Genomic DNA, 119,417 nt, shown 5'->3' with positions numbered 1-119,417 from the left:
CTATGACATGACACCTGGCCATAGAAACACAGCCAGAAAAAGGGAAAGCCAGCAAGGGTGGGGAATGGCACAGTGCAAGGCTAGGACTAGCAGGAGGAAAAAGCCCCCATCCAAGTCCAAAGTGACCCTGCAGACCTGATTCATGGCTCTGTTGGTATACTGGTTATTTAAAATTGTTGGGTAATTGCTCACAAACACAGGGATGAGCTGGTGGGAATTTTATAGCCCCGCATAACTTCTTTGGGGTGTACTCAAAAATAACCCTGTAAGTTACACAGTCTTGGTGCATACTCCACAGGAATGATTAGTATGAATAACTGTTAGTAAAATATGCAGCTGAAAAGTCAGTTATGCCTATTGTAATTGTGAAGCATTGGAAATATTCATTGCAACATGTTACATGCTTTGCTAAAGCTCTACACCACATGAATAAAGTGTCTGCAACAGTCAGGCATTTCCTTCTTTTGCCACTGCCCCTATTTTAGAAGAATATGTGAAATCAAATATAAAACCTGACCCAAATGAAAAGAGATTTCTGTGGAATACTTAGAATGACATAAACACCAATAAAGCCATATCAGAAACTATCAGTTTAATAACAAAATAATAAATATCTGCCATTCAGCCAGACTTGGACAGGCTGGAGGGCTGGGCAGGGTGAAATTCAATGAAATTAAACAAGGCCAAGTGCAGAGTCTTGCACCTGGGAAAGAACAATCCCAGGCATCAGTATAGGTTGGGGGACTGATCTCTTGGAAGGCAGCAAATGTGATAAAGATTTGGGGGTCTTAGCTGATGGGAGGTTGACCATGAGCCAGCAATGTTCACTCGTGGCCAGGAGGGGCAATGCCATTCTAGGGTGTATTAAAAGGGGTGTGACTAGTAGGTCGGGAGGTTCTCCTACCCTTCTACTGTGCCCTGGTGAGGCCACATCTGGAGTACTGTGTTCAGTTCTGGGTTCCCCAGCTCAAGGGGGACATAGAACTGCTTGAGAGTGTCCAGCACAAAGCCACAAAGATGATGGAGGGAATGGAACATCTCTTACAAGGGGATACTGAGGGAGCTGGGGTTCTTTAGCTTGGAGGAGACTGAGAGGTGACCTCATCAATATTTATAAATATGTAAAGGGTGCCAGGAGGCTGGAGCTAGGCTCTGCTCGGTGATGCCCGATGACAGGACAAGGGGCAGTGGGTGGAGGCTGAGGTTCAGGAATTTTCATTTAAACACAAGATTTTTTTTTCACTGTAAAGGTGACAGAACACTGGAACAGGCTGCCCAGGGGGGTTGTGGAGTCTCCCCTCTCTGGAGATACTCAAAACCCACCAGGACGTGTTCCTGTGTGATGTGGTATAGGAGATCCTGCTCTGGCAGGAGGGTTGGACTGGATGATCTTTCGACATCCCTTCCAGCCCCTAGCATTCTATGATACTTAAGCCAAGGGCAGTCTCTATCTGGACAACATAATGGATTGTAGGGCTGTAGTCTGAAGTTACACATTCCATGTTATTAACATGCACTAACAGTAGAGTATCATAGCAAATCTTAGTAGTCCCATTTCACTTTTAGCTTGATAACTCTAATTTGGCATGGCCTATGAAGAGGAACCTGATGAGTAGTCTGTTCTCTTCCAAAGAGGTGTTTGCATCTCTCAAGGCAAATAGACATTGGTGTAACTGAGGCTCAGTAGTAACCAAGCTACACATCAGCAGAACCTGCTTCACAGTAAGTGAAAGTCTGCTAATAAAAACCTTTAAGTGAATAGTGAATTCACATCAGGTTCCCCAAGCCTATCAAATCTCCATGTACCAAAAAATGTATCAATGGGAACAAAATATACATTTAACTTTAAAATGCTTCTTGTGAGCTGTCATCCTTTAAAATTATTCTTTTGAAGTATTTGCTGACTTTTTAGAGGCTGGGATCTTTGATATGGAGCTGTCACTTTAACCAGTGAGACGATTTTTTAGTGTAGACCCCTACATAAACCAAGCTACATTTCACAAAGGTAACCATGCAGAAAGATCTTGTGGGGCATTCATTACCTGGAAAGGATATTACTGATGGCTTGACAAAACTCACAGTATCACAGTATCAGGGTTGGAAGAGACCTCACAGATCATCAAGTCCAACCCTTTACCACAGAGCTCAAGGCTAGACCATGGCACCAAGTGCCACATCCAACCTTGCCTTGAACTGCCCAAGGGACGGCGACTCCACCACCTCCCCGGGCAGCCCATTCCAGTGTCCAATGACTCTCTCAGTGAAGAACTTTCTCCTCACCTCCAGCCTAAATCGCCCCTGGCGCAGCCTGAGGCTGTGTCCTCTTGTTCTGGTGCTGGCCACCTGAGAGAAGAGAGCAACCTCCTCCTGGCCACAACCACCCCTCAGGTAGTTGTAGACAGCAATAAGGTCACCCCTGAGCCTCCTCTTCTCCAGGCTAACCAATCCCAGCTCCCTCAGCCTCTCCTCGTAGGGCTGTGCTCAAGGCCTCTCCCCAGCCTCGTCGCCCTTCTCTGGATACGCTCAAGCATCTCAATGTCCCTTTTAAACTGGGGAGCCCAGAACTGAACACAATACTCAAGGTGTGGTCTGACCAGTGCAGAGTACAGGGGCAGAATGACCTCCCTGCTCCTGCTGGCCACACCATTCCTGATGCAGGCCAGGATGCCATTGGCTCTCTTGGCCACCTGGGCACACTGCTGGCTCATGTTCAGGTGGGTATCAATCAGCACCCCCAGACCCCTCTCTGTCTGGCTGCTCTCCAGCCACTCCGACCCCAGCCTGTATCTCTGCATGGGGTTGTTGTAGCCAAAGTGCAGCACCCTGCACTTGGAGCTATTGAACCCCATCCCCTTGGACTCTGCCCTTCTGTCCAGTAGTCAGCTATCCAGGACCTGGTGGTTTGTTCTGTCTTGGGAAAAAAGTCAGATGCCTTAAAGAGATGTTGTGTGTAACCAAGTTATGTTACAGGAGCCCAGATACGACCATCTCATCTCCAGCATGAAGGTGCTGCAAGAACAGGTTAGCCAGCAGGTGTTTTGTTAGCATGAAATCAGTGAGCTGATTGCAATGCTGTACTTTTACAGAGCCTTTCACCGAAATTTGTTCTTGACCTTTGCTGCCAGCAAGTTTGGGCTAGACTGCTTTGACTGTGAGTAAACATGTGACTCATTAAGCTAATTTCTCTTCCCGCACTAGGCTGAAGCGGTTATTCCCTACGCTTGGATCGCTGTGCTGCTTTTTCTGGAGATACAGTTATTTCAGAAGCGATGATTTCGCGCTGCCGGCCCCAGAGATGATTCCCGGCGGTCCCATACGAGGACGCCACTGGGAATGTCTTCGTTTCCAGCCCTCAAGGAAGAATGCTGGGGATTTGGAGGTGTTTTTCCCGGACGCTCGTCGCGCTGCTCGCTCCCACACTAACAGCCACCGGATGCGGCTGCCAGCAGCAGCCGGTCCCGAGCTCCTCAGGGCGGCATTCGCCGTCTCCCGGGGCCATTTCGGGGCTCAGCTCCAGTGCTCGGCGCTGCTGGCGCACTGGGACCTCCTTAGCCGGCAGCACCGCTTCCTTCCACCACCCGCCAGACGGGAACGCCGCCAGCCTCCATCGCCCGGCCCGGCCTCGCCTCGGCTCGGCTCGGCTCACCTACTGCGGTCCCGCTCCGTGCGCCGCCGCCAGCGCCGCCCAGCGGCCGCCCCGTGCCGCCGAGGCTGCGGTGTGCCCGCCGCGAGCGGGAGGGGCTGCGTGTGGACCGGCCGCCATCTTGGAGTGACCCTGAGGGGGTGCGGGGCCCCTCCGGCCTCCCCCGGCGTTTGGCCCGCGTCCCAGGCAGGCTGTGCCAAGGTACTGGGTGCTGTGCTGAGGAGCTGACCCAGCCTTGAGAAGGGCCGGATGGTGGTGTGGTGGCCACTGCCCTTGCGGGCTGCGTGAGCCAACGGTGGTCTCCGCCTCTGGTAAAATGCTCCTGCACTTCCCTCAGTGGATCCTTTGAGCCAAAGTTGTCACAGGTGGGCCCCATGCCCTGGAGTACTCTCTGGATGCTGCTGATCACTTGTTGATGCCAAATTTCCCTTGCACAATCACACATAATCGATCACTCTATTTGTTTAAATCACATCAGTGTTGTGCCCGGGACAGTACTGCTAAAATAAGCAAACCTGGTTGGACTTTGCAGTGCTCCACTTTGAGCAGGGCCCTAGCACAGGGCCTGGTGTGTAATCACAGCAGGGAATGCTGCTGACGGTGCCAGTAATCCTCTTGGTGCTGGGTAGGATTGTAAAAACACACCTCGCTCTTCTCCACCCCACTGGCTTTGTAGTTAGAGCTACAACAGGTAGTTTAGAAACAGCCATGATGTTCCTTTTCTGTCCAGAGCTCTTCAGGATGCTTCAACTGGCTGAGGCGTCTGGCTCGGGAAGAGGCCAGAGACACAACGTCGTCCTTAAAGACAGTGGCCATGGTTGCAGTTTAGTTTATCAGTGATTCATTTTAGGTAGAGTGGTGGTTGTTTTGCCACTTACTTTGTATATTCTATAATATTGTAATTATTTATCCAGTGGCACCATAGGCTTTGTATGCAAGTGTGAGGGTTTGGGTGTTCCCCGCCCCCCCCACACTTTAGAAATCACCCAGACTACACTCAGCTGGCTCTGGGAATATAAATGAAGCTATTTATTTACAGCTAGCACAATATACAAGCAGATATTTACAGTGTATACAATTATATACAGAAATATACAAGGTAAAAGGTAATACAGAAACACAACTCCCCTCCTAGAAACCTGAGTCCCCAGGAGGCGCTCTCAACCACCCCTGCACCTTCCCCCTGCCCCTCTCAACCTTACCCCAGTCCCAAGGAAGAAATAGAGGTTCAGCCAAGAGGTTAAGAAGCAAAGGTGAGTGGAGGGTGTGTTAGAGAGATGTAGCTCAGTCAGAAGCCCAGCCACAAAGTGAGTCAAAATGGCAAGAGTGTTACCTAATGTTTTCCTTTCTTCTTCAGCAAGACTCTGAGGGGAGTAGACATCACCATTGTTTTCCTTTCACAGCCTATGATCTAGTTCCTCTCACCAAAACATTCTACCCTGCTTCAAACTAGCACAGCAAGTCATGAAACAATCCACCACATCTCTCTTTGTGCACCGAACAACCTAGCTTTTAATTCTTAACATTTTCCTGTAGCTTTTAGAACTAAATATTTGTATGGTTTATTTTGCTGCATTTTGGGTCGCTTCTTATTCTAACAGTCCTGGTAATGAATATGTGAAGTACTTTGTGTCTAAGTGGTATGAGTTAGCTTGGTTACAAGCAGCCCACATAATAATATTAAATCAATGTTTAATGTGTGCTGCTGAATGGTTGTCTTTGGGATGCTGATGGTCCCAATTTAATTTAAACTTCGTCCCACCAGTGCTTCCAATAGAACCTCAGAGGAAAACAAATCAAAAATCAAATCCCTAAATGAATAATTCCAAATGGAATAACAGATCTTTCATAATTGGTCCAGAGTGGCTTTATTTAGGTGGATGTACAGCAATGTGGTATGTGATAGGAAACAGTGCAAAATCTGCTCACTGTTCACTGCCATACAGCTGGCAGTTGGCAGCTATGGAGAATGGGTTTTGATTTTTGTGGTAAGAAAATTTGTTTATTTTAACTAGGAAAATAGAAGAGGCTGGTTGGAGTTATGATAGGAACAGGTTGAAATACTTCAGAAAAGATTGAAATTCTTCAGAAAACCAATTTGTCTTACTCTGCCACAGCTGTGCTGCTGTTGGTTCTATTTTGTAGGATAGCCAAGATAGATTGAAGGCTAAAGAAGGGTAGAAACAAAGCAAAACTGAAACATTCCCCTAGAACTTCTTAGTATTCAAATAGTGGGGAAGCAGAAAGGCCAAGCCTGCAAGCAAAGTGAAAATTCTCCCTTTGACCAAAATGGTAGGAAGAGAACCTTGTCCATGTGGAAACATCTCTGTATTAATAGGCTGAATATTTGAGGAAGAACTTGGGACTTTTTTCATATGGATTTTTATTTGTGGCTCCATGGAACTTTCATTGTTTCTCATTATGGATCAACAGGCCAGTTTAGTTGGAACAAGTTGCTCAGGGAGGTTGTGGATGCTCCCTCCCTGGAGGTGTTCAAGGCCAGGTTGGAGGAGCCCTTGAGCGACCTGTTCTAATGGGAGGTGTCCCTGCCTATGGTGAGGGGTTGAAACTAGATCATCTTTGAGGTCACTCCCAACCTAAACCATCCTATGATTCTATGATAGTGTACTGTGGTATTGCTAAGCTGAAATTTCCCCATGACCTTACACCTGAAAAGGTGCTTAAGACATGTGGGTCATGCCTGGCAAGTGCAGGTCATGTGAACCTTGGTCTTTGTTGTGTTCTTTCTGTGTTTGTGCTGCCTCCTGTTTGCACCCAAGACCATTCCACAATTCCTTTCTGAGTTGTTGGGGAAGGGGAAAAGGAAAAAGACAGCAGTGTAGGCTGCATTGAAAGCTGCACTGGAAGTGGTGGTGTGTGTGTATGTATATATATGTGTTCTTGTTTTCCACCCAAGCTGCCTTTTGTATTGAAGCTTAGCAGTAATGCAACACAGCGCCCTTAGTGCTGGTGTTTATTTTTGTTTGGGGATTTTTTGATTCTGCATATGAGAAGTGAAAAAATGTTACCTAAAATCAAGAGAGGAAACAAAAGACGTTAATCTTTCTGTTGCTGCTTGACACACTGCAAATAGGCATTTTAATTTAGGTGTGTTTGACTTGGCTTTGACAGCGAGAGAGGCTAAAATAGCTTAGTAGCAGCAAGAAGTTTTGAATTCTCTTCTGCTCCTTTGCTAACCTTCATTTTAGAATTATTTAAGCTAAGATCAGGATTATGTTCTGAGCCTTTCCCAGACAAGTCAGATTGCTAACACTAATGAAGGATGCAAATGGTGTATGAATAGAGCAAGTAAGGAATTTGCCATTTTTCATCCCAAAAGAAAGCAAGGTTGGCTAGTAGATCTTCATGCAGATTACACAGATGATAGGTATTTTTTGTTAAGTAATGATAATAATTTCTTATATTAAATCCCTTTATTTCAACTTGACCAGCAATGACAAGTGATGCAAGTTATTTTTGTTGTCGCCGTAAACTGTTTAAAGTAATTATGTTTTAGTCATTAAATCGGCATATTCTCATATTTATTTCATCTTCCTTTGAAAGTGATGATGCATAAATGCTTCAATACATCCCCTTGGGATACATTACAATGATCCAGTATTTAGCAGATATACACAAAAATAGCCTGTGGAAACTTCAGGTCTATCAAGACACTTAGATTTTAGCTACTGATGGGCCCACAAAACCCCACGGACTTAAACATCTGTGAACTTCAGGTTTAGATCTGTTTTTACTTTACAGCTTCCTCTTACCTTTGTAAGCAGAACCAAACCCATGGTTTCAAGTCTGTGTTATCCTGAGGGTTAGGTGTGTGGGCTTCAAACTAAATCCAAATTCAGTGGTTTAGGCTTCTGCTAGTTTATTTATTTATTATTAAAAAAAAAATCTGAATGTCACCTCAGCAACTGACCTATAAGCTGTCATTTTACCACAGCTAGGTTAGGATTCTCAATATAAAGTGGAAAGCTAGTCCTTAGGAAAGAGAAGAACACAAAGTGTTGCCCTGAGATGGTTAGCAGGTGGTGACTTGACATAGCGTTTTCCTCCAAAGCTCTGCTGGGCCCCTCAATCTTGACCTGAAACTGAGTACTGGGATGCTAATATATTATTACTGTTGAGCAGAGACTGCTCACAGCATAGGACAACAGTTGCATACATCTGAAGTGTGTGAAGGAATCTGATTAGATACACTAGCCATTTTCTATTATAAGCAAGTATGTAGACAGGGAATTTGTAATTGTGGTTGGTTTTCTGCAGAAATTGTTGTGTTCCATTACATTCTTTTCACAGCAACATTAAGGAGTTCTTTCAATTAAACATCTTTTGAAATTGGCTTTAAAAAAACAGTATTCTTCTTAGTTTACAAACAGATACTGGAGCCAGGCTAGTGGTTTTGTTGTGCATAGTTTTGGGGAATTGTTTAATTCTCCTTTCTGAGTCCTCTTTCTCTAGGTCAGCAGCCAGCAGTGAGGAACATTAAGTAAAAATAAAACTCCTATTTTTAGTTCAGCTACATAACGTCCTATTTATAATACTGAAATTTCAGCTACTACCTGCCCCTTTTCATTTCAGCGAACCATCTCTCCTCTGGTACCCTTCATTGCTCTTCTTTTCACACCTGCCCCATTTGATCTTCCTGATGTTATTTCTACAGGTTCAGGGATGCTTTTCCAAAAGGCTCTTACTTCTGCACAGTGCTGACAGCTATCAGCTCAAGTAATTTGACTAGAAGTAAGGGCAAGTAGCAGCTAGCAAGAGATATTAAAATCTTGGCATAATTCATCCTCAAAATGTTGATGCCATGGAACTCTTGGGGGAAAGAAAGAAAAAAAAAAGATGTTGCAATCATAATGATGTATCAGTTTCTGCAACATCCAGATAAATGTTTCCTTCTGGTTTCAGTCCCTCATGACTACTGAACAAAAGATACTTTAGCTTTATTTTCCTCAGGATGATACATGACAGTCATTTGCTGTTTTTCCCCCTTTTGTTTTGTATAAATTTAACACAACTTACCACACTAACAATAGGCCAGTGAGAGGGAGACAAAGAGGAGCATACACATAAGCATCTTGTGGCTAACTGACAGGCTGCCTACTATTTGGAACAGAAATTGTTAAAAACCTGTTGAAAGCTTCAGAGTCTAGCTAAGGCCTGGGGTTTTGGCAAGTCAAAGACGGCTCTTAGTGGAGGACCTTTAGAAAAATGCATTGGTGCAAAAGCAGTTTTTACCCTGCCCGCAGTCTTGGAGATGAGGCAGTAATTGTAACACCAGAATGCCTCCGAAATACATTTGTCACCTTACAGAGTTAGCAGAAAATGTTGCCATGCTGCTGGGCATGGTTTTGCCACCATCACAGAGTGGGCTTCAAAATGGCTTAATCCAAAACTAAAGTAGGAAAATTCCAACTTAGAAGCAGCTTATGAAACCAGATAGACCCTTTTCTCCAGGAGCAACCAGGCACTGAAAATAACTTCTGTAAAACATTTTGTTTGTTTCCTCCATATGATGTATCTCACTTGAAAGAAATGAAATGACTGGTAAACATACTTCTTTTCAATGGGGTTGAGTCATGCTAGAGACTGATGAGGAGCTGGACGGGGGCGGCAGAGGAGGGAATGTAATTCTGGTAATGTAGAGACCTTGTCATTGTGTGGCAAAGTTTGAGTTTTAAGAGCCATGATTATGCTTGAGAGAAGGGTGTTTTTTTTTTTTTTTTTTGTGTCTTTTTTAGTGGTTGGTTTGTTGTTGTTGTTTTTTTGCTTTTTGTTTCCCCCCCTCCAATATGTGTGATACATGATGCCAGATATACATTGGGAACTGAATAAATAGACTGAGCAAGTAGTTAGCCAGGTATGGTTCATAGAATCATAGAATCATTCAGGATTGGAAGGGACGACAAGGATCATCTCATCCCAACCCCTCTGCCATGGGCAGGGACACCCTACCATAGATCAGGCTGGTCAGAGCTTCATCCAGCCTGGCCTTAAACACCTCCAGGGATGGGGCCTCAACCACCTCCCTGGGCAAGCCATTCCAGGCTTTCACCACTCTCATGGTGAAGAACTTCCTCATGTCCAGTCTGAACCTACCTATCTCCATCTTTGCTCCATCCCCCCTAGTCCTGTCATTACCTGATATCCTAAAAAGTCCCTCCCCAGCTTTTTTGTACGCCCCTGACAGATACTGAAAGGACATAGTAAGATCACCTGAAGCCTCCTTTTCTCCAGGCTGAACAGCCCCAACTCTTTCAGTCTGTCCTCATAGGAGAGGTGCTCCAGCCCTCTGATCATCCCTGTGGCCCTTCTCTGGATGTGCTCCAGCACGTCCACATCCTTCTTGTAATGGTGGCTCCAGGACTGGATGCAGTACTCCAAGTGGGGTCTCACCAGAGCAGAGTAGAGAGGGAGAATCACCTCCTTTGACTTGCTGGCCACACTTCTCCTGATGCAGCCCAGGCTCTGGTTTGCCCTTCTGGCTGCAAGTGCACACTGCTGGCTCAGGTTGAGCTTCTTGTCCACCAGCACCTCCAGGTCCCTCTCCTCAGGGCTGTTGGTTTGTTACAACAGGTAGCAAAGTCTGATGGCTGGAAACAACTGTTCCTTAGGGAGCCGCTTTAGAAGAGGCAAAACCAATGTAAACCCACAATTAAAAAAACCCAAACCAAACAAGCAAAAAGTCCTGCAAGTCATGCTGGTTCACAAACCTCAGTGACAGAGGTACAGAACTCTTCATATAATTAGATTCCATATATAAGTAGCTTCCTATTTCATGAAATTTCACATATCTTCTGAGCAACAACAACACATCTTTGTTTCCTCATGTCCTGTTTCATTTCCTTCTTTGGAGTTCTCTTTTTCCTCTCCTTTTCACTATGCATTTTAAAATGTCAGAGTAAATAATAAAAAAAAAAAAAAAAAAAAAAAGAAAGGGAAAAACATCTCTTACAGCTGCTCTGTCTCAAAGCTTTCATCTATAGTTGGGTAAAAAGATTTCTTTTGGAGAGAAAGACAATGGTTGGAATGAGGTTAAATGGGATAAATGTGCAATTCTATTGTTATATTTAGTATTGTGGTTATCTCTGAGAGGAGATGAAGGTGGCAGGGTAGAGACATGCAAAAGAAGACTACCTGAGAGTTGTCAGACCCTGCTTGAGGAGAGACCACAAGAGTCAGTAAGGTCAGCAGAACGGTAAATGTAGAAAATGTGAAAAAGCAGAAGGGTGAGAAGAGCCCCTTGGAAAGTGTCTACAGAGTATGAAGGGAGGAGAAGGAAAAGGAGACTACTGAATGTAGCTCTAGGAGGAAAAGCAGGAAGGAAGCCTATTAGGTATACAACCGTGTTCCAAACTGAAGCTGTAGTGAGAGATGGGTGATTTGTGATGTCAAAGATAAGAGTGGGAGTTTGTGAGAGACAGTAAGAAGACATTGGTAGGTCTTGAATTTAAAAAGGCCATCAGCGATGCCTGTGACAGTTGTTTTAACAGAAGCTGGAAAATGCATTTCTGTGAACCTGAGGTGTGTTGTGCACACAACAGCTTCCTAAGTGAAGACATTCCCATTTTTAACCTTCTTCACCTTTGACAAGTTATGATCATTTCATGTCTTGTGACAGACATCCTCTAGCTATTCATTAAATGACTAATATTCCTGCACTTTATACAGTCATAAATAATGTGTGCTAGATGTGACCATTCCTGGCAGAGCTCCAAGCTCTTGTTTCTGCAAAGAAGCATTTGTTTTCCTTCTACTTAATAATGATCAAGAGAATGAAGATATTGATGTAAAATGTTTTTGACTATGTGGAGTGTTTACATCAACAAAACACATTCCCTACTTACTGCATTCTCCCAAATTATTTTTTTAATAAGAAACACCCTGCCTCCTTCCTGATCTCTCTTCCCCCATTCACCTTTCACTTTGAGCAGGATGCTTTCCAAAATGCTAAATGATGCCATTGCGCTTCTGGTTTTCTTGAAGGTTTCCCCACCCCCTCCTTTGTTTTATGCTAACCCATTTGACACTGTCTTCTTCTTTTTGTGGTACACAGTGCATACATTTAGCCTTTTCATTATTTCTGTGTATTTAACATCAGTATCCTGTTTTGGCCTTTGCAACCCAGTTTCAAACTGATAGTTTCCAAACTTAACAGGTGCTTAACCAGTTTCTAGAGCTTGAAGTGCCAGCTTAGTATAGCTACATCTGCATTTGCACTTGAGAGTCTGTGTTAAGACAGGAGAGAAGATACGGAAGACATGGAATTCAGAGACAGCATGATCATTCCCTTCATTTCTGTTGAAGAGGAACAGAACATGGAGGCAGTGATAGCTTCAAATATTTTCTTTGTATTAGGTGAAAAAAGTGGCATTGCTCCAAAGCATAAAAGGTGACACCAAAGGGAGGATACACTGCTTGGTTTTGCAGGCAGGCATTCTACCTGCTGGGGGTGAAAGGTCTTGACCTATAATGAAAAATGTGTGTGAAAAGAGTTTGCATCCCTGTGTCTTTGATTCGTAAAGGTAGCTAGTGCATTGCATGGGCTTCAAAGGATTTTTTCCATACGCAGAGGGAGTATTTATATATGCAGATGATGAATAATTTCTTATGGTGATAGAACTGTTCAACTTGTCTGGTTTTGGAATAGATCGAGTTTGTTCCTTGTAAAAAGGCACTGGTGCTTAGCCTTCGGGTTCTGTTAACCAGCCTTATCAAATTGAACTCCAGGTGAAATTCCACCAGGAAGACAGCTGATCCACTGTTTCTGATATATGTGAGGAATATGACCAGAACACTGCCTCACTTTTTGCTTTAAAAGTGCTCATTTTTTTATTAGCATCCAAAAAATTAATAAAATATGGGAGAAATACAAGTTCCATTTGATATTTGAATATGTATGAGAAAGAGACGGCTATCTTAGGAGACAGCTGCAAATACATAAGTCTTATTCACAGGAAATTGGGAGCACAGTTCAAAGAATATGTTTAAGAAAGTCAGTAGCATTGAGGCAGCTAGAAAGAATGTGTGGAGAGAGAATACAATACTAATAATAAATAGAAATACAATGCTACTGCAACTAATAATAACCAGAAAACAGTACATAACTATCTTCTGCTGAGATGGAGATAATGAAGCAGAGATGAAGTAGAATTTAAGCCTGAGATACAAAGTGTGGTTTCAGAATCCAGAAGTTGTCCAGTAAGTATCTTGGAAACTGAGAGCTTTTGATATACTTCCTCTTTCTGGAATGCTTTTGTGAAAATTAAAATACCAAATTAATTGTGGACAAAGCTGTTCTTAATATTTTGTCTTAAAATTAGAAGTCTCAAAAATTATTTTCCACTCTAACCAGAAAATTTCTAACTTTTATTCAATGAAACAAATAGGTCAATAAGCCCAAGTTTATCTGGGATTTATGTAGTGGGTGTATTTCTTAAATGTATTTTTTTTTAGTCCCTGCTAAGGATTGAATTGTATTGGCTGTTAGAGTTTCAGTTGCTAGTTAATGAATATTTATGTTTTATTATTGGGACCTGTGTCACAGATGCCTGTGGCTCATCAACAGGTGCTATGTGCATGTTTTGCATGGTAGAATTTGCTATAAAAATGAGGCTTGTGGGCTTGCACACAAACTCGTATTGGTCATCTGGTGTTGGTTTGAAATGAGAACCGAGCTGTGATTCCAAAAGTTGGCCAGACCTTAAGTCCTTTCTGCTCTTAGTAGAGCAGAAAGGTAAAAGTCATGGATGCTCTCCTTGCCTGGAGGTGTTCAAGGCTGGGGTGCATGAGGCCTTGAGCAACCTGGTCTAGTGGGAGGTGTCCTTACCTATGTCAGGTGAGTGGAACTAGATGATCTCTAAGGTCCCTTCCAACTCAAGTAACTCTATAAGCAAGTGTTAGGTCTTTCGTATCTTGGCTGCTTGTCTTGGTGCCATTCTGTTTCCCTTTGTATCTGCAAGCTTGTGTATGGCAGCTGTCGAGATGTTGCAATGATTAGTATAACCTTCTGTCATCACTGAGGATGCACTGTATGTGGCTGTGCTGGTCTGTGTGTGGCTGGATGAGGGTCTCTCTCCTAGCATGTTTGCTGCCTCCAGACACGTGGGGTACTGAGCTGGGAAGCTGTGCTCCTTGGTTAGTTATGCATCGTGCCTAATTTTTTCTCTGCTTCTCCCTGAGCTGGCAGCGATTCCAGAGGCAACAAAGCAGTTCATTGACAATCATGCAGGAAGAACTGCTTTGTTTTGTTTATTAAACTGTGAGTTTTTAAGATAGAGACTGGAATCGGCTTAGTTCTAGTAAGTTAGAATAGCCTAGGGAGTTTTCTGTGCTATACCAGCAGTCTCCTGTGTACCAATGGTAACAACACTACTGCAGTGTATATTGCTGCGTAGCAGCATACCTTTTATTTCACTGAATATAAATAAACAGCAGGATACTTGAAAGAAATAACACTCCAGAGAAAACACAATCCTAGTGCAATTAGAGCATTTCTATTTAGATAATTGCTCACTGAAATTATAAGCTTGGATCTAATCCTCAAGGGGTACAAGAAATTGGCAGTTCCAGGATGATCTGCTTCTTTCACTCTTTTCACCCCCTAATATATGAATATCTTTGTTATTCAAACCCTAAACACTGATTTATTATTCTTAATTTTCCTTTGCCTTTTTTCCTGCTGTAGTGAGAATGAAACCAAGAATGACAAAATAGCAAAGGGTGCTCTGGAGATAATCTAATTTTTGAGGGAATCTGTGTAGAAGAGTGATAATAAGCATGGTAATTTACTGCTGCTTCAAAGAAAAACATGACCTCATGCAGTTACAAAGGGGCTTGCCCTAATTATGGGTGCAAACAGGATGGACACTAGGGTATTGGTGAGACAGGCAGTAAACTCCACAAGCAAGCATTTACCTCAACGAGACTCCTCTATCCTCTCTTTTATAGGACTGTGCTCTTTTTGTGAATATTTTTTTCTGTTTTCTAAGAACTGTGGCTTGGTGCTTAGGCTGGAAGGCAGAAGTACAGTTTGGTTCCTGACTGTCCTGCTGACTTCAGATGTAAGTTTAGGCAGGCTACCATTTGTCTTTTCTGTATCTGTAAAAGGGGAATTGCCAGCCATGGATAGAGAGCTATGAGTTACTTCACATGCTTTAATCTTGTTTCTTTCTTCACTTCTCAGGTTGTTGATTTAAAAAAAAAACAACTTATTTTTTGTGTTAAACTGAGTCCCATGAAATCCAGAAAACTGGGAGTACAAAGAGATTTCTCTGTTACACTCCTCACCATTGTGCTCTGAAAAAATAGTGTTTTGGCCAGAAAGAAACTATTTTTAAGTACTGATAAGAAAAACAAATCTCCCCTGTAATCCATGTCACTGCTTTGTTCAGTTCTGTTTTCTTAAATGTCTCCTCAGTTCTCTGTTTGCAACACATTTTAAGAGACATATTTGCACTTGCAGTGTAGAGAAATGCTGCCTTGAACACCTGCCAAAAAGTAGATTTTTAAAGGAATGGAACTAGGATAAAGAATTTAGAGTATGTTGCAGTTCATAGAATAAAATGAGAATTTAAGAAATATCATTTCCATGCATTAATTACTGAAAAATGATTGAATTTATTGATAAAACAAAGTGTGAAGCCAACAAAGATGTGTATCAAGTACCCTTATTGGTGTGGAAAACTGTCTTTGTATTTATATGAGAAGATTCCATATCAGAAAAATAAAATATTGCCTTGAGTATGACTTTAAAATACCTGTTGGCTAGAGGAGAAAAATATACCTTCAAAATTCTTTTTTCTATGCATATTCCAGAGCTCAGATGTTTCCCCACAAATATATGAAAAACTTGTATGTATCCATATGCAGTTCCTATGCATTGGGCCTCTTCCCCAGCTCTTTAACATTTAAAAGAAGGGGGAAAGTGTGGGTGTGAAAGTACGGGGGCAGTTTGAGAAGGCACTCTTTAAATGGCACGGGATTGTGTCATTCTGTCTCATAAATTACATCCTCAAGCCATCATTTACTTCTTAATCCTACTTTTGAATAATGAATATTCATCTAATCTCTTGGTTTTTCATGTAACTGCCATTGCTGAAGTACATCCTTCTACAGCCACAGAAATGCACTCTGATTTTTTGCTTCTCAGGACTACCCTGACTTAGATTTACAGAAGCTTGTTCTGCTATATTTTGAACAAGACTGAATGGTCTGGGGGCAGGGGGAAGATATGAAACTGTTAATTTCCTTTCTGCTCTAGAGTGTGATGACATGTATCAGTCTGCAGCGTAAAGTAAAACTGATACAGGCTAAACCTCTGCCTCAAAGGACTGTTTGTATTGATTTGGAATTGGTAAAATAGAGCAACAGTCTGCTTAGTATCCTCCCCATTCATGGTCTAAGTGAGGTTTCCAAATGGGTGCAGAGTGAAAGACACAACAATTGAGGATTCTTCTGAGCTGAGGAAATGCTTGTTGACAAATTTCCTTGATTTTGTTTGTGAATCATGCTGTTAGATCAGGGCACAGAGGACTTGATGGCTGATGAAGTCATCCATGTTTTCCTTTGTTGCTTGTGGTCTGCTGAATGTTCACTTGTATTACTGCAGGACACAAGTTTATGAAGTTGATGTGTCGTTATCAAAGCCTTTTAGTGTAGCCTTTATGCACCTCTTTCCCCCCCCCCCCCCCAACCTCCTTTTTAGCAGTCAGCCATCTGCAAGAACTGTTTATTGTATCCAAAGGATTGCTATAGCATTCAGGCAGAGTAGAAACAATAGCTGAGCTAATTTCATTAGCAAAGGGCATCCAAAATCAATGTCTAGGCCCAATTCCTTCATTCTTAATCTTGTACCGGTATAATTCTTGTTTAAGTGATTAACATCTGATTTACTTGAACTAAAGTGAAAACAGATAGGGCTCTGCACGCTGACACTATTCATGTTGATGTGAAACCATTTATATTGGTGCCAAATTGGTTTTTATTTGTTTGTTTGTTGTTTTTTTAAATAATAATAAAAATATTAGAGTGTCAGTGAATAAAAGCCAGAGGAAATAATAAATTGCACTTCTTACAGTATGTGAAAAACCAAGACATCTTATACTAGCAGCCCTAAACTAACTCACAGCAGTCATTTGTCTTGATTGTTTTCTACAAAGATTGGCTGGATATTTTTAATACACATAGCTTTATGAGGACACTGATTATAACATACTGTTACTTTTCTTAGTGTTAAAACACTCTCCACTTGTTACATAGTATTTGTCCCAGAGAATGAAACAGTAGAAAGGAAAGGATCCAGTGTTGATTTTTTATTCCTGTAGTTTTTATTCTAAAAGAATATACATATAAAAATAATCTCATTAATCTGAACTTAAGCTGCTAAGTTTCTACATTTCTATAGGGAGTATATCACAGATGAAGTGAGCTTTCTCGGGGGGGATTATAGTTCATTACTTGGGAAAGTTAATTGGTAGTGCAAACCCCACAGAAGCGTTTACTTCATCTGCAGACACAAGATACCTGTGCTGTTCACAGTAACCTAATTTTCTAGTCTTCAAAAGGAAAAAAACAGAGAGACTTCTGTGCTTAAATATAATGAATTTAACTGGAGTGAGTCTATAAGCAAATGCTTCCATTTGGTGCGTTAGTAAATGCTGTCAGGAATCCCATTTACTATCGCACCTCATGCTACACCACCGTTATGCCTTGCAGCTTTTAGACTGAGTGCTCTGCAATCTGAAGGGGAGTATCACTGTGCACAGCATTCAAGAGCATGTGCAGGGAGCATTGTATGTGTATGTTCAGGGAGGAAACCAGCTGCAAACTTCCCCATGTCATCAGATTCTTGTGAATTCTTGCAGAAGAAAGAGGAACTGGAAAACAGTGGCATGCCTCTATGGGACATGTACAAAAGATGGGTAGTCAAAGGGACTCGGACACATCAGCATCTTCTATCTATTTGTATGAAATGCTGACTGATACTTAATGACAATATATCTGATGTTCCATTTGCATAGACTTTCCTGTGATATGGCTTATTTTTTATATAATTTTTTAATCTTCTTTAATGTGTTTGTTGGCATTATTAATGGACTGAACAGAGGTCTTTTCTTTCTCTATATCTGTGGTGAAGGTCCTCTGCTCTGTTTGGCATTCAGGCTTAATGGATATTAAAACTGGTGCTGACAATGTCGTGTCACCACTTGTTTTTTGGAGTAAGGCTTGTTGAAGGCTTCTTGCAGTACTGCATCCTAGAAATCATGAAATTACTGGTGTAGGAGAGAGGCTGCATTCTGTGTGAAAATAAAAGCAAGTCAAGATTTGAATGGACAGCGGAGGCTTCTCAGCATTCACTGATGTAGCTTTTGTTGCCTTTTGGAGAAACTGAATATTGCCTGGAAGTCTGTAACATTCTTTGAAGTTTTTAATGGTTTTAGCACATATCCACACCTAAAAGATGTTCTGAAAATGCTCTTTCTCGTTATAACTCAGTCAGTCAGTAGAAGAAATTCTGGTTCAGGTACTCCAGGCAGGTTTTTGGACACAGGGCCTGCTTCTGTGATTAGGCAGTTTCAAGAAACAGCAGAGAATGGCACTGTCATAGCACCAACAGTGCTTGCTCAGGCTGCAAATGAAGGCCTTCACTATTTTGTTGTCAAGCAGTTTGTACCTGTGCAAAGTACAAGTAGAATGTCATTAAACCAAGAGGGTTGCTTTCACAGGGACAGGTCTATTGAGATGAGATGGAGGGCCAAGAGGATTTCTTTCTGTCCCTGCCTCTATTTATATTGCCTGGTATGCTGTCTTACATCCTGGTCATCCAAGTGCAGCTGTGTTAATACCTCCATCCACACTACAGCTGTTTCTGCTTTAAAGTCATCTCAGTGATTCCTGGGCTATAAACTGAAGCTGGTTTTCCTAAGCTAGTGGAAGACTTTGCTGCTCCCAGAAACTTATCTCTGCCAGAGATTTCTGTGTTGCAACAGAAGCTGGCTCCCTAAGCTATTCCACATATGGTATAATCTGCTGTTGCTGGGGGGTGCTGGCCTAGTGGATAATGATGAGAAGGTAGAGATGGCTGCAGACCTCAACTGAATCTCACAAAGATGTCTGCCTGTGGTTTCCAGTAGTTTGTGGGTAAAAGGTCATCTTCCAGTCCTGCCAATGGAGCTGCTGTGCAACTTATTTCTGTCAAGTTAGAAAATTCTTCTACAGCTGTTTCTTGCAGCCTTTCAAATTTGGCTGAGACATTTAGGGCAGTGCTCTGAGATGTCTGAGGCAATGGTGGCAGTGGCATCATGCTGGAGGATGTAAACTCCTTCCCAGGTTATGGGTGTTTACAAGGTTTGTGTAAGCAGTTGGAGCCTGTATTGGTTCACACCAACAAAAATATTTAACCCATAAATATGAAAAAGCATGAAAAGCAGATCAGAATGAGGATGGAAGTGCTCTCCAAGCTCTTTATGCATTGTACCATTTAGCTGAGGCTCTCTCTGCTGTTGCCTGTTTGTTGGAGCAACAGCACAGAATTTGAGGTCAAGACCAGCCAGAATATGAAGAGAAGTAATGTTGTTATGTCCCATCAATAACAAAGAGCTCGTGAGAGATAAATGAAGAAATGTCTTACCTCCTTGTCATTGCACATCTTTCCCTCTCTCAGCTTGCTCAGACTCTCTCACACCCATGGTATAAAGGCTCCTATGCTGAGTTATCCATTAACAAATCTAAGAAACCAGCTAGGGGATAAAGAGAAAGGGAATATTGTGCACTGTGGTCTCAGTTATGAGACTTCAATGTTTTGTTTGCCCCAGGATCTAAACCAGCTTGTGGTCTGAGAGCTGAGGTTGAGCTGGAGTTCTGTGCTTTGCGGGTACACAGATCAATAAGTGCATGTTGGTAACAAAGGAAGATCTGACCCTTGGCTGTCACTTCCATCTGGCAGCTGGAGGCCAGGGAGGGATTTCTTGCAGTGGAGGCAGGGACCAATTAGTTTTGTACAACTACAGCATGATTTGCTACTGGCAGGGGCTGGCCACTGAGAATGGCTGATGCTGATTGGAACCACTGATCTGATAGCATTTCACAGCCAGACCAAGTAAAATTGTCTTTGTTGTTTCTGTTATTGCTTCTGTGTATTGATCATGAGCTCTTTGCTTGCTCTGGTGTAAATATCAATGGCTTTGAGGAACCCAAAAGTAGAGGAGGCAATGCACACATGTAAGCATCCACACACAGAGAGAAGGAAATTAGGAGTCAGCAAAGGAAGGAAAGTCAGCAACAACAAGTAGTAGAAGTGTATTAAAGAGTAGCGTCTTGAGAAAGTCTTTTCGGGGATCCTCTTTTCATCAAACACACATTTTAGTGATGAACTCAGTGAAGGGTTTAGTAATCTTAACAGCAAAGAAGCAGAAAAGGAGGAGCTTGTAGACAGCACATTTTTTCTTGACAAAGCAAGCAATGTTTGGAAGAAGTAGACCTTTATTGTTTTGAAAATAAAGTAGTGCTCAAGGGAATATTTATTTTAGTACTTTTCATTGCAGCATAACCCAACTAGTTTCTGCCTTGAAGAGCTTACAATGAAGTAGACAAGGCAAATGAGTAAGGAATCACGTGAAATAATGAGTATTTATAGTACTTATTAGAATTTTTCAAATAGAATGAATAGGATCAATAATTTGCAAACCCATCTGCAGCAGGGCTTTGTCTGGGCCATGAGTGTTCTTTAAAGGGGCTACTTCCATCAGGGTCAAAGAACAAATTATTCCAGCCCACCATATTTGTGAAGTGCCTAGACTGCCAGGGATACACACTGTATCTACTCTTTGTTGACTGTCAGCTCAAGCAGACTAACCCTCAGGGATCTGTTCTCCTCTTGTCCTCTGGATGTTATTGATCCTGCTGTACTGCTACTTGTCCATGTTCTTTCAAAGTATTGTTAGGCTGACTCAATAATATATTTTTGGCTTCATATTTTGACACAATGTTTTATTAGCTGGCAAACTTTCAAAGAATAGGAAAGAAATGTTTCTGGAACAATATGCTGGGAGTTAAGATATTCTGGGTATGTCTCTCAAAGGAAAAAAGGTTAACATTTGTGCTGGAATGAGAAGAGCTTGTTCTCCAGGTACACTGGGAGGGAAAGGGCTATCTTGCAGTGTATGTATGCATGACGCACTCGTGCAATGCTTTGCTTGATAGTCTGGGTTGTCACAGCTATGTAAGGGTCTGACAGGGGTGGGGTGTATGGAGAGTTCACCTCCACGTATTGTCTCAACGTGGCAGGGATCAGCCATCCCTCCATGGTTCACATCAGTACAACTTGGGTCACACCTGATATTTTTACCATTGTGGACTGTTATAGTGATAATTGCTCAGGCTTTGTCTCCTGTAAGAAAAGATAATCATGGAGCATTCTGCACAGAGCAATTTTAGTGAATGGGTTAAATTTGCCATTGGAAGATTTACCCAGAATGTATTAAAACATGTCAAATTTGCAAAAAAAGACCAAGGCAACTTGGTGCAACTGTTACCCAGGCAGTGGGCAGGAGAAAACTGAAGAGCCTTTTGGGTTGAGATCATTGCCATTGTGTTGTAGAAACAGAGTGGCCACAGCTAAGGCATAAGTAGCTTTAGGTTAATGTTATCGTGCTTTTGAATTCCCTTCCTTAAAATATGTAGCGGTTCTTACTTCTTGATGTTTTGTTTCCACAAATTAGACACTTAATTTTAAAAAATGTTCTTACATACATAGGCACAGATGCACTCTCACACTATTTTTTTTTAAAACCAAGCAGACACTGGAACACAAACATAAAATTAAATGCAGGACAAGTGTGGTAGTTATTATATGCATAGGCAATAAGTATAATTCGGAACATGACAGTATTATTTCTGGTACTCCAAAGTAGAGAAACAATATTTTTCTACACTGACAGAAGCAATAGTAAAAGTTAAAACATAATTTCTCCAGTTCTATAAACCAAACTGACTGATGTGCTGTCTGCTGAAATATACATTGCTTCAAAATTGATGCTGCTGTTATTTTTCATGTGTCTAAACTTTTAGCCGTTTGTCTTCCTCAAAGACAGAAAGAAGATGTAGGGGGAAGAGATTTCTAGCATCTGCCTATAATGAAGGATTCCTTTTATTCTGTATTTCAAATCTTTCTTGATCAAACCCATGTCATTCTCTGAAATGCATCTCAAGAAGGAAAAATAGTTTTTAGCCTTGAAGACAAGAATTAAACAGCTTGCCCTAGGGGGGGATCTAAAACTAACAGCAAAGAGTGAACATTCCTGTAATTATTCTTTCGGTGTTTCAGGTTAGGGAAATGTAAAGGAAAACAATCAGAATAGTCTTTCTAAATGGCTGTGATGCAGAAAAATTCCTCATGGTGTGAAGGGTAGAAGATCTTGATCCTAAGGGAGAGGAAGGCTTGGGATAGTTTAAGACTGGTTTGCAATATTCCTAGCTTACTCTTTTCTGGGCTACTGTTTCTGTATTTTATCAGTTGGAGAGGAAACATGGTATTTCTCATCAAGTGAAATAAATTAACCTTCCATCTCTCTCTCATTTATAAACTAAAGATAAAGCCATGGCTTCCTGGTTACTTTATCCAGGATACACAAGATTACAGGAGAAGAGGGCCTTCCTTCTTTTGCCATCCCCCCAGATTTTGCCCTGTTCAATAAAAAGTCATTATTTGTCTGTTTAGTATCCTGTGATGGGGTCAGTTAAGGGCTGGTACTTGCATGAGGGAGAGAAAGAATGGATGGGAGGGAGAAGGGCAGGGAGTGTATGACCAGCTTTTGTGGGTCTGCATTTTCCTAGCAGTATTGAGAGGCAGGTCTATGCTAATGTAGTTTGTTTTGAATGACCTGGTTTTGGTACAAGTTGAGGTGAACAGCTGCAAGCTGCTCTAAAGGGACAGCAACCTGTGCATCTGAGTTGATGAACCAGCAACAGAACAAGGGGACACAGTCTCAAGTTGTGCTGGGGGAAGTATAGGCTGGATGTTAGGAGGAAGTTCTTGCCAGAGAGAGTGATTGGCGTTGGAATGGGCTGCCCAGGGAGGTGGTGGAGTCACCATCCCTGGAGGTGTTCAAGAGAAGACTGGATGATCTTGGAGGTCTCTCACTTAGTGCCATGGTCTAGGCATGGATAGGGCTGGGCGCTAGGTTGGACTGGATGATCTTGGAGGTCTCTTCCAACCTGGTTGATTCTATTCTATTCTATTCTATTCTATTCTATTCTATTCTATTCTATTCTATTCTATTCTATTCTATTCTATTCTATTCTATTCTATTCTGTTCTATTCTATTCTATTCTATTCTATTCTATTCTATTCTATTCTATTCTATTCTATTCCATTCTATTCTAACATCTAGGGATAAACCTTTTCCACCCACACAGCTATTTGCAAGGTGCATATTTGTCCACACCCTTAATTTCTTCTCTCAGCAGAGCTGAAATAAGAATCTAGTAAAATAGGTGGTTGCATGCAAAGCCTATAGATAACCACTTGGTGATGAAAGCTCTACATGTTAATCTCTTATTATCTCTTATCACTTCTTACCTGTTCCTTTTTGGCAGGTACAGTATTTTAGTTTATTGGAATGCAAACGAGTTTTTTTCTATGACACATCTCAGGAAAACATACTCAAACATTACTGTCACCTAGAGGTTTGGTAGGAATCTTACTTCATAGTTTTGAGAATATATTGCTCTTTATTTTAATTTTTTTTTCCTATTAGTTGAATGAATACCCCCATACTCCTCATCTTTTGATCAAGGCTACTCAGGATATGCAGTAAGATAAAGCAGAGAAGAGCTGGTGGCAGAGTCTTTTGTGCAGATCATAGAAGCTGAAGTTGGTTATTTATCCTCTCTGAGACCAGGTTTATGTTTTATGATAGGTTAGAAGTGTTACTGAAATGTGATAAAAATCAGCTGCATGTTCTGAAATTAGTAACACTATTTCATCTATCTGCTTTGTTTTTCATAGGGTTCAGTACCTTCTGCAGTTAGTGCACACTAGAGGACCTTCAAAACGAAAACATCCTAGTTTTGATATTTATGTCATGTACAAGGGAAAAAAATATTCCAGTGCAAGTACATAATGAGCAAGATTCTCCATGGATGTAAATTATTGCAGCTCCATTGATTTTAGAAGATCACAGCATGTAGTGTACAGTTTGGAGATCTTGTTCTGAATAATATTGCTTACCATATTTGGTGCAATGAATATTTGTGTCTGTCTTTCTAGCATCCATGAAAAACTAACCAACTTGCAAATATCTACATTTTAAAAATAATCCAACCAGGGAAAAAAAAAACAGAAGTTTGTAAAAGGAGAAAGATGATTCTATGATCTAAGGACTGTACCTGACCTTTGTGCCTTGTGCCATGGAAATGGCAAAAGCCTTAGCTGGGATCATGTATAGGTTTTAAAACTGAGAGACCTAGTTTGAGAAATTGATGTGATCTCAGCTTCCTGCTGTGTTCACTCACACCTGTGAGAAGACACTGAGTGTTGGTGAACTTGAATAGATTAGTGTTATTTTTGGCAGCTGATAGAGACTGGTAGAAATCTAGTGTTGTTTCTTACAGATTGGTAAGAAACAAGAAATTGGATTAGCATTTTATTTTTTTAACATGATGTGCTTTGGCTTTAGTTTAAAAATCTTCTGACAAAATACAGTACTTTCTCTCAGATAAACTATCTTCTGTAACATCATTTTCATCTAACCCACCTCTTAAATTCTGAGCTGCCTTTGTGATCTTGAAAATGGTGGAAGCAGCTCAGATTCTTCTCAGTATATCTATTTGAATGTTGGTGCTTCCTTGGAGATCTGATGAAGTGCAGCTGACTGTAACAAGAGGCTTTGAGTTCATGCTAAGCACCACCAAAAAGACCACAAGATTGGAATACAAAAAGTTTTAGGGCATGTCAGACAGAGACAGTGAAAATCTTGTGTGAGGACTAAGGAGACCAAAAAAGCCCAAAACCTCCCAACCCCCCCAAGCCCTCCACAAAACCCCGCAAACTAACAAACCCACATCAGATGAATTTTGTGTGGTTGTAGGCTTTGCTACAGTAATCCTTACACGTGAATGCATGCATTCAGAGATGGTTTTTAATGTATATAAGCAGGGTACATACTTCTGTTCTATGTTGTGCAGCTTTCTTCTCCTTTCAGCAGTAGTGCAAACTGTTCTCACAGATGCTGGTAATACCCATGTACAAAGACTGTAGTAAGGAAGCTAGGACTTGCAGTAATAAATACAACCTTATCTGGTTGTGCCTGTGTTTTCCAGTCAGAGTTTAGAAAGGGAAAGCTATTTTTGCAGTTTTCAAGTGTTGCTTCATGGTTATTTTTTATTCTGTAACAGCAAGAGTTCATCCATAGTTCTTGCTCTACATGTATCAAAGTGAATGGAATAGTAAAATAAGCTCTGTTAAGAGAAATGGTGTCATTGAGGAAGTTCTGTTGTGTAAAATACTCTGCATCCTATTTTGCTGTGCTCAGAAGATACACAAATTCTAGCATGTGCAGGCCTCTATCAAAAAGCTGATACTTTGATTGCTGGTTTCCACTTTATTGTAGGTTTGTGTGTCAGGTGAGTTTAATGATGTGCATGGTATCCCTTCTATAAATGTTTTATGCAAATTGCTGAGAGCACATTGTCAGATTTGCTAGAAAGGTGCCAATTTCAGAGTCAAAGTCATGAATGAAGTTTCTGTACATCAAAATGGCCAGCAACTTGGTATTTTCTTCTTTTCTGATTTTTCAGGTGACATGCAAAATGTTCACACTCAACTGTGTAGATTAGTTCCTCTAGAGTCTTTCTTATATAATATGTTCTGTAATCATCAGAGTTTTTCAGAACACTCTGAGATGTGTGAATACTATTCACATTTCACAGGGAATAAGCTGAAGCAAAGGAAAGTGCATGGTAATTTTCACTAAGGCTGGTTGCCTAAATTGGGACACCTAGGACCAAAGTTACTTTTTCCAGCCACCATGTGGCAGATACAGTATATGATCAGGGACCAGCTTGTGTTGGTGGTAGTAAGTATTCAGAAATGTGCCCAAGGATCTCCACTGGGAAATTCTGAAACTGTGGAACAATTTTTATTCAAAATTTTTTCTAACTATGAGAAAATAAAGCAGAGCTGGTGATGAAATCCCATTCCACCATACAATACTCAGGTGTCCTAACATGAGACTGCCTTCTGCTTATCTTTCTTTCTTTTGTTGCAGATGTGCTAGTAAATGTCAGCAGTTAACATGGGACTCTTGTTCCCCAAACCAACAAAGCCCAGCGTGTATCCATCCTGAGCAATGGGGAGTGTGGAAAAGAATCACATGGAATTAGATAATCTAGGGGCATACAATACTATGTGGTGTAGGGGATTTCTCCCTAAATACTAGTTCTTCTGGCACCTTGCACATCACCTCTCAAGTTTTTTCCATGCCTTCTGCAAAGTCTTCTCTTGCCCAATGTGCTTTAGTTCTCATCCCTATTTATCTGTTGATGTTCATAGAATCAGCTAGGTTGGAAGAGACCTCCAAGATCATCCAGTCCAACCTAGCACCCAGCCCTATCCAGTCAACTAAACCATGGCACTAAGTGCCTCATCCAGGCTTTTCTTGAACACCTCCAGGGACGGTGCCTCCACCACCTCCCTGGATAGCCCATTCCAATGCCAATCATTCTCTCTGGCAAGAACTTCCTCCTAACATCCAGCCTGTACTTCCCCTGCACAACTTGAGACTGTGTCCCCTTGTTCTATTGCTGGTTGTCTGGGAAAAGAGACCAACCCCCACCTGGCTACAATGTCCCTTCAGGTAGTTGTAGACAGCAATAAGGTCACCTCTGAGCTTCCTCTTCTCCAGGCTAAACAACCCCAGTTCCCTCAGCCTCCCCTCAGAGGGTTTGTGTTCCAGGCGTTTCACCAGCTTTGTCTCCCTGTTCTTCTGCCTCTAGACAGACTGCTGACACGGACGTTTAATGTCTGGCAAAGACATCACCAACTGAACTGCAGGGTTCCTCTGTTGATCAGCTACCTTGGTGGGGCTGCAAAGCCAGGAGGATCTCTGTAGAGTAGCAATAGCTCACTGAGCTGCTGCCATGCAATACCCAAGCATGTTTTTGTGAGAGAAGCTTTGTTAGGCTTTATCTGTAATGATTTGTTGACTTAAAGTATAAAGCAAACAATCAGGCTGAGTACCGATCCTAAATGGAATCAGAGTAACCTTCTGTAACCTCATATTACTTTTTGTGATAGAATTTCTTCACTAGGACAGGCTTGCTCGGTGACCTCATACCTCGTTTGAGCAGCTGACCCTGAAACAAAAGCATTTAAGATGCCTTAGCTTAGAGTGTGGGAGACAAGTTTGGTTTTTGTTTGAAGATGTGAAAAATTCAGTCATCACTGCTTTGTTATATCTTCTTGTACATAGTCTCATAAATAAACTATGCTTACCATGTTAACATGCTGCCATGTTGACTCTAAATATGTCTATAAAATAAGGCAGTTGTTTAAACTTTGACAACACTCACATCCTTCTACTTTCTTCAGTGCATAAGAATAACCAGACAATCTGCCACTTTATTACTTAATAGCAAGTTCTCGACCTGTTCAGAGGCTTTACTGCAGGTTGTGACTGTAGAAGAAAGAATACTGTATCTGTGACCACTCTGTGGTATTGCTGGAATTGCTGTGTTGAGGCCTTACTCAGTAACACCAAGAATTTTTCTGTACAAATGTCCTTTGGCAATTATTGCTGACAGATGTAACAATAGAAAATAATGATATTTTAATGGAAGTTAATATTTCAAATGTATTGATTCTATTGTGGCACTAGTGACTTTCTGTAGTTCTCCACAGAGCATCCCAAAGGCACATTTTAGGTGCATTAAGCAAGAACTATTTAGTGTTTATATTAAAACACTTATGAAAGGTACAACACAATAGAAGAGAACCTTGTCCATTATCTGTGGTTTTGTTTGCAGTGTGTTCAGCAGAGAGTCTGTAGCTTGTGTTTGCCTTTTCTGGAACAATTTGCTTTTACTTATGTGCTTGTAAAATATGCAGGCAGTGTTGAGCATCTGCAGTCCTCATGTTTTAATTTGTGGACATTTCTACTTCTGTGTACAAGTTGGGAGGTGCAAACTGAAATTCAGAGATTGAAAGGCTGATGTGCCCAGGTTTGAAGACATATAAGCAGTTTTGATGATATGAACATCCAGATCTTTTTCAAGTTAACAGAGAGAAGAAGGATGATTTCAAGTTGCTGAAATATTTTGTTGGAAGGGTAGAAATGTTGAAAGCTGGTGAGAGCTTTAATTTATTTGTCCCATATGAATTAAGTAGGTTGTAATGAAAGACCAAGTGTATGTTGAGATGAATGAACTGTCACATCTCTCTCCCACTCACCAGCTTGTGGAATCCACAGTTGAGGACCATTAATGGTGATCTCAGCTGCAGGGCAGTAGATGTGCAGTTCACAGCTAAGTTAGCACACTCAGAGTTAAAAATGTTTGCTTCTTGCTTCAGAAACATCACAGCAAACTGTCACACCAGGATTTCAATAGACTTTCTAAAAAGCTACAGATTGTGAGTGTGCAAACATAAAAGGGAAAAGGCTCAGTAAGTAAGCTAGCACTTCAGTCTCACAAGTAATTCTTGAGATACACAGTGTTTGGTTTATGCAGTTGATATGTTCAGGTGCGTTCTTTTCAAGTGTAACTTCCCTCATAAGTCATGCTGAAAACCTTGAAGCTCTTGAAGTTTTAAAATAGCTTGATGCAACAAGGAAGCAAAGGTTTGAGATTTAAAATGTCTAGAAGTAGTAAGTAATTTCTTCTAAAAGTAACCTTCCCTGGGTGTGATGTGTTGTAAATCCTGTTTGGTAATGAACGCCACAGTTAAATTTAGACTTGCAAGGTAATCTGGGTTTATAAACTCCTTTCTTTCAGCAGACTTTTTTCTCATATTGGAAGATGGTTTTGTGTGATTTTAAGTTTTGAGAAAGACTGAAAATCTTTCTTTCCCTCTCTTATGTCCGCCCTTCTTATCTGCTGTGACAGTTTGGCTGTTACCAACCCCTCTACTCTTATGAAATCACCCAGACTAGACCCAGGTGAGCTGGAAATTAAGAATGAAGCTTTATATTTACAGCTTAGCACAATATACAAGCAGATATTGACAATATATGCAGCTATATACAGAAATATACAAGTTACAAAGTAATACAGAAACACAACACCCCTTCAGGAAACCAGAGTCCCTAGGAGGGGCTCCCAACCACCCTTCCACTTCCTTTCACCCCTCTACCTTATCCCAGACTTTGCCTTACATTCAAGGTGAATTTGGAGGTGTGGCCAGGGGGGTTAGAAAGCAGAAGGATTAGTTACATGGAAAGCATGTTAGGGAGAAAAGTGCAGGCAGCCAGAGACACACAGCAACTGTCTTATCTATGTTTGTGTTCTTGTTTTCATACATCTCAGCAAGCCTGTGAGTGAAGTAGACATCACCATTGTTTCCTTTTCACAGCCTATAATCTAATTTCTCTCACTAAAATATCCTAGTTAGCCTCAAACTAACACATCTACAGTCAAACCATATAATGATTTCTGTGTGGTTTTAATATTAATTAAGGTCTCAAGCTAAACTACCTTACCTATCTCTTTGGTCATTTTGTTGCCCAAAACTTCACTCTCGTGGCCTCCCTCCTTGTCCCTACTTTCATTGCACTTTCCCCAGGGAGGCCTCTCTCTCTTTTGGGCACATTTCTTCTAAATTGGGAATTGTTTTACCCTTCTACAAAAGAAAAACTTTAAAGAGCTTAGAAATTCCTTGGGTATGTGAAATGCAAGTCAAAGTCTAGAACACATTCAATGATGTAAGTGATGTGATTTGGTTCTCTGACACTTCCTGACAAGGACAGGGAGATGGGTATTTGTTTACCAATAACTGAAATAAAGTGTTTAAGGTAATTCTGCTTCCTTGTATTCTTTTTTTGTTTTCTGTTTTACATATGGAGGCACAGCCAATATTGTTGAGAAATTCTAAAGAGCAAAATGAAACATACTCTTTATACTTCAACCTGAAAAATTATATAGTATTTTAAATTCATAATCCCTTGAATTAACAATTGTGCTCATTTAGTGCTACCATTAATAGGAAGAAAATACGTAGCTTTTGCATATCTTAAATGAGCTCACAGTTAATATGTATAGAGTAATGGTTTCAATGTACACACACAAGCACAAGTATATATATTTATATATGCATTAAAAAAACCCTGTTTGTCCATTAACAAGACTTCATGAACAGAAGTTTGATTAATTTATTACTGATCTTTTCTAATTTCCTGCTCTTTTGAGAATCACTTTTAAACAGGATATTGATTCTGTTTACAAAAATGAGGCAGTTTATTAATATAAAGTTGGAGTTGTGCCCAGGTGGAAGCATGTACTCCTCTGCAGCTGTCTACCTTATATTGGAGCTAAATGCTGAGGTTCACCTACCATCTACAAATACCATCTGACTTCACAGTAAAGGACTTCTGGGACTTGTTTATCTTTTTAACTTTTCTTTCTATAGATCCTTGCTAGATATCCTGTAGGCATTATAAGCCATGTATCTGCTGAGGGTCTTGTCTTCCGCAAGTTAAAATGTTTAGATTCTCAGTAATAGTTCCAAGGCTGTAATCCTGACCTGTGGAAATTAGCCTGTGTTTTATCACTGGTCTCAGTCCATGTACAGTTATGCTCTTTCCAAAGAAACACCACTCATGCAATATGTGTTACCTGTTTACAAATATGTTCATCCAGTGACTAATTGCTTAGTCACTTTACTTTGCATTTATTTAACTATGAAGCTAGAAATTGGTGAGTCTGTGTGATACTGTTTATTTTTCAGAGGATCCTTAGTATCTCAGAAAAAGAGACTTCAGACAAGTGTAGAATGACAGACGTGTAGAACAATAATATCTCCATTGCTCTCTGGTATCTGAGATTCAAAAAGATGATGTATTTATTCTCTCTTTTCTCGATTTTTTAGGCCCAGTGTCATGGGCTGAGTTGAATCTGCTGCTGATACTCAATACTATGCTGCTGTCATGTCAGCTTCACAATGAAAATGCTGGCTGGAACAAAGTATCATGGGGCTTGAAGTCCAGATTTCCCTATTCCAGTTGCTGCTTCTGGTTTCTGGGTTTAGGATGTTGGTCTTTTCCCCTGTATGGCCTTCTGCATTGCTGGCTTCTGCTGCTGCTTCTGCATTTTGCTGTGCATTTCCTGCAAATAGACTGAGGTAATTGTGCATTGTATGATTTCCAGTAAAACTCTTTATCTCAACTCTTTATCTCAACCCAGAGTGGTTTCTTGTGCTACTTTGCCTCCTGTCTGTGTGTGAGAGAGCGGTTTGTGAGAGTGGTCTAGGTTAACCCAAGAAACCCATGTTTGAAGTGTACTAATTCCAATTTCATTGAGGGGAAACTGATGGTGGACTGAGGAGCTTCACTGATATGATCTTGTTTAGGGGCTTTCAGTGAAAAGCACCTAAATATCTCTGCAAATTGAGACCAAAACTAGTTCATATGTCATACCACATGTTTTGCTGGAGCCCAAAGCTGAACCTGGATTTTGTATAGCTAAACTTACCACCTTAACCTGCTTACTTGATTTTGATTTATGAGGTGGTTGATCCATTTGAATTTATTTGAACTTCAGTTGAAGTATGAACTCATTAGTGTGTACTGATTAGTTTAGAAAAGCACATATGGCCATAAGAAAACCTAACAGTAAGTTGAACAAACTTATATTGCAAAGAAGGAAGAGCAAATCTGATTTACTGTGATGTGTCTGAGTTCAGCTGTATTGGCTGAAGTTTAAATTGGGGAAAAATTAAATTTCTTGCAAATATAATTAAACAATGCAATAGAACATCTGATATTTTTTTGGTAAATGATTGGTCATGTATGAAAACCTCTCAGCCTTCCACCCTCACAAATCATTTAAATTCCATCATTCCTCGGGGTTTTAAAATGACTTCCAGTATTTTTAAACAGGCCTGCTGACTAGAGATGAGTAAGCAACCCTTCTCATGAGATAAAAGAACTCTTTGGCTTGCACTCACTAAGTCATTTGTCTTTCTCCTGGTCAAAGTGGAAGTATCTTTATATTTTCTGAATCAAATGTTGTTCATGACGATTAACTTGAAGATCGATTGTGTGATACCCACTGTTTGTTTGCTTGTAAATGTCATTGTGCACTCTGAGAACACTGAGTTCTCAGTATCCTTACATTTCTGTGATTGTTTTAACAATTGTTGTTTATGGACTTTGAAATACTATGTAAATTAATCAGTGCATTACTCCAGTCCTCATGTTTAGGCTAGTTCCTACTTCAAATCTCTAAATGCAATCTCTTATCTAATACCTTTCACTACAGGAGCTGACAGCAAATCCATAGATATCTTGAGTAATTCCAAATCTTGGGTTTGAGAGAAACCTTTTACTTCACCTAATTACCTTTGCATACATACATATATATACATATATATATATATATATATATATATATAACTCAGCCACCCTCTTTTCTTGTAGCAAAGCCCCATTGATAACTTCTTTTTTCTTGCTTGCCCTGTTAGTTTCTAAGCCTTGTGTTCACAAAGTTGGTTCCCAGTTCTCTTGGACTTGTAGGAATTTGCATCAGCTGTTAACCTGTGCTTCTTCCTACTGGTCTTTTGTCACATTGTCTCTTGATCCCAGCCTCAAAGCCAATTTTTAAATCTCATACAAACGTATTGTGTCTCTTTTTGCTTTGTATTGATCCTGAAGGCCTCTCTCTAATGTAGTGGTTGTAATAAATGAGTCTGTGCAAAGGCTAGGTAGAGTCTGATGAGCAAAACTGACATATCTCCCTTCTCTGGGCTTGATTCTATTTCTATTCAAGTTGGCAAAATTCTGTCATTGATTTTAGTACAGAAAGGTCAATATTAAATTTCCACATATCTATATTTATAGCTCTGCATTTCTGATGGTGAATTTGACTCTGTGTTATTTTGAGGCTAATTGGAATATTTTAGTGAGAAAAATTATAGGCTGTGAAAAGGAAACAACGGTGATGTCTACTCCACTGATAGGCTTGCTGAGATGTATAAAACCAAGAACACAAAACATAGATAAGACAGAGCAGGAGAGTCAGTGTATGTGTTGCAGTGGGTGCCACGGGCTTCTTCTGTGTAACTAATCCTTCTGCTTTCTAACACCCCTTGCCGATCCTCCAAACTCACCTTGCATGTAAGGTAGAGGTGTGGAAAGAAGGTGGAAGGGTGGTTGGGAGCCCCTCCTGGGAACTCTGATTTCTGGGAGGGCTGTTGTGTTTCTGTATTACCTTTAACTTGTCTATTTCTGTATATAGCTGTATATACTGCTTGTATATTGTGCTAAGCTGTAAATATAAAGCTTCATTCTTAATTTCCAGCTAGTCTAGTCTGGGTGATTTCATTAGAGTGAGGGGGTGGGTAACACCCAAACCATCACAGACTCCTTCTGGGTCAGGAGCTATGTCTTTATGTTACCACAGCACCTTGGCAACTCAGCCAAGGGTTTGAAATCTTTCTTGGGAAAGAAAAAGAGAAGGGAAAATGATTTGGGTGTTACTGATCACCTTGCTGCCACACTGGAATCAGTGAATTCACTCTGTGTTACATTTTACAAATTCTTAAGTGAGAGCTTTCCTTTTTGCTTGGGTGTGTTATATAGATATGAGTGCTCTGTCTGCTCTCTGCCTTTGTGTATATGTGCAATCATGATCCTTCTGTCGGGCTGTAGTGACAATGCACTGTCAGAATGTTCCTATTGTTTTGAGGAGGTTTCTTGAATTTAACTCAGACTGCTGTGATGTGTAACATCTTCCTTTGTGGCTAAGCAGAATACCAGATGCAACAAAGGAAGACTTGGTTTTCCTAAAAATATGACATGGAATTATGCAGAAAAGGAACTTCTGGATTCTAGGGATGTGTGTTGCAACAACCTCTCAAATGAAAGCTTCCTTCTGTAAAGTTGAAGAACCAAGTCTATGATGTATTAAACGTACACATAGTTCATTGAAATCTTCTATTGGCCAGCATCGCCATGCCTGAATCTTAAGATTTACATCATCTGCAGCAAGTTAGGTGCATTCTAAATAGGTTAGAATGGAAGATCCATAACCAAGCTGCAAAACACAAGAAAAGTGGCAGAAGACCAATGAAGACATACTCTCTACTTCTACCCTGTATCATCATCTTTTTCCAAAATGTGGAGGTGTAGCTGTAATGCCCTCATCTACTTCATAGATTTGAATCTGCCTGCTGCAACATCCAAAACATTATCCCAAATGACAAACAGAATACTTGGAAGTGAAGGAAGGCTTTCTCAGTGCCTCCCACTGAAACTGTTCTACTTTGAAAAGACCAATTAAATGGTCAGTAGGCTAGCAATAGAGTGCAAGCATATTACTGGAACTTATTGGCCAGGTCACTTGTCTAGGAGAGTGGAAATGAAGTTCCTTTTCTGCTTCAGCAGTGTCACTTTGTGGATTGTCACGTCTGGACAACAAGCTGCTGTGCATATTGTATGAGGAAGTCCTGGATGGAGTCTGTGACAGAGTACAAATGGATTTGAGCAAAAGCAAGGTGCAGAGCTGAGCAGCAGCAGCTGCCATCTAATCTTTTTTTCTTGGCTGCTGCTGCTGCTCCGTGGTGTCCTCGATGACTCAGTTACATAGTGAAATGAGCTTTCTGAATCCAAAGGAAGAAAGTGGCTTTTATGACAAGGGAGAAGGTTCTTTCTGGGTAATCTGTTCACACAGTAGAACATTAACCCACTGCAAATCATACTCCCATAATATAAATGTCATCTTCCTTAATGTTCAAAGCACAGGTTTTACAGAGTGAAAATTGGGAGGTCTTGCAGAATAGAAATAAGAACATTTTAGAACATTAATTGACTTACAGGGTGATAAGCTCACCCCAAGCATGTGGGTTTGGCTTTTTGTTCTTGGATGGTTATAATTCTTTAATATCAGCTGAAGATGACCTATTTTTTCTAGTGGTAAGATTTGAATCTCTAAAAAATGCACTGATCTTGTTGAATGAACCAGACCTTCCTCCTGTTTTACAAAGATAGGCTTTTTAACGCATATCACCTGTGGTCAGCTGCTTTAATTCAAAACCCAAACCTGTGGTTTATTGTTCTTTTGGATCATGTGCACGAATACACAGGCAAAAAAATCATCCAAGACTCCACAATTCCAGTATCTCTGTTTATAAGGTGATATGAAGACTTATTTTCAAGAATGAATATTCAGTTTTGGGATGAATGTCTTGCACTTTGCTTTCTACTGCTGGGGACAGCTTTCTGCGGTGTCACCCATGGTGTGTTGAGTGTTCATTGTGTTCTTCCTGATAGAGTCTTCCTTGTTCTTGTGGTGTTTTTTTAATGATGAACTGTGCAGAAGAGCTGCTGGCCTCACTGCTGCTATGTATCTATTTGTCCTGTATGTGCTAAAAATATGAATTTCTAAATTATTTTGCACTTACCATGTAATTTCAGTCAATTTATGGTGGCATGTCTTTGTGCTTTTGGTGATATTTTTCAGTGCTTGGGATACTCCAAATTTGGGTTTTTTTTTTCCCTTTTAACTTCTGTTAGAGAACCTAAAGTGTTCTTTTTAAATAAACCCCCCTCCTCTGTGACTTAGAGCTTGAATTTTATAGCTTGCCAGTATGCTGGCCACTCTACAGGGGACGCTGGAATCCTTTCTGGTTTTAAATGGATTTGCACAGTGCATGAAAACTGAATGCAGTCTATTGCAGAATGGGTTTTGCACTCCTTTTCAGTAATTACATATAATTATGGTGCTATTTAAATGCAACTTGACTAAACATTTTATTAGTACTTTAGTACTTAATTAACAACTATTACTGAAAACAGTGCCCATAGTGAGACTTGCTCCACTTAAACACCCATCCTGATGACACATAACTCCCAATTTGAAGGAGTATATGACATTCTGTGGAATGTTTTCTCTTGGCTGATTCTTGAAAGTGAGCCACTTATTTAGTACTGAATATCTAAAATTATTTAAAACAGTCTCTGCTTATGCTTTCTGCATAAAAATTGCAGACTACATAAACAAAATTCTCAACAATAATTCACATGCTTATAGAATCATAGAATCAACCAGGTTGGAAGAGACCTCCAAAATCATCCAGTCAAACCTAGCACCCAGCCCTGCCTAATCAGCTAGACCACGGCACCGAGTGCCTCATCCAGTCTTTCCTTGAACACCTCCAGGGACGGTGACTCCACCACTTCCCTGGGCAACCCATTCCAATACCAATCACTCTCTCTAGCAAGAACTTCCTCCTCACATCCAGCCTAGACCTCCCCCAGCACTTGAGACTGTGTCCCCTTGTTCTACTGCTGGCTGTCTGGGAGAAGAGACCAACTCCACCTGCCTACAGCCTCCCTTCAGGTAGTTGTAGACAGCAATGAAGTTACTCTTGAGCCTCCTCTTCTCCAGGCTAAACAACCCCAGCTCCCTTCACACACAACGAGTTGTAAAATGCAGATTTTTCTCCTGCTGAATCATCTATTGTGTTAGTCTCATGATGCTGCTGCTTGTGCCATTTAATCTGATCTCTTGCTCTTCTGATTCGTTCAGTGTGTTGCAAGCAGTGTGAACTGGTCTAACATGTAGGTGTTAGCATTTCTCAGGGATGTGCACACAGAAGACTTTGAGAGTGCAAGAATGGGCAAATAATTTTCCATTTGTAATTGGTATTTTCTTTTAGACAATGTGTGATGGAGGAGTGTTTGGTATATGAAACACTCCTTAGAGAGTTCTAGACCTCTGCAGGATTTCTGGGAATTAGTGCTGGGATAATGATGGAAGATTAGTTAGAGCTTTCTGCATACAGGAAAGATGTGTCATGATTTCCTTCCAGAAACTGCAAGCTTAATACTGCAAGCTGACAATCTCTTACATTCTTCTTTCTTTATGATTTTCAGATGGAGGATGAAGGAATTTAGTAGTGCACATGTGGAATTTTCTTTCAAAACTGAAGTTCTGCTGGACTTGAAGCTGTTCTCACATTTGTGTAAGCCAAGCGAGAGCCATGACAGAATAATTCACAGTGAGTGACATTGATTTCTCATTAAACTTATCCTTTAGTCATACTTCCACATTTCTAGTCCATGAGATCATGGTGGAGGGGAATGTAGTGTTTGAAAAGATAAACTCCCTCTTGCTGCTGTTTTTCCTCAGTGGGAGGTTGCCATCTTTGAAGTGTTCTAGATTTTTGTCAGCCATCTGAGCTCACAGTCAACTCAAAGTTACCTTCTTTGGTGCAGATGTGGCTGTCTAATCTGCAGCTCCTGCTGCAGTTGCTAATATCTGGCAGATGGTGAGGGCTGAAGGTTGGAGTAAAAGTATTCTCAGCCATTCCAGCAAGGTTTGGCAGGGCTTGTCTCTTACTGCTGTAGCTGATGTTTTTCTCTAAACGTTGGGCTTAACTTTATGAGGGCTGTTAGATGGGAGAAAACTTCATGCATAGATATGTGCAGGGCAGCTAACTATGAGTATTTTCGCCCTGGCCATACTTCAGATGTCCCCACAAACAAATTCTTATCTCCATGGTTTCACAGCCCAGACTCAACCCAGGGCAGGACATTAAATGGACATTACTGTTTGTGAGTTGAATTCCTGCAGAAGATGGTTCAGGCTGTGTAGTTCAGTGTGGCAAAATGTGTAAAATAAGGTACTCATTTCTGTAGGTGTTTTTAGGATTGAGCATCATCAGGTATGCCAGAACTGGCTGTTCTTAGCTTTTACCTGCAAGCCCTCTCTGTTCCTTAATGAGGGTAAACTCTGAGTCCACAGATGGTCTATAATTGCACTTCACCAACACCATAAGGGTAATAATTGGAGTCCCCTTTCCCCTCCTCCACAGGTGTCCAATGTGGTTATTTACACCTGTAAAGAGTGAGTAAGAAAGTAGGTATACAATGCTGCTGTTCTGGTTTGGCAGCATTTAACAACCTTGTAAATGAGTGTTCAAATTTGGCAGTGCAAGGTTGGGTCCTCTTTTAAATCTTTTAACATAAAGAAAAAAAAATTCCTCTATCTTTTTATCCTTTTCTGCCATCCTGAATAGAGTATCTAGGGTGATCACATAAAGTGATACTTCAGTGGGGAATTTCTTCAGAGAGATTAATTTTAAAGTGATTTAGGAAGTCTCATGATTTCATCAAACACTCCACAAGAACACTGTGAAGTAGTATGCACAGATACTCTTTTGGGAATATGACAGATCATTTGAACTGTATTTTTCATTAGGAAAATGTACTCCTTTATATATTGATTATAATGCTCTCATGAAACCCTTCTGCACTCAGACTTGTCAGGATTATCAATAGGATTTTTGTCAGAGTAAGGATCATAGGACCTGACTGATACATGTTCATGAACCTCTCTCTCATCAGTTTCCTGGTTGTTATTTTTTTAAGCCTGTGTCCCTGATTAAAATGTAAGAGCCTCTGTAAATTGCAGGAAGGTTGGCATGGTTGCCTGTATTAATGGAGAAAAAAAAAAATCTATTTTTCTTTTTCTGGAGAACTTTCATTCTGTTCATAAGAAAAGTGTTCTCTGGAGTGAGGGTTAAATGCATTCTTGACACTTGATTCCTTACCCTGCCTGCTGACTCACCATTTTGTTGGCGCACAGCCACGGTAGGGTTGTGATGCGTGTTTACCAAGTGTTTGAAGCGCAAATGGAGTGCTGTTGGGTTTTCTCAGACTTGAAACAGCTAGGAAAAGTTTTAGCCTTTCAAAACAGCCATATGCAGTCTGATTCTTTAAAGCTCAGTTTACTCTTTCAATAGATTTTTAGAGAAAGTGGATTTACTTAAGCAGTCTCGTTAAGAGAGGGAGAGTGTCTTTGTGTTTCGACGTTACAACCATGAACAGAAGATGAATCCTACCAGGTCTACTAAGTTTTCAGGATACTTCTTTCCAACTGGCATCACATTAACATCCAGGAAAATAAGTTTTATGCTGTTACATGTAAATACATGAAAATTAGAATGTCTTGTTTTTTTCTGGTCTGATTAACCTAGGCACAGTGTGATGCTGGGGATGGTGTAGGTATTATGATCACCATGTCCACTTCAGATGGACCCGGTCACTGGCATAAGAAATTTGCAGGTTGCTTTGCAGTTAATAACTTCTATTGCTTCAGATGTCATTCCAGGGAGCAGCCCTGTGCAAAGGAGTAATGAAAGGTCATTATGGCAGGAAAATCCACAGAGGACTGGACCACTGATATTATTAAGGCTTGCTTTCAGAAATAAAGGAAGGATCAGGGTTGAGCAGTTGTCAGCTCCAAACCCCACACTCCAACCAGTGGGCATGCTGCTACTGATCAGCAAAGCCATGCTCATCTGACCTTCACCCTTGAAACAGCAGGGAATCTCTTGGCAGCTCAGCTGGCAGGAGTTTGGAGTTGTTGCTCATTATGAGGCTAATGGGCAAAAAGTGGACTTGAAGGGAATTGTTTGCTGCAGTCTGAGTCCCTGACAAACAACTTGCTGCAGCTGCATACAAAATAAACAAGTGAGAGGCTAAGATAATGCAGATCTTGAATAATTAGGCATGAGAAGAGTTTTCTGTGAATGTTTTTATCCATTTAATGAACCTCTTGTATAAAGTGAATACCCTGGAGCCTGGTAGGCAGCATATGTAATCGCTAACCAGAGCTGGAAGGACAGCAGTATTAAATTGCTGATCTTTTCAGAGTAATAGGAGTTGTAGCACTTATTTACAGACACATCAAAAACACATTTCTGGATGACTGTGAATAATTTACTTCTAGATGATAGTAATTAACTTAATCCTAACAACTCTAGATTGCTGCTTAGTGTTTAAATAATTTTTCATTACAGAAACTCTGACGTTAGATGCAGCTTTTTATTCAACATCTTAGGAGGCAGTGGTGCTTCAATGGCCCCAGTTTCAAACACGACTTTTCACTTTTCTCTCTGTAGTTGTTCACCAACATATTTCTGTCTATGACCACTGTATAAAAGACGTTTCACAGATGTTACACAGTCATCCAAAGTCCAAATGGATAAATGTGACTAAAGAGTTGAGGAAGGTTAAACACCAGCAGTAAATGTCTTTCTACTAACAAGTCAGTGATAAACCTGAAAATGTTGAATTTAATTCAAAAATTTTCAGACACTGCTGTTAAATTTTGAACTAAGGTTGTGGAACCCTGCTTTCTCTGCTAGTTTAGGCTCTTAGCACTGGCAAAGGGGTTTATTTTGTTTTTAAGAAGATGGCTACAAGCTATTCTCTCTACTTTTGTGGTGAAGGAGATTGCTGTGGTATCTGTCAACCGCTGGGGTTTATGTAGAAACGTTTAAAGTCAGTAGTAGGATATCTATCGATGTTGGTGGCTTTTAACTTAGATCTGCTGAATTTATTCAAGTGAGACCAGTTCCAGGTAGTGATGAAGGAAAGGTGCTACAGTTTTTATCTTAAGATTGTTACAATACTAAATTATAAGCTGTTTCCTTTTCCCAAAATGAATATTCCCTTTTTCTGCCATAGTACTTTTGACAGTTGTAGGTGAAAAATTATTGTGTCAAGCTAGCTGGACTCAATTGGAATTCAACAGACTTCGGACTGGTTCTATTTTTACTAAGCAGCTCTAAAATGAGCAAATTTTGTAAAACCAAGGAAAGAGTCTTGGTTAAAGCAATGTGGTGGTAGCCCAATTCAATTTGACTTCTGGAGTGGGCTGTTAGTCTGGCTTTCTTAGTAATTTGTAACTGTCTCTCTCCTGTAACTGTAGATTAGTTTTGAGAGTAACTGAGACATCAGAGTCATGAACAGATATGTTTTATTAAATTTTATAATCTTCTGATGGGTTTTCATGAAAATCAAGCCACCAGAAAGAGGTGAATTTGTGAAGTCAACAGGCCCAGAATTTCACCCTCTGACCTTTTTCTTCTCCACCAAACTGTTCCTTAGTTCTACTCCTGAGACTTGATTTAAACTCTCAGTCTTTAAAATGGTGTCCTTCTGATTTTCTCATCTGCTCTCAATTACTGTTCATTTGTTTCAGAACCTTTCCTTGTTCTTTCCCATATGCAGTATTGTTTCTTTTATTCAAAACTCAGAATGAGAAATGCTGTGTCTTTATAGCTCTGACCTGTTTTTTGTCTCTTCCATGGAATCAATATTCTCAGATTTTCTGACTCTGTGAATACCTGCCTTCACAGAATAGTCTTTTCTCTGCTTGAATTTGTAGACCTCATTTATATTTACTTACTGGGTTCCTCTTCCATGTAGTTTGTTCATATATTAATTTACATCAAGGACTAACACTTATCTTGTTTTAAAGAGCTTTGGCTTGACAAAATACTTGGATTTTTTTTTATTTTAAAGAATTTTTGCATTCTTTTAAAAAATAAGTTATTTAAAATAGAATGTTCATGTTGGCAGTCTATGTTAAGACAAAAGCTTGGCAATAAAACCATTAGACAAGAACGGTGTAATACTCTGTTCATCATGTGCACATTGCTGACAGTCCAGTACAAGCTATGATAAGTTAATTCCTGACAAGAGTCACTGTAATAAATAATTGGATTTGTTGATGGTGAGGCAAGACTAAATTGCTCAATCCTCTTCTCTAAATAGCTGGCCACAGTTTTTACTAACAGCATCTGTCAGTTTAAAGCTAACCAGTATAATTGCTAAAACATCATTGTTGTCCTCTGAATCAAGTGTAGGTCATTTTTTCAGACCTTGTTGTGTAGGTAGTTTGGGTAACACTGGCTTCCTGTAAACATACACTTCCTTTTCTGCACCAGGCAGAGGAAAATGACAATTACTCTTCTAACCATGGGAGATATATGATTGGAAACAGCTTTTGGGGATGCTACAGCAAATCACCTTATATACAACAGAGCCCATGGAAGGAATCCTGTCTGTCATCACGCATGAGTAGCACAGGATGATCTAGCTTCACACTGCACCAAGTGGGTTCTGGGCTGAATCTCAGCCTCCCTAGAAAATCCCACTTCAAAATCAAGTTCCCTTATTTGGAGTCAAAACGCTGTATGTGCAGTAGTTAGTTCTGGGCAGATATGCTTTAGGTGATGTGCACATGTCAAGTAGTGGAAGTGATGGAGAAGAAGGTGTCCTAGCAGCGTATTTATAAGACAGTTCTCAGTGGTTTTCTTGGAATTTTAAATGAGATGGATCATAAGGAATGATTTCTTATTCAAGTGTCTTTTAGCATTCTGGCTTCTGCCATTGAAAATGAAAAAAGGAAAAAAAAGGAAAGCTTTAAGTCTTTAATTCTCTTTTAAAGAGCCTGCCATATGCCTGCCTTCTTTCAGAAAGCAGGAGTCCACAAAGAGCTTTATCATATATAGTACAAGGGTCTGAAGCTACTATGCCTCACATCAGTTCCCATTATGTAAAACTGGAAATCACTGCATTGAAATGAAGTTTCAATGTTTTTATTCAAAGCAGCTTTTCACAATGTATAAATACTGCATATTAACACACATGAAAAATACAACTTCTAAGGCACCCAGAAATGTGTCCATACACTAGTTACAGGACCATCGACAAATAAATTGTGTACAATTTGATCTAGACAGTCAATATTTGATATACCAGAAGATACAAGTCCCTCAGTACTGTACCAGTTTCAGAAAATATTTACAACACTGTGATATAGGGGTGCCGGTACCCTTATAATATTATAATATGTACTCATCATTACAAATATTAGAAACTGTTTTAGTTCTGTTCCATGGCGTTCTGATAAAATAACTTAAGGGCCTAATTTGCAAAGTTCTACAATTAATTATTTGTGCAAGTTCTGAAAATAAATTTACATTGAGATAATTTGTGAATTTTTGGTTCTTTGCTTCATCTCAGAGGTTTGGTAATAAGCCTTACCAATAGACATGCCATCCTAGCTGAACATCGCTCCTTTCCCAATAGGTCCGTGGATACATCTTTTCCCCTTACACTTGATGTGATGAGAATGCAGTGTTTGTAGCAGAAAGAGAGTATTTGATTTTCAGTATAAATGTCAAACTAGTTCACTGGCAAAGGAACTAATGTTTTGTTAGAACAATGCATTTCTTTGGTCCTTGGTTTTTATGGAAGGCATAATATTTTTCTTCACGAAAAACTGAAATCCTGTCTGTGAGTAAGCAAGCTAGTGAGTGACTTTCAGTGTAGTATTTAAAGTAGCAGGAAAGAGATTTAATATGGCTTAAAACATACGGTTAATTGGGCAGACACAGATAACACATCTAGGATACTAAGATTGTCTATAAGTCTCTTATGTAAACTTCTTTAGTGTCTCCTAAAGAGTGCTGGCTTTAGCCAGATTTGACTTTTATAGACCCAGCCACACAAAGCCTGAGATTAAACTACCGTGGTTGGGAGCACAAATGCACAGTTCATATATATAACAAAGCCCATGCTGACGAGTCTACCTATGTTGTTCAAAAGAAACAACCCGTATTATCCTTTTCACAAGAAAAACTTAAGGCCCTGTACTCTGATTTGCTAACTTTCTTACAGCAATTATTTGGGGAAGTCCTTAGTGCTACACAAGCAATTATGTAGCTTTAAAGATTTCTTGTACCTAATGGTAAGGCTTATTCACAAATGCAATACATTTATAAATTACATTTAAAACTGTGAAGGCTGGCAAAATAATAGAAAAATAAGTAAAAAAAAAATCAAAAGAAAACAAACCCCAACCAAAATTGTCTCTTTATCCCTAACATTAAAAGAGCGTTTGATTCTAATGAAAAACTATTGGCACAAAACCATTATATTATAGATTAAAAGAACAGTTAATAGTAGTGAAAAAGATTGCCTAAAACGCATACCCTAACCTACCACAGAAATATAAAAGTTCATATTCTGAAAATATATACTGTATTAAAGTTTGTAAGCTTATTCATTTAAACAGAAATGTACTGAAATAGTAAACTAAGCAACACTTATCTACAGCAAAAATATACATGCAGGACAACACAAAATAAATCGCTTACCTTTAATATCTACAAATGCAAAACTGTAGATTTTTTTAAAGATTGTACAAAACAATTTACACAAGAATAAAATAACATACTGAACAACAAATTGCATTTATAACCTTAAATACTGTGAAGATTAGTAAAGGTACCCAGACTAATATGTACAGTACATCTAGATATCTGAATACCTAGTAAGAACAGAAACACAAGAGGAAAACCGATTCTGATCTTTAAATACTGGAAAAAGAAGCTTTTGACATTGTTATTACTCTTTTCTGAAGGGAAAATAGATTCCATGAAAACTAGATTGTAACTGTATAGATATGAATAATTAAAAATGTTAACTATGGTTAACGTTTGCTTTAATGGAAAAATAATTCTAGAAAATGTATTTCAACCATTCCTTTGTAATAAAAAATGCTAAGATACAGATATCTGAAAATTCAGATGAAACGATGCAGGTCAAAGGTCTAACAACTTACCATTCTTCTCTGTTTGAAAATCTCATATGGAAAGCATACCTTCACATTGCTGAGCAATTTCTCTGTATTTACCTACAAACCCAAGCACAGTATTGAAATAAACTTCCTACTATCTTATTAACACATGACTAGGGGTTATGGCTCTCTGGATGGGAATAAAGGAACTCAAGGAAACTGAGGAATCATGGGACTTTCCATTGCTTTTTAATTAAGTCATATGCTGGAGGCCTGGTTGTGCAAACACATACATATGTGAGTGGTTTTCACGTGAGGAGTCCCTCTCCTTTTAAAGGGACTGCCACAGAGGTGACTTGTGGAGAGAGTCTTGTCGCCTTGATCCAACCAAGTGTTGGCGCACACACTCTGTGGCGTTGCTGGCAGGTTGTGGAAACAAGCAAGCATTAGTACAAAACAAGTGGTGCATCTATCACTTCAAGTACTTACTGAAAGAGTTCTGCTTCAGACATTTTAAACTGTTATTTGTTTTGGTAAATTTTTTGTGCAAACCTTTAGAATGGGCAACTGGAAGCCAGATTTTGTCTTTTTAATAAAGAATTTCCATGAGAAGTTCTGCCTTCAGGGTTATGCTTTCTTTAGAATGCAGTGCTACAGTTGGGCCATAGAAACAGCACTTTAATTATTTGTGGAAAAAGTAATGTCGGATTAATATGCTGAAGGCTGCCGTTTGCTATAGTCACCTGTTTGTTAACTTTACAAAGGCTTTGTTGAAACTCTTCATGGAAATACTGAGAGGGAGGAAACCTAGCAGCCTCATTTGCAGAGGCTTAAATGGTAAGCAAGTCACTGAGCTCAAGGATAGAGAGTAAGTGCACAGATTACAAAGCAAACAAATGTGCAAAGCTTCTGCTTCAAGAGGTTTTAATTTGGGCGTACTAAAATGGCAGGGGAAGCCACAGAGCATGCTTCTGTTATTTCCATATTAAGTGCCTTACAAGCAAGCAAGAATTGAGGAAAATCCAGTGTTCAGAAGTCAGTCAGTGTCACTGAAAAGTACTAGGATCACATTCTAAAATAGCAGATTGGGTTTTGGTTGTTTATGGTGGACTGCTTTTATGGATAGCCTTAAGTTCTTGTAACAGATGGTGGGGTGGCCAGATGTGAAGAGCTGGGAAAAGCAAAACAAAACTTCTCCCTCCACTTAGCTCTATACCTAGCACCTTGTATAAACTGTTGGCCCACACCCAAAGGCTTCCAGAGCAGAAATTAATCTCACACCTGAGAAATCAGGCAACTAGGCTAAGGCTCGTAAGGAGTTGCTTTTAGACTTCAGACCAAAAGGGGATGTTTAAACCTGAAAAACAGCATGATGCCACATAAAGGCACCACTCACCCTGTTACTGATATCCGGCTAACAGGAATACAGTAAACTTCAATAAAGCATCTTGTTGGCAAGCCCTTCAATGCTCCTCGAGAAGGCAGAGAGTGAAGAGATACCTAAAGGGGACTCACTGTTTCAGACTCCACTTTTCCCCCTTTAACCCTGGCAAACGAACCTATTTCACTCCTTTTTTGTACAATTCTACACACAGAGGAGCACGCACGTGGCTGTTTCTTCTGCTGCCCACAGCAGTCTATGTGTTTTCTAGAGATTCTTTACTCTTCTACACAATTTGCTGCAAAAAATCTGTTTGCATTCGCATGTGATGCCATTAATTCAGTCAAGGGAAGTACGAAAAGAAGATCCACGATCAATAAACAGCTGAATGAACGCAAAATAAATAAGTTAAATAAATCCATCAAAGAAAAAAAAAATCCTAGGAGTTTTTGCATAACTAACTTTACATATTATACATATAAATTATCAGATTTTTTTTTTCCCACTAAACTGTTAGAACTTAGGAAAAAAAATAACAAAAATATTTCTAAAAGATGTTGTTTGGGTCTAACAAACTATTGTGCTGACCCAGTTTTTAGATCAAGCCCTCTGTGTCAGCCCAGATGTGTTGCAACAGCAAGAATAAGTTAAGAAGGACAGACAAAACAATTCATTGCAGATGGTGTGCCTTACCGGGCCTCAGTGGTGCTCCTCAGCACATGGAATGTACACTTTTACCTGGATGAGCAATGTGAAAGATGCAGCCCTCTGCAGAGATTATGTGCACTGAACAAGCCTGCCTACGTCTGGGTTTCACAAAATCAAACCAGCTACAAGCAGCTCTGTAGCTCACAAGGAAATCGACACAACCATATGTATTAGGATACACTGTCACAAGTTCCTCACTGATTCATTGCCTGTGCCTTCCAAGCACAGGTAATGTTTGACTCTGGTCACCAGTAGAGCATTTTCTCTTAAAGATAGGCCAGGACATCAGACTTCATAAATTTTGTCTTGCAAGTAGCTAAATAATGAATCCAGTCCTTTGGAAGAACTCCACAGCTGTTTTAACATCTGACACTCTTTCTCATTGACGTCTTCAAGTCCAGACTTCAGGAAGCTCCGCACAAGACATTTGGACTCTTCCAATACCTAAAGCCAAAATATCACTCAGTATTTTATTCTGAATGTGAAAAAAAATATTATGGATAACAGCACAAACAGGATTTTCACATTACTGACTCTGTTTTACAACCTAAATAACTCCTCTGGGCACAGAAATTAGATTTGATTTACAGCCATAACTCCAGCTGCTGATAGTCAGCAGCTTTAAGAACTACAGACTTCTGAGGCTTACGTGTTGGTGCCAAGGTTTTTAAATGGAAAGTACCTTAGTTTAGTGAAGGTCTGCCATGAAGCTCTAGAAGGAGCAGAACTCCTTCCTGTTAAAAATGTGATCCCTTGAAATGAAAAAATATGAAGCATGATACATTGGCTGCCTGTTTTCTGAAAGGTAATATTTTAGGTTCCAGAGGTTGGAAACCCAAATGTTCATAATCTTTAACAACTTCTCCTCATGCATCATTTCCTTATCAAAATAGAAGTTAACAGGAACGGGCCTTTACTGCAAAACCCTTTTTAGTAAAGTGAAATATTTTCTAAAAGAAGGATATTAAGGAAAACAAGCACCTTTTGTTCTGAAGTCAGATTTGCTTAACTTATGCAAGTAGTCCTAACAACTCCCCTAAGGTTTTTACAACAGAAGGCTCAAGCCCAAGCCCTTAGTGTTTCAAGTTCTTAAAGCCATGACCAGCAGATTCATGGTCACTCCCATCCATTTAAAAACATATTGAGATTGTATCCTTTAGAATTACTTTTGAGATACATTGCCCCAGTATGTATCTCATGAGGAACCCAACCAGTCAAGCAAAACCATTAGAATTCATACAATGAGGGCAGAAGATCGAATGCAAAGTAATAGTGTTTATGCTTCCCGCTCAGTTTTGTCAGCACTGACATGTTAAGCTCAGTTCCTACCTGGTTTAGGTTACAAGACCACTGTTCCACATCAGCATGTCTCGAGTTACAAAGTAGAGAGTTAACTGCAAATTGTGGGGCCTGGGCATTTTCGTTTTGGTCTGTTGGTGAGCAATCTCCACAGTTAACTTGGATGAGCTCATCATATTCATCGGTGTCGTGACTTCAGCACAATTTGCATTTAGGAGCTCACAGAGTAAATTCAGTCTTTGACAGTTTTAGCTCTCATCTTTGTCCACAAGTTAGCATCAGTCTTTCTACCAGGTCTCAGAAGAAAATTTCACTGACAGCCAATAACAGTGAAGGAAGCAAGAAAGAATCCACAGCAAAGCCCAGAAGTTTTCACTACATCTTGTATCAGCACAATCAAATAAGCTTATGCTGCATTTCCACAGAGTTTCATTCTGAATGTCTTTTGTGAGATCTAATCTACAGTTCACTTAATTAAAAAACCTCCCATGTCTCTACCTTTTCTTTCACAACGGATGTTTTAAATGAAACTGTGGGATGCTAAAACAGTTCCAGGCACAGGCAGCAGAGCAAGAAACTGCAACAATTTGCACTTTAGTTAGTGCTGGTTTACTGCAGCCAGTATCACTTTCTTCACTGCACTTTTTTAAACAAGGATGTGCCCAGAATTTCAGTATATCTGCCTGAAGGGAAAAAAATCTTAGGAAGTGAAAATAGGAAAGGACTTTTTTCCCAACTTTTATGTACGCACAAGTAAAGTTACAATACACTGTGACCAGACTGTGTTCAAATCCCTCTGTATCTGGATCTCACTTCTCCTTCACATCAGAGGTTAGCTGGCACTATCCTACCCTTCTGGTGCAGTGTAGAACATTTTGCAGAATCAGGAACTATGCAGGTGCAGAGAAGATGACAGATTCAGCTGAAACACTGTAGACCAGGACACCTTAGAAGGCAAATACATTTTCTTGCTGGCCCTACAAATATTTCCCAGTACAGCTGTATGGTTTCAGAATCTCCCACCTTCATGAAGGGAACCTATGCTAAAATTCTCTTTCAAAAAGGGCAGTTCTGTTCCACTCATATTGAATAAACATAAAGATGGGGAAAGGAAGTAACCCCACCCTGAAAAATAAGAAACTCCTCAAGCTCACTGATCCTTCTATAGATATTTTAATGTTAGTCTTCTTCCACATGTGGGGAGTAAGGACCCACTATGTGATGAGCCTTGGGCGCACACCTCCTTACCTCTGAGAAATGTAACTTAATAACAAAGAGTTTGACTTCTTACCACTGCACTGCAGGATGCCATTTCTTTTACTCGTAGCATCACTTCTTGGCTAAATGTTGTCGGCCAAAATACTTGTGAAACTAGTCCTCTGCTGCAGGCTTCTTGTGCTGTCAGCTTTCTCCCACAGAACAACATTTCATTTGCCTGTGAAACCAAAAGATTACTTGTGATCTTGGTTTATAATAACCTGAAAAAAACCCTTCCATGCTTGTCTGCTATTTTCAAGATTAAATTTACAAATGATCTCCTCTATCTTCCCATATTGCAAAGTACTTGAAAAAGAGTTTCGGTAGCTATTTAAGGACTGTGCAGGTGGCCAGAGCAAGCATGGGTTTCATTTAAGAGAAATGTGCTGGCATGCATGATGAATCTCTACTGCTGATTTTACAAGAGTAACTGTCAGTGATAACGTGCCAAGAGTCCTGGAACTAGTAAGAAATACTTCGTGGGGCATATTTTGCTTTGTTTTACTGGTAAAAACTAAGTGACCTTTCTGGAATTATTATGGATTTAAGGAGCAGAGATCAGCATCTTGCTCTATCACTGCACAGTCCTAACACAATATAGACAACTGCTCTGCAAATTATTCTGCTAATACATATTTCTACCATGATCTTGACCATCTTTGCTCGTTCAGCCTGTGTTTGCTCTTGTGTACTGATACTGAATGTGGAGGTCATTTTGTGATAGCAAATCAGCAGGGATCTGATGAACTTTCCACGGATTGCACTTCCACTCATGAAAATTAAGACAAAGAGTTGTTTGCTGGTTAACTTCTTCAAGAGAGAAAAAAAAAAGAGCATGAATTTAACAAAAGTTTTTTAGCAATTTGAGGTGGAAAACCTTACCAGTGCAACACCCAGAATTTGTGGGAATGTGTATGATGAGCAGCCAGCTGGAGTGAGTCGGATTGTTGCATATGGTGTCTGAAACCAAGCCTTTTCACTTGCCCAAACGATATCACATAGTGGTAAAATAGAGGCTCCTAACCCAAGAGCAGGGCCGTTGATAGCAACCACAATTGGCTTCTTAAATTGAATAAAAGCTTTTACAAAATCCCTAAAACAAAAAAAAATAAGAGAAAGATCTTGAATACAGAAGGAACATTTTGAGAAATACCCACACTTAAAGTACTTAATCTGAAAACAGATTAAAACCACAGCTGAACACAACAAGTGCCACGGCCCAGTTTTATGAGGTCAGAATTGAAAGGTACTTTCTAGTTTGTAAATGGGAACTTTTGCTTGTATTTAGTGATTTAATCTTTCTGAGAACCTGGGCTGTTCAAGAGCTTTGTATAAGTTGGATATGAAGTGACTAATCGGGGTGCACTGCCTGCTGTACTTTTTGCAGGATGCTTTGCTTAGGTTTAGTTTTACTTCAGGACCAGTAACTCCCGAGTCAGTAGGCAGAGCACTTCTGGGTTTTCTCCACAAGGGCTAGTATGGTTTCTGAGGATCTGGTTTGGCCAACATGCTGAAGATATTATTGCTTGAAAGACAGGAAATTTGCAGGTGGATGGCTGGATCATTTTTTTTCTCAGAAGTTCTCTTACGAACAAAAACTTCTTAAAGGTTGCTGCAAGTTCTATCAATGGACTGGGAGACAGCAAACATTTATGGCACATCAGCAGAAAGAAGACTCACCCAGGGGAGCCAAAGAGAGAGAAATATTTCAACAGGGCAAGAATTAGGCAAGAGATCTGTTGGGTCTCCATTGCAAATGTCTTTGGCAAAGACTTAACAAATCAATACCCTTGCCTGCCTTCCACAGTGAATGTGAAGCGATGGGAAATGAATGTGATTGGATTCATTTGGATGAGTGAGCTAGAACATGTTAAATTCTGTGCAATGAGGAGACAGTTTAAATAAGCTATCTATCAGCAAGTGTAGAAAGACATCTGTGGAATGGAACATCCTATACACAATTAGGGAAAAGCATGAGTGTAATTGTGGGCAAATTACAGGCTCTGGCAGCTCAGTGCACAGCAGGTGTATGGAGGCAAACGAGATGCTCAATTACCTTAGGAAAGAGACGTGTATAAATCAAACTCAAAAGAAGAGATTCTCTTCCTACCCTGGGTATTTATTAGATCCAGAGTCCAACTTTGCTGACAGATTTTAGGAAAGAACATTTTGTCAAATGTGGCCTTTGATGAGTTGCAGCTCTCCCACTGAGGTCAGAAAAGAACTTAGACTTCTGTATCTGAGGACAGAAGGTGTGCCTCGCAGGTCAGAGTGCCAATTTGGCAAAAAATGGAAAACATACTGAAGGGAAGTATTTTATTGGACTGAAGTGCAAGGGTACTGGCTATATTTCAAAAGCAAACAAAGAGTCTGAGGTGACCCATCAATGAATGAGTTCTCGTTTTCTGGCTGTCTAGTAAGGAGTTGATTTTTGACCATGGGAAAATAGACACTTGTGGGAATTGATGCAGCTCTGTTCAAGACAAAGAGAGTGAAATAAGGAACATCATATTTGTCTGTTCAAGATGATTCTTTCTAGATGAGAGCAGGGTTAAGGAGAATTGAGGCTCATTTTCGTTTGTAGAAGCAATGTTCTTCCCTCATCTTCTTATTTCTTCCACTGTGTACAGCTGAGTAATGACTGTGGATCACTGTACCTGATGAATTCCAGAATTTTGAGAACCTTAGAAGTTAAGCAAGTAAGCCTTCCAAGCAGGACTACAGATGGGAATAGGGATGTAACACGTGACAGATAAAAAAGACTAGACTATGGGTAAATTGTGGCAGCTGATCTGAGGACCATGTGGAGGCAGAAGAAATCAGTGTTGTGTAGAAAAGCAGGAAGCATGTGATGATAAATGAGACTGAATGTGCATATGGAAAAGTAATTAGGATTGTGGAGGGGAAATGGTTAGATCATAGAGAAGAAGAAAAAAGCAGAATACACTAATGGAGGGGAGTGGTTGAAGGAAATGTGAAATCTTCATGAGTAAGGGAGGATCTGGAGATGGGGAGAGAATAGAAAAGAACTTTCGAGATGGCACAATGGCCCTCTGTCATGAGGTTAGGATGGAGAATGCAGACAACAGTATGATGGATGGGTATGTGGCAATCCACCTGTAGGATGGAGTTGAAGGCTAGAATACTGGGAGCTTGTGAGGAGAACAAATATCTTCACTTGGTCTACAGAAGCTGCAGTGTCCAGCACTCGACTTATCTGTGTTCCATCATCAGTACGTTACTTACTTCAGTGAAATGTCTTTGCACCCAGAACCTGGCACATTTCCCTGTCTCCAAACTGTGAGTTCACATGTGTAGTTTCTGGGCTAGAAGATACTTGTTTCAATTCAAGACAGGCATTGAAAAGGGCTAGAAATTGTAACAGTTGTTGCACAGTAAAGCCAGAGGCTCAAAGACTGGAAGAAGTGTCCTATGTAGAAGGCTTTTGGTTTTGCTAGAAGATATCTGGGAAGTTGACCATTGAATACACTCGGATGCTCAGACACTTTTGCACCACTGAAGAGGTCTTGCTGCAGGTCAGGGCTCCTAAGTACATCAACAGCCATAAAGAAGTTGAGCAGTCAAGTCACCCTTCTTCTGAGAAGAAGACTTTCTTCAGAATTTTATGTATTGAGTCACAAAATGAAGCCCAACTGATGAAGTGAATTTGAAGCTGGCAACCCCTTCCAGTGAGCCATCCAACTGCAAGGCTCTACAGACCACAGCTGCAGTGCAGTCTGTCTGCCTCTTCCCTGCTCCATGAGGTCAATGCCAGATACACATCTGGATGATGGCAGCTCAGGTCGATGGATATGGAGACAAGCTACAGCACCACACATCTGTCAGTTGCAAGCCCCAAAGGTAGTGTATGAGGACAGGGGCCAAATGAATAAACCATGGAACTTAAAGGGTATTTAAACTTCAGACTTAACTGGTGAGAAGGATACCAGATCCATACTTCAGAGAGTAGAAACACAGGGTAATCAAGATTCTAATTTCATTTTGATACAAGTCTACCTTGATATAAAGCAGTGGAGGCAGAGATCTTTTAACATGTTTTAGGACATCCTACCACTAAAAAAAGCAAAGTGTAGATTTTTGCAGTCTATTTTCCATGAGTTGAGTCCTTTGTTCACGGAAAGCATAGTGAGTACTAAATGGAAAACGTTGTGTATTGTTTCCAGAAGTACAATAAAAAGCTATTTCCAGTGGGCCTGAGGCCGACATTCTTGACAAGGAGCAGTACATTGTAGCAGTATTTCAGGGGTGTTCTGTCAGTTCAAGGATGGAAAGACTGAGTATCATAGTCTGTTCAATTGGTTAAGTATACCTGTGTATTAAATGTGGGTAGACAAATGTATACATATAGAGCAACACCCATCTACAAAGTATTTACATGGATAATACTAATTTTGTATCTTCTAATGGAGTGTGTGTGTGTGTGTGTCTGAGTACTCAAAGAGGACCAGTGATTTTCTTCCTTCATCTTTCTTTTTGGTTCCACATTATTAAAAAGCCTTCACTTTTAAAAAAATGATGTGTCCTTCAAAGAGTTTTCCTTCTTTTAACTATCACTACATGATATTCAGGCATAGCCAGGGCCTTAAAAAAGGTCACAATTAATTAGATTTAAGAAGTACATTTTGACTTCTTTCAAAATAATTACTACTTTGAAAATTTCACAAGGATTAAACTGAGCATCCGAACTGATCCGCAGTAGTTGTAACCAAGATAACTGGTGGTTAATGCATGCCATGTAATGACTAAACTCAATCTTATGGTATATTAATATATCCAAAATAGAGATCCATTTTAAATCAAAATGTTTCTTCATAGAAATGTGGCATAAAGTTTTAAAGCTCTCAGAAGAATAGTTTTTATTTGTAGCAAGTGAGGCAGAGGAGGGTCAATGGAAAAAAAAAAGGGAACAAACCCTCTCCTGGTACTGAGGGTACTGATTTATACTGAAAGATCTGCCAAATATATCTAAAGTATACCTGGGGGATAATGGAAATACTTGCTGATATTTTGTGCAGATTGATTTGTAGCCTGCATGTCAGAATAAACTCTGGGTTTCTATTAAGATAATGTGATTATATATAAGGGAAGTCACATTTTAGTTACGAAAATAAAACTACATTTACATGTATATGAATTAATTTAAGTGTAAGAAAAAGAGTGGAGACCCTTCTAATAAGGTTCTGAAATACAGTGGCAGATTGTTTTTTCAACAGAATGAGTAAGCCACGGATTCCCATTGGTACTGAAAGTCATTAAAACAATGAACATTAAAACAAGTGAAGTATCTGCCTTCCAGGAACTGCTTTAGAACATGAAGCAACAGCTAATTTGGAAAAAGCAACAACAAAGTTGTATTTGAATTTGGAGGAATGATTTGAAATATTAAATACAGAAATGGAGTGAAAAAAAAATCCCTCTGGATATTAGCACTAGAATAAATGTGCTTTCTCTTCTAATAAGGAAAGGTCCAAGGTTCTTCTTAACGAAACAAATTTGTAGGACTATAATTAGAATGCAATCAACATTTAAATATACAACATTTTTGGACCTGATAAATATCTTTATAATCACACACTGCATTTCATAATTTAGAGATCATAGGTAAGCTTGGGTCACCTTATAGCTTCTGCAATCCTAGTGCTTTCCTTTCTTCTGTCATTGGATAACCTGCCAATTAAATATGAGTAATCTAGGCCACTACAGAATACACTTCCCACTGCGCTGAGAAGTAAGAGTTTACTGTCATCAGCTGATGCATTGCACAATGCTCTCCGAACTTCCTTCATGATCTGTGGATAAAGAAAAGTAAACAATTCGACATGCATGCCGTTGCAATATCATTTCCCTAGTTTTACAAACCTTACTGATTTTGAGAGACTTACAGTTTGGGCACTATTAATACTTACATCAATTGTATATATTAAAATAATTTGAATATACTTAGAATGATAACACTGAGAGTTTTGTATTTGGAAGTGCTTTGTAGATGCTTCCTGATTCAAAGAGATTTTAGAACTTGGCTGTTCCTTGATTATGCTAAGGGAAATTCTAGCTAGCTTATGCTATTTGTTTGCAATTTAATAATGTCCAATATCATGGGATTATTTTCATTGTGTATATTCAATGTACGTCACTGTACCCTCAGGAACATGGTTATTACAACAGGCTCTCAGCAAAATCTATAAACCCCAGTTCTTGGTTTTTCAGCTATTTTGGTTTATATGACTTGAACCAGAGCAAGGCAGGAGAAAAGGACATCATATACATCAACATGACAAATACATTATTCACTTTTCTGTGGTCAGTGGTGTTGTTAAAGTCTACAGAAGTTAGACCGAAAAAGCCATTTGAAAGAGAGACATTTTTACACTCTGATTTACAACTGGATCAAGCTATTAATTGCATCATAAATCAAACTTAATAAAAATCTGTACAGAATTGAGCTGTAAGAAAATGTCATTTCATCTGAGCAGAATTGTTTTTCTAATGATTTTCAAAAGGAAATATCATTTCATAACCTTCTGATGGGTAACTTCTTGTGTGGTCACAGTTCAGTGTAGTTTGTAAGCTGTAATTGATTTCAGTAATTTTAAATTCCCTTCTTTTAATTAGTGATTTGCTCCTTGCTTCAAAGGCCATGATTTCATCCAGTCTGACAACTCCTATGCTTAAATGTACCCATGGGTCAAAGTGTTTCCTATATGCATGGTCCTGATGAGTCAGTTATTTCTCTTTTGTACTGAAAGATTTGCTGTTAGTGTAAATGGGAAAATGTGTTTGGTGGATTAAATGTGGTTTCCATGTGAGAGAAACTCAAGAGTTTTAGCTTCTGATTATTATTGTTCACTGCTTGCTGCTTCCAAAAATTCTTTAGATCTCTGAAGTGCCTTGTTAAAGAAATGTTCCTAAACACAGAAGTTTTGTTTATACCATTCTAGGTAGCCTTTTATTAGAAATCCTGTGGTTTGTGAGACTGAACTTGAACTTGTACATTCAAACCACACAGTGCAGCTTCACCTGCCTGCTTTCCATACCTGCGTGCATAAAAATTATGTCTACTGGATGCTGAGAGCGGAGCATGAGAAAGCAGGTGGTGAACTTTTAGATGCTTCACTTTTACAAGTGCACTTCAGAATGCTTGTGTGTGACACTGGCTGGAAGTAATTAAGAGCAGCAGAATTTTGGAAGTGTATCTGAAATTCCCATGCAGGTATAAAAATGCTATCAAGTGATTTTACAAGTACTGTTTAATGTCAGAGGCTGTCTCAGCCTTAAGCTCGTAAAACCAGGGAAACAAAGGAGTAAACACCCTAACACCTCTATTCAGAGTTACAAAGAAACTTTTAAAACTAAAAGATACATATTTTAATTTTCCTAGGTCCATGTGAATGCCAGGTTATCATCCTTGTTTTTTAGACATTCTTAAAACCTGCTCTTAGGGAGGTTGTATGACTAATACTTGAGAACAGCAGCACATGGAGTGCTGCTTTAAATATGATGCCACCACAGGACACTCCATTCAGCAACTTTCTTTGCCATTCCCATTCTTCTAGTGGCATTTTTGTATGTACCATCTCTTTGATGCTACGCCTTCAAACACATCATCATAATCACAAACCTGTCTCTTTTTCATCTTGCCCATCATTGATTTGGATGTTTAAAGCTACCTCTAAGCATGCTAACATCTAAAAGTGCTCCAAACATTTGCTGAGGTCATGCTACTTGTAGGAAAAAACAATATTCTGTTGTCACTGTTTTTGCAGTGTTTTGAAGAGGCTGATATTAAAGGTCCATTATTGGGAAGTGGTTTTTTAGATATAGCTGAAAAAGGGAAGGTTTTGGCAGTATTCTGGATAGTATTTTTGAGCAGAAGTGGAAATACAGTTCCACGGTTCCACTGCCTTGTAGCAAGAGAAGCCCAGAAGCCAGAATGTATCTGTTTTTTCAAGCTCCAGATGTATTTCTTATAAAATATCTGTGAGTTTGTCATTAACTTTATCATCAAAAGATGCAAGGAGGCTCACTGGAATACACTGATGCCAGCAAAGTCAATTCTCACTCCCTGGTGGTATGCCACGATTCCTTTGCTGAAGCAAAGCCTTGCTAGAGCAAACCAAATGATGGCTTGTCTGTAGGGCTGCAGGACTGTGTACTGAACTGCAGTACTGTAAATATCATTTTAGTTCAGAACTGCTCTCTTGTTTCAAGCACACATTTAATGTGGTAGCAAATTCGGTTTGCAAAAAGAGAACAGAGCTACTATATGTCTTACATCATTTGTCAGATTCCAAGTTCTTCTCTCTTCCACAGTCCTTAATTCTCCTTCGTTTTGCTATAGCTGTGGTATTTGTCTAATCAAATTTTACCTTCTCTAGTGGACTAGACCTAACATCATTATTTGCAGGGCTGCATAGCAATAGTCTCCAGTTCTGTGCTTTTTATTAATTAGCTTTTTAGTAGCCTTCTACTTAATTTTCAGTTTTGGGGACAGGATTTCTATTTGGATGCTTTTGAATAAAAATTCTGAGGAAGTATTTACAAAACAATAAGGGCCAGTTATTTAGTTTATGATTATCAACTTATACATTCAGATGAGGCCTAACACTTCACTTCCTCTTTTATTGATCCCCAAATATATAATAAAATTGTCACTTTCTCAATTTTGCTTTTTTTCCCCTTTAATGCTGTCAAGAAAACAAGCTGGTTAGTTTTTTTAATGGGACACTTTACATTGCCAAATAAAGTGTTAAAAAACTTCACTGAACTCCTAAGGGGTTACTGTAACATATAATGGAGGTAGGAAATTTTAAAAGTCACTTGGTGCCCTTTGCTTTCAATACTGCTTACATTCTGGGGAGATCAGAGAGCTGGGAATTTATCACTGCAATTACACCAAGTATCTTGAACAGAAGTCTCTTGTTCACCTAAACAGAAATACTGGTTTAAAAGGTTAACTTCTCTGACTCTCTAAGCACTCACTGTTGATATTCTTAACGTTAAATATTCTGTAAATATTACAGTAAAACAAAATTTTAAAGCCATTTAGTTGTTCTTAGAATCTCTTCCCCACTTGTACCTTTCTACATAAATAGACTTTTTGTTACTTAACTCTTTATGCAAATGGATTCCAGGTCCTTTCTATTTGACAAATGAAGGACTTAGGAACATGTGAGGCTGGCGTCAGGCAGAAATGCTGGCCCAAAAGCCAGTTTGTCTTTGCATGACAGCAAAAATACAAATAACAGTAAACCCATAGCTGCTTTTTTTTTTAAGTCAGGAAAAGTTTTAAGTAAGAAAATGAAGGCAAATCTGTGCTCTCAAATGCACCTGGTAGAACTTCAAACCCTGTAATTTTCATGGTCACAAGTCTGAAACCTGATTGTTTTGTATAAGAAGTGTCCTTGTTCTATCAATATTCAGTGGAAGCACTACATTAGGGTATGTTTTGCTTTTGATTCAGGGGAATATTAATTCCTGGCTCTATTAATAGTGTATACTAAAAGCAGTGGATGGATCCATTTCATCTTAAGTTTGAAACAGAATGTGGATCCTTGAAATGTGCTGAGTTAAAACAGCAACATCATCACTGGAGAAAGAACTTCAGAAGCAGCCAAAGACTCATGAGAGAAAATGTCCTCATGGAATTTATAATGATAAAATATTTTACATAGCTATTTAAAAAATGAATTTTAAAAGTAGCAAGCCCGAGCCACTGAAATAAAAACAAGTCATGCTGCCTCATAGCACTGGCTTGGAAGTTTTATAAGGTCTTGTAAAACATCAGAAAGAATTTCTATAGTGCCCTGAATGAACACTTCTGCAGAAGACCTTCAATTACTAAAGTGGCTCCGAGTAAACTTCAGTTTAAATGCTGCTGGAAGGAGCATCAGCACATTTCATGCTAAAATTACCTGCACAAACCCACAGGTGTGATGAGGTTACCACGAACATGGGATAAAGATTTAGGTAGACTTCTCAAAGCTTTTTCTTTTGTATTTTTGTTGTTGTTGTTTGTGTTTTTTTTTTTTAATATAAGTAAGTTTCTTGTTATTTTAATTAAACTGGCATAAAGAGCAGAGGCCAATGGTCAAACCAAACTGTTAAATTTCATCTGAAGATTAAGCTAAAGCACAAAGGGAATCAGGTCTGTTTATGGGTGAAAGTGATTTTGTCTAAGCTTAATTTGGTAATGACTGTGAGCAGAGCACAAGTTTTTTTTATCTGACATAGATGGCCAAGAATCACCAGACCACTGTTTCAACCACACCAAGCAGACCTGCTCTAGGTAAATTAATCATTTACTCTTTGGCAAACACAATTTACTAAATGGCTAATAAAGGCTGAAGTTAATGTTTCTTTTGGCAAAATGAAGCACATTCTCTTAAGTTTTGTAGGAACGTTGTGTTTGTGTTTCTATTCACTGGTGATAAAAGGTGTCAAAACTGAAAATGTTGTCAATGTCCCAAAAAATACTCCACCAGTTTGTCTCACCTAGGCCTGTGGGTGACAAACTGCAGGGACAAAACATTCAGCATGTTCTTCTTTTCAGTCCCTTGGCTTTTTGCTGTAATTGCCAGAAGGATGTGGAATTGCCAATATTGGAGGTCCTAGATTTTGTGGTGCGAATAATCACAGCCTGCAGCCTGGACTGAGGCCAAAGAAGTTGTTTCACATTTGCCAGGAAGCAGTGTTCAGAGGGCAAGAGCTTTCAATTGCTCTCAGCCTGGGTGAGTTTTAAACAGATAATCTCAACGTGGAGAACTCATTACCTTGATTAATTCTTGACCATTCAGATCCTGGTCAGTAATGTAGTTTTCTAAAATGTATTTCCTGGGTTTTGAGTGATCTTCAATAAAAGTTCTGGAAATAGTCTATGCCAGTGATGCAAGAAGAGGACTATTATGTGCTTATCATTTATTCTTCCACAGAGGTGGGCTCCCAGCATATTAAAATTTTTCAAAGAATGAGGCAGATGGGTTTGGCAGACCTGAAGAGCCTGAATTAATTCACTAGTTAGGGCATTTGAACACTGCTCATGTGGAACAGCACAGCCAGCAATGTAAAGATATGTCTGTTCAGCCTGAACATAGTGAGTCCTTGATTTCATGCTTTTTCAGGCCCTTTAGCTCTTCATTCAAATTACCTGCAGTGTCAATTAGTGGTAATTAATACATAGGTGGAATGATGGATCTAATGCATTTTAAGAAATTAGCATTAAAAGCAGGTGTTTGGTGTTCTAATTACTAAGATAGTATGTTAAATACTACATAGCTTTGAATCTCGGAGTGATAAATGCCTGTACCATTAGTTTTAATTACTTAGTATCATTTCATGTCTTATGTCTCTGTGTAGGGTGTGTATTTGGGATGAGGAGTTGAATTTAGGGCCCATCATACCTGCCAGTGCTTTTGCCTGAAGCTCATGTTAAATCATTTCAAAGTTACCCAGTTTCTTACTGAATAGTCACTTCTCAAGCTACAATCAACTTTTCCCTCAGATACTGCTCAAACCAATATTTCATCTGCTCTGATCTTGAAGTTACTGTGTAAGACAGAGCTGCACTGGTGTGTCTGGAGGGCAGAAACCAGAGATCTGCCAGGCTGTGGGCAGCTTGTGGAGGAATTCTGCCTGCAGAATGCTCAGACAGGCAAAACTGGTGCTGGCAGGCACCTCCTGTTGTTTCCACTCTGATTTATGATAACCCCTTTCCATCAGGCCATTACTGCCCATGTGGAACAAGGCTCAGGTGTGTTCTCTGCTCTCTAGGGCATGCATCTTGATGCAGGCATTTACTGATATACCTTTTGTTCTGAAATGGCCAAGGTGCACCAGGGCATCACTACCCACTATGCTGGGATCACAGGGAATGGAAGGAAAAGCCCTTCCAGTGACCCATATGTGTAGTGGAGTAGTACAAGCTACAAGTCCAAGTCTGAGCTTAACTGTATAATGTTTTGAAGAAGAGAATTCATTACCATGTAAAAGTTGTATGCGTTTATGGAATTTGGCTGAGAATAGTGCCCCTAATTGCTTAAGATTTCATAAATAAGGTTTCATGAAGTGATTCAGAGAAAAAAGCCATTAGGGATCAAGATATATTTCTAGAGTTGCTGTCTCAGGATATAGCTCCAAACTTTTGGAGCACTCTTTCAATTAATTAAATGAAAGAGGCCAGATTTCTCCTACAGATAGTAAGTATCGCTAACTTCAACATGAGAAAACTTGCTTCACCCAACTCCACAGTGGAAATACTGATTCTGCCATTCCTTTCTTTACTTCTAATTTTTATCTTCAGACATGTAAATAAAAAAATTAGTTTCCATTGCATTCTTCTTGTTAGGAATCATAAGTGTGAAAAAAAACCCTGAATACATCTGAACTCCATTTTTTTAACCTGAGATAATAAACTGGGTAAAAAATACATAAAATCCAGTGCAAGCGCAGTGTTTCCAAGATAACCCACACACTGGGATGGCTTTCTCTGGCTTTTATGGCTACATGCTTACCTCTGGGGTCAATGCATTGTTATCTGAAGTCTGACTGGACAGCAAAATATGTGTGAAACCGTCTTCTTTCCGGACTACAATGTCCCTGAACCGGCAATTGCTTTCGTTTTGACGCACGCTGTATCTTAGTCTCTTATCGAAGACATAATCTTTCTCCCCATCTAGTTTCCTTTTCACAGTGCTGTGGAGATTCAAGCTTCCATTTGCCAGAGATGAACCTTTCAGGTGGAAAGAACCAAAGCGTAATTATGTCTATACCTTCAAAGAACTGGTGTGACACTTTCTTTTAGCTTAACACAGCTCAGTATTTACAATAGCCGCTACCTGATGAAGTTGATAAATCAAAAATGTGCCAGGCTAGTCAAACGTGGCCTTGAGCCATTCTCATTATTCTATATTCCAACCTGCAGTACGTTTTGTTCTCTGATCAGACAACCTCTAGATCCAATGAACTGTAGCATGTAGAACCGGTCCTCTTAATGGGATTCAGTTATGCTTTGAAGATGAAAGCAATTGTATCAGTCTTTCATATGATTTTGGAGAGATCCCTGGATTCATAGGCAGACTCTAATGCAGCTTTGGAAAAATGACATGACAGGTTTAGTCCAAATCTCATCTTTCAAAGTTACATTTTCTTCCTTTTATGGTGACCAAAATGCCATTACTGGTTTCCAATGACAATCTGAGCACACACTTGTTGCATCTCTGTGTGAGACTAAGTTAGGAGAGCTGTTGCTAAGATGACACAACTGGCATTCTCTTCTATGTATCTTTGTGGTTAGCATTAGAAGTAGCCATGAGCCACCCTCTTTGCTCTGATCCCAAGTGTCCGCTCCTTACATTTGACAGTAACAACAATTACTGACTTCTGACTAATAGGTACAGTATTAACATTGGACTGCACATGGGAAATATTACTACTTATGCCATTTTGGAAGGTATCTAGCAGTAGCAAAAAAAGGGGAACTATAACAAGTTCCTTCTCTGTTTTAAAAGACAGTTTATTCTGACTTAGACTGTGCATGAACTGTAAACTATTACTTTGCTTATGTTTGCAGTTTCTCTGCGATAGGCAATGTTAGGATTGGTAACAACACTGAGCCTGAATGCTGAAAATAGCTTGATGAGATTTTTATGTAATATTCCTTTTCTAATTACAGATGTTTCACACACCTGCCATTAAAAGCTAAGCAGAGGCAGGTTACTGAGGAACAGAGATTGAAGTCACTCTGTTCAATGACAGAGTTTCCAAATCTGTTTTTGTTGAAATAGACATGAGCCCACAATATGCCATATTTAAGAAAGGCTATGAAAGAGCTGTATGAAAACACCTTTGTTTGTTCTGTTCTTTACTCCTGCCAAAGCTGGTCTGTCCCAGCTTCTGGTATCAAATAGACTGGAATTTTTAAATGGCAGATGACATGAATATTAGATCACAGATTTAAATTTTATAGTTTAGATGACCACTGCCCAGTTAAAAAGGCTGTTGGAACAGAACTGAATGGTGAATTCAGAGCAGATTACACTCTAAGCCAAACTCACTTCTCCTACTTTTGGATTAGCTATATTTCAATGTACTGTTTATGTAGGTAACTGGTCTGTTTGATACCTCTCACTCGGCAATGGCCTGTGGGGTTGTTCAGTGTGTGAGATGCCTGTATATACATTGCAGGATGGGGGATTAAACTATATACAGTGCCCAACAGTACTGAGCTGGTGCGTCACTTGGCCTCATGATGTAATGTAAGCACATGCATACATATGTACCTGCACACAGAAATACATGGTTGTTAGCCTGCCACTGCACTCAGTCAAAAACTTCTTTTCATTGTTAAATTAAGAGATACCGTCTAAAGCAACTCCTGTTTCATATGGAATGGAAGATTCAGCTGGTGCAGGGCAAACACTGAGAAATTACTTTGCATCACCAATTCAGGAAAAAAGTTCATTTGTAGCCAGCAGAATTTGGAATTTTTTCTTGAGGAGAAAACCATTTTAAAATGATGAAGGATTTCTTACAGTCTGCTTCTGCTTTTTCATAAGGTTTTGCTGCTGTTTATGTTTTGATATATATTCTACAAACAAAAATCAACATGTGAATTTACTAATGGAAAATTAATATAATTGAGAGTAATATACTAAAATTTATTATTTGACTGAGGCAGACTTCTAAATATTGCATTTTTATATAGCAACACAGGTACTGTGTTGGTTGACCCAGCAATAAACTAAAATGTGAAGCACTTAATCTCTCTAAAAAGAGTGTAAGGAACTTACAGAATCAGAGGCACAAATGAACAGTGAGTAGAAGATGTGTCAGAATAACTGCACTGATTAGCTGTCTAGTGTTGAAGCTTATGCCACATTGTTTTGAATACACCTGGTAAGATAATAGTAGATGAATTCACACAGTTAATCCAACTCAGCAAACACCCTGCCAATAATAATTCTGATTTTTTGTTGTATTCTTCTTTGAGCAATGTATTCAGTTAGTAGATTAAATATATGCTGTAAGGAACTAAACATTTTGTGACAATTTTTTAACTGCACACCAGTGGACAGAAATTTAACCAAGAGAAAGAACAATCTGAGTTAAATAGGAGAGAAACACAGATGGAAATGTTTCATTTCCAAGAACAGGCGATTAACAGAACAACATACAGTGCATAAATTGTTGTTTCAGTGTACACAGTGCATCCCTGCAATCCTGTTTGATCTGATAAACTGGAGATCATAATGAGCAAAATCTAAAGATGATACTCATGTACTCTCACATCCATTTAGCAAGTCTGTTGCAAGGATTTGATGGACCTACTGAGGGTTTGCTCCTGAGTCATTAAAGCACCCAGAGTGTCTCTGCACGAGGGTTAATAGTTAGCACCACTTAATGCACACAAGGCAACAGCCCCTTAACGTGGCAAGATGAAAAATGGCTGTGACACAGGGAAAAAGAGACAACCTCAAAGCAATCTCTACTACATGTGAAAGAAAGGAAGGATGTCACAAATTAACCTAGGAAGCGGTATGTATCTCTAGGTGTGCTTCACCAGTTTAGCAGTGATTATTTGACACTCAGTCTAAATACCAACAGAAGACAGAACAAGAGAAAATATTCCTTCCTGTAATGGGAATTTAGTTATGACCTTGTTTTTAATAATCAGTAAAACTTGTAGAATACCCAACAGCACAGTGATTATTTAGAAGACTTTTCTCTGTTTTAAAAGGGCACTCTAGATACTCCCAGACTGCTGGTGCATCTAGTAGTCCTGCTCCCAGAATGGTAGGGAAGGATGCTACTGAGGGAGAAAATGCAAGCTTGGCCACTTTCTGCAGTCCCCTCCCCTAGTATCACCCCAAAGTGTTGTATAGGAATTTGAGAGTATTCATCCATCCTGTTTCTGTCAATATTTGCTCATGGATCTTTTAATGTATTTCTCTAATCTTTCAAGCCTGTTGATGCTGTCAGCTTCCTGTGGTATGGCTGAGAACTTGTGTAGCCACTACACAGAGGAGAATTTTCTTTCATCTGTGCTTTTATCTGATGTTTTCTCTGCTTCAGTGAGTGGTCCCTAGTTCTGCTGTTGTGGGATTTACTGAACAACAGTTCTGCATTCCTCAGTCTTCCCAATAGCTTTTCTCTATCTTCTTTCTGTCTTTCTTGTGGGTAATGGTTAATACTGTACATACTTAAATGCAGTGTTCTGTTGATAATCTGCCGACAATTTCAGAGTTCTCCAGCTAAGGAAGCATCTGTAAGATATCTAAAAGCCACGAGGTTTTATCCAAACTGAGAAGGCAAGCATATTTGGTTGTCCTTTACTGCCAGTATCGCTCCAAAATAAATAAACCAGAACAAGCTAAAAAGCCAAGAGGAAGCAGTGACTAAGTATTTATATTAAGGGCACCATTAGACTACAAAGACTTTTGTAATGGAGAAAAACAGTGGTTTGTGATACATGACAAGCAAAAATTCTTCAGCAGATGGTACAGAAATAGAGTGATGTAGAAAAAGGAAAGAGGAAATTAAGAGAATGGCTTTTGGTGATGTCAAGGGGCTTGACAAAACAGTCACTCTCCATTACAGCATCTGGTGAGAAAACAGAAATGTTGTAACAGAAGACAGCAAACATCACCAGAAAGAATGATATTGTTAGCTCCTGGGAGTATCTATGGATGTTATCCTGCAGAGCTTTTAATTTTCCAGTTTGCAGACCCTTAAATAACTGTAAAGATGACTTGACTCTTCTTGTGACAGGATGCGTAGAAGGTGCAAGACAAGTTTTGGTAAGAAAGGTCTGCCCCACCTTCAGCAAGGTTTTGGGCCTCCACTAGGGTGCACATATGATTTTGTGTAGACATCTGTAAGTGCATACAGTCACCTTTCTGGGGTAAACAGCTTATTGGTGAGAGTTGTATCTATAGGTTGAGCAGGAAACACATGTACCAAACCAACCACAGACTGGTGGAAGTCCATTCAAGGATTCATCAAAAACTAGTTTTTCAAATAGCTATCATTTGTTTCAACAGAACTGGCATAGCACAGACAAACAAAATAGGTATTTGTTGATTAGTTGTAGTTTATAAATTACTAGTTATATTGCCTGGTTCAATACACTGGCAGTTAAATATTATTATCATACTAAAATCTACTGGGTTTTAGGAGTCTTCAGCCACAGGCCAACACCGGCAGCAGAGCTGGCCCTGCAGTTAGGTTTCCAAATTGTGGGGAATTTCTGAGTTTTCTGAATCTGCTCTTCATCTCAAGAAAACCTTAGAATTCCTATATGCATTTTCTATGCACTTTTACAGTTCACTGTAAAATTTGTATGGAATTCATTAGGGCTCCACAGAGGCAATCTCAAAGCTGACAGAAATATCTGCTTCGTCGGATGGGGCATGGGGATGCCCAGGAGCCACGGCTTCTGGAGTCAAACCCAGGTCCTCCAGGCTCCCTCTTTGTTGTGCACACAGTGCCTGGGAGCCCTGCGAGCGCTGATGGGGCACGCTGGGCTTTTGACTTCCAGGCTCTGTGGCAGACTGCCTGAAACCTCTGGCATGGCTGGCTGCCTCCAAGCTACACGTGGGAGTCCTGCCAAGCAGACTGCCACATTGCTCCAGGTCTCAAAGGACAAAGCCCTGGGACCTTGGCTCAGATTTGGAGAAAGTTTTGAAACCCAAGATGTTATTCAACAAAGGGACATTTTTCTCTGAAACTTTCTTCATTTGTAATTTGTAAAATTTCAGAGCAGTTTTAGTGTGACATTTAGCCTGATTAAAATGAGTTTGTGATACTTGCCTGTGTGAGTGAATGCTGAGGGAGTTCAGTGCATTGCTGGACTTACTTAAGAGTAGTGCAAGTTTCTTTGATTTGGAATTTCAAATCTGGTAGCAGGAAATGTGACTTCTCTCAAGCTTGTGGGGCAGTGTTAACAAAAAACCCCAGTATTTTTATCAAGACCCCCCTTCACTTTCAGTATGCTCTTTCTTTGGTAGTCTCATCTTCTCTCTTTGTAGTTTTCTCCACTCTGCATGTGCTGAGTATCATGAAGCAAGACTGGAAGGATTTCTGACCTTGGGAGTGCTACTGAGTATGGGGTTTTCAGATGAGAACCAGGTAGAGATTTAAGATCTCTTGCTTCTGTGTACAGGGAGGGCAGAATACAAGGGAGAAAAGGGAACAGAAGTGATGGATTTGGAGAATGAAAAAGACATCATAAAGAAGTGTTTTAAAGGAGCTGTGAATATCATGTTAGGCCAGGAGCTCTGTGTACATGGCATCTGGTGAAACAGAGCTCTCTTACAGGCATTACTCAAATAGGGTGTGGTGGGTGCCAACTCACTAGTTTCGTGGGGACAAATGAAAGGCTCACTTGACCTTACAGTTCTTCAAGGCCCTTTAGGTCTTCATTACAAAAATAAAGATGTTAAAATACGGGAATGAATTTTAAAGATGCACTTTGTATCAGAACTTCCCCAACAAATAACATAAACCAAATAATTTAAAAAAGTCATTAGAAACCCTTAGAAAGCAAAGCAAAATAACTTTGTACTTATCTGTAATTAGATATGCAAGTCTCTTTAAAGAAGCAGGTAACTTCTAAAGCAGTCTTCTACGAGCTCAAACTCATCAAAACACAGAAGTCTGCCCACTCAGTTTTAAGTGTCACTCACATCATCTGGGTTACTTAGGTATTTCAAGTTGACCACACATTTTGTTGGTTTGAGAGTCATTAACAAGATATCTGACGTCTAGATTGAAAGATCCCAGAAGTAACCAGTAAGACTAGACAAGGTCAGTTGCACTTCCCAAGCCAGGCAGCACTTGCTAGGTTGCCAGTAAGGTGGAAAATGGAAATCAGGGTGACATAATTTATGTTGACTTTTGAGAAGTTTTTTGGCAGGGTAATTCAGAAGAAGCTGTTAAGGAAATGAGTGCTATCATGGGCTATAGAAAGTGGCTAATAAAAATAAATAATTGGAACAAATGGTTACTTTTCAGCACGTCAAATGATTAGTAGTAGGCTGCCCCAAGGACCTGCAGAAGGATTAGTTTATTTAATGTACGTATTAATGAACTGGGAAGAGAAGTATGAGGGGGAAATTTGAAGGGAATACAAAATAAATGGAGTAAAAACTAGGAAAGATTTTGAAGAGCTTCACTGAGTCATAAGAAAAAGATGAACTGGCAACAGTAAAGCAGATTAAATGCATAATGAAAAGAATCATACATATAGCTGGGTTCTAAATTAACTGTAACCAGCAAGAAAAAAAAAATCTAAGAGCAATTGTGTATAGCTCAATGAAAACTTTTATACAGTGTCTAACAGCAGAAAAAATAATTCTCCAAAGGTTGTATCACCACTGTATCAGTAAGCAGTAGGAAATCATTTGGAACAGCTCCTGCTGTTTTTAAAAGGTATTAAAAAACCCTCTACACACCAAAGACACAAGAGAATACTGAAAACTACCAGGAAACTGGAAAGACTTCCACATGGTAGGAAGGCTAAAAAGACTGGAGCTGCTTGGTGATTGACAGGACATCTTCCACTTTATCCCTTCCTGTAGCGACAGGAGCTTATTCAATCAAAGTAAAGGTCAAAAAAACCCCAAACAACTAAATAACCCCCCAAACCCTAAAACTTGACAAAATAAAATGTACATCCTGTTGTTAACTCCTGGAAATTTTTGTCACAAAGCACCACCAAGGCTTTACATTTTGGTGGGATTAAAAAAAAAAAAAAAAGAGAGAAGAAAAGAAAAAAAAATTGGACACAGAGAGATGAGAAGCTACTTAGTTGCTTTAAGCTGAATTGTATTTATAGAGAACATAAGCCTTTATTCCCTGAGATCTAAGCCAGGCAGTAACTATAAAGATTAGAAAGAATTTTTTCCTGTTTCTCCTTGTTCACTTTAAGGCTGTTTGTACCTTTCCATACCGTACGTCTTGAGACTTTCCATGTATCCAGCCACTGGCAGAGACAATGGCTTGGCAGTTCTGAGTACCCCTGAATGTGATGAGCCTTAATACTGAGGAACCTGAGTGTTACTCAGACATACTTACCAGAGTACTTCAGCAAGATGCTGCTTCTAAAATAATCCTGATCATGTTAGACCATTGGATCTAAGCACACATAACAGAGAAGTGATTTGTTACTTGGTGCTAGACAAAACCAAAGCTGCAGTCTTATACATACCTCAGTTGTCATTCCCACTCCATGCCTTGTCTTCATTTCCCTACAAGGACTTTATACTGCAAAGGCATGTTACAAAGCCCACACTGCTTCTTGTCACTCCTTGGGAAACGGAAGGAGAGAAGCCAACTGATAAAAAAATGGTATAATGTGTGGGGAAAGAGTGTGAAAACTGGTTTATGTGCTTCTCACCAGATCGGTTGTTGCAGCATGACAATGACTTTTCCACAACTGGCCTCTGTTTGTAGTCGCTGCAATTAACCCCTGCCACCCCCCGCCCCAGACTGTAGTTGTTTAAATCACATACCAATTCCATTCACAACAGGTGAATCATTATTAACTTCCAACACGCTGGGCAAATTTTGTTCTCCTTCATGATCATTTATATCCACATTTTGCTGTTGTGAGCCATTCCCAAAATGTCTAGAATCTTTTTCATGAGTGCCATCTCCATTCTGCAGACCATTATGTGGCTTTTTCAGTGGCATGATCTGTAAACCGCTGGGAGTAGTTCGGTAAGTCACAGTTTTAGCAGCCCTGTCATTAGCAGATCCTGGCTTTGCTGCGTATCCTCTTTTCTGTTTTTGAAGAGATGGATTAATTCTCTTCCTTTTGTGTGTTGACCCTTTAGACTTCCCAGATTCAGAAGGTCTATGTGACATTTTCTCAAGGGATGACCCCCGGCTTTCCCGTAAAAATTTTGGCGCGCCAGCTTGTTTGCCATGCCTGGAGCGCTTTTCCCTAGTAACGTGTAGTCCATTGAACTCATCAATAAATTCCTCACAATGGAGTAGATGATGCTCAGGTTCCCAAGTGTCTTCATTGCTCCCGTAGCCTTTCCACCTGATTAGGTATTCCCATTTGCCCTTCTTGTTCTTCCTTTTGTCTACAATCCTCTCTACCTAAAAGAGAGAGAGAAAAAAAACAACAAACAACCGAAATATCGTATTAGGAACAAAAATAGTTTGGTCATGAAAAAAGATGATCTTCATTTACAGCTACGAAGGCCTCCTTGACATTGAAAAGATTCTTCTAAAAATACAGTGCCTAAAATAGGAGCTGACTCTGACGTGGAAAGCCTACTCAGACTAGCCACAATGTAGCAAATATACAGATTTTAATCTACCTTATCTTCAGAGGATCCAGTCCAAGACCATATTCCTACTGGATCCTACATAGGCCATGCTGACTGCTGCTTGGTGTGTGTGTGTATAAGCTGCTTGACAAGACGCTTAGGAACCTGTGTTAGATGTTTCTGTTTGACAAAGAACTCCTCTCATCAGACCTGGCAATACAGGAAGGAAATGCAGTAGCCCCAGAGGTGTTTGGACAGAAAGGACATTTCCCCTTCTGAAAACATTAGGGAGAGGCAGAAACATCTGATCAGATATGATCTGGGGAATCTGCAGTAGCCACAATGTGAAGAAACCAAATAGAGCCTGAAGATCATGAATGGAAAGCATGATATCTTTAACAATCTGGTTGTAAAATAAAACTGTTACTCTTACATCCCTCAGCTACCTCTTGTTTGAAAGAACTAAATAAAGCATCTCTTGCTTTGTCACTTTGTGATCATTCTCCTGAATCCACACAGGCACTACATCCCTAGAGCCCTTTGTGTCTTGAAACTATATTGAACAGAGAACTGATTGGAAGAACTTACAGTATTTTACACCAAAAATCTTACTTGCAGTAGCAAACACCCACTTTGGTACTTCTAGCTTCTGAAAGTGGGGTTTTGTTTTGAAAACACTACTTGAGTAAACACAAAATTTCTGAGTGCATCAAGTGTTTAAAAAAAACACCCAAAACAAACAAGTAAAAGGCATGAAAAGGCAGGATTCTTACAGTAAAGTAACAAATGCTATGAGCCTGCACCAGAGAAGGTCAGTTTAAGGAACATTTCTGCATCAGGGGATAAGGAACTATATTGGGATTGCAAGCTGAACGTGAATTAACAGTATCATGCTGCTGTGGGAAATGGGCTGTACAACTGAAGACATCTTAGTGCTATCTCAGCACTGGCAAGATCTCAAATAGTGGGAGAGCTCACATGAAAGCCCAAGTACAAGCAGTGGACAGCAAGTCATGGCTTTACATTGCACCAAGGGAAATCTGCATGAAGCAATTAGGAAAAATGTTGTAAGGATAGTAGGAGTTCAGCACTAGAATAGGTATGGAGGGTTCTTAGAACAAACTGGTTTTGTTAGACAGACATCTGCTGTAAGAAGTCACTGCTGAAAAATTGGGCTCTGATGACAAAACCTTTAGAAGTCTCTCTCAAGTTTTACTTTCCAATTATTATTTTTAAAAAATGTGGTTTATGAAGGATGAAGATTCCATTAAAGAAAAATAAAATATCATTAACTAAAAGCACTGCTGTTAATTTAGAAAAATAAATAACTGGATGGCTAATGTAATAGCTTTCATTGCTCTTCAAAGAAAAATCATCTCATGTGAAGAGCAACGGTGGAATCTGTATGGAGAATTTAACCTTGAAGAAGGGCAATCACAGCAGTGTAAGTAATTGTTCTTTTTAGGTCCCCTGTTAGAGCAAACCAATGGATTAATTCAGTGTGTTCAGTAGCTGGAACTGTGCTTTCATAGAAATTTTGGTGGTTCCCCAAAGGAATCTAAATGTAATTAGCAACTAAACATTATACTTCTATCTCAGTTCATTTACATGGGAACTGTGCTAAGATATGTGTCTGAGTCATAGTGGACAGCTTTCCTCCATCTCCAGGGCACTCAACTCCAGCATCTCAAACAGCTCATTGCTGTGCTCTGTCTTATCAAATATCTGCACAGAACCAGTGCAGAAGCAAAGCACAGCATCCGCTTTACTCTGAATTTTAGCACTGTCCCCTTCAGGATTGCTCCGTGTGGCAAAACTATCAGCTGAAGCTCAGTCTAGGCAAGTCTAAGATCATCTCTCTGAAAAGAGGGAAAAGTCTTCACAAAAAATTGATCTGTCAGTTGTCCTTACTTGGGCTGTGTGGCTTTCAGTTGTCAAACTCACAGACTTGCTATGATTTTGTTGACTTTATAGACAGCAGCTGTCCACATTATCTCTGGTTTTAAAGTACTTCTCACTCGCCTCTCTGGGACTAGTCAGAAAGACTGTACATCAAACCATGGAGCTCTGTAGTGGCCTGTGGGTTGTCTGTGGATTTGTTACTTTAATTACTGCAGCTCACTATACCAAGGAGCAAAACATATATATATATGTCCTGGGGAAAAAACTAAATTGCAGCTGAAGTCAGTAGACCACAGCTATCATTACTGCAGAGAATTTGGTTTAGTGCTGCTCCATCTGCACTAGCTAAACAATACCTGCATTACCCTCCCTTTTGAAGCCAAGAGTTTGGGCTAGAACACAGATGCTGTGTCAGGTTGATGCTACCTCAGAATCACTTCTACTTTTGAGGGATTACACCAGTTCCATTCTCCTACTTGCTCAATGAAGGAAGAACCTCAGAAAAGATGAATAAATATCTTGATACTTTCAGAAACACATCCTAAAACCCTCCTCAGCCATGCCTATTTTCACTCATGCACTGCTACCTCACCTTGTTGCTCTACTACAAGGAGAAAAAGTGAAGGGAAGAGGTTTCATGGAGAGCATTTTTTAATATGGAAAACACTCAAGTTATTTTGGTGATGAGACATTATGCATTTCAATTAAGAGGATAAAACGAGAAAACATGAGTTGTCTTTGTTCCTGAGAAACAAAATACTGGCAATGGAGATTGTGATTAATCAGTTCAACAAATTATGAAGGCAGAATAAAAGTATTTATGAAATAGAGTCACATTTAATAAATGGTTAAAAAAATCAGAATGCAAATGTATTTGGGAAAGAGTAAGGATTTTACCCCAGCATTTTCAGAACAAAACTCTCAGTGTTTCATTTCACATTTAACTAATAAAATGAAAATGAAGAGGAACTAAATAAATTGAAAACAAAATGTTTTGTTTCTGGTCAACCCTCTTTCCAGTTTATTGTTTTGCTGGGGAGAAAATGAAAAAAATATGGGTTGATCCCAAAGTAGTTGTTTTCCTTGAGTGGGTTTTTTTTGGTTCAGCCACCATACCCACTGGCTTGACTAATGATGCATAAAAGGTCTAAGTAGATATTTACCTCATCCTCATTACTGCCTCATTGTGCATTACTGAATACATCTGAGGGCTGCACTGAACGTACTTGACCTCTCAACATGGTCCCTTTTCTTCCTGAAGCTTTAAGTTCTTCACTGGTATTTATCCCCTTCGGAGTACCACTGTGGTTCTTCACTGCATGCAGTGAAGTGCTTCAGCATGGGAATAAATACCAGGTTTTTATCCACACCTGGTACTGTTTGTCCCATTTCCTTTCTATTCACAGTCCAAAGTAATGACAAACAGCACAATTTTATCTTTCTAATGATGCATACTTGTTTTAACAGGTAGTACATGAAGCAATAATCATTCTGCATTTGGGTAAGGTTACACAAAATTCATGAGTTTTCTTAATGAGAAGTAATTTTGCGACAGCAAGTGGCTAATAGAAATAATACTTCCATTCCTTGACTAGAGCACAATGCAACATAAACACAAAATATGCAGACAACATCCATGGCTTCCCTCTCTGGTTCTCCATTCCCCTCCCCGCCCCAAGTTCTGTCGTTCATGAGAACTGAATAACATCTTCCCCAAAGTGACCTTGGTAGGGACAGTTTTCCAAATCCTTAGATTCACTACATTTAGTTTGCAAACCCAAGTAGTTAAATGTAGTGAAAAGTAAATAACTGCAAACAGTCGTTGCAGGGGTACCATTGTTATGAGAGTACTAGAACTGCCATTCTCTCTCTCTTCTTGCCCCTTCTGGCTAATTCTGGATGAACTGAGGTGCCAATATGGCACCATCTAAGTTTAAAGAGAACAAATAGAAACAGACCATGGCATTGGTGCAAATGTAATTGCAACACTCTTTTTAGTTTCCAACTACTCTTAAACCTAGCTCTATATGCAGATGCACAAAGTAGGATGTAAGCCATAAATAAAAGGCTTTTGTTAAAAAAAATCACAACTGCATTCTAAACCTTATGTGAAATAAGAAAATACTAATAAATTATGATACAAACATAGAGTTTCATAAAAAGTGTTGTGATCTGGTGGTCAAGAGCTTATATACGTGGAGTACAACACTCATCTTCTCTCACTGAAGATTCAGAGCCAAGCCCACCCATTTAACTGTGCAATGTTATTGTCCACTTACCAACAAATCTCTAGGCTGAGTTAAAAAAACCAGGAATTCCTATGGAATTATTTCTACAGATAGAACCATAATGTCTGACCAGAGGACACTAATCTTGCAATTCACAGCAGCTGTAAAAAGTATCACAGGATCACAGGATGTTAGGGGTTGGCAGGAACCTCCATAGATTGAGTCCAACCCCCCATGTCAATAAAGAGCCTTAAGCTACGAGATCAGCAAACTTCCAGAAAGGTTTGAAAGATTGCATTATCTACTTAGTGATTTACAAAATATGTCATCTCCTCTTCTTGCCATGCATATCTATGTAAACAATTTAAAGTGATCTCTCTTAGTCTACTGTACACAGCAGCTGACATACACTAGCCAAAATGCTTTTCATTACTATAAATTACAGGACGTGGGCTGATTTCTGTGGGGTTTTTTGTTATTCATTGGAGGTCTTTGCTCCACGTTGTGCTGCCAGGTGTTGGAATGGTATCTGAACAAAGTGACAGGGAAAGAAAGGCAGAAAGATTTCTGAAAGAGTTGCAGGCCATCTGATTCAACCTCCTTCCTTTGGTTACCTTCACTTTAAAAAATGATGCATTTCATTAGTTGTAAATCTCTTGCTTGCTTGCATTTGTAACTTATTTGTGTTTCTCTTGCACTTCTATTTAATTTCTCAGAAGCTGGTAATTGGAACAGGTATATGAAAAATAAAAAGGCACCATATCTTCTGAAGCACTCAGTGCTCACATTAAAGAACAGTGGAATGGATGCTGAGTCTTTCTTCAGAATGTGACCCACAGTTTAAAAACAGAGTAGATCAATCAATGTAGCAGTTATGAAAACCCCTCAGTAGTAAATTTGTGTGGTTACCTGGAAGGTCAAAATGAAAGCTAAAGGGCTAGATAGTCCTAAAAATGAAAGGGATGCCATTTCTCATCTGAATTACTCACAGGCAAAACCATCAAATGCCATCTTCCCAGGAAGTTCAGTGAACACCCTGTTAATGTCAAGAAGACACTGCTTTTTATTCAGCTCTCCTTTTTCCTCTTTTCAAGCATATGGATTTTTTAATTTTCTGCAATCTTCTTAGAATCAGAAGAGGTGTTAGACTTGCTAGGGAAATCCCTAAAGTGCTGCATTTTCACAGAGAAAAGCCTCTCAGCCTAGTATTAAACATGGTTGCAAACCACAGTGTTAGGTGCGTGTCCCCTCCAACACAGTGATGAGGCAATTAGAAATGACTGCTAAAAGATTTTTCTGGACCCAGCATTTTGCCTGCACAAGTACCTTTCTAGTTACTTTCTCAGGCATTCAGGTAGTTTAAAGAAACTGAAAGGTAAGCCTCTCTTTGGACTTATGCAAGAAACATCATTTCCCCCTTGTGTAAAGGGTCTTCTGGCAGAGGGAGCTTTTGCCTTCATTACCAGTATAGATTAAATGAAGCCCTGGCTGACAGCTTGCACGAAACCGGCCAACCACAGCTCCCATGCAGACTCATATCTCTACTGCCCTTACACCTTTTTTCTTGGAAGTCCCACCTTTCTCTGAAATTCAGTCTCACTGGAACTGAAATTCTTGTTTGGTCTCTCAGTTGTGCTTTCCTGGCTTTTCTGAAAACTGTCCTGGTGCCACACCTCCAGTTTCACACAAGGGCTGTTTCCCTCTTTGCACCATCTGTCCCTGTTGCTGACTCTATGAACAGAATCCATTCTTGTGCCCTTGTCTTCTCTTGTTTTGTTGAGGGTGACTTTCTCCTGGCTCATATCTCCCAGACTGTGAAAGCCATTTTGCTTTCCAACTATTAATTAAAGGGTGTAATATAAATTACTTTATTTTATCAGGATATTTAAGTATCTGTGCGTGAACACTACCTGTGGTGGAACTGCCACAATCACTGTGATTTTGAAAGCAAATGGGAACAATAATACGCACAAGAACCCTGCACTGGAAGAAGAGGACTTTGTACAGGCTGATAACATCCCTTGGTAAAGAACTGGAAAAGGAAAGCTGACAGATGACACAGGGTTCAGGAAGGCATGTCTTGGTCAACATGTGTATGCAGTCCTTGTCATTGTAGGCAATCACATCCTCTCAGTCCTTTCATATGGGACACATTCATGACACAGAACATGTTCCTGCCCCAGATTATTGTTGATAGGTTGCACAGTAAACAGCTGTGCATTCTGAAGTTTTGTAACAAGTGTTTAAACTTTCACTTTGGAAAGCAGACAGTTTTCAAAGGTACCTGGAAAGTGCTTTAAAAATTAAAGATATTCTGTACCAGTAGGTTAAGGTGGTCTTGACAATGTTCTTTATATGGAGGCAGAGCAGGACTTTTTCTTTTGCAGTCCAAGTGTGCACCTTCCTCACAAAAGAAATGTTATGCATGGAAGAGACCTCGTTAGGTTTGCTCCTTCAGGAAAGGTTCAAACACCTTTCACTTGCAAACACGAATCACCACATACAACCTGTGGCAACTCAAACACAGGGGTTTCTATTTATTTTAAAGCACAACCATACATCTAATTTACCAAATCTGTGTTTTCTTATGTACGATACATTAGTTCACCATTGTACTTCAGTGGTCATATTTCTGAAGGGAAGGAAAGCAAGAAGCAGGGCATACCAGATTCTTGATGTGCTTTATACCAAAAAGCAGTCAGTTCTGGACACACCTTCTACAAACTTGCTGGCAGAGCTTATTTCAGAACAAGTCTGTTTCAATGCTCTCTAGAACATCTGAAGTGGGTGATGAACACTTACTTTTATTCTAGTACTGAAATACAGCCAGTAATTCCTACTATACTGCTAGATTTGTGTGTATGTTATAGTGCACACTTTACATTTAGAAACAACAGATATTTTCCTTGTTTGTAGACCAACAAAGTGCAAAATAAATGCTGTTCCTATTTACTCTTATAAGAGAGATTTAAAAACACAGTTAGTGTACGCCGCTCATCTGAGAGAATTCAGCTGTGGCTGAAGCATGCTTTAAACAGAACTCTTCTTGTGCAGTCTATTTCTGTGACAAGCACAGATGACTAAAAGATGAGTGAGAAATCTAAATTCAAGGAGACAAAATATTTTGCTAAGCTCTGCAACGAGCTGGGGGATTTGTACACATGTACGTCTCTCAGCTTTATAAAGGACTACTTCCTCAAGTGTTTCACTGCTGAATTCAGTGGGATTCTCCAGCTTTATACCAGCTGAAAGTGTGTGCACGGGAATTGGGTGTACTTATTAGAAGAGTTCAGTACAACCTAGGAAGGACCTGATCCTGTCTATGCTTCATTTACAGTACTGCAGGTCAACAGAATTATTCTGAATTTATTTAGATGCAAGTAAAATCAAAATAGGAATCCCTACAGGGACAGGAAACCATGAGGTCTTCAATTTTATTTTTAAGAGCAGTTAATGAGAACAGGAGCAGGGTTTGAAGAGACATCTAAGCAAACACCTACACGTGAACACATCACAGATCTTTCAGTACAACTGCCTGGAATTTGTTAAAACCATTTTCCAAACAGATGTGGAAAGGTGTAAGTAGTAGCTAAAACCCCAAAACACAATCAGAGCTAAAGGTGCTTCTCACCAACATTAAAGGAGATCCAGGAATGCAGGAAGCAATGATTAATTTTCATTAAAGCTGCACCTGAGATCACTGGGAAAGCAATATCTGTTTTCTTAATGTTAAATTGCAGTTTGTTCTCCATTGTCTCGTTCAGTTCTAGCTTGTGCTAGTGTTCTGTTGCACAGTTCACTCAGTCTTCTTCTCCACCACATGGGGTTTCATTCAGATTCAACTTCAGCCCAGGACTTTCAAGGCCTGTCTGGATGTGTTCCTCTGTGATCTGTGCTAGATTGTGTGGTTCTGCTCTGGCAGGGGGGTTGGACTAGGTGATATCCTTGGGTCCCTTCCAACCCCTAATATCCTGTGATCTTGTGATCCTGTAATCCCTCTCCCATCACTGAGACACAACAGAGAAGGAAACAAAGAACCCTGACCATGTTATATTAATGGCTGGAGAGGGATAAGGAGGTGTCAGAAGGATAAATCATCTATCCTTTTCATGCTTTCTATCCAAACCAGAATAGGAGGCAACTGGTTTGGAATATCCATATAGCAAAGGCAGTAACAGTCAAATTTGTGAATAATATCATGCAGGGATAGGTTTTGGGAGGAAAGGGCTAAAAATAGATAACTTTGTACAATACAGAAGGTTTCCCTTTTAGTGCAAAGCTAAAATAGAGATTTGTAAAGTGGTGGGATAATAAGAGAAGTCATGAAACACAAAGGTTTCTTTTAGACTTCAGGAGGATTCTTCATTTTCTTGGTTACATGAATGAAGCTAATGTGATGGCACAATACAGCAATGAGCCAAAAGGAAAGGTAGAGCAGAAGAAAGGAATAAAGAAACATGCTTTGGGCAACTATAATGGCATGAGAGGAGCACAGAATTACACAAGTAAGTATCCAGGATACCAATGTAACATCACAGAAAAATGGCACATTTCAAAAATTATCTGTGAAGGAGTAATCGTCAAAAAGGAAGAATCCATCATTATCCCTCAGAAACAGCATTCAGATGAGCAGGGTCAGCAGGCCAAGTTCTGGCCTCAATTACTGCACTGGTTTTCACTGCAGATCTGTATTCAGTCCAGTGTAAAACTAACTACTGGTGCCTGGAACGAACAAACTATCTTGTGGACAGTAGCAAAGGCAGTTCTGAAAGCTGTCAGCGTTCATCAGAAGGATGCATTTTAAATCATCTGGTAGAAATCTGCATGTAAAAAATAGGGCCAGTGCTCTAAACATGGAGGTGCAAAGCACAAAGGCATATCCATTGATTTAACATATGAGTGTGGTTTGGAGCTATTAGATGAACTCTGTGTAAGGAGGATGTCTGCTTGCTGTGTGGATGAAAGTCACTAACTGATCTGCGCCTGTGCAAATGTCTGCAGTCACTCAGACTGACTACACCACACTGCCTGAAACACTCTGGCTGCATGTGACCACAAAGCTCCTCGGCAATGGCAGAGCCTCCTGGGGGCTGCTACCAGAGCAGCATGCCATGCAAAAGATGATCATGGGCTACCCTTCTGCTGTCCTCAGACCCTGGATCCTCTTTGAAAGCTGACTTTGACAACTGATGGTCACCATCCTTGACCTCATTGAGTCCCATTTCAGGCTTGGTAATTTACACAAGCTAAGGAAGTGTTAATTAATGAGTTCTTTTAGCCATCATTATTCCTGAAGATAGGATTTCAGCCAAGTGTTGGCAGTACTTTGAGCTGTAGGGTTTGCTCTAGATTGAAATCCATTGCTCTTTTAGAGAGGTTCCAAGGGACAGCACTGGGGTTTCTCTGATGGAGTGGTCCAGATCTTGCTGCCCTGCTCAAAACCCCTGCCAGATCACTTCAGGGGTCGAGGCATGTGCTGCACCTCCATGCTGATGCTTATCTTCTTTCTATTGATAGATGATGCAGACACACCAAGTGTCATGGTGAGACTGGAACTCTGATGAAGCTGAGGAGGCATTCAGAAATGTCTGTGCTTGAAGCAGCATTGAATATGTAAGTAGTGAATATATTACTGAGAAAATTTTCCATCTATTTGTTAGTCAGATTCCTAACTTGGCAAGTAGTGCTAATACTTCAGCTGCTCCTGGATGCACTTACAGCAAAGATGTGGCAAAGGGCTTTGTTCCATGCACTTCCACAGAATGGGGCACTATACTTTTATAAATGTAGGGTTTCTGAGATTTATTTCCTACATTTGTCTCACTGGGATTAGGCTAGTGTATGTTCTCTCTGTGGCACTATGCCAGTCACAGACCAAAGCTGTGGAAGGCTGCAGCTGTCTGCTTGTTATTAATTGAGGGTTAGTGCAGAGACCGACACACACTGGTGCTCCAACACCCAGAATGCTTTCCAGATACTTTATGAATGGAAGCTTAAATTCAGAATCACAGAAACATTCTGGTTGGAAAAGATCCTCAAGATCATCCACCAAGTCCAATTGATATCCCTAATCTACAAGATGCACCCTAAACCATATCTACAAGCACCTCAACCATACTTAAGTATATGAAATCTCTCAATCATGTTGCTTGTGAAGATCTCACTTCAAACAGTTCATGAAATTACTTAAAGAAGTTTTAACAAATGGCTAATAACTTATTAGAAACTCTAAGAATCTTGCATCCAATTAGTCTTCTAATTCTAAGGAGACAACAATAATCTTCTGATATCCTCACTGTCATCCCACACATGAACTACACATGTAGCCAAATGATGAAAGAGATGCCCAGAGAGCCCGTGGAATATCCACCTTTGGAGATGCTTGGAATGTGACTGAACAGGACCCTGAGTATCCCACCTCTCAGTCCTTTCCAAGATATATAATTCTACAACATACAAATTTTGCCTAAAAGGTTTTACTAATAATATATTATTTCCCACTTGGAAAAGCATTTCCAGTTGGAAAACTGAGTCCTAATACAATCTATGGAGGTGAGTATATGAACTGACTCAGAGTTTAAATTTACCAGACAGCTGGAAAGGAGTTTCCCACAAGCATCCCTTAAGTTCCTTCATTCCTTGACATGATACCATCAAGGTTTGTTGACTTTTAGGTGATATGGAAAGACTAATCTGAGATATACAAGGGAGAGATGGGTTGGAGGACCAAGGCCAAGAGATCACAAAGTTAGAAAGATTTTGTTAGTCACCAAATGGATATTTTAGAATATGTTGGGAATTAATTAGTGCATTTTCAGTGTTTGTATGAACATTCAGTATTCAAGGTATTAGCAGAAGAAGGAATGTGTAAAGTTGGAGTGTGAACATACAACATGCTCCATGACAGCAGCTAAATATTTCCTCTTTGTCCAGTATAGAAGAATTAAAGACAAGGGTAAGAGGAATAGAACACCACATATTTACCATAAAAGGAGACATACTAATAAAAATGCTCTTGTAGTTCTTGGACCTATCCTGGAGGTTTGTGCAGACACATTAACAGAATGCTCCACAGGACAGGATGCTTAGCTGGTGCTTTAAAGTCTGAGATTGTTTATAGTCCTCCTCACCACTTCAGATGCTTTCTTCATTTTGATGTGCCTTTATGTGTACTGTTTTGATGATGTCGAGATTTCAAGATGAGATGCACATAAAGTTATTAATTGAATGTCAAGGAAACAATAAACTTCAGGTAGTCATGGAAAAAGAGTGCCAACAAACTGACAGTTTGTCTTTAAATAATCAAGGAATTTCCCTAGACAGTACGTGTTTCCCCAGGTACTACTCTGAAACGTTACGCTCATAGACACAAAGCACCCTGCAAATCTATCCTACTAAGTGGATACTAATGATCATTACTATTATTTAAGAGCATAACAGGTGGAGCTTGGAGAAGAGAGCACTTCCCTTTAATATGTACTGTGCCATAATGTTTTCCTGGTTCTTGAAGTTAAATAGCCAGAATATGTTAATCACAGAATCTAGTATGAAGTGTCTGTCAGATCAGTGCTAACGATTGCTCAGTGTGCCCCAGAGACAAAAGATGTTGGTTTTGCAGTATAAAAATATGGTGTTATTCTGGAGAAGACCTTGCCCTTGGCTGCTGAATGTCACATGCAGTGTCTGGGACATGCACTGTGCAGTACAAGGCGAATACAGCACGTGTGGTAGCATATGCTGTGCTGTCTTCACAATTATGGCCTTGCTGGGTCTGTCAATACATACAAACACTCTCAGTGCAGATTTTAAAAGGCAACTTTGTACCTGTGGATTAACTTTAAAAGGGAATTCAAGATATTTTACAACACGTGTAAGGATACATGCTGGTTAGATGGGAAAAATGAATGGAACACTCAGCTTCTCTCTGCATGGCTAGAAAGAGACTTCTGAAGGTAGCAGTAAGGGAGAACAAAATGTGTGAACTACCTGCACATCTCCTGCATTTTGGTGCACATTTTCTTACTCAGATGAGCAGTCTCATGTGTTCAGTTTCTTCTGGTGGCTGTGTCATACAAAGTCATTCTACAGTCAAGATAATCACAATGTCTGAAAACTTTGCATTTTCTCTTGTTTCCTGATGTGCTTTCCCATTTTCTAAACCATCAATAATGTTAAATGCATTAACAGTGGAGAAACCTGTTCAAGTTCATCAATGACACTTCAGTTTTGTGTAAGGAACATAAAAATCTGTTTGGCTTCAGGCTGTTTTTTTTTTTTAAATAACAGATATTTAGAGAGCAAAGAGATTTTCCAAGCTCTTTTCTACCCTAGAGTTTGTGTTTTGAGATGTAGAGTCTTTCCCCTGTCTGATACCTGTCTAGTTACGGGACTGTAAGTCGGCAATATGAAACCAGATTATGGAAGCAACTGTGGGCATTGTTCAATGAATGACATGCTGTGATCATCAAAAAATGCTGCATTAGAAAATTTATAATCCTGAAGTCCTACAGCCCAGTTTGCTATTTGTAACATCAAAAACTATGGAAAATTTCTGCTACAGGAGAGTGACTTCATTTTATTCAGAAACCAGAACTCCCTCTTGAGCAGGTGGTGGCCATGCTTTCCTTAGAACCATAGGTTTTTAACCACTGTTTAAAATAAAAGGCTAAGGATATTCAGATGCTCTAATAACAGCAAAAGACTCTCCATGTTTGAGCTTTCTAGCATTTTAGGTGTTTACTGTGTAGCACAATCTAAACATTGAGAATACAGAGCTACTGAAACAACAGTGACCTTCCACAGCCAATGGCATGACACCACCAAATCTCTGTCAATGTCACTAATGTTTGCCTTTTTTTGGCAAATAATGAGTTTGTGATTATAAAACTTCTGAGGCTGTAGTCTTGATAACATCTGGGGAAAAAAAACCCTAGAATACAGATGTAGAGTAAGTTTGCTACACCATGGCACTAATGAAGTACCAATGTCACTTCCATTGAAGTGGAACTTATGTTCCTCTTAAGTGTGATGGCCCACACTTGATTAGTTGTGATATTACTTACAGGCCCACAGATGCACAGAATTGAGGCTAAAAGGGACACTTATATATCCATACAGCCTGTCTTGGGTTCACAGGAATGTTTTTCATTCAGCAGTTCCACACCAGGTCCCAGGTTCTGATGCAGTTAAACAACATCTATTAGAAAATCACTGCATCTTAATTTGAAGTGACTCACACTTAGTGAATAATCCAAGTGTTGCATATAAAATGTTATAACCTTAATGGTAAGAGGTGCAACTCACTTCTGATTTATGGAAGGTAAACTTCCAGCCACTGGCACCTTTCATATCTCTGTTAACTCATTTCATTTTCCAGACCTTAAATCCAGCAGAGTGGTTTGCAGCTAGCAGAACAGATGGTCTCCATATTTCTTTAAGTTCTGTAAAATTTGGGTGCTAATGTGATGGCTCTGTCTAAAATTTTGTAGCTGCTTCAGAAGCCATATTCTAAAGTTTCCTCATAAGTGTTAAGATTCATCACTTGTGCTTAAAGTTCAAAAGTTCAAATTCACATTATTTCATATACTTTTGAAGTGGAATATTTTTATTAAGTGCAGGACCACAGTAACTGTAGACCAATCTAAGTTGTTTATTTTCTTTGTTTTGCTGACCTGAGAAACCATTCACTAGGCACAGGTGACTGTGCTGTGGGAAATGGAGAAGTAACAGCACTTTTTTTCACAAGCTCAAACTTATTACATAGTTTGTTGAGACTTGTGGGGTATGTATAAAAACTGCTGTCACTCCAGAGCAGACAGCAAACCAAAATTACATTATTTTCTCAAATGAAATTCAGAACTAGTGGATCAATTTCCACTAAAATAACTCTGTTCTGCATTTCAGAGATCAGGGAACTCCATGGGGTAAATGCAGTCAGTAGTTTGCATTAATGGTACATGAGCTCACTGGTCCGGGGCAGCCGAGTATGAATGAGATTTTCATTCACTGATGAAAGTACACAAGCTGCCTCTCCCTGTCCTTATAATACTTTTGTAGCCTACATGAAAGCTGTACATATTGAGCTTAATTTTAAAGCCAAGTTTTCTGTAGATCAGCTGTGGATAACTGTGATGGTTTGGGTGTACCTCGCCCCCCCTCACTTTAGAAATACCCAACTAGACTCAGCCGGCTCTGTGCCGGCTGTGCTTCAAACTAGCACAATAACCTGTCTCACTTTCCAGGTGTTCCTATGTGTGGATGCAGCAGAGAGAGGTGGTGAGGTGCTAGAGAGCTGCAGATGGGCAGTGGGGTTTGCAGGACTGCCGTTAGGGACAAGGCCAGCCAGGGAAATTCCACTAGCAGCAAAAAAGGATGGAATGAGATGGGACAGAAGAGCACAGAAAAGGGCTGAGCACAGAGGAAGTGCCTTACAGCCTTCGGAACAGAAGTAGTAGTTTGGGATTAGTAGTGATCTTGAAATCACTGTACCCATATTCTAAATTGAAGAAAGTGACTGCCTTATCCATGGAGATTTACTACTTTGTGGAGCTACACACACACACACACACAAAAGAGCAGTACAGATCTATCATAAGCAAAGGTACAACAGTCCTGTGGTGTTCTCTGATACCTTCATTCTCCTGAAAGAGAGCCACCACCATGAGCATTCTGGAAAGTTGTGAATGCTTTCACTTAAAGGCTAGACCCTCAGGTATGTTTGGGTTTTAGGTACCTGAAAACCTTTTCTAAAGGCTTCACAAGAAAAGAAGCAAAACACAGATTTACCAAATAGCAATGATAACAGGTAGCATTATTTTTTTTTTTTAATACAACCAAGCTACATTCCCTAAGTGACAGTAGAACCTACCACATCAGACATTTCCCTAGTCATCAGAGTCAAAAGCTACAGACTACGACTTAGGAGCTAAGTCACAAAGCATTACACCTCTGGTAGGTTCTGATTTGTTATTTAAACAATACTATACTCATAGCTATGCACAACCAAACCTCTCCAGCATTGTAATGAGCAAAGGCAACTTGGTTGAAGTTGTTTTTTAAATGACTTTTACAAAAATAATTAGCCCTAGGGCTTCTAATTTTCTTGGTGTAACTACCATGTTTCCCAATTTTTTGTACTAAAGCACACTGGAAGTTTTATAAATGTAATTTTTTAGCTTTTGAGTGTTCCAAAGTAGACTGACCAGGAATATGTTATTTACAACACATGTCCATTAATAACACTGTATTGTAGCCAGACTGTAGGCCTGATGGTACTTTCCTTTTAAAATGATACCACTTCATCTCTCTGAGTCATTTTTAGGTTTCTGGTGAACACTTTATCTGCAGAGGTGACCTGAGAGTTTCCCAGATGACTCTTTCCTTCGATGCATTTTCAGTCCTAACAACTGTGGGAGATAGGTGTTAGAAATTCTTTCTAGAAGCAATCTCCAACATTAAGGGGAGAGGATGAGAACTCTGCTCATTGTAAGATGGAGTCTGATACAGATATCCATTTCATTTGATGACAGTTCCTAGCTGTAACTGTAGAACTTAGGAGATCTTCCATTCTGTTTCGCTAAAAGTGAGATAAGTGGTACTGCAATGAATTTTGCCCTTTGAAGGCCAGTGTCCATACTGCACATGAAACAAATCCTTGCCATTCATGTTTTCTGCCAACATTTGACATCTGTGAACATTCCAGCTTCACCATGTGATGAGGCTGCTTAGCAAAAATGCCAACTCCTTATCTTCTGTGAGTATTTGTATCACAAAGCAAATCAGTTTGTATCTAGAAGTATGGAGATCCTGAACTTCTGTGAACATGGAGACCTGGGGTAGTGGAAACCATTTGTAGTACAAAGTCATTTAAGCTCCATTCCGAGATGTCTGATCAACTTGATGTTGAAAACAGCTGCTAAAGTGGGTGAGCTACTTACACCAGGGTTGCTGATGTTGCTGAAATTGGTGCAGCACAGAACTGGTGCAGTTTTTTAGAGCTCCACAGCATACAAGGCTCAAAGGTCAGACTGAGAGCACTGCTTTGCAGGACTAAGAACTCCAAAGAAACTCTTCAGTCCAATACAGGATTTATTAAGCTCATTAAAGTGACACCCAGTCCTAAATGAGCCACAGATTTACATCCTCTCTGTTGTGGCTCAGAGAGTGTGATTCCCTCACACAATAGCAGCAAGAAGCCACAGATCGAAAGCAGCTGCCACCATGTTTGCAAAAGGGAACATGCTCCTAGCAGTCTGCAGTTTCTGTCTCTGAAGTGTGGCAGCTACCAGTTTGCTCCATTCAGAGATGTCTCTGTTTGACTCAGAGGTTCAAGTAACCTTCTCAGAAATGGAGCTAAAGACTAGTCACTTCAGAAGAAAAAAAGCAAGAAGAAGACTGACTGTAACCCAGCCGTGGCTGATCCTGCCTCCCTTGGTTTCACTGCAGAGCCCTGTCGCACTACTGTATCATCAGAGGGGGAATGAACAGGTAGGTCTTGCTAGCAGTTCTGCTGTGAGATCTGAGGCTTATCATGCCATTCCTCTGCTAACCCCGAGGCTTACTACTCAAGTACTTTCCAAGTCTTGAATAAGTGATATATCAAATACCAAATATCTGCAGGCAATCCCCAGATATTCCCTCGATGCCTCTATGCATTTAAATACACACCCAAACCATACCTTTGTGATTCTCACTACTGAACAACATCCTTACTGCATAACCCTGCACTCTGACAGACCAACTGCCACTGGACTGCAACTCTGGATTACCAGAGATGCTCATGATCTTGGAATGGCTGCCTTGGGGTGGTAATAGGACATGAAGCAGCAGCTGGACACGAAGTAAGAAATGTTAAAGGAAGGTTCTCTTAGAGCTGTTTGGAGCTGCGAAAATCCCCAGCATTAACAGAGGAATCGAGAAAGTTTACAGCAGCATTAAATTGAGACAGAAATGAATTCAGTCACCTAAGGAATTCTGCCTTGTGGCTTGAGGATAAAACAGCATTAAAGAATGTTGTCATTGGTTTGTGAATTCTGCTTTGGACACACATCTTGAAATGAACTGTACAAAGTCAAGGGGTGTATGCTCTATGAAATAATAGCAGCACAGATTACATAGCCAAAATAAAAGCATGGTTTATGCATCTTAATTAAATAGCAAGCAAAACTGTTTTTTCCTTGTATAGTAAACAGCCTACAAGAGCAGCAGTTAATAGCAGGGGAGGTAAACTGCATCACTCATGGTACACACAGAAGGTCCAGTTCATGTTACAAAGAGACTTGCCTTTGTCTTTTAAATACAACAGGTTCTTCACGGTGTTTGATGTGAGTGGATGAAGCACAAAAAAAACCAAATCAGCAGCACAGTTGCAGAACAATTCAAATCACTGCCCACAGTAGCTTGCCAATAAGAGTGCACCCTGCAATACTTGGTACCACTTCTAAGCGTGAGAAATGTGGCATCACTGGCACTCACTAGAAATGCTATCAGTAAAGCTGTGTCTGAAAGCCAAAGTGCAGGAGGATCAAACAATGCAGCATCTTTTGTGGTGCCCATGGGGACTTGCTATTCAGGTGGGTGAAAGAGCAGTCTCCCATCAGTTCCTCCAGCAATGCCTTGATGCTTTTAGAGGTAGCAAGAACCCAAATTCATACAAGATTATAAACTGCAACAGGCAGTCCACATGTTGAGCCATGCTGTTCTTCACTGAGAGTGCATTCATGCTATCAGTGTAAGCAAAGAGTGATGAGAATAATAGTCCAAAGCCTGTGATGTGTAGAATGGAATAAAAAATAAAGAGTGTCTTCTCTGGAGCTTGGGTTTTTGTAATCTTGACCCACCTAATCAATGCTATATAACACACTATTTTCAAAGGCCTTAGTCAGCAGTGAGAAATGACAAGGCCACTTTAGCACTCCTGCTTTAATCTGTGATCTGATGCCAGTGCATGGGGAAAGGCACTGGAAATCATTTGCTACTGTGGAGAAGGCAATGGGACAGGAAGACAACAGCAGAGTGGTGGATAAGTGTCCTTCCAGTGGCCTCCGAATAGTCTTTGCTGAGTGAGGACAAGAGAGGAGCAGAGCACTCACATCCTGCTTAGCAGCCACCAGGTCACACAGGCACCCTGCTGCTTGCGTACTCTGACAGTGCATTTATACTTCAGCTCCCCTAAAAGCACCACATTGGTGATGTGTACAGAACACCACAGCAGGTCCTAAACTAAAGGAAGGTCAGAGGAAGGAGCTGATGCAGATCACCTGGGCTCTGAAGGGCTCAGCTCAGCCCTGTGATGACAAACATTTTTCCTTTGAGAGACCCATCATTCCTACAGATCACCCACCATTGCCATTCTTTGCACCAAGAAGCAGAAACAAACCGCAGCAGTGAGAAGGCCATAAAGACATGCAAGTTTCTGTGGGTGTAAAGCAGCTGCTATTGCCCTGGCATATGTAAAAATTCATAATCAAACACAGTTTCCCCCAGTGTTTCTCTTGCACCTTCTGTGTGTCAGCAGCACAACGATGATTAGGGCTTCCACTGTATGCAAGACATCATCAGGCCATAGAAGGAAGTAACAGGAACATTCAGTGCTGCAAAGTTTTGTAGTCTGAAAGGTCCATTTCTTATTGAATTGCCTGTCTCACACTTTGGTTTTATAAAGACAGAAATGCAGACAAGGTTGCATTTCCACTGTAAAAAATAAAACAAAATTAAAAGTTCACCTCTTCTGCTGCTACCAGAGAGCTGAAGCTGATGCCTACTGCTTCTCTCAGCTTCCTGTTATTTCTGCCACTGTTCCCATGCTGTGGTGTATTTTGCTGACTATACAAATACTGCATGCTAGTATGTATTAATCTGCAGCATATAGTAGTAGCAGGTATGTAATAGTCACTATTTGGGTACAATATTGTCAAGTTCCTCATCATAGAATCATAGAATCATAGAATCAACCAGGTTGGAAGAGACCTCCAACCTAGCACCCAGCCCTAGCTAGTCAACTAGACCATGGCACTAAGTGCCTCATCCAGGCTTTTCTTGAACACCTCCAGGGACGGTGACTCCACCACCTCCCTGTGCAGCCTATTCCAATGGCAAATCACTCTCTCTGTAAAGAATTTCCTCCCAACATCCAGCGTCTCCAGCATCTCTTCTTTCTGACCACTACAGTACCTCATTTATGAAGAAAACAATGATGAGCCAGTGGTAATGTTTAATTACGTGAGAGTGGAAGCTGCTTTTCAACTTTTCACATTCTTGGACTGTGAAAAGCTTCAATTTGTGCATCCAGGCCCTGTTACAGTCTCACTTCCAGTTACTGCAGTCAAATCATGAAGTTTTAATTGTTCCTCATCATTTATTCCTTCAAGAACTTCCAGGTTATTTCCCCTGAAGTCATGTGAAGACATTTTAATATGTAAATGTAGTTTCCCTTGTAATTTCTAGTACTTCATTTGGGATCCAGAAAGGCTCCATCTTCCTCTTTGAATGGACTTTGATACTTGAGTTATATTCTTACTTAATTTGAAGTTACACTGTTACGTTGTACCACTGCTAAATCTAAAAGGTTGCTGGTTGCTACCTCCTCTTGTTTGGTAAAGATAAGTTCAATCACTTCTCATGGTGTGTGTAAACTCATACATTCACATTTGCAACGGAGTTCACTATCCCTCCCTTACACTGATCACCAAAAAAATTTGTGATCAGTATCTTTGCAGTTTAAGAGTCTCAGAAACAATCTATGAGCAAAGTAAGCAGCACTGTGCATTTTTCCTCCATGTAAACTGTATCAGGAGGAATTCCCCACCACCTCTCCTGTCAAATTCCCTGACACCTAATGCAAAGAAACCCTGAAAGACAAATTCATCAGGTGTATTAATGTGATGTGACTTTCCATTTTGCAAAACAGATCCTTCTCCAAAATGGGAAATTCTTTTAACAATTTCAAAAATATCATCAGAGAAAATGTAAATGTACTTTCAGGGTGGTCCATTAGCACAGGCAAACAAATTGTACAAAGCAGTTTTAAAAATACCCAACTATGTGGTGGCACACTTTAATTTTTACTACCTCTCTAAGTTCCATGACTGATAAGATACAAAAGCAAAGCTCTCTCCTTCACAGCTACTCTGCCATCTGCGAAGAGTTTACAGCAGCACTGCTCACTGCAGTGACTGCAAAGTGATGTCAAAAAAGAAGTTAATTTTTTATGTATGAGAGAAACTGACAATTTGAGCTGGTCAGTTCCAAATTCGACTGGTTATACTCCCAGATGATATCACTAATTACCATTGATGAAAAGATCCAACACAATTGCAGCTTGATGGCATTGTTAACAGTTACTGGCTTTTTAATGTATATTCACGTAAGGTCTTTAAAGGTAGATAAATGTCTATTAGCAGCCCTGCAGAGCATGAAGGAAGCCTATGAATCATAGAATCAACCAGGTTGGAAGAGACCTCCAAGATCATCCAGTCCAACCTATCACCCAGCCCTAACCAATCAACTAGACCATGGCACTAAGTGCCTCAGCCAGTCTTTTCTTGAAGACCCCCAGGGACAGTGCCTCCACCACCTCCCTGGGCAGCCCATTCCAATGGGAAATCACTCTCTTGGTGAAGAACTTCTTCCTAATAGCCAACCTATACCTACCCTGGCACAACTTGAGACTGTGTCCCCTTGTTCTATTGCTGGTTGCCTGGGAGAAGAGGCCACCCCCCCACCTGGCTACAATGCCCCTTCAGGTAGTTGTAGACAGTAATGAAGACAATCTAAAAAAGTAAATACAGAAAAGTTGTGGATAAACTCTTTTAGATGCTGAAATGGTGCTCTCACAGAAGTAGGAGAAAGCTGGTGTTGTTCATTAGAAACGTTTTATTACATTAATGTAACTTTCTAATAACATTGACTTGATAATTTGCCTCATTCCACACATCTAGTTCAATGTCTTCTAGTTTGCCTTTATCTCCTCTACCCCAGTTATTAGCCACAGCTACTGCAATGAGCCAGAATGTCATTGTTATCATGTCTGTTTGAGTGAATGCTACTTCAACCACCCGATGTATTTTCTTAGGAGCCTAAACTATGAGGTCTCGACCAGAAACAGACCTTTTCTGTGTTGGAAACTGACCTCACTCTTCTGATTCGTCCTTTAGTCTGTAAGACTGCTAATTGACAATGATTGGCAATTGGAGTACAGCTTGTAAGGCAAGTATGTTCATGATCTCTGCAGACCGTATCAACATCTTAGTCAATACTTATGTTTGTTTAATGACTGTAGTAAGTACAAAACTAAGAACTGCCATACAAGGTCAGCCTAAAGGTCCATTTAGCTCAACATGTTGTATATTCTAATAGAAATTAGTAGTTGGTGCTTAGGAAACAGCATCTGTAGAGTAAGCACTGCCCTTGCTCTACCCTCCTAGCTTCCGGCGATTTGCAATTTAAGGCTTTTTTGGTGTGCTAATAGGTCTAAAGTGATCTATCCTCCAGGAAGGTGTTTTACCATGCTGTGCACCCATTTGCAGTTCTGACTACCACAACATCCCATGGCACTGAGTTCCAAGATTTAAATACTATGAAGTACTTTGTCTTGGTCACTTGCCTAGTCCTTTAATTTGCTGCATGTCTTTTCTTGTGCAATGAAAAATAGCATTCATCACTGAATTAACTACTCATCCCCCATTTGTCTTCTCCATACCATTCGTATCTTCCCTCAGCACTTCAGAAAGTTGTCTTAAGGTGTCTTTCCACCAATGGCCATTCCATACTATGCAGCACCCTGCAGGCCCTTCTCTGCATAATTTCCACTTCTGTGTTCATCTTGAAGCGGGTGCAGTGCTGCAGTTGTGGGAGCACAAGAGGATCGCCAGTGACAGGATGGTGAACATCTTCATTTTCATTCCTTCTTTTTCTTGACTTTTTAAAAAACACATGAAATTCCTGCTTTCCTGAGGTTTGCTTCTGATAAACAGCAATCTGCTTCTATGGACTGGACATGCATTAGGAGCTGGAACACATTTCATCTGAAAGAAGTGCAGTCACTGCTCTCCAAGACAGTCCTGTGATACAGATGGAAGTGTGGTAAATGGGGATCACAGGGAGATTCACTTCAAAAGCATGCACCTGATCCAAAATAAAATACTAATGTAGGCACACCCAAAAACTTTCCACAGTGGTTCCAAGAGCTTCTCCAGGAATGGCTTCTCCAAGGCTCATTGCAATGCAGGTATAGTCAGGATTATCTTTCCTTTGATCATTAGCTTGCATTTATAAACACTGCATTTCAGCTGCTCTCATCCAGCTTTTCACTGTCAACCTTCCTCTTGACAAAGCTCTTGTCTGTTGTACAACACAGGTCCCAACACTGATGTGTGGGCACTCTACTGTAAGTACTCTTCATTGATTCCTCTCTTTGAACCAGGTAGCTAAGCCATGACCAACCCTTCTGGATGAAGACTTTGTTTCATTCCCTCCTGTGGCAACTTCCCAGCAGGTCTTCTTAAAAACCCAGTTACACCAGCCCCAGCCATTCTCATCCACAGACTAAGAGTTCTGTGAGATGTGACTTTAAGCATTCTTGTTAACTCTTCTCCAAACCAAGACACATTCACATGTATTTGCTGTTTCTATTTCTTTTTATAGGTGCTACTAATTTGAGTGCAATGGAGCTCAGGCTTAATGATGTGTAGTCCCTTGTATCCTTTCTTAATCCACTGGGTGCTGAGCAATATAAGTGATTGTATTACTATATGATGATTCAAAATCAACCCCATAAAAATACAGCAAAGTGCCTTATGGAAGAAAATATTCTCATTGTTCTTGTTTTGCCTCTCTAAAGGAAATGAATTGTGAGAGTTGTAGGTGGTCTGTGAGAAATCTAGCAAAGGCAAGTCAGGCATCTGCTACTTTCCAAAAAAGAGAAATGCCTTCTGACAGATTTTAAATGTTTTTTCTTTTCTTTAGTATTTTGTTGTAGTCTACTGACCACACTGCTGTCATTTACAATTCTGCAAGAGTCAACCTATTTTCCCTTCTCTGGTAAGCCACAATAAGAACACTTTTTTCACTATCCAGGTCAGTCATATCTCCTTACTGTGAAACTTTTGAGACCTAACAGATTTGCAACAATAGTTTATATTATGACTGATAATGAGATAGCATTGAAATAGGACTGGCATCAACAGTTTCTCTGTGTAGCAGAAGAAAGCAGATTGAAGTGTTATTTCCCTTTAGCTTTGCAATATTACCAGTCTAAAATTTTGATAATAAACAGAGTGTGGCATTGTTATTCAACAAAAGGACAAAAGGACTCTTTCCCTTTTGTGAAAACCAGAATATTCTTATTTGCATGAATGTAAAGCAAGCCAGCATGCACACACCCCATTACTAGTTGTCCTATGCTGCAAATATTTCACTTTCAATTGTTTCATATATTATATTGTTCCAATAGTTTAAAAATGGCTCTATTGGTTTAAAAATGAGGAAGACTTAACTATTTAGTGAATTTCCTCCCCCCGCCCCTCAGTGTCAGGATGCTAGCTTCATAAAACAAGCTGCAGAAACTGTCTGGAACATATATGGGTAAGGAGGAACACCAAAAGGGGATTGCAGTGATGAACACGTACAGAGCCAAGAAGCTGTAATGCTGCTAAAAGTCAAATGAATGGACAAAGAAATGCTATTTACAGCATAGCTGGCCATCACAATTACTCCATTGATTAAAAAAAAAATAATTAGCCAATTTCCTTCAATATTAGACCACATTGAAATTTTGCTGTTACTTGAACTGCGTCTCTCTAAATATTTTAACTTTGAGAAACAATTACTAAACAATGAGTTTATTGCTGGGTTTTAACTTTGAATCAAAGACCAACCCAAAGTACAACACTGTGTTGTTCAGACAGTGTTACAAAAATGTGTGTCATCTTCATCTTCGGATAGGTCTGAATGCTGAACTTGAACAAACAAAGGGAAGCATGTTCAGTTCAGCGTCTTTGGTGGTGGGGCAGCCTTTGCTGCATGTGCCTAGACTTTAGCGAGTGGTACAGACAGTATCTTCAGTAGCCCTACCAAGCAGTAGTATGCTTGTCACATGTATCTTGAGACTACTACACTTGATCCAGATGAAACATTCCTCAGACTGTAAGGAAACAGTAACATGCACCAAAAATCCATTGCTTTCAGTACCCCAAAACATGCTGAGCTGTTTACAATGTAATGAGGAAGCTGGAATCATGGTAACAGAGTGACGTTGTAGGTAAACAAGACAGTCATTATGTGCTGTGTAAGGTTCCATGTGTAGCTTGACACTGGAATCTCTTAGTATGATAATGAATAGTGCCAGAGTTAGACATTTACACTTTCAAAATACAGCCACTATCTGTAAGTTAGAGGACCACAAGACCTGGATGGGAGGGAGCTCAAGTTAACTCTTTACTATTGGCTTTAAACCTCAGTGTCCTCTACTGTCTAGATGATTGCCCACCTCAGGATTGAAGAACACTGTCTGCAGTGCAAATCACACCCAGTATGGAAAAGTCTAGAAAAGTTTTATCAGGCAGCATGATTTCTAGATTTCTACCAACTACAGGTAATACTGATCACAGGTTACCTTATTTCAAGGACAGCTGTCTCCTAAGCACTGACTTTGATAATAGGTCAATAACAGTGTATAAAGAAATTGCCAATTCTTCAAAATAGCTGTTAGTAAAACTTTTCTTCTAAAGACTCAGAGGTGTCATTTACAGATGACTGGACGCTTCTGTGGTAGAACAAGCCTGGTATTGCTCATGTCAGCACTGCACCCATCCCTTGCCATCCTACAGCAGAAGCAGGTGCTTAACTCTGTTCTGAAATGCCCAAATCCCACTTCAAGTCACTGTTCTCTGCTTGTGAAATCAGACTGGTTCCTTTACCATAGAGCTATCATATCAGTAAGAGGTTGATCTGAGAAACAGTAATGTGTACTTAAAGACATCACCTTTTTGCAAGGCACCTCTGTCTCAGAAGACATATGTGAACTACATAAATAGATTTCTGCTTTCCAGTTCAATAAGCAGGTTCCAGTATGTCTCTCCTAAAAAGCAACTCCACTGAAAGACTTGCAAGATGGAAAGCTACAATGCTCAGACACTTCCAATTTCCTCACTTTGTAGAAAAAAAAAGAAAAGACTATTTTCTAAAACCAAACCTAGCATCCAAAAGCTCTGTTGCATTCTCTCCAGTTTGCATGTGCACATGTAACGAAGTTTCAGCAGGCCAAACAGTGCCATTATTATTTTCAAGTTTTGCCTTTGCTTGGTACCAGAATGCAGGTGTAAATGGGAGATGTTGTATCCCACCTGGAAATACACTATCTTATTAACTGTGGCTTATTCTTAGACAGCTGCATAAGCAGCCCAAGATGTAATTGAAACCTGTCACTATGGTGGACAAGCCTCCACGAGCATTGTGTCATCTCAGTAAGAAGATGCCATTTTAAAACACATCACTTTTCCACAAAGAGCAACACCCTGCTGAGTTTTAAACACTGATTTTATTACTGTGATATAGAAATACATGCAAGTGACAGTCCCCTTCAGAGATTTAGCTAAAATCTTTAGATCACTTACCTCAGGTGTTGTAATGTAATCTGGCACAATGTTAAAACAAGACTTCAAACATCACCGCCCCTGAATGCCTAATTGTGTTCATTGTATATAACCCCCCAAATTATTAACTTCAACAAGAAAAAAAAGAGATGAGCTTCATGAGCATCTCCATGAACACAAACCCTATGAGGAGAGGCTGAGGGAGCTGGGGTTGTTTAGCCTGGAGAAGAGGAGGCTCAGAGGTGACCTCATTGCTGTCTACAACTACCTGAAGGGACATTGTAGCCAGGTGGGGGTTGGCCTCTTCTGCCAGGCAACCAGCAACAGAACAAGGGGACACAGTCTCAAGTTGTGCTGGGGTAGGTCTAGGCTGGATGTTAGGAGGAAGTTCTTTACAGAGAGAGTGATTTCCCATTGGAATGGGCTGCCCAGGGAGGTGGTTGGGGCACCGTCCCTTGAGGTCTTCAAGAAAGGCTGGATGAGGCACTTAGTGCCATGGCCTAGTTGACTGGCTAGGGCTGGTTGCTAGGTTGGACTGGATGATCTTGGAGGTCTCTTCCAACCTGGTTGATTCTATGATTCTATGACCCTGATAATGGATTCATATATTCATCAACAAAGTAGAAATTTATTGCAGTAAATGAGATGTTCTGTGCTAGGAAAAATAAAAGTTAGGTGCACCCTTCATATCGAATTTTTTTCCCACTCTAAAGTAATCTCAGCTACTTTTCATACCACAGCCTTTGTGAGAACTATTTGGGTTCAGATAACATGAGAACTAAATTGTACATGGAAAATACAAAATATTCCTTCAAATTACTGACAATAGCTTTAATGTGAATCATCATTCTTGGTTTTTAAGAGCACATACATTATCCTTCTGCTTTGGTACCAGAATTGACGAGGATTTCCCATCAACACATCTACCTGTGTAGTTGAATCAGAAAGTGAAACAGGGCTGCCCTACCATAGGCAGCAAGTCTAAGTCTATATCTTTTGACAATACTTTTCTGTCAAGTCCTTCACTTTCAATTTGTTATTCCTAGGGAATATCCACATAATTCTTTAATAGTTAACAGGTTACTTCTTATGAGGAAGAGCAAAGAAAAAACAACCCCAAAGGACTATTCCACGACTCTTTCCACCCACTCAGAAAATCTTGAAGTCATGAGCACATGGAAGTCCAGCAAAGCTGGAGAATGAGACTAAAATATCTACAGTACTCCACACTGCTAAAGGGAAAAAAATATTTACTTAAACCAAAAACCACTTCAAAACTAACACCTACCTTCTATCACAAAATGGAACTATCTCACATGTAAAATGCCCTGGTTCTAATACACCAACCTAGAACTGACTACCAGTGAGCACAGAATTCCCAATGCGTTTCTAGAATAAACTGGTACCTGTTTTGCAGTCCTGCAAAATACACAATAGGAGGTATTTCAGGTTATTAGAAGCTATTTCTAACTAGAAAAAGGCACCTACTTATCCAAACACTGAGGTTATTTCATCTGTGATCTTCTTTTACTTCAATAGAAAGACACTAATTGAATTTCTTTTTAGGTTTAAAAGGTCAAAAAGCCTTTTTAAATGAAGCATCAATAGAATCATAGAATAAACCAGGTTGGAAGAGACCTTCAAGATCATCCAGTCCAACCTATCCCCCAGCTCTAGCCAGTCAACTAGACCATGGCACTAAGTGCCTCATCCAGTCTTTTCTTGAACACCTCCAGGGACGGTGACTCCACCACCTCCCTGGGCAGCCCATTCCAATGCCAATCACTCTCTCTGTGAAGAGCTTCCTCCTAACATCCAACCTATACTTTCCCCGACACAACTTGAGACTGTGTCCCCTTGTTCTGTTGCTGACAGAGCAAACATCTTTCCAAACCTCTTCCCAAAACTTAAAATTTTATACTTGTGTTTCTTGAGTGCCACCAAACTATGAGAATCTGGTATGGGAAATACAGACTGTATTTTCTAACATGCTCTATGATGGCTCCTAGATCACAGCTGGCTTCAGCAAAAATAATTTTGAAGCCATAATAAATGCTCACAACTGCAGAGGTAATGGCTGTTGTATTTGCTGAAGTTGAGTAAGAATTTTTGAAGGATTCAAAGATTACTACTGGATCAAAGGGGAATCAGGAGAGTAGTGTACATATGGAATGTCACCATAACCCTCAAATTATTTACTGACAGTGTATTTCAAGCTAAAATCCTGACACTGTCTAATGGTCATCCTGCTGTCCACATGTTTCACTTTGTCAAGAGGACAGAAAGGAACGATGCATCCATGCAAGAATGGACATGTCAGCTTGGAAGGCACAAAGAGCTTCATCTCGTGTACTAACTAGTGTGGGACATGACAACTCTTAGAGCTTCTTCCTAATGAATCCCTTTGGTGCAGCTGGTTTTCTGGGACAGGAAAGAGCAGGGAGGCAAATATGAGTTGTTCTTTAAAAGAAGCTACTACCATCTACACACTTGGTTCCTACTAGACACTTCAGCTTTCTAGATACTTCTTCTGACCTCCATCACAGAGAACCTCACCATGAAGATGCAATATGTAGACAGATAAGTGATTGCTAATCACAGCCCTGCACATTCTTTCCCCTATGTGTCCAACGTGTAGATGAATATTTTACAACCTGACCATCTGAGGACATCATATTCTGAACAGCTCACGCAACAAGGAATGATCAGCCACACTTTCACTTACATGTTCTGGAGGATACAATTCTTTCATATGATACAATGATAAGCAAAATTAGTTTAAATGGAAAGAAAGGGAAGTAGTTCAGAGGCTCTGAACTTCAGCACTAACAAGTCACACTAATCCATACAAATGCCTGCAGTGACTGGGTCTAAAACTGATTGCAAACTGTGTTATCAGTCTGCTATAGAACACCTCTATTCCAGGTTTCTACTTGAGCAGCATCACCATGCGTCACATGTACCCAGACCCAACTGCCAAATGTTGTCATTTGATAGTGACACAAAGATTACAAAAACCCAGAATTTCATGATGAGTAGGAGAAAACACAGCATGGCTACCATTAGCCCAAGAGGTTTATTTCTATTTTGGAACAGATCCAAACCTCCAAAAGAGAGACCAAGACCAGGCAAACATCCTCTATGAATCCCAGAAGTTACAAAATCCTATGACCAACATTTTTGAGTCAAAGTTGCTCTTCACAGTAATCCCATTGGCTACACCAGGCACAACAGCAATATAGTTGGCATGCAATATCCTTCAAATTGCAAAGAGGTATCACAGATACCATAAATGGTGGGGAAAAGGTCAATGATCCTGTTCAAATAATCATGTGTTTCTAGTACTTTATGATCACATATGAGGGTGTAAGTGCTGTTCACTTGAAAGGAGCTCTGTACTCCACTCAGCAAAATGAAGTCCTCAATAGAGCAACATCATCCCTTAGCTATGACTTTTGCTGAAGACTCTGAAAGACCACAAGCTAAAAACTCTACATGGAACCCGCTAGATCTTCCACTTCTCCTGCTTAAGACTGTACACCTGATGGCCAAGATCATCAAATGGAGATTACGCCCAATGAACTGCAGGCACAATTCCACACCCAAGCACACCTTGATGGTTGAGCAGTCAGTGCCTCCTCATCAGCGCACAGTTCCAACTAGAAGGTGATCATCCTGTTCTATCCCTTAACCTGTGTGCTCCAGACAACTGCAACACCAATGGCTATTTCGCCAGGGACATGGAGGTAGAGGAGGTGCTCCAGACCGACAACCGTCTAGGACGTCCAGTCCCGTCTGGTTCTTTGAGGTGGCAGACTTGCACCCTGGTTCCACTTCCTGGAGCTGGTTATTTAAAACACTTGGGTCCAGTCTTTTGTATTTTAAAATTCTGCTTTCTCCCTTCTTCTCCTCTGGCACGGATAGAGCGGCTAGACTTGTTCTCCGTTTGGGCATTAGAACTGGGTGCCTGAGGTAAAAATTTGGCTGGGTCTCGCCCACTGCCTGCCAACTGCTTTTCCCCTCCCTCTCCTCCCGACCTGGAAACCGGGCGACCGTCGCCCGAAGCATCGCCGTTCATCCCGCCGCTGCGGCCGGGGCCGGGGGGACCGTATGCCGGGCTGCAGGGGACACCGGGAGCGGCGCGGCCACGCCGGCCGCCCCACCTGGCACCCCGGGCCGCCTGGCCCCGCCAGAGCGGGGCCCCTGCCAAACTTCGGAGACCGCCGTGGTGGCGGGTGCGCAGCGTGGCCCCCCGCGCCCGCCCGGCCGCCGCCCCCGCAGCACCCCGGGCGTGAGGTGAAGCAACCTGGCGCCGGCTCCTGCACTTTGCACAGCGGGCGCAGAGCCGCCTCCATCCCTGCGCCTCCCGGCAGCGCTAAGGCGCATTTTTTCGCACTAATCTGCACATTCAGCACGTCCAGAGCGCCTGTGACTTTACCTGGACTTTCTCCACTCTCCGGGCTCATCACACTGCGATCGCCTCCCCATCCTACCGCTAACTCTCGCTCTCCTTCACTCCTTCCTCCTCCTCTCTTGCAAGGCCTGCTAAGATCAAGCCCGATGGAAAGTAGAGAGAGAAAGAGAAAGAGAGAGGCAGAGGGAAGGGAGGGGAGCCGCTCCATCCCTCCCTCCCCCCCACCCCGGCACACACGCCAGCCCTTATCCCCCCACCCCAGTCCTTTCCTCGGCAATTTCCTCCGCTCTTCAGCAACTACGAGGGCTCCGCGCAAGGGCTCCCGAACGCGCCACCGCTGCCCTCCGTGGCGCCCCGGCCGGCGCCCCCCCTCCCCGCCGCCCTCCCGCCCCGCGGCGCCCCGCGGCCCCCCACTACCTCGTAAAGGTCCCCTGAAGCCATGCTGGGTTGCGGGACTGGGCTCCTCCGCGCCGTCTTCCTCTCTCCACCTCTCCCGCTCCCCCACTCGCTCTCTGTTGAGTAAACTGTGTTTTGCAGAATGACAGGCTTTGGGGCTGGCTGTGCGCAGAATCAGAGGCGAGGAGAGGCAGAGGCAGGCGGCGGGGCTGGCGTAACCAGCAGCAGCAGCAGCTCGGGCACAGCACAGCGCCGGGAGCCGCGTCTCCCCCGCGGCGGCGGGGCCGGCGCTCCCCCACCCCTTCCCCTCCACACACAGCCTGCCCACCCGCCTGCCACCCTTCCCGCCCCGCTGGGGACGGAGGCTGCGGCGCGGATCGGGACGGGTCCCCTCGCGCCCTCCGCTAGAGAAAGTCCCGGGGCCGCTCGGAGGCCTCCTCTTCTTCCTCCCTCCCCTCCCTCCCAGCCCGCTCCGAGCCGGGAGCGCTTCAAACTCTTTCCGCGGCCTAAATAAATAAATAAATAAGGGGAACATTTAAATAACCAAATAAAAGGGGGGCAGGAGCGGCGCGCGGCGGGGAGGGCCGCGGCGCCCGCCCAAGGTCACCGCGGGGAGAGGCGGGCGCGGGGCCGGCTCCCCGCCGCCTGCCTCGGGCGGCCCCGGCCGCCACCTTCCCGCTCCTCGGCGCCGCATGGCCGCCCCACCCACCCCATGGCCATTGCCGAGGAAATGGAGGTGGCGGGAACCCTTCCCTCAACTGCGAGGTGAGGCAGGCTAGGCAGGGCGGCGGGTCTGGGGGCTACCCCTCGCCTCCAGCAGCCCTCACTCTCTGCCAAGCCAGGAGAGGCCTTGCCCGCTCCCTTGCAGCCATTTTGCGCATTCGCCAGCCCTCTCCGGGAAATGGAGGCTGCAGGCCTCCCGCCACCTGGTCCTCACCTGGAGGCAGTGGTGGCGGGCGTTTTGAAGTGGCCGTGAAACACAGGGTAGCATGAAGCTGTTGGTGTTTGCCACGCTGGAGCTTTCTGGGCCTTCCCCCTGAAGAAATGACTGCTGGCCTCTTCACAGCCCGTCATGGCGGCTTACCGTAGCGAGGCATCCCTGTGAAGACAGCACAAAGCAAGTTGGGCATCATCTTGATCTCCCACCAGTCTTTATTTGCCATTACTGACAAATGTCTCCTGCTCTGGGAGATGAGGAAACATCTGGCTGAGGTTTTTTCACACAAACTTGGCCCTGAGTGAAGACAAACTAGTTTGCTGTGAGAAGAAGCCTTGCTGCCCAGCAGGCATAATGGAGTCTTGAGGAGACAGAAGCTGGTATGTGGCAAAGAGTCCTTAGCGTGGTGCCGTGGCCACCATGAAGCAAAGATCTATGCTGCACAGAGGCCACTTGAGTATCAAGTCATGCTCCTGCAGATTCACATTGTGAAGGATTTGTTTCTCCAGGTAAAATGTTGATTATCTATTCAGTGTTGTCTTGCTTGATACATAAGAGCACCATTAGGGTTTGCTCTGACCAGCTCTTCACACCTTGACTTCATAGCCAGCCTACTGAAGTCATTACCAGCTTTTAGACCCCATGTTTTCACCTCAGAGCTGATGTACAATGGTCACACTCCTAGAGGCTGTTCAGCCTGGAGGAGAGGAGGCTCTGAGGTGACCTTATTGTGGCCTTTCAGTATTTAAAGGGGGTCTACAAAAAAGCTGGGGAGGGACTTTTTAGGATATCGGGTAGTGACAGGACTAGGGGGAATGGAGAGAAGCTAGAGAAGGGTAGGTTCAGACTGGACATGAGGAGGAAGTTCTTCAGCATGAGAGTGGTGAGACCCTGGAATGGGTTGCCCAGGGAGGTGGTTGAGGCCCCATCCCTGGAGGTGTTTAAGGCCAGGCTGGATGAGGCTCTGGCCAGCCTGATCCAGGGAAGGGTGTCCTTGCCCATGGCAAGGAGGCAGGAACTAGATGATCCTTGTTGTCCCTTCCAACCCTGACTGATTCTATGATTCTAGAGTCTGGGAGACATGCGAAGTGCTGGGTGGTCTGGCTTTGCCATGGTCATGGCTTTCATTTGTGTTTGTTGTGTTGGCGTTTCTCATCTTCTGGTTTCAGTCCTTTGTGTAATGCTGCACTCCGTCTTAATATGGCCCTTGGTGCTGCCCAGGCTGTCATCTGAGTGGCAGGTTGGAGCTGATTGTTCCGTATAATACAGTAGGTCATAGAATCAACCAGGTTGGAAGAGACCTCCAAGATCATCCAGTCCAACCTAGCACCCAGCCCTGTCCAGTCAACTAGACCATGGCTCTAAATGCCCCATCCAGTCTTTTCTTGAACACCTCCAGGGACAGTGACTCCACCACCTCCCTGGGCAGCCCATTCCAATGCCAATCATTCTCTCTGTGAAGAACTTCCTCCTAACATCCAGCCTATACTTCCCCTGGCACAACTTGAGGCTGAGTCCCCTTGTTCTGTTGCTGGTTCTCTGGGAGAAGAGACCAACCCCACCTGGCTACAACCTCCCTTCAGGTAGTTGTAGACAGCAATGAGGTCACTCCTGAGCCTCCTCATCTCCAGGCTGCACACCCCCAGCTCCCTCAGCCTCTCCTCATAGGGTTTGCTTATTGAGGACTGAACCATTTTTGAAATTTCATTTATGACCAAAAATCCTGTTGTGGTGCAAGCAGGGTGGGGCTGAAATCTCTTTTGACAAAGAGTATTCCCATTTGAGGTGTGACTGCTGAGTATTTTGATAGTTGTCACCTTTTATCATCAAAGCAGGAAATAACATGTGCACATCCAGCTCCTGTCTGACCCCATCTCCTCAGCTGTGAATATTACCGCTGGTGATTATGAACTTGCCAGCTAACCGGTTTAGTATTGACTTAGAGTTCAATAAAAACTATCTTATGGTAGTTTGGATGTTTATGGTTTGTGTGGTCTGCTGGCTGGTGTGATAATGTTCAGTTCCTAAGGACAAGCCACTCTGCTTGTGTGAAGTATAACTTTTAAAATCTTGACTGAAGCAACTGGAGGGTTCTTCTCTGCTTTTCGATTTGTCAGTGATATTTGGATTGTTTGGATTTGATATTTGAGGAGTAAAATGTTGAAAGGACTAAGGACTGCTGTAAACTACCCATGCCTAAGAAATGCATTACTTGATAATCACACCCCATGGTTTCTTCTTGATAAATCAATTGCTTTGTCTTATTGCAAAGTGACTTTTATTATTTACAGTAGCTCTTTGGAGTACTCATAGAGCAGAAGATTCCATCAATAAGTAGATATTTTAACACGTTTCTCTTCAAAGTCTGCTCTATTTGCATCAGGAACAGTGTGGCCAGTAGGACAAGGGAGGTTATTCTTCCCCTGTACTCAGCACTGGTCAGACCACACCTCGGGTGCTGTGTCCAGTTCTGGGCCCCTCAATTCAAGAAGGATGTTGAGGTGCTGGAACATGTCCAGAGAAGGGCAACAAAGCTGGTGAGGGGCCTGGAGCACAAATCCTATGAGGAGAGGTTAAGGGAGCTGGGCGTGTTTAGCCTGGAGAAGAGGAGGCTCAGGGGTGATCTTATTACTGTCTACAACTACCTGAAGGGACATTGTAGCCAGGTGGGGGGTGGCCTCTTCTCCCAGGCAACCAGCAATAGAACAAGGGGACACAGTCTCAAGTTGTGCTGGGGTAGGTCTAGGCTGGATATTAGGAAGAAGTTCTTCACAGAGAGAGTGATTTCCCATTGGAATGGGCTGCCCAGGGAGGTGGTGGAGGCACCGTCCCTGGGGGTCTTCAAGAAAAGACTGGATGAGGCATTTAGTGCCATGGTCTAGTTGATTGGATAGGGCTGGTTGCTAGGTTGGACTGGATGATCTTGGAGGTCTCTTCCAACCTGGTTGATTCTATGATTCTATTGCACCTACTGCTTTGCTACACTCCAAGGCAGTAAACAAAATGGTGGTCAAATCTGGCGAGTCGTGGTTCAGATGCTTGCTGGAAGGTTCCTCCTCTGTTGGCTTTCTTCATAGTATTGACTGTGGACACTAAGAAGTCTTGAACAAATTAATGAATTGCCACTTCCCAAGCTGTAGAAGGTACAACTTCTCTTTTGAGACAGGTTTAATAATCAGACTGTTCCTTCTGGTCTTTGCTGCTACTCTGCTCTCAGCTTTAATCTTGACCCACATTGGTAGAACTGTTTGTGACATGGTCTGTAAGTTTCATTTACATTGTATAGAGTTTAGATCACATTAACACTGTCAATATTGTTGCCATGAGGTTTACAACCCAAACAAATATCAGTTTGGAAGTTTTGAAAAGTTTAATGCTTTAGTGAGGACTTTGAAGAGGGGAAACATCTTTTTCCTGATTACTCATTCCCTTGTTTTAAAGTACACAGTCCCTTGGGATGCAACCGTGTGTGAGTCAATAGTGAGGAGCAGAAAGAGGACTCAGGAAAAGTTGGTTGTGGTTTTAGCAGAAGGCAAGGGTTTAAGTGTTAAAAAATGCAAGCCACCTTCATTTGCCCAGCAGGTGTCTGTTGTAACTAGCCAAGTCAAGTGCTATAGGTCTGAGTCTTCTGGAAGAAATCAAACTATTTAAACTTATTACCATTTCTGGGGAGGTTTCTGATAACAGATTTTATGGAAATGCATGTTTTCCAGTTTCAGTTGCCTTTTAAGTGAAAATATCTTTATGCTGAAATGAAACTGCTGAAAAATCAGGATTTTGATACAAACTATAAAGTCTCTGCTGAATGTTTTTGCTAAATATGTGATTATTCATTACTCTTATTGTTTTGCCGCCTTCTCCTATTTCCCATCCCAGGAGAGCAATGCAAGCAAGGGAAGCATTCCAAGTGTGATACGTCACATTTGAATGCCTCTGTTGGTTTGGTGGATGCTCTGGTTTCCACTACTTTAATTAGAGGAATTATCTCTCAGACTGAATAAACCTAAACCCAAAACTATTCTATTTCAGAAAGCTAAACTGGTGCTGTCATATTGACTGCTGTTGATTGCTCAGTCTGTCCAGTGCTTTGCAAATACTGTAGATACTGTACAGCCAATAATAGAGTTCCCCCATGGAGTCTGCAGTTGAATAGTGCTTTTTGGCAGGAAGCTATAAGAAGAGGAAGGTGAATGATAAATATTTTGGTAAATGGAGAAACTGAGACAATTGCTATGCTAAGGTATGAAATTTAAATGAGAAAAGGGTGAAAACAAGGCATGTGTGAGAGGAAGGAGAGGACAGCCAAGCTAAGGTGAATCCTAGGAGAAACTTGTGCAAAGCCTTGGCTGTGGGAAAAAGAGGCGAAAATGAGGTATTTTACCAGCAGTAACAGGAAGTGAAAGGAAGAAACAAAGTAACAAGATATTTACATCTAACCAAAGTAGGAAGAAATAACTGGAACATGGAAGAAGTGAGGGTGAAGAAGAAAGCAAGTGTTTTAGTGCCTTTGTAAGATTTGACAGGAAACAGTGAGTAGGCACAACAGAAAGTGGGGAGTTGCTTATGACATCACTGTTCTGGCAGGGCGATGGCAAAATAATGGATCTCCTAGGGCTGGTACCTTGGTGGCTGGATACTTATCTGTTAGGTCTGAGAGAGCTAAAATACACCAGGAAGCTTGTCAGGAAGATTATCCAAGAGAGGAAGTCAAAGGAGGTTGTAGCCAGGTGGGGGTTGATTCTTCTCCCAGGCAACCAGCAATAGAACAGGGAGACACAGTCTCAAGTTATGCTGAGGGAGGTATAGGCTGGATGTTAAGAGGAAGCTCTTCTCTGAGAGAGTCATTTGCCATTGGAATAGGCTGCTCAGGGAGGTGGTGGAGTTGCCATCCCTGGAGGTGTTCAAGAAAAGAGTGGATGAGGCACTTAGTGCCATGGTCTAGTTGACTGGATAGGGCTGGGTGCTAGGTTGGACTGGATGATCTTGGAGGTCTCTTCCAACCTGGTTGATTCTATGATTCTATGAAGTAAGAGTTGCAAACCAAGATAAGAATACCCTTAACGTGCATACAGCATCTCAAAATGAGAGAAATGGATGAATGTGGAAAGTAGGAAGCTGCCATTTTTGGGGAATAATTGATTTACATTATTTTGTGATAAGAAGAAGCAGACTTGGGAAAAGCCCAGTGTACTTCACCCTTTGCCATGTTGTCTTGGGAAGTGAAAAAATAGTAGTGTTTGATTAAAGACTTCCTCCAAACCCTTCTTTGGGTCTTACAGTATGCAATTACTTATCATCAAGAGGATGCTTTTGAAAGAGACTCTGAAATACCACAGTGTAATGAAACAAACAATGATATGAGACAATGAAGTAGTGTTTTGTTGGTGTACAGCACATGCCATGGAATATAACTGTTCTGGGATTGAAAGTGTATTTTAATGGCAGCTATTCTGAAAAGCATTTTAAACTTCTTATGACTATGATTCTCTTTTGTTCTGTGTGTGGCAAATATAGATCTGCCTTATTTTGGGAAGAGGCAAAAATGAAACTTTGACCAAGGATACATGGAAAAAATGGATGCCAGTGGATGCCAAAATATCTGAAAGAAGATATGAATGCACTAATTCTTCATATGGGAATCCATATGATGCAGTTGTATAGACTTGTCACTATTTATCTAGACTTAAAATATTAGGAGGGCCCATTGCTTATCACGTGTTTGCCTGCCAGTTACCTCCAATGGGAAATATTTTGTATTAAGTATAATGTGTGCCCTGGTTCTGTAAGCTGGCTCATCTCATCTGTTGATTTTAACCCATCTCCATGCAAGTGTAAGGATCAGCTTATTGCAGTCATTTAACAAACTGGTGCCAGGTGAGAGAAATGGAGTAAAATCTGCCTTAACAATTGAAGGACAGAATGGTGTCACAGGAGAAAGAAACAGAGATGGTGTATACCACTGCAAGAAAAACATATGGGTACAGAAATTAACTTTCTAGTGAAGACTTTATTGTCAAAACAGTGTTTACCCAAACCAGTGCAAGCAGTGTCCACAGCAGCAGTTGCTGAAGAAAACCTGGTAGTAAGACTTTGCATCAGATAGGAGTAGCTCAGATCTGGTTTGTGGTGTGAGTCAGCGAAGTTATGTTTTCTGTGTATTGTTATCATGGCCACATAACAGCCATTGAGCCATTGTAGATTTGCCAGGACACATGCTTGTTCTGGACCCCAAGTGATTTATGTGGGGCCTCACTCAAGCAGCACAGAAATGAGTGGAAGTATTCTTTTAACTTCTGTGAATTTAGATGCCTTCCACACCTGCTTATATCCCCATTTTCTAGTTCCTCTTGCTATACAGTAGGATCATTCACCATTTTGTTTTATCAGAGTAGAACCACGTGTGGCAGCAAGAACTGGAGCTAATAATTGTTGTGTCTTTTCTTATGTTGAGAATTAAGATAACTTTGTCTTTGAGGACATGAATTCTTTTCCCAGTACATTACAGTGACACCAAACATAACATATTTCCATATTCTGCTCCCTCTTGTTTGCAAATGCCATTTTCTCACCTGACATGTTGTCGTAGATAATAGGAAGGTGCCAAAGCATTCCCGTTGAAAGATTTGTTAACTTTCCCACTAAGGTGAAAGAAATGGGACAGCGTAGATCATGTAGGAGTCAATTTCATATGGGAACTCTTGTGTATGCAGAGCTTTCAAAGCTGATGGCTCAACGGCTGAGATTTTAACAGATCTAGGAAGTCATGATATCCATCCAGCTGGAGCGAATGGCACATGCTATTTTCTTACATGCCTCTGCATTAAGTAAGAGCAGAGTGTTAGAGACTTTGGTTAATGGCCTTATTTTTATGTGAGGACAATTGCGAAGTGGATAGCCAGACTAGGTCTGTTAAGCAACAACTGTTGGTCTGTAAACACCTAAGAATGCCCTGAGTTGTCATGCAACATGGGATTTGAAATTTACCAGCTTGCAAGTGCCCATTAGAGGAAGTCAGGATAAGTTTTATTCATACTATCTGGGCAAGATCTATTAGAATAATTATAAAGAACCCATAAATAGTAGGATGATAGTAAACACTTTAAGCTGACCGACTGAAAGATTATCTTAAGGAAAGTCATCTAACCAATTCGGTATGGTTTACACTTAGAGCATATGTACTATTCAGAGTGATCACAGCGTATTACAGTGCATTAGTAAGCTAGTAGTTCCCTGAAACTTTGCTCCATAAAAATTGCACTGAACTGCCCTATCTACTAAAACACAGATCTGCAGAATTTTGACATCTAGGTGTAGAATGTTTTATCTTAAGTACTACTACTATGCTCTGTGATTTTTATTCCTGGGCTCAGCAGGTATCTTTGTATTTGTGCCTGACAAAGCACCCTCAGCTCAGGAGGGTCCCACAATGAGGAGGAATGTCACTGCATGATTATAAGATTCACTGTGAAACTATGCAAGGACTCTGCAGAAAACTAAAAGAACCATTCCTTACTAATGACAGTCAACATGGAGCCCAATCTACCTACGAAAAGGGTTACGTGGTGTCAGTACTTGTGAGGATGAAGAGCCTCCAGCAAGAAAGTGCCTCCAAATCTCTTTTTCTGAGGTCACAAGCAAAGCCCCCATAAGACACTGAATTTAAGAAACAGACTAGCACAGAGCAGTGGTGTTTGGAGAAGACCTGTGTAGATCATCTAGAGTCACTTAGATCACATTTGCTTATGAATGTTTCCAGCTGTGTTTTGGGTATCTCCAAAAATGGAGATTTCACAACCTGTCTGAGCAGCCTGTTGCTGTGTTCAACCACTCCCACAGTAAAAACAAAGATAATCTTACATTGAAGTGGATATTTAGATTCTCTTTCATAAAGCTAAATTTTTGGTGGGATTTTTGAAATACAAGAAATATATTGGTATCTTGAACATGATGGCCTGATAACTTAAATAGATCATGGCTTGATTCACAAGGTCATGGCAAATTGCATAGTCAGGGATGGAATCCATATCCCAAGTCTCAGGCCCTTGCTCCAGCAATTAATTGGATTATCTGTGTTGTTGCTGCTGATTACATTCTTTAAGGAGGGACTTCTTTTTACAGTTACAGTATTCTTGGGCCCGGGGACATTTCCTGCAAACAAATGCATATATATTGTGTTTGGGTATAGTAACACAAAGCAGAATGTTATTATGAGCTACTAAAGGATTAGCTACTCCTTGTCTGGAAGTTTGAAACAAAGAGCTTTTAGAGCTTGACTAAATGGGAGAAGCCTATTGTAGTCCAGGTAGATGTAGGCATTGCTTTTGTCTGATGAGCATTCAGAATTCTTTCTGTGCCTTGTTAGTTGGAGCTACCAAAGACACACACTTGACAACATGATTATGTTTACAAGGGCTTTGTTTAGGAGCATGGAAACTTAACTCTGAAGGGATACTTTGATATTTAATTTTTTGCTAAGCTATTTTTATGGTTTGAAATAATGTTTGTTATGTGGTGCCTTATCAGAAGTATTAAAAATACGGAACTAAATCATGCATGTTATCTATTTGTTAGTATAGATGCCTTTGATTACAATCTAGTGGAACTCTCCTTTTACATACAAGGGCTGTTGCTGGGTTTGGTCATGTCTCTAAGAGAATTATACCCACTGTAAATGAATATACACACTTAACTCTGCTAATCTTTAGCACTACCATTTTTAAGGTAAGGGCTATAAATTAGGCCTTATGGGACCTAGTATTTGCCTTGCATTTATCTGCAGGAACAGTGTGCTTTGATAGCATACTTAGGCAATTTTGATAAAGAACTTGCAAAATTTGTTGTTCTTAGACTTTATCTTAACTTTTTATAGTCTTATTTTTACTTTTAAGCGTTAAACACTCTGCTGTTTAGAATTGTCAAGCATTTAGCTCTCCAGGTTTTTTGTACTAGAGTGACTTAAGAGTTTTGGATCCATTTAAAACACTGATTTACAAATAATGAACTACTTAACTTTTCCTCAGTGTCTCTGAGTGTATCAGTAGAGATGACAGCAGCCAGCCCACTTGTTGTAGGGCATAGATTGGCACACGGTCTCCATGGCAGGGCTTTCTTAAACCCAAATGGACTTAGAATGAGAGTAAAAAGAACTAAATGTAAAAGTCTAGTTTAATTTGGAAGATTAATTAATTTATCAGTGTGAATTGAGAGTAGTTTTTGAAAAATCAGGGAATGTAAAAACTGAGATGAGAATCAGGTCTGTACCTTTGCAGTCAACCCCCAAATTCCCACAGCCTGGTTAGAAGAAAGCAAGTTGGAGTGTATTAAACACCACAACCTGAAGGCTGGACTTTCACTGAATTTAAAATAATGACTTAGGTATAGCAACAGCAGAGAATCATAGAATCACAGAATTAACCAGGTTGGAAGAGACCTCCAAGCTCGTCCACTCCAACCTGTCCAATCAACTAGACCATGGTACTGAGTGCCTCATGCAGTCTTTTCTTGAACAGCTTCAGCGTCCCTGAAATTCTGGCCTGGAGTCTTTGCCTGGAAGCAAATAATTTACTGTTAGGAACTGTTAGGTCTTACTCCCAGCTCACCTTTTAAATTTAGTCTTACTCTGTTATTTTAGTTCAATAGCAGTACATTAATTCTGCTTCTTCATCTGATCACTCGACGTGTCCTTTCTGACTCAGAGTTTCCTGATAGCAGGGATTGTATTTTTGTTTCAGTTTGCCGTTCTGGTTAGTTGTAGTTGTCAGTGTCATTGACTTGAATTACTCTGTGTCCCCTACTTTGTTAGATCAAACCAAATAAGCCTACTGTATGGGCTTTGTTTGACAATTTTTCATACAAGACAGAGTGGGAAGTAGTGGTACTGATATCATTAGATAAGAGTCCTGGTATGTTTTGTGTTATCTTTGACAGCCTCTCAGTTACAGTTTTTTGGTGCACAAACCAGTCCATTCTCATTCTAATTCTGGGTAATGAAACGTATAATTTTCTGTTCTAGTTTTAATAACGCAGTTTTAGAGTATGCATTAGCTAAGTATCCCTGTGAAAATGGCTGCCCAGTTCCTCATCCCTGCTCTTACTCACTTTTCTTCTCTCATGCAGAAATCTTTTACACATGTTCTCTGCTCTGTTAATCCCCTGAACTGGACTTTAGTTCTATTCCAGCGGTAAGGGCAGATGCCTTAGGTGAGCACCTGGCCTCTCTGAGGTTGGTACAAACTGTAAATTGCCTTAGAGTCTGTGACCTCACACCTGATATTGCTATGCTATGAAGAGATAATTTTCAACCCTTTCAGCCTTATTGATGCAGAGCAATACAGTGCTAAGGGATTTGGTGTGATATCATCTGGGCCGTTAAGATGTCTGGGGAATCAAGAACCTCATGGAAGAAGGGGCTGAGGAACAAAGGTTTGTGTAGTCCAGCAGACAGAAACAAGGTGGAGCTGATAGTAGTCCTAAGAGGTTTTAACAAGGAGGATGTGCCAGGCTTTTCTGAGAGATGCATGGCAAAAGAACGAGGAGAAATGGCCACAAGTTGCAAGAAGGGAAACTTTGACTAGGTAGAGGTGAAAACTCCTAACACATAATGAGAGAGAATAAGTGCCAGAAGAGATGTCCAGAGAGGTTGTGGAATCTCTATCTTCAGAGCTGTTCAAGACTCAAGTGGACAAGGGCCTGGGCCACTTTAACTTTGAAATTTGCTCTTCTTTGAGAAAGAGGTTGGACTGGATGACCCCCAGGGGTCTTTTTTTGTGCACAGCTATTCTGTGGTTCTATAAAACCAGAGGGAAAGATCTGAGATTTTTCTGCTTAACCTGTAACTGCAGTTCTAAGGATTTTCCTCCTTGAAACTGCAACTGTTAACATCATGTCAGTACATAGTTATACCAAATAAAAGTGTTCAAATTACCTTGTGTGGGTGGAGGTAATCTCTGCAGCCTTGAACTGCAAATAGTAATTAAAAAGGGTGGTAGTAGAATGTATCCTGTGCTAGAGCTCCTGCTATCTGCATTGCTGTCTGCTCTATCTTCACTGCATTATGTACAAGTACCAGTGCAGCTTCAGCTGAAGGAAGGCAGGAAGCAGGTAAACTGAGACAATCATGGGCTGCCTGTAGTTGTTATGATTCTGATATACTATTCAAATATGGATTTCAGTTAGTAAAGTTCACCTGAAGCAGGGCATTTGTCATTTCTAAGAGAGCAGAGTCTATTTTCTACATCTTTGACTTCATTCACATGCTGCCTCTTGAACTTCTGAATCTTAGTGATACAAGAGTGTTACAGGGCAATGTAACCCAAGAATGTGATTGTTTGGTGGCTACTTGATAATTCTTCTGTGTGCCTGCCAACATTTGACATTCAGAAGGCGGCAGAGTTGGCTGATGTGCCTGGTCACTCTTTCTGCAGTCTTGATGTTGTTTGACAGCAGCTGCAGCAGCAGTCTGAACAAGAGTTTCTTGGAGGGTTCAGTTCTCTGCACTCCTGCTACAAGAGATAGTTTTCTTGGCTGCTTTAAGGAGCAGAGTGTGCTTGAACTGGAACGGTACCTTCCCACACTACCCATACCATAAGGTGTGCCACCTTCCCATGCATTTGCTCAAAGGTTGGGTTGTAGTCAGATACCAAGACCCAGGACTGATTCAACCATGCCCATGGCAGAGATGCCGCTTTGCTTCTGGGTCAGAGCCATAGCTGTGTGCAGTGTTTAGCAGCAGTGGCCAAAACTATCATTGTCTCTTCATGCAGATGCCATCTGCCCAAAACACCTCCCTTCCTGTCCACAAATACCAACCCTTTGCTGCCCTGTCAGTAAATCCTGCACTGGCCCACTGATTATGTCTCACCATGGCCAGCACTACACGTGGGTCTGATGCTAGCTGCTGTGATGTACTTCTTGAAGGTCATGGACAAGCTGGTCTGTGGACTTTGCTTAAATTGTGATTGCTTCAGTGGCTCTACTGTCATGTGGTGATGACAGCAGCAGGGACAGAAGTCCCTTGTCTCCTTCCAGTGCAGCCAGTTGTGCTCAGTAGCTGCCTCCTTGTTGACTGTATCCATGCAATCAATTGAAAGACTGAAGAAAACCCCAGCATGGAGGAAGGTTCATAAATTAGTCTGCTCGCAACTAGAAAAGGAAAACCAGAAAATATGCCCATGAAATACGTTTGGAGTCTTGAATTTCAGGTCTAGATAAACTTTTGGCCATGTCACACTTTTTCTGGCAAAAAGTATTAGTCAAAAGACTAATACTAGTGGATATAAACCCAGGACTTCTCTGTCATCTTAAGCGGTGGTCTGCTTAGCCTGAACGTTCTGTGTGTTGGTTCTCTTGAGAAATACAAATATGTCTCAGTTCTGATAGCTGTTACCTGTCACTTGTCTTGGATAGACCTGTGATGGGTCTTGAAAGCTGTGCAAGGTCTGGTGGCCTTAAAGGCACTGGTGATATAATCTCAGATCTCTTTTCAATAGAAGTTACTCTTTTTCTGTTTTTCTCAAGAAGAAGTTCATTGCTGCAAATTTCAGGACTACCCAAAGAGGGAAGCACAGTGGGTGTACCCTGAAGAGGTGTATCAACATTATCCATCACCTGGGTTAGTCTGTGGAACAAAATATTTAAGCAACAAGAAGTCTCTTGCTAGGTAGAATGTATTGCTGTTGTCCTACTGTGATGTCTTCAAAATGTGTTTTATAAAGTTAGGCTGAACTGCAGCAGTGACACACTGTACTTGATAAAGCTGGATATGAAGGATTAATTTTCTAGTTTATGTGTCTCTCTTTGTGTGTGTCCATGATAGATGATATGACAAGAGAGTCCCAAGTGCAGGCTGAATTCTGAATCATTCATAAATGCAGTTGATGAGTATTCACCTTTCAAGCTGGCATACACACCGATTCCCTTGATCTCACTGGTTTTTCTGCAGTGCTTCGCAGCAATGAACTTAGATGAGAAATGGTGGAACAGTATTGAGGCTCCTCTCCCTGCACCAGGACATCAGATGCCTTCATCATTTGTGAAAAGAGATGTGGTGCCTTGATGATCTATCCCAAAATTCCTTTCCAGAGAGATATTCAGGGTAGGATTTGTAAGGAAATGTATTGGGTAGAATACAAAATTCCCATGCATTTGCTCAAAGGTTGGGTTGTAGTCAGATACCAAGACCCAGGACTGATTCAACCATGCCTATGGCAGAGATGCCGCTTTGCTTCTGGGTCAGAGCCATAGCTGTGTGCAGTGTTTAGCAGCAGTGGCCAAAACTATCATTGTCTCTTCATGCAGATGCCATCTGCACCAGGACATCAGATGCCTTCATTATTTGTGAAAAGAGGTGTGGTGCCTTGATGATCTATCCCAAAATTCCTTTCCAAAGAGATATTCAGGGTAGGATTTTTAAGGAAATGTATTGGGTAGAATACGAAATTCCCCAACAGGCCCAAACCCTGAGAAATAGAAGTCAGAAAAAATGGAGAATTAGAATTCCTTCTCTCAGCTCAGCACTAGTTTGTTCATTCAGTGCTTGGTGTTACTCTCTTTTAGGTGTTCAGCATTTTGCAGTTTCCAGGCTCAAGAAAACAAGGAGCTTTGTGTAATACTCAAGCTAATTTTCTTTATGTATTTTTTTTTTTTTTGCATCAAAATCAACATTGAATTACCAATTGGGATTATTCACTCTGATGTTTGTTTTTTACCCCAGCATCGATACTGTACTTTTCCCACTTCTTCTCCCAGAAGTATATTTATTGTATCCATCAGAAAGTCCAGGGGTGATCTAATTACTTCAATCTTTGTGTGATATGCTGTTGTACAGACAGATGCCTCATTCTGTTGTATAGGCTGTCACTTAATTTTAAAAACCTAACCCCCACATTGGATGAGGTTAAAAGCCCTTGGAGAGCTTCCAGAAAATTCAGGCTGATTTCAGTGTTTGGGTTTTTTGTAGTTATTATTTTTTATTGGGTATTTAAGAACTCTTCTTGATGTTTTCTTGTTTTGTCCTTGAGTCAAATACTTCAAGTGTTATCAATTCCAAGGGCTGGGGATAGGTTGGACTGGCTGATCTTGGAGGTCTCTTCCAACCTGGTTGATTCTATGATTGTGAGAAATAGATCTTGCACCATTGCTGTCCTCCTGCTCCCTGATGACAGGGGAGCTGTATCTTTTGCTTTGTCCTTCTCTTAACTGAAATTGTCCATGAATGGTCAATGATTTGGATTAGAGAGGAGTGAAGTGGCAGATCTGGGTTAGCCATAGGTCCCCACTAGGATTCAGGAGTTCCCAGTGCTTCATGTGCCTTTACTTTTACAGCGCTGCAGACCTGGCCTTTTAGGATGTCCATGGACAGTTAATTTTTGCTGTGCTCCTGAAACTCACTAGGGAAATGGAGGACACTTTTTGGGTGAGGAAGTAAAAACAGGCTTGGCTTGTTCTGCACAGGAGGAGAAAAACTGAGAGACAACATGAATACACAAGGGAATGAATACAAGACATGGAAAAGAGCTTTTGAAGCTAAAGGGCAGTATTTGCTTATGAAAAAAATGGCTGTAAACAGGCCATTAATATTCTCTGACTGGAAATTAGAGGAAGGTGTTTGTAATAATGTAAGGTTCTGGAACAGCCTTCAAATGAGGTAGTGGGCTCAGAAAAAGAACAGCTTCTTTTAAGGTGGGGCTTAATATGCATAGGAGAAGGGTTGTGTAACATGATGCCTTCAGACTGCATCTGATGACTCAAGAGGTCTCTTCCAGTTCTATATTCCTAAATTTTCCTGAGCAATTGAAGTCAGGAAAGTAAATGCCAGTGTTGAACAATTTGCAGCTTGGCCTGTCCTGAGTACAATTCAATGAGATAAAGAAAGGCACTTCTGAGGTTAAGGACATTCAGCCTTCTGCATTTCAGAGGCCTGTGGCAACCACGGTAAACTGTCGAAATAGTCGTAAGGGTTTTTTAAAAGGCAAGATTTTAGACATTATCAATCTGGGACCTGCCAATAGCAATAATATTTAATGTCTTTTTAAAGCTTTCTGAATCCTGTCTAACCTAGGGGAGGAGAAAAAACAAGCTCCATTTTTATCATGTGTAGAGGGAAGGATTGGTATAACCCATTTAAGGGAAAATAATTGTACTAATGTGAATTATTTGTGACCCAAGTGTGGTCTGTAGTGTATGCAGCACACAAGCTTTGAGGAGACACATAACTGGACAAGAAGTTGTAAGAAATGCTCTTATTAATTTGTTGGCAAAAAGCTTCATATAGTTTAGAGAGAAAATCTGCTGTGCTTACTAGATCCAGACCATTCAGTGACTAAATTCTCTATGGTTGTCATGCAGACTTCCTTTATTGACACATTCAGCTTGTTCCTGATTGGAAATGCCCTAGAACTCTATTGTGAGGCTGTAAAAATGGGAGACACTGTGATATGTATTAAATCATGTTCTTGTTTGCAAGCTTTTCTTCCAGTATTTGAGGTTTTCTTTTGCACTAGACACTCTTGCTTTGGCTTAGAGTAATCACTACAACCAGAATACAAATTTCTTTATACTTGTGGATTGAGTCAGTTAATGAGAACAGTTGGTACTGCCTCTTCAGTTTGGCTGAGTTTCTTATGAGCCAGAAGTCTCTCCAAGGTTGCAGTTCTCACCTGCAATCTTAGCTGCAAGACCTGTCTGAGAAATAACTCATCTGTGCATTTTTGCCCTGGCCTATTTGCATTTCTCGTGAATTGGATAAACCCACTCCAGGACTTCAAGCAGCTATTTCTGTGTCCCTGAAGGGAGATGGGGATTGCAGGAATATTGCAGCATTGCTTTGCTACTGCTAGCAAATCTATCAGTGTCAATGGATTCCAGATTCTTAGTCTGAACAGTAAAACAAGTAGTTGCAAGTAGGACATTTTTCATCAAACCTTGGAAAGAAAATGGCTCTTCAAGTAAACAGCACTTCTGGAATGGAAGAGGAACTTCTGTTGGTACATTTATTTATTTACTTAAAATCTGAAAACATACAATTGTTCTCAATTTGGATAATGAAAAACATGTTCTATGCAGACCACCTTCCCAAATTTAATGAAATAGTTTTTGTCTCTGATGAAAACTTTCAGTGAATGAAAAAGCATCTCTTCCCAGCTGCCTCTATTCTGGCTCTATTTTCACAGGTGGAATTTGTCTGGGAGAATATGGAATCCCTTAAAGATGCAATAAATAGGGTGAAAAGCACTTGTAGTATTTTCAGGGTGTCTATCCTTGCTCAGCATTAGCCAACACTTGCAAACTCACATTTAAAAAGGAGTAGGAATGGAATGTTTCTGTTCTGTGGCTTTCTATCGGCATTGTCTGTAGTGACAGAGTTGCCTCCTGTGCACGTCACTCTTCTCTGTGAAGCACATTCCAATTTTCAGCTAAAATTGCTGAAAGAACCCTGGCTTGTCTTTCAACATCCATTACTAAGTATTTGAATTCTCCAAAGTGCAGGAGGATACTTTATGCAGCTAATGACTGACTGACCTTTATATTAACACCACTTCCAAGACAGTTTAGTGGCTTACCCCTTTAGCAAAATTAAGAAATGCAAGGGTTCTATTAATAAGTATTTTGATTCATAGTTCTGCTTTAGAACATAATTGTCTGTTACTCACGGTGTTGCTTATGCTCCACTGTATTCTCTCTTCATTCAAAAGCTGGCCTGTGATGTAGTTGTGATTCTGTTTTTCTTTTATCCCCCGAGTCACATCTTGAAATCAGTGGGGCCGCATCATTGTGACAGAGAAGCATTTGGCTCTGCATCATCTTGGAGTCTCATCTCTCCACACGTTCTTAGAGGAGCTGGAAAACATATGTCCCATTACTTCTGTTGTGGAACAGAAGTGAGATGTAGAACAGCAGCTCCAGTTTTTTGGGGAGAGTGTGATGGCTGGGGAGGCCTTAAATAAATGCTGCAACCTAAAGAGCAACTCTTCATGATTCTTCAGCTTTCCAAGTGATGGTAAAATTCTGAGCCCTGCTTGGTGATACTGTGATACTGTGATACTGTGATATGGTAGATATTGGTTATTTCCTGATATAAAAGTAGCACTTTCCTTTCTAAAAATGTGAGATTTTTCTCACCCTTTCCATTTTAGAAGAATTTTGTTTGAGAATATGCTAAATATCTTTCCTTTCCCTCCCTCCTGCTATCAAGTTGAGCTCTCTTGTTGAGAGACGAGAAGGTAGATAAGCACTTTAATCTTATAATTCTTTATGTAGTTTATTATATAATTATTAACTTAGTAGTGCTGGGGTGGAAAATTTTAAGTTCATCTGCAGCCACTTACCAAAATGATTTCTCTCAGACCTTTATGCCATACAACTAAAGTGAAACAGTCATGAGTCAGCAGTGCATCCTGAATGACTCAGCAGTTTATCTGATTAAGAGCATTCTAGCGGAACTGGTGCAATTAAAAAGAAAAGGCAGCAGAAATCAAAGAATATTACATCATTATTAGCACTTATTTCCTCAGTGCTGGCAAAACATGATCCCTAAACTGCTACAGCCTCTTCATTCACAAAATAGCAGAAGGAATCAGGTATTTAAATGTTTCCAGCTCCCGTCTCACCCCACTTGATCTTTGATTGAAGTCTGCCATGTTGTATCTCTAGTAACACTTCCTGCAGGACTGATTTCTGCCAAACAGCTTAGCTTGGTTCACACTCAGAGAGTTTCTTCCAAACAAATATCAGCTGGGTATTTGTGAACATTACCTTTCATTTGTCTGCA

The 119,417-nt window shown here is 40.6% G+C and overlaps 1 protein-coding gene across 1 annotated transcript; it reads right to left on the bottom strand.

Annotated features, from left to right (window-relative positions):
• Window positions 1-42,244: 42,244 nt before the first annotated feature.
• On the bottom strand, window positions 42,245-101,038 carry CDYL2 (chromodomain Y like 2). Its single transcript, XM_064159973.1, has 7 exons — window positions 100,735-101,038; window positions 69,416-70,010; window positions 61,418-61,635; window positions 54,528-54,700; window positions 49,773-49,983; window positions 48,925-49,068; window positions 42,245-46,778 (listed from the first exon to the last, which is right to left on the bottom strand). Exons 1-7 carry the CDS (start codon window positions 100,756-100,758, stop codon window positions 46,620-46,622), a joined length of 1,524 nt encoding a protein of 507 aa, XP_064016043.1. The 5' UTR covers window positions 100,759-101,038; the 3' UTR covers window positions 42,245-46,619.
• Between the last annotated feature and the right edge of the window lie 18,379 nt (window positions 101,039-119,417).

This window comes from Pogoniulus pusillus, chromosome 20 (genome assembly GCF_015220805.1).
Source record: "Pogoniulus pusillus isolate bPogPus1 chromosome 20, bPogPus1.pri, whole genome shotgun sequence".
NCBI classification, from domain to species: domain Eukaryota; kingdom Metazoa; phylum Chordata; class Aves; order Piciformes; family Lybiidae; genus Pogoniulus; species Pogoniulus pusillus.
Note: the sequence above shows the minus strand (reverse complement) of the source record. Positions and strands in the feature narration are given on the sequence as shown.

Coding starts and splice junctions, on each gene's coding strand:
- CDYL2 (XM_064159973.1), bottom strand. CDS start 100,758: ATGGCTTCAGGGGACCTTTACGAG. Junction 61,636..69,415: donor ACCTGTTGTGAATGGAATTG/GTATGTGATTTA, acceptor TCCACCTGAAAG/GTTCATCTCTGGCAAATGGA. Junction 46,779..48,924: donor TGGCATCCTGCAGTGCAGTG/GTAAGAAGTCAA, acceptor TTTTGGCTTTAG/GTATTGGAAGAGTCCAAATG.